Raw genomic sequence first — 132,569 nt, 5'->3', positions numbered from 1 at the left:
ATTGTATTCTGGGGTGTGGGCTCCACTGCAGAAATCCTTACCTTATCTGTGGAGAAGTATGAGAAATCCCAGACCACACTGGAGAAGTCCAAGCTGTGGTTGCTGCCAGAATGCTGGCGATGAGAAATGCCCATGATAATTTAAGTTGGCAAACTGCCTGGGGGGGAGTACAGTTCCCATGGTAGGGGTGGGGGTGGGGGTGGAAAGTGACATAAAGTCACAGCTAACTTATGATGACCCCCTTATGGGGTTTTCAAGGCAAGAGACATTCAGAGGTGGTTTGCCATTGCCAGTGATGAAGGGAGGGAGAACTACGCCCGGGGCATGAACTGCCTACATGTACCCTCCCTGCCCCCGCCACGCCTCCGAAATGCCCTCGGCCTCGCCTCCCCATGTGACTGCGATGGTGGTGCCCAGGACAAGGTGCCCTGTGGGTGTCCCCATTGCATCTACGCACCTGGCGATTGCCTTCCTCTGCACAGTGACCCTGGAGGTCTTCCCCTGAATGCTATTCCAACTCTGCTTAGCGTCCGAGATCTGACAAGATCAAACTCTGACTTACATTTTAAAGTGCTAACCCTGCTTAACTTCTGAGATGTGAAAAGATCAGGCTAGCCTGGGCTATCCAGGGGAGGGCAAGGGGCAGAGGTGGGATCCAGCAGGTTCTCACCAGTTCCCGAGAGTGGGTTACTAATTATTTGTGTGTGCCGAGAGGGGGCTACTAATTGGGTCCGCTTTTCCACCTCCGCACCCTCGCCTCCCCGAGAGGCATCCTGCCTTTGAACGTGAAGGTTCGATATAGCAATTGCGACTAATAATGTTAACTCCCTGAACTGGGTTAATCCCTTTCAGGTACTGCAATTCATGGATTCTCAGCCTTTCGTATCTTTTATCTCACCAGTCTCTATCAAAGAACCTGTGTGTTTCACCCTTGCTGTGTTCAGATTTGTGAGTTGGGGCATTTTCTATAATGTGATGCTGATTTAGAAATGACCTGGTGCAAAAAAATTTTTGGGGGTCATGGTGGGGTGGCTGCCCATGGGGGGGGCATCCAACAGGTTTTGCCCAGGGCTCAGGTTTGCCTAGATATGCCTCTGCCCCCTTTGCTGAGGGTGGGGGGGCTGGCGAGGGAACCTGTTACTAAAATTTTTGGATCCCACCACTGGCAAGGGGTCTGCCATTGCCTGTCTCTGCACAGCAATCCAGACTTCATTGGTAGCCTCCCATCCAAATACTGTCCAAGGCTGGCCCTGCTGTACACCTGTTGCGGTCAGGCTAGCCTGGGTTATCCAGGACAGGGTTGATTAAAGGTAAAGGTAGTCCCTTCCCTGTGCAGGAACCAGATCATTAATAATCCATGGGATGATATCACATCACAACGTTTATGATGCAGACTTTGTTTACTGAGTGGTTTGCCTTTGTCTTCCCCAATTGTAGAGGAATGGTCATATTAGCCCAGCCAAAGTCATGACGGTTGTGAGTTTTGGCTTAGCAGTCCTCAGAAAGTTGCTTGTCTTAGCTTTTTCCTGATGCTTCCCATTTAAGACTGAACAACAGTTAACTGACGATCATGGACCAGCTGCATCAAGTTCTCTAACAAAGGATATGTTTGGCACCCAATGGGATGATGAGTCATACTACCTGTTTGGGTTAATTGGTGCCAATTCCTGATTAGGTGATGCTTTCTATAACTGCCTCTTCAGGATGAGTTCAGTTTATCGGTTAGTTCCGCTATCAACAGTTGTTTTGTAATTATGTCCTTTTTATGCTTAGAGTGTAAAGGTTTCAATGGTGTTGATGGTAAGAGCAGCCGCCTAACCTTGAGTACATTCCACAGCCCGGGCGATGGGCCAGCTTCATCGGCGGAGACTTTATCTCTGCGCGGGAGATGAGGTCTCCGTTCCCATGGGAAGCCGGGAGGGGGATGGGATGAATAGAGTTATAACCTGTGCTTCTGGCGGGAAGTGTCATTCCTGCCACTGCGTGTACTTGAGCTTTCTAAGATGTCTGAATAAACGGTCTTTTTTCACCAAAGAGCCTTTTATTTCTGCTTCTATAGGATTTGTATAGGATTTATTGCTTGCTTAAGGACTTAACGTCAGTATTTTTCAAGGACGTATTTTATGTCTGGGTTTTTAATTGCTGGCCCTTCGTGGACTGATTGTTAGCCAGTATTTTGGGTTTATTAAAAGGACTTTATAGTCAATAAACCCTTCAAAAATATTTTTAAAAAGGATTTTCTGTCTCCGAGTTGTGAGTTTTCTCAAGGTCCTGACCAACGCAGAAAGGAGAGAAGTTATCTCTTCCAGTCTACACCAATCATCTACCCTTTACCCCCAGCAAGCCACGTGCTCATTTTGCTGAGCTTAGAAGGATAGGAGGCTGAGTCAACCTTGAGCCGGCTACCTGAAACCGACTTCCGACAGGATCAGATTCATGCTGTAAACAGAGCTTTGACTACAGTACTGCAACTTACCATTCTGTGGCGAAGGGCAGATTCTGGAGGAACTGGGTTTGATTCTCCGCTCTGCCGCCTGAGCTGTGGAGGCTTATCTGGGGAATTCAGATTAGCCTGTACACTCCCACACACGCCAGCTGGGTGACCTTGGGCTGGTCACAGCTTCTTGGAGCTCTCTCAGCCCCACCTACCTCACAGAGTGTTTGTTGTGAGGGGGGAAGGGCAAGGAGATTGTCAGCCCCTTTGAGTCTCCTACAGGAGAGAAAGGGGGGATATAAATCCAAACTCCTCCTTCGCCTCCTCCTCCTCCTCCTCCTCCTCCTCCTCCTCCTCCTCTTCTTCTTGTTCTTCTTCTTCTTGTTCTTCTTCTTCTTCTTCTTCTTCTAATTTATTGCACATTGATAGCTAATGATGATGGGCATTCCTTTTCTAGTGCTTTTCTGATGCTTCTGCGGTAGGGGCTTTGATGTGCCTGAGAACTTCAACTTTGGAAGTCATGAACTAACAACTCAGGGGCAGGGGGAGACTGAGAATATGAAAACTCCTATGTGAAGTTGGCTTTCTTTTTGTTTGAGAGAGGATTCTAAATGATCAATACTGTACATACCAGCATCACATTCAAGGGATCAAGTTGCCTTTCTCAGATACCTTTTCTAGACACAATGGTGCATATAGATTTGAAACATATACCAAGCCTACCGATCAAAACTCTAACTTACATTACAATTCTTATCACCCGACACATGTCTTTGAGAAGGACTTCTCTATAGCAGCACGAACCTTAGAAGTCCAATTACTTAACAACAGTTATCCTTGGAATGTTATTAAGAGAGCAAGATGTAGAAGAAAGATGATATCAAGAAGTTCTTTATTTATACCTAAGCAATCTCTGACACATAAGAGATCATGTGGGTTTAATTACATACCACTTAGCAACAGAATTATGTGCATATATTGGACATATAGTGGTTTCTGACATAGGGCTTTGGTTTCCGACATTGGTTTCCAACACTGGATATTTGTTTCTGACATTTCAGGCTATGAGTTACCGCCAAGGAAGAACAAAAAATTTAAGGGATGCATACTGATACGAGGAAGAAAAGTTTGGATTTATACCCAACTTTTCTCTCCTATAAGGAGACTCAAAGGGGCTTACAATCTCCTTTCCCTTCCCCCCCACAACAAACACCCTGTGAGGTGGATGGGGCTGAGAGAGCTCCTAAAAGCTGTGACTAGCCCAGGGGTCTGCAACCTGCGGCTCTCCAGATGTTCATGGACTACAATTCCCACCAGCCCCTGCCATCATGGCCAACTGGCCATGGTGGCAGGGGCTGATGGAAATTGTAGTCCATGAACATCTGGAGAGCTGCAGGTTGCAGACCCCTGGACTAGCCCAAGGTCTAGCCCCCTGGACTAGCCCAAGGGCTACCCCCTGGACTAGCCCTGGACTAGCCCAGCTGGCATGTGCTGGAGTGCACAGGCTAATCTAGTTACCCAGATAAGCCTCCACAACTCAAGTGACAGAGCGGGGAATCAAACCCAGTTCTCCAGATTAGAGAGCACCTGCTCTTAACCACTATGCCACTGCTGCACTCAAGATCAAAACAACTCATATTCCAGGGAATATGAATGTGGTACCACATATGTGGTAGCTGTGCTGCATGTCATTTGATTATTGAAATGAGTTGTTTTACCCATTCTGATTTAGTCTATAAGGAAACAGTTGTCGGGATGGGTGCCATGGGGGTTGGGCTGCTACTGGGATAGTTATGCTTTCACTGTTGTGCTTTGCTTCTGCTGCTCTGCCTTTTGTTCACAGGTGGCTTATCTGCTGATGTAACCTTGACATTGTTATGCTGAGTTACTTTCACACATTGTTATGCTGAGTTACTTTCACACGTGGGTGGGTGGGGGGAAGACTCTGATGTATATTATCTACTGTTCTGAGGGGTGATCTCAGGACAGGCTTCTGTCTTGTCCTGTCAAGCAACATTAAAATCTTTGAACTTTCAAGAATTTCATTGTCTATGCAGGAGAGTTACGATAACAATTCTTTTCCAGTTGCAATATAAAGAATGTGGTCTATATAATAAGATGTCCATGCAACTTGTTACGTTTGTGGCATGACTAGATCTATTAAGAAGAGAATTTTGGAGCATGTCTCAAAGATTAGAACCAGAGTTATGGAATCACCATTGGTAGCCCACTTTACAAGAAAAGGACACCAACCTGAGGATCTATGTTATATAGTAGGGCATAGCTATAACTATATTAATATCCACAAATGGTTTTAGCAAGAGGAAATGTATTACACGCTCAAATTGCAGGCAGTGGATCCCAAATGTTACCATACTTGTAGGCGCAGAAGGCATAAGAGGATTTTGTCTTCATTTAAATTTGCATCTTGACTTGGGCATTGACCATCTTGCTAAAGGTGGACATTTAAAGTTATATGAAGGTTTTCAGAACTATAGCTGGAGTGTTCTCCTTTGCTTGCAAGTTGCTCAAGTCCCTGCTCTTAGGTTGACACAGCAGAGATGGTTGGGTTCAAAACAGGTAAGTAGGAGGAGATACTGGATTCAAGATGAAGGAACTCAGGTAGTCTACAAATCTAACGACAAACACAACCAACCAGCAGGGACTCAACCCAGAGAGACTAAACCAACACACACAAATGTCAGAGGAGGGAATAGATTGTTCCATTGTGACCTAAACAATAACTGTATTGCAATAGCAAACAAGTAACTTCCTGGAGGTGTAAATTCAAGCCGTTAAACATGGGGGGGAGGGGGGGTTAGGGAGCCAGAGAGGGGAGGGGGGCCCATCATCTGGTTGTGGCCCACCCACCTGGAGGGGAAGAGGGGAAAATGCTTCAGAAGCACTAGAAGGCCACTATAATTTTTGACATGGCTCTTATTTCTAAGTCGAAGATGTGTGTACATGGTTGTTGTAAGGTTGTAGGAAGCCAGTGCAGAGACTGGAGCAGAGGTGGGATCCAGCAGGTTCTCACAGGTTCCCGAGAGTAGGTTACTAATTATTTGTGTGTGCCGAGAGGGGGTTACTAATTGGTGATTTTGCCACATGATTTTTGCCTTAGTTACGCCCCTCCTCTCAGCAGTAGCGCGCAGAACTTGAAGCAGTCTAGCAGGAGGTGCACCGGCGTGCATGGCAGCCTGCGCCTGCGTGCATTCGTTTCCTGCCCAAGGACCGGCTCAGCGGCTGCGTCCTTGCCACAGCCCCGCCCAGGAATGCCCTGCCCCCGGAATGCCCGGCCACGCCCCCGTCGTGCCCCGCCCAGCCCCATTGGCGCTACGTCACAGTTTGAATCCCACCACCATGGGAACCTGTTACTAAAATTTTTGGATCCCACCACTGGACTGGAGTACAATTAATACATGGCTCAAGGCACCAGTGGCTATTTTGAAGCAGTCCTCAAGAGCAGGTAATGACAAAATAGATGTTGGCAATGCTTTTTTTCCCTTCCAAAGCCCAACCTGTGTTTACTGTTTAATCGCCTTGGCTATTGAATCCAACCATGACCTGATTAGGGGAGCCAGCAATTGAATTCAGGCTGGAGATAAACAATTGCCAATTCATATTACGACAGAGAAAATTATATTGACTTGTAACAGATGTTACAAATAGGGATTTCTTACAGTTAATGTTTTTTTCAACATACCAGTTGCGATGGTTTCTTTATCATAGATTATTTAACACTGGCCTTGCCAAGAAAGCCACAGTAGAGAATTTGAAGCACATTTAAAAATAGCCGTTTCCTGCTTTCTTTGGAAATGGAATCCAACAGGAATGATGTTAGAAGATGCTGGTCCTTCCTCTGTTTTGGCTTCCCTCATAATTTTTGTGGAATTATTTAAAGTGAGGCTTCTCTTCATTAGCACAAAGGATGAAAATGATAGTTTTGGAAAACGGTGATTTAAGGAAGGAAAAAGAAATCCTGAAACACCATATTCTATAACAGAAGAAAAAAAGTGTTTGGATTTTCTCTCCTGTAAAGCGACTCAAAGTGGCTTACAAACTCCATCCCTTCCTCTCCTCAGAACAGACACCCTTTGTGGCAGGTGGGGCTGAGAGAATTCTGAGAGAACTGTGACTAGCCCAATGTTACCCAGCAGGCTTCATGTGGAGGAGCAGGGAAACAAACCCAGTTCACTCGATAAGAATCTGCTGCTTATGTGGAGGACTGGGGAATCAAACCTGATTCTCCCGATTAGAGTCCACTGCTCTTAACCCCTTCAGGAAGGAGGAGGAGTTTGGATTTACGCCCCACTTTTCTCAGCTGCAAGGAGTCTCGAAAATCCTTCCCTTCACCTCCCCACAACAGGTACCTTGTGGAGCAGGTGGGGCTGAGAGAGTTCTGAGAGAACTGTGACAGGCTCAAGGTAACCCAGCAGGCTTCATATGGAGGAGCAGGGAAAACAAACCCAGTTCACCAGATCAGTGTCCACCACTTATGTGGAGGAATGCGGACTCAAACCCAGTTCTCCAGGTTAGAGTCCACCTGCTCCTAACCACTACGCCACACTGGCCCTATAACAGTCCTATAATCTGAAACAGGGGCTCAAACCCTCGCTGAAGCACTTTAAGAGGAAGCGATGGGGGAACCTACCCTTCTATTTTTTCTTCGCTGTCAAGTCACAACCAAGTTATGATGGCCTCATGGGACTTTTAAGGCAAGAGACTTTCAGGGGTGGTTTGTCTTTGCCTGTCTCTGCATAGCAGCCCTGGACTTTGTTGGAGGTCTCCCATCCAGGTACTAACCACGGCAGACCCCGCTTAGCTTCTGAGATCTGAGGAGATCCAGGTCACCTGGGCTATCCAGGTCACACCAACCCTTCTTCTACACATATAGTAAATAAAGTTTCAGTTAAAGGAAGTGTGTGTGTAAGATTTCAGTTTTTGGAGCAGCAGTGGTGTAGTGGCTGAGAGCAGTGGGTAAGAGCAGGTGCACTCTGATCTGGAGGAACCGGGTTTGATTCCCAGCTCTGCCGCCTGAGCTGTGGAGGCTTATCTGGGGAATTCAGATTAGCCTGTGCACTCCCACACACACCAGCTGGGTGACCTTGGGCTAGTCACAGCTTCTCGGAGGTCTCTCAGCCCCACCTACCTCACAGGGTGTTTGTTGTGAGGGGGGAAGGGCAAGGAGATTGTCAGCCCCTTTGAGTCTCCTGCAGGAGAGAAAGGGGGGATATAAATCCAAACTCCTCCTCCTCCTCCTCCTCTTCTTCTTCTTCTTCTTCTTCTTCTTCTTCTTCTTCTTCTTCTTCTTCTTCTTCTTCTTCTTCTTCTTCTTCTTCTTCTTCTTCTTCTTCTTCTTTTGTGAGGGGTGAAGACAACACTCAGGTAGCAATTTAATTGCATGATCTTTGCCACTTATTAATATTTTTGCATGCTAAGTGCTGTTAAGTTGCTTCTGACTTAACGGTGATCCTATGCATTAAGGCTCTCCAAAATGCTTTGACGTGAACAGCCTCTCTCAGGTCGTTCAAGCTGAAGACTCCGGCTTCCTTTATTGAGTCAATCCATTTCCTGTCGGGTCTTCCACTTTTCCTCCTGCCTTCAGGCGTCAGCTTTTTTTTGGTGTTGTCCTTTCCTGGCAATCTCATAACGTAACCAACACACAATAGCCTCAGTTTAGTCATTGTGGTTTCTAGGAAAAGATCAGTCTTGATTTGATCTGGAAAACACTTCTTTGTCTTTTTGACAGTCCTGAAAATAAATTGCGACAGGAGGACTTTGTGACCAGGAATGCATGAAGCTGCCTCATAATACTGCGGGCCGTTGGTCTATCATATCACCATTGTCTACTCTGACTGGCAGCTGCTCTCCAGGATCTCTGGCGTTGCCCATTCACCTCTTTTAGCTGCGGGAGGAGCCTGGGACCTCACTGGACCACAACCCCCTGCCCATCTGCAAGTCTTAGATTGGGGGAATCCAGTCCCAGCCTGTGCATCACAGATTTGGCAGCCGTAAGAAAGAATGTGCCCTAACCCAGATGGTGCAGGCCAGCCAGATCTCAGATCTCAGAAGCTAAGCAAGGTCGGCCATGATTAATATTTGCATGGGAGACCACCAAGGAAGTCCAGGGTTGCTATGCAGAGGCAGGCAATGGTAAGTTACTTTTATTCATCTCTTTTTTTTTCTTGCTGGTGGTAAGCTGTTGTTATAGCAGCCACAGGCCCCTCATGAAGTCGCAGGGAGCCAAGCTGAAAGACTAGGAGCCTTGCTGCCTTTGAAACTGTGGCTCCTAGCAGGGGCGTAACGAGGCAAACTGTAGGCCTGGGCAAAACCTGAGTTGGATGCCCCCCCCCCCCCGCCATGGGCTGACACTCCACCAAGATCAAATTTTTTTTGCACCAGGACATTGGTGCCTGCAGGGGGTGCATTTTTAGACATATCAACACCAAAATGTCAGCGTATCATCAGGAGACTGTCCTTATGCTACCCCCCAAGTTTGGTGAGGTTTGGTTCAAGGAGTCCAAAGTTATGGACTCCCAAAGGGGGGTGACCCTTTCTTTGCTAAGGAGATAGGGGCTACCCTTTTGAGGGTCCATAACTTTGGACCCCCTAAACCAAACTGCACCAACCTTGGGGGGTAGTATAAGGACAGTCTCCTGATGATACGCTGAACTTTTGGTGCCGCTAGCCTAAAAGCTGCGCCCCCTGCAGGCCAAAAATGGAAAACCACTAAAAATACCCAAAAACGAACCCTGCATTTTGATTCCCCCCACAAGATTGTGCCCTAGGCAGCTGCCCACCTTGCCCAATGGGCATTACGCCCCTGGCTCCTAGCCTGATTTGTGGGACGGGGTGGTAGCGGCACACTCATTGCCACCCCTTGCAATTATTCCTTCCTTCTGCCTCTTTTAGCAGCACCCTTTGAAGAAGTGGTGTGGGGGAGGGGGTGAAAGTCTGAAAGACTCAAGAAAAAAAAGACGGCAAAGAAAGAACGCACCAGGTGGGAAGAAAAGAGCTGCAAAAGTAGGGAGGGCGAAACGGATGAAGGACCCAACGAAGGAGAGAACTTGGAAAAGGAGGAAGTGGGTCAGAAAGTGGTGGAGTGGGCAGCAGCAAAGCCACACGGCAGCGCTGCACTGGGGACGGCTGACCTGAAGGAGGAAGTTGATTGTTCCCCCCCTTCTAGCCTGCCTTTGCTCCAAGGAGACCCGTGTGGGTGGGAGGGAAGTACAGGGTTTCCTCGTTATTTTATCCTGACAGCTTTCTTGTGAGATGGGTCAGGGTCAGAGGTGGGATGCAGCCTATTCGCACCTATTCGGTAGAACTGGTTACTAAAATTTTCTCAGTTCGGAGAACCGGTTATTAATGATTAACTCCACTAGGGACAAGGGGGTAATCTCTGTCCCTGGGTACAACAAATCTCGTCAAGTGGGGGTTGCAAAATTGTCCCCCAGGGCCTCCTGCCCCTCATGGCACCCCCCATGTGTGTATGAACTGTATGAAATAATACAATATATAGTAATTCTATTTGTTTTTTGTTTATTGGTATAAAGGTTGGGAAAGTATAATAGGTAAAGATTTTTCATTTTCTTTTTTCCCTTTGAAATTTACATTGGAAAGAGAGTAGTTTAAACTACTGTTTTAGATTAAGGATGTTGGTTCTCTCCCTCTGTTAGTTTTCTTTCAAGTGGAATAGTTATAGCAGGGGTCGGGAACCTGCGGCTCGCGAGCCGCATGCGGCTCTTCCGCCGCTGTTCTGCGGCTCCAGGAGCCGAGCCGCGGGCCCCCTCTTCAACCCGCCCTGCGCGGAGCAGGGCGGGCGGATCAATCGCCCGGCGGCCGGCAAGGCCGAGCCGCCGGGCCCCTCTTCACCCGCCCTGCGCGGAGCAGGGCGGGCGGATCAATCGCCCGGCGGCCGGCAAGGTCGAGCTGCCGGGCCCCTCTTCAACCCGCCCTGCGCGGAGCAGGGCCGAGCCGCCGGGCCCATCTATGCCTGCCCTGCAGGCGTGGGGTGTGTGAGCGGGGCGGGGGGGAGCGAGCGAGCAAGTGGGCGGGGGAGCGGAGGGGGGGCGAGCGAGCGAGTGGGGGGTGGGGGGGAGCAGGGGTGGGGGAGTCAAATGGCTCTTTGAGGGAAAAAGGTTCCCAACCCCTGAGTTATAGGAATCTGAAGGGGAAGTAGAAAGTAGGGAGGGAGGGAAATATGGGAAGGAGGGAGGCAATATAGAATGTTTTAGTTGGGGGGGGGGGGTTGATAGAGATAGACAATTAGATACGTTTGTAATATGTTAACAATGGTTAACAGTTTTTGGTTTCTCTCCTTACTTGTGTTATTATTTAAAATCAATCAATATAATTATATAAAAAAAGAAATAATACACTACCATATGGTATATTGCTTTTTAAATACTTCAAACATAAGCATAAGCATTTTATTGTTATTGTGCACGCACAACGAAATTTACAGCAGCATTCCTCGATGCACACAATTTCAGACTCTTACATCATCATCCTCCACCCATCCCTACACAGCCCCAAATACATCAATATGAAGCAGCGGAGTTTAGCATAGCCACAGCTCTAGAGTAGAAGCTGTCTCTAAGCCTCTTTGTCCTAGTTCTGAGGGCCCTGTATCGTCTGCCGGATGGTGACAGTTCAAAAAGAGAGTGTGCTGGATGAGACGGGTCCCTCAGAATATTTTGGGCTTTCTTTAGGCTTCGGGCATTATAGATTTCTTCCAAGGAGGGGAGAGGGCAGCCGATAATCCTTTGTGCAGTGGTGATCACCCTTTGGAGCGCCTTCCTATCTGCCACTGTGCAACTGGAGAACCATACACAGATGCAGTAATTATTTGAATCTAGAGGCGGGGCGAAGGGGAACGGCCCCTGGGGGGCACATGCCCTGCGCCCTTGCCACAGCCCCGCCCAGGAATGTATAGGTCTGCACAGCCGTAATCTGTCTATTACACCATCTATTATACTGGGCAAGCCTAGCTGTATTACCTCAAAAGGCAAATGAGCCTGAACGTAAGACGCTCACTTCAAAACTGTAACAGACGCTCACAATCACAATCGCAATAGACCTTTATTGGCATCAGCTATACAAACGTGAATATAAACGGTTATTAAATTTAAAAGAGTCGTACGTGCCGTCTATGAGTAGTTTTACATTCTAAAATCACCCTTCATTTATAAAAATATAACATCGATTAAAAATTTTGTCCATTCCATTGTACACGGAATTGTGAACAGATAAGAGTACAACTACACTTAAAAGGCAGGATTAAGATATTTCCAGCCATTCGTTATTCACAGCCTATTTACTAAAAAGGTATAACCTTCCCCAGGATCTATAAATGGTATATACTAATTAATACTATAAATTAATTAAGTTTCCATAAAAATACAATAAATAACGATGAACTCCTAGTATACACCTTCTATAATAACCCAGGAGTACCAGAGGTGTAGAGTATTTCACATTTAAACATAATTTTATACTTGCGTATTTTACAGACCTCTTAAGGACATGACTTGCAGCAAATAATTGGTGCGTAAGACGTAAGACGCTCACTTCAAAACTGTAATAGACACTCACAAAAATTATTATAAGATGTAAGTAACTTGCAATGGAAAATAAGATGTTCCCCTCATTTTTTGGTGAAGGTACACGTGTGAAAAATGCTTGTTTTGCATTCAAGTAAATACTGTACTTGTGAGGAAGTCCAGTGGACTTCTAAGTCAATGTATATTGACGCAGGCAGCAGGTCAAAAGGTATCACAACCTGGAGTCCAGCTAACGCGGAAAAAAGGAAAGAGATCTGTGGATGGATTGAGTGAGAGTAGGCAGAAATAGCATATGGGTTTATTAAAAGGTTACTGATTGACCAGGGAAAAAATCCTGGCTTTCTCTTACATCTGAGCAGTAGCTTAATGGGCAGCAATCAGAAACTGAAACTTTCCAAGTTTCTGGCAGCAAACATGATCAGCTACTAATATGATATTAAAGATCCATCTGCAGAGGAAGAGCCCAAGATTGTTAAGCTTTGCTGTATAGGAGGAGGGAAATCAAGGTTCTCAAAAAAGGACCAGGGGACAGAAAGATGGCCAGGAAGGGGAGAGGGTATGCATATGCATGTACATCAGTGGCATAGTGCCAACAGGGCGGGCGGGGGGGCACGACGCCCTGGGCGGAGCTGCAGAAGAGGCGTGGCTGGGCCGTGAAGGGGGCGTTCCGGGACAGGGGTGAGCGGTGCTGCGGCAGGGGCGCAGGCTGCACGCGTGCCCCGGGCTATAGACAATATCAATATCAATCAACTATAGACAATATCAATATCAATCAAACAAAGACCAGGATACTTCTATTCCAGGGGTAGGGAACCTGCGGCTCTCCAGATGTTCAGGAACTACAATTCCCATCAGCCCCTACCTGATGGGAATTGTAGTTCCTGAACATCTGGAGAGCCGCAGGTTCCCTACCCCTGTTCTATTCAGATCCATTCACCTATTGACCTTGCTATCTTCATTGTTACTCCCAGGCTACAGACTTCTTTGTGACTCACATACCAGGCTACTCTATTCAGAGGGCCTCACCTTTTGACCTCACTATACTCCACTTGCTTTCCATTCCTACTATCAGATCCTCTGAAGATGCCAGCCACAGATGCAGGCGAAACGTCAGGAGAGAATGCTGCTAGAACACGGCCATACAGCCCGGAAACCACACAGCACCCCCGATGGCAAACTATCTTCGAACATTCTCTTGCCTTGAAAACCTTCTGGGGTTGATAGCGTGGTATTGTGGTTAAAAGCAGTGGACTCTAATCTGGAGAAAGTCGCTGTTTTGGAGAGTGCACTCTTTGGCATTGTACCCTGCTGAGGCTTCTTTCCTCCTCAAACTCCACCTTCCTCAGACTCAATTATTTCCTGGAGTTTCCCCACCTGGAGCTGCCAGGCCTGGCCTCAGTGAGTCCTCTCTCACAGACCAAAATAGCTGTGGAACGGGCTTGGCCCCCTCCTCCTTACTTTTATCGACAGAACTCTTTGGGTACCTAGCAACAGCCACTGAGAGAATCTGTTGCTTAAAGCTACAGGCTCCCCTTTTATCATTTGCAGATTTTGTAAATTCTCCAATCTATTTTTTAATTTATTTTAGACTTTTCTGCAAACCCGGGACCCTTCCCAGGTTTCTAGAAAGGTCTGTCTTGCCTAGAAAGGTCAGTTGCTGAATTTAAGTATCCAAAGATTTCACCGACTTCGCTGTTGGAATATTCTATCGAAAACATAAAATAAGGTACATAAAATAAACAAAACTACATTTTAAAAATCATAATTGTTAAGGGACTGATCATTCCTCCTAACATATATCTCAGGGATGATATGAAGATACATTCAGGAAACCCAGCCTGTGAGGCTGCGTTTTCTTCGAGGAAAGGCAGGAGGCAACAAATTCAATCACGTTAAAGCCAGAAAGTAGTTTACAGGCCTTACCTCCAACAGAGTATATTTTGAGTGTGGATCTTGATTCATTTTTCTCTGACTATGCAATCCTGTGTAGACTTACCGAGTTTCCCCGAATATAAGACAGTGTCTTATATTAATTTTTGCTCCCAAAGATGCGCTATGTCTTATTTTCAGGGGATGTCTTATTTTTCTGTGTTCTGTTCGTCAGGCACGCTTCCAAACAAAAACGTTGCTACGTCTTACTTTCGGGGGATGCCTTATATTTCACACTTCAGCAAAACCTCTACGATGTCTTATTTTCCGGGGATGTCTTATATTCGGGGAAACCGGGTACTCCAATCTAAGCCCAGTTAAATTAATGGGTTTAGACTGGAGTGGCTTCTCTCAAGATTGCACTAAAAGTGATCCAAACCAAAGTAAAAACAAAAAATTGTGATAGTTGAACATTTGCGGATGGCATTATTACTAGTAAAGCAGCATGAGCCAGCTGAACATCTGGCAGTTCACTTACTTAGTAAAGATTTTATTGGTCTGATTTCTTCCCTTGTGAACTAATGAATAAATGAAGCTTCCCAGCCTCTGATAAGTAGAAACTAATGGGTGCTAAACGGAAAAAAAAAGAACGACAAAATGAAGCTGGCAGTTTATATTTAGAAAAATTGTTCTCTTGTTTAAAAAAGGGTGCACTGGTGCTAATATATTTAAAAATGTATACTTATATATTTATTAAATCTGATGAAGGCAAGGCAGGGCTGAAAGAAAATGTTATTTTTATGTCCATCTCAGTATCGGCTTAGCTGAAGCAGTGTGCTTAGAAATCCCAAGCTTTCAGATTTTTATTTATTGATCTATTCCACAGGTGTCAAACTCGCGGCCCTCCAGATGTTATGGACTACAATTCCCATCATCACCTGCCAGCAATGATGCTGGCAGGGGATTATTGGAACTGTAGTCCATAACATCTGGAGGGCCGCGAGTTTGACACCTATGATCTATTCGATTTGGAATCCCCTCTCCCCCGGGCTTGGAGTGGTGAACAATAATAAATCACGTAATTAAAAGACGATAACATACAAAACCCATTCCTGGGCATACAAAACAATCAACCTACAGCAGTGATGGTGAACCTTTTCAAGACCGAGTGCCCAAATTGCAACCCCAAACCCACGTATTTATCGCAAAGTGCCAACACGGCAATTTAACCTGACTACTGAGGTTTTCGTTTAGAAAAAACGGTTGGCTCTGAGGTGTGCCTTACTCGGGAGTAAGCTTGGTGGTAGTCGGTGGCTTTGCTTCGAAGCAACCGTGCAACTCTTCCCAGGGGTAAATCAAAACCCTAGGAGGGTTTGCTCAGAAACAAGTCCCATTGCCAGCAACCGAGCTTACTCCCAGGTAAAGGATCGCGCTTTGGTTCTTTGTATGAAAATCAGTGGGGTTTAACAGCGCTTAACAGGGTTACCTACACTGCTTCCCCAAAACTAGATCGTAGGTTTAATGCTAATAATCGAACCCAGCGGCCCAGGCCAGCCTAGATGTGTGGGGGGGGGGGGGGGCTGTTTGTGCGTGCCCACAGAGAGGGCTCAGAGTGCCACCTCTGGCACCCGTGCCACAGGTTCGCCATCACTGACCTACAGTTAAAAAAAAAGAAAAAAGAATCAGAGAGAGATGCAAGAAAAGAATGAATGAAAAAGTGGGATGGGGAGGAAAAGAGACAGGATTCTGCGCCATCCGGAACGGAGTTATGCCCGTCTAGATCCACTTAAAATAGGTTTAGACTGGAGCGGCGCTCTTTAGGATTGCACCAATTTCGGATTCAGCCCGAACCAAAGCAGATTTAGGCCGGTCTGAAGCCACTGAAACGAACAGGTTTAGACTGGAGCAACTCTACGTAGGATTGCACCGACCTGGGATTCAGTGCAATTTGTGGCGGGTTTAGAGGGGAGGTTTCCACCGATCCGGCCCGCTCCCCTCCTCGCAGAACGGCTTTTGCTCGCTTGCAATTGGGGGAAAAGCAGGCGGGCGAGAGAAGGGCCGCCTACTCGCGAGTAAGCGCCTTCGCACGGAGCGGGCGACAGAAGCGCCGCCGCTTTTTTCGCCCGCAGGTGACGTCACGCGAGCCCACGACCCCCCCTCCCGCAATCGGAGCGGCGGCCCCCCCCCAGTCACGTGCCGAAGACATCCGGGTCACCTGTGGGCGGGGCGCAGCAGCCCGCTCTCTCCTCGCCGGGTGGGGGTGGGAGGGGGCGGGCCGGCGAGGGCGCGCGCGCGTGCGCGGCTCGGGGGCGCGCGCGGGGACTGGCTGAGGCGGCGTCCGTGGCGGGGTACCGTTAACGGCGGCGGCGGCGGCGGCGGCGAGCGGGGCCGCGTCCTCCCCCGACCCATGTCCGTCGCTCGCCCTTGTCCGGCTCCAGCGCGCCTCGGCCACGGAGGGAGACCCAGCCCGCGCCGCAGCCTCCCTCGGCCGCGCCGGTGACCGGCAGCCCCCGGCGGGAAAGCGGGGCGCGCCGCCCGACCCCCCGACCCCCGCCCAGGTGAGTCCCGCCGACCCCCCCCCCCCGCGCCCTGTCCCTCGGGCAGCCGCCGGTCCTGGGTTCAAGCGCCTCCCTCCCTCTGTGGTGGCGAACCTTTGGCACTCCAGATGTGATGGACTACAATTCCCATCAGCCCCTGCCAGCATGGCCAATTGGCCATGCTGGCAGGGGCTGATGGGAATTGTAGTCCATAACATCTGGAGTGCCACAAGGTTCGCCACCACAGCGTGTAGGAAGAGCCGACAGGGCGGAGAGGAGGGGTCCTACTCTGCAGGGCTGTTGCTGCCGTCTGTTCTTCTACGCCTTTCTCTGCCGCGCGGGGGCTGGGAGGGGATTTGAACCCTACCTGCCCCGTTACGTGGGCCACCACCAGGTGCTTGATGTCTGTGTCGTTCATGCCTCGGGTCTCTGCTCGCTGGGACCCCCCCGAGGCTGCTCCCACGGCCTCCTTGCTCGCCTTACTCTCGCAGCAGCAGTTCTGCCAGGCGGGTGACGCTGGGAGCGGGTGCCCGGCCCCAAGGCACCCAGGAAGCGTCCCTAAGAGAAGGGGGGGATTCGAACTTGGGCTTTTCTCCCCCATTTGGAGACTGAGGGATTCGAACTTGGGCTTTCCATAGGTGGAGTGGGGGATTCAAACCTGGGTCAGACAAATTTCTCCTTGGACATTCTAGCCCCGTGGTGGCAAACCTTTGGCACTCCAGAGGTTATGGACTACAATTTCCCATCAGCCCCCCCTGCCAGCATGGCCAATTGGGCAGGGGCTGGGATGGGAATTGCCGAATTCATAACCTTTCTAGAGGCAGATGGCGAACCTTTGGCATCCAGATAAAGCTATGGACTACAATGGTTCATCAGCCCCTGCCAAGCATGGCCAATTGGCGTGCTGGCAGAAGGGGCTGATAAGGATTGTTGTCCATAACACTCCTGGAGTGCCAAAGGTTCAGTGCACCTGTAACGGCAACCTAGAGATGCCAGGAAGCTCGCCACCACTGTAGCACTAAACCACACCTGGCTCATGTCTTCATATGAGGAGCATAGTGTAGCGTCATGGTTGAGTGTCTGGCTGGGAGACCCAGGTTTGAATACTCCCCTCGGCCATGGAAAGGGGACGGGTGACCTTGGCTGCATCCACCTCACAGGATTGTCGTTAGAATCAAGGAGAGGAGAGCTCAGATTTTGGTTGTGCCTCCCTTGGGAAGAAAGGCACCGTGTGTGGTACATAGACCAACCCAATTGTATTCTACTGTGTAGTTAGGTGTGAAAGCCCAGCGAAAAGTTTTTTTTTCCCTGAAGAATTGTATTTTCAGTTTTTTCCAGTGAAAAACTTGACATTTTGGGGGAACATGGAAAAAACCTCAGAAATTCTCTCTTTTGAAATGCTTAATAGAAATCAGATGGTATTAGATAAAGGTAATTTCCTGTACGTAGACGTGCTTACAAGGACCTAAAGATCACTTTTGTTGATAGTTAATGTGTGCTCTAATGGGCATAACCCATTTTTGAAGAGTTCAGTGTATTTCCTTGAAAGGAATTCCTGTTATGGTCAATGAGGCTTACTCCAAAATAACCGTTCACCATGGTCAGATTGAACAGCAGTTAACAGTTTTTATCTCCTCTGCCGATGTGGTGCTGCGAGTGGTAGGAGCCAGCATCTGCTCACAAGTCAGTTCTGTGTTGGATTTCTTAACTGCTCATTTTTTATCACTTTTCTTTAAAAACTTCCTTCGGCATGTAAGGGCTCTTCTTTATATAAATGTAATGGTGCAGTCTAACCACATAGTCCCCTTCTCATGCTTTTTACTGGCTGGAAGTTTATATTTTCTTCACTCTTTTGTGGGTTTTCTGCACAAGTATTGGAAGGGTGATAGGGGTAACTTTTCATTGGACCGTTTGATAGTGTCAGTTGCATGCACTGCATAATTATACTGCATCACCTGACTGATTACATAGCAGTTATTAATGTATAATTTTAATGTAGTTTATTATAGTTTATTCACAGGCCACTTTTCTAAGTCTCAAAGCAGATTACTAAATATAGAATACGACTGAATCAGACAACATAAGACATCCAGTGGCAGTGCATTGGTTACAGAAATTAGGAAACAGTCCAAACAGAAAACTGAAGCAGTACAGGTGTAAACAGTGCTGAGAATGCATGCATATGGACTGTTGATAAGGTCTGTTTCGAAAGATGGATACATTTTATTTAACTAAGCCAGCTTTATGAATGGGCTTTTGCTTGAATGTATTAAATTGCATATGAATTCTGGTGACTTAACGTTACGTTGGTGTGTTTTTTCATGGATGTAGAATGTCTTTCCCCCAAAAAAGGGTGTCTTCTGAATGTGGCCAAATTTTCCAGCTTGCGGGGTCTAATTACTTTTGGCAGAGTTTGAAAGTGGCAGGCATGAGAACATCAGATAAAGGCAAGGCTGCTTGGACACCAGCTGCTATTCAGAATGATTTTTGAGGCCGTGAAAAGGTGACCCAGAAAACCTTGTCCTCTCAAGTGTTCCGGGCCTCAGTGTGAATTTTAAATGCACAGTTATGTACACTGTATTATTCAGTTAAATATCTATCATTTCATGTAATTGTTTTTCCAGTAGCAGCACAATATAATGTCTTTTGCTTATGACAGGGATCAGAAGAAAGTAAAGTCTTGAGATGTTGGGAGTGAGGGAGTACAGCAATTTTAGTAATGAGACTGGGCAGTTTTAAAGTATAAATGTCTTAGGAAGCATTCCTTCCTATGTCTGTTCAGAAATCCTATGCTACTCAATTGGGGTTACTTGCAGGAAAGCACTTTTACAGTTGCACTGAGAGGGAGCATTCATTCTTGAGCAGGAAAATAGTGGCAGGAGGGAAACCTAGCCAAAAATAAGTGTCATTTTAGTCAGTGGGGCTTATTACCAGGAAAGGATTTCAGCTTTAATTTTCTGTGAGCAAAACGGTGGATATGCTCAATATTACAGTAAACTTTGAATGGCTACCTTCTTCTTTTAGATTCATTTTAGATTTTTCCATATGAGAGTCAGGAAAAAATACAAGTTGAAAATGGAAGACACAAATCTTATAGTAAACAAGAAGAAAAAGTCCTACACAGTCACAACAGGACTGGCTGCATATTTGAATATCAAGCTAAACTTTGTAATGCTGAAAACATTGTATCGTTCAAGAATGTGTTATACCCATTAGAACAAATTAATTGTCAACAAAAGTAGTTTAGATCCTTGGAAGTATGTCTACATATACAGAAATTACCTTGGAAGTATGTCTGTATCCAGGTAATTGTATTATTTGATAGGGATATTTATATTAGTACTAATTTAGTTTATTTTAGCTATGTCGGTATACATGGGGTGTTTTTTTTTTGTGTATATTTTAATTTTATGATATGAGGAGAGTGTGAAGGCCTATGGCAGGGGTCTTCAAACTATGGCCAAGTGGTAGGGCTCATGGGAATTGTAGTCTATGAACATCTGGAGGGCCATAGTTTGAAGACCCGTGGCCTATGGCCAAGACAGTCAACTTATTACTACTTACTCTTACTGGCAGCAGCTCTCCCAGCTCTCAAGTGGATGTTTTGCACTTGCTACTTGATCCTTGTAACTGGATATGCTAGTGATTGAACCTGGGACCATCTGCAGTCAAAACAGACGACCTACCACTGAGCCGCAGTCTCTCCTCATAAGCTCGTTGCTGCTATTTTTTCATTGATATCAGCATGTTACAAGTGATGGTCAGCCTCATCCAAAGCTCGAGGCAGCTGGGGATGGTGCTGTTGCTGTTCTGCCCCACTGCCTGCAGAGGGGGTTCAGGCAGTGCATGGAGGCAGACAAATCTGAAAACCTCCCCAGCTGCCTGAAAGCGCTCCTTGGAGCTAAATGGACTTACACCACGCTTTTGGATGGCATAAGTCTGGAATGCTGGCCCATGGTGTGAAAGCCCGCGTGGAAGCCAACCATAGTCAGCTCCGCCCCTAGGAATGCCCCCCCTCCCCCCTGGTATCCAATTGGCTGCTTCACAGCATAGCTCCACAGCTGGGGCTTGCTGCTGCAGATCTTAGGGGTAGCCAAATGCCTGTGTCATTTCCCTCTCCACCAGTGAGGGTGCCCCGTACATGGCAAAGACACTAGTTCGAGGCCACACTGCATCTGACCAGCATTTCGGCCCCCCACTTTGGATGGTGCTGTGAGGTCTGCAGGGCATGTATACATACAATTATAATATGTATAACTTGAGCCCATAAGCGTTGGGTCCACTTGGACATCCATAATTTTGTTATGTACATATCCTTGTTGTATCATCCTAGGTAAGGTGTTTTAAGTAAAGAAATTTCCATAGTAATGGAGCTACCCTGTTTCCCCGAATATAAGACATCCCCAGAAAATAAGACGTAGTAGTATATATATGGAGGTTTTGCTTTGAAGTGCGCGAAATATAAAGGCATCCTCCTCGAAGTAAGACGAAAGAAAAGTTTTTTTGTTTGGAAGCATGCCCGACGAACAGAACACAGAAAAATAAGACATCTCCTGAAAATAAGACATAGCGCATCTTTGGGAGCAAAAATTAATATAAGACACTGTTTTATTTTTGGGGAAAAACGGCACTACCCTGTTTCTCCGACAATAAGACATCTCCTGAGAATAAGATGTAGTAGAGGTTTTGCTGAAGTGCTAGATATAAAGCATCCCCCAAAAGTAAGATGTAGCAAAGTTTTTGTTTGGAAGCATGCCCGTCGAACAGAACACCAGAGCATGCAGCTGTGGAGCGGAAAAATAAGACATCCCCTGAAAATAAGACATAGCCCATCTTTGGGAGCAAAATTAATATAAGACACTGCCTTATTTTCGGAGAAACATGGTATACGAGGTGTAGCGCTTAAGGTGTCAGACTAGGACCTGGGAAATCTAGGATCAAATTCCCTCTTGAACCATTGAAACTTGCTGGATGACCTGAGGCTAGTCGTACACACTCTTGAGTCTTGATTCTGGCTAGTAACTAAGAAATACCATGATTATGGTGGGGAGGCAGGCAATGGCAGTTCACCTCCGAAGGTCTCTTGCCTTGATTACCCTGCAGGGTTTCCAGAAGTTGGGCGTGACTTAACAGATTTAAAGAGATCTATTGTATTGTTATTGGACTAGGATCTGGGACATCAAGATTTGAATCCCCACTCTGCCATGGAATCTTGTCCTGTTGGGTGACCCTGGGCCAGCCTTACTCACTTAGCCTAACTTGCTTTCAGGTATGGTTGTGAGGATAAAACAGAGAGGTGCCTGGCATAAGCTGCTTTGAGAAAGGCGGGACATAAATAAAGTTAATAAATAGTACAGTGATGAAAAAATTGTGATTGGCAGTACACCATGGATTATTTTCCCATTTCAGGTTATTTGTCTGTCTGTGATCGGTAGAGCTTTAAGAGCTGGTTGAGTTGCAATCTGCATTCTTATATGAGGCAATTGAAATAAACTTCAGGGAGAAAATCTGTTGGCTGACTTTTGTCAAAGAATGAGATGGAAAAATTGGAGTTCAACACTGGGATTAATTGCCTTGTAAAATCTGGGGTAGCTTTGTAGTGATGTTTTTTCAAGTTATAATGTGAGAATTGATCAGTGTTTTGTTTTAGTAACTAATTTGTTTTTGCAGGCTGGACTTCTGATGACACAACCAGGGTAGTTCAATCATGACCACAGCTGTCCTAACAGAGCTGCTCTATTATGTTTCTGCGCGCAGCTGCAAGATCCCACTTATCCTCACTGCAGCAGCGACTCGCTGTTGTGATGCTCCTGAGCCCCCTCATAAGAGTTGCTGTCAGAACCTAAGCCCTGTGTTGTGACTCCTGCTAAGTTCAGTGAGACTTTTTCTCCAGTATGCTTACTATGTGACATTCACTGCCTATGATCTGATTCGCACATGGATGGTTATATGCTCATAGGGAAGAGGTGGGGTGGGGAATTTGGTTTCTGCCATTTAGTTTCTTAAATGAGTAACTGTTCACAACTGCATATTAACAATAAAACATTTAAGTATTTCAGTGATATATCACCAAATATCTGAAAATAGACTAGCACTGACTTAGTCATGATCTCAGATTAAGACCTTGAGATTCTTGCATCTCACATTCTTTATGTGGGAAGACATTGACCCAGGATCACTTTATCTTCCTGATTGTATGTTAAAGGAAAGATGTTCAGATTGTTTTGCTCTTGATGATTCCTCTAGACACGGTGTGTCAAATTAGAAGTGAGCCTCCAGAGGTTATGGACTATAGTACCTTATCACCCCGCCAGAGCAAATAATGCTGGCAGGGGATGATGGGAACTGTAGTCCATAACATCTGGAGGGCCGCGAGTTTGACACCTATGCTATAGAACTTATGTATTTAGTGATTAACAGGTAAATGACTCATAAAGCAACTTTAGCACCATTTAGTATTTATTTTTGAATTAAAAGTACTGTATCAGTCAATTGCACAACAAATACTGCAGTTATACATTAATAAAACATAGGAGGTAAAACAAAAATGCAAATAAGAAAGAAGGAAAAGCAGTGTATACAATTATATTTGTTTTGCAGTTTTAGTAAGTTTTTTTGCAGTTTCAATTCTTGTTAAATCACATGTTTCTTGTTAAATCACTTGTTAAATCACATGTTTCTTGTTAAATCACTTGTTAAATCACATGTTTTTGTAGATTCCTACTATGAAATGGAGGACAAAGAGTTAAGTGTAGACTAGAAAATGAGAAATGGATTCCAGACAGCATAAAAAGTATCCTCTCACTTGATTTTTTTGGGTAATCTAAATTCATCAAATATTCCACAATCTCTTGTGGCATGTACCAATTTTAGCTTTTGTTGATTGTTGTCTAGTGTTAAGATGTGATGGATCCTGCTCCTAGTGAAAAATAGATGTCATAAGAAATTGTACATGTTATAAGACATTGGTACATAAATCAGTAACAAATTAGGTACAGTGGAAGCTTGGTTTACGATGACTTTGGATTTTGTCAGTTTCGGTTATCGTCGATCGTTGCCAGCCGTTGCATTGCCTTGGTTTTTGGTTTTCGTCGGTGTGCCAATGAAAGCTGAGGCAACTTTTGCATAACTTTGCTGCAATGGCATACCTCGGTTTTCGTCGGTTTCAGTTTTTGTCGGGTGTTTCTGAACAGATTACCAACGAAAACCAAGATTCCTTCAGGGTAAGTACCAATGGCTTATTAATAGGGTTAAGGTCGAACACTCCAAGTCCTTTAAATACCTAGGCCTCACCTTTCATCATAAAGCCACGTGGGCCAGACACAGCGACATTGCTATAAAAGGAAGTTATCACACTGCTTCAGCAGCAGTGAAGTTTTTTCACACCAGGGGAAGAGGATATGTCCCAGCAGCTCTAAAGGTTTTCAACTCCAAGGTAGTTCAGCAACTTCTCTATGGAGATCCTTTATGGATAACTGCATGGAACAATTCCGTTGAAAGAATACAATATGGCTTCCTATATAAAATACTCGGATTACCGCACTCTGTACCATATGCTGTACTATGCTTAGAAACTGGTCAGAACCTACTTGAAACAAGAGCATGGCTGAATACATTCAAGTATTGGATCAAATTATGTTTTAACGTATACTGCGTGCCCAGACCTATTTGCCTCCAAATGGTATCAATGTCTCAAATTAAAATTTTGCTCAATAGGTTTATTACTTGAAGATCTCTGTATGCTGTCACCCAGAGAGATTTTCCAAACCTTAAAAAGCCGACTTTTAGAACAGGAATACTATATCCTGTTGGGGCAAGCAAATAAATCATGCTCACCCCTCTCTGTCGGAATAATACCGGAACAGGGGCACATAGCCAAATATCTTGAATTATTAACTGAACCCCAACAGAGATGGATTATCATAAGGGCCAGATCCAATACTTTCCCATCGACCATTACAAAGGGTCGTTACTTATCCATCCCTCTCCAGGATCGGGTTTGTCCACACTGTAAAAACCAAGTGGAGACTCTTTTTCACATTATTCTTGACTGTCTGAGATATGTGGGCATTAGGAATTTCTTTCCCAGGCTGGCCCTAGACAAATCTGAAAGAGACTCTGACAGTTCTGTTGTGGATCTTCTGTTAAACAATACAGATGTCATGTTCTTGGAAAAAGTAGCAAAATCCTCTGAAGATGCCAGCCACAGATGCAGGCGCAACGTCAGGAGAGAATGCTGCTAGAACACGGCCATACAGCCCGGAAACCACACAGCACCCAAGTAGCAAAATTTCTTTTGCGAGTGACAGAACTTTCTAAGTAATGTAAACTGCTATATACAGTCTTTTTGTCTGCGTTTTGAACGTACTCTTGATTTGTACTTCATAAATGTCTGGTAACACTCTAGAGCCTATTTTAAATGCCTAATAAAGGTGGTTGTTGTTATAATTCTTTTTATGATAATGCAGTAAAAGGTTAGGTTTGATTGGAAATTAGGTATTCTATTTTTCTAGAAGCTCTTTGTCCTTAGAAATTGTACACTTCTAATTCTGAAGTGTGATGGAGTGGGTTGTGACACCAGGAGCTGCAAAAGAAAGGGGCAAATTAGTGGAAATCTGGGACTCTGCTCCCCCGTTGTCACCTTAGATGTCAGGCATAAGTAGATGCAGTATGGCTTCAGGTGCACCATTGTTTAGTTTGAGTGGCTAAGATGTGTATTTTCTCACTACAAGTTGACGATGCCTCTGTACTGTAGATGAACTAGATTTGAACTTTGTGAGGAGCTGCCCTTGGCTCATGGGCATCACAGTGCCACTTCTGTTGCAGAAGTTCTAGCTGCTGCAGCCTGGCTGGCACTTAACTTGGTTTTGCCACCTTTCTTTAAAATCTGGGCATATGCTGGCAATTGTATTCATTTCTGAGAACTAAGTATTGCTAATGTGATGGTACTGGCTAGGCATTTAAAGGCAGGGAATGTTGGTAATTATTAAAAAGGACTCTTTCAATTGGAAATATTAAGAAAAACATAGAATTGAATTTTGAGGATGTACTTGTATTATTGCCAGAGAATGTGTTGTTTTGGGGGTCACAAACTTCAGGTTATTAATTCATAGGGTCACCATGGGTTGGAAACGACTCAACAACACTTATGCTCATTCCGCACATGCAAAATAATGCACTTTCAAACTGCTTTCAGTGCTCTTTGAAGCTGTACGGAATAGCAAAATCCACTTGCAAACAGTTGTGAAAGTGGTTTGAAAACGCATTATTTTGCAAGTGCTCGGAAGGGGTCTTACATACACATGCACACACACACACACACCTGGGAACTGAATACTAATCTGATGTCTGCATTTTAGCAACTTCAACTTCAGCTGATATTCCTGGGATTACTTTTTTTCTTTTAGAAAAGCCAAGAACTGATTCAGAACTCTGCATTGCGTGACTACACATTGTTAGTAAAAGAAGTAGATCTCTCTCTTCCCTGTTCTAACCTTGAATTTTTTATAGGAAAGTTTAAACAAACTACAGCAGCCTCCATCAGAAAATTTTATACTGCCTCTATCTAAAAGTAAATGCAAAATATCATGTTTAAATAAGGCATGTTTACAGAACTGACTCTATAGTCCTACGTAAGTAGAGTCGAGCTGTATTTTAAGGCCATGAGTAGGGGTGACAGCACATTTGAGTTGTCATGTATTGTTGTCATTTATTACCGTGTGTGTTCTAAACCTGGTCTCTAAATAGAAACATCTGCATGTACGATTTTATTTTCTGAGTTCCATCTGGTCTACAGCAGACCTTTGACAATTGCTGGTCCTACTTCCGCATTTCAACCTGAAGTTGCCCCTGTGTGTCTTTCAGCCCATGAGTTCTGTTACAGACATAAAAAGAAGCAGGAGGGAAAGGGGAAGTCAGTCCTTAAAAGAAAAACCCCTTCAAAACATGTAGCAGAGTTCATTTGTTGCTAGGAAGTGAGGTCTCTGCAAATAGCTCAGGGCTGCTTTTCTTCCCTTTGTCTGGGAAGTTCTGCTCTCTCCTGCTGCAGAGGGAAGGTGAAGGCAGGCAGGTGGTTGTGCTGGCAGAGGTAACACACCTTTCCCTGAGGGTGGGAGGGGGGAATGGAAAGCTGGGCTGAAGATGAAGCGGCAGGCCTCAGTCTTCAAGCCAACTTTGAGTGATTTTAGAATTATTCATAGCACAGATAGTTTTATATCCAGGCTTGGTGTATTAATTATTCTCAGCATTTCTTCCTTAACTTGTGTTCTAGTTACAAAACAGACTAGTAATAGCAGTTGGCCTGCCTTGCAACATTAGTTTAAACCGAAAAACTAGTCGCAAAGCTTATATGTGTCTTATAGGTGCCTTGTTTTTGTTGCACCAAGCCTATCTCACTGGAACCCATTATTTTAGGCCCAGTTTGTTCATGTTCAACTTATGGTGAGCTTTATTATTATATAGAATAAGAATGTGCAGGATGTTTTACAGAGCACAGTAAGGCAAGCCTTTGCCTCAAGGGAGAACCAGCATAGTGTTGTGGCTAAGGTATTGGACTAGGACAGTGATAGCGAACCTTTTCGAGACCGAGTGCCCAAACTGCAACCCAAAACCCACTTATTTATCGCAATGTGCCAACATAGCAATCTAACCTGAATACTGAGGTTTTAGTTTAGAAAAAACGGTTGGCTCCGAGGCGTGCGTTACTCGGGAGTAAGCTTGGTGGTAGTCAGTGACTTTGCTTTGAAGCAACCATGCAACTCATCCAACGGGTGAATCATGACCCTAGGAGGCTTTACTCAGAAGCAAGCCCCATTGCCAGCAACCGAGCTTACTCCTAGGTAAAGGATCGCGCTTTAGTTCTTCACATGAAAATCAGTGAGGTTTAACAGCGCTTAACAAGGTTACCTACACTACTTCCCCAAAACTAGGTCTTAGGTTTAATGCTAATAATCGAGCCCAGCGGCCCAGGCCAGCCAAGATGTGGGGGTGGGGGGGTATTCTGTGCGTGCCCACAGAGAGGGCTCTGAGTGCCACCTCTGGCACCTGTGCCATAGGTTCGCCACCACTGGACTAGGATCTGGGAAACTCAGATTTGAATCTCCACTCTGCCATAGAAACTCGCTGGGTGATCTTGGGCCAGTCATACAGCCTCAATCCTGGCATATATTTGGATGGGAGACCTTTGAGGAATACCACAGGGGTGATACAGAACTAGGCAATGGCAAACTACTTCTGAATGTCTCTTGCCTTGAAAATCCTATGGAGCCGCCATGAGTCAGTTGTGACTTAACATCATAACACACACACTTTTAAGACAGCCAGTGTGTTTAAGAGTGGCAGACTGATCTGGATTTATCAGATTAAATTCTCCCACTCCTCAACATGAAGTCTGCTGGGTGACTTTGAGCCAGTTACAGTTCTCTGACAATTCTCTCCGAACTCTCTCAGCCTAACCGGAAGCCGGCAATGGCAAACCACCTCTGAATGTCTCTTGACCTTTGAAATTCTACAAGGTCATCATAACTGAACTGTTGACTTGACAAAACTGAGTTGTGACGTAATAGCACTTTTCACCATCATGCTCCAAGGAGCTTACAGTCTGAAATCTGAGCCAAGAAAGATGACTGAAAAAGAGGGGAGACAAAATGGAGGTGGGAAAAAATGGAAAAGAATGTGTATTCATTCCAATGAGATCCATCGGGGGGTGGGGGGGGGGTGGGCGGCTAAGGGCTTGTGGAAAGTTTTCCTATTTTTCCTAGGGTGTGCATCTTCAGGAAAACATCCTGACATGAACACAATATTTTGCACCTTATTCAGGAAGTCATTGGTGGGCGTTGGGCCAACTTAAGTACAGCCCTTGCTGGTAACAGCTAACAGGTGTTCTTGCCTCTCGGAGTAACCTGACCCTAGAATTGTCAAGTAGTGTAGAGAAACATGTCCTGTACCTTTAATAAAAGCTTCGTGTGCGGAAATAGACCGCTGAAGATTTTTGTGGCAAATAACATCTACTGGCTCTCTCCTCTCGATGTTGATTGTTGTCATCTCCTCTCCACCAAGACTCTCCTGTTCAGGTTCGACAGTCTCCTCAACATTGACCATCGATGCCCCTATCTAAACAGACCCCTTGTCACAGTCGAGGTCAGAGCCCCAGGCCTCTCAATGTTCCTACTCCTCTCAGCATTGAATGTCATTGTCACCAGTGATTCAGTCTGCTGTCAGAAAGAGTCCCGAGCTCCTCCGTCATCCAAGGACGCCATCTCTTTCCCTCAATAGAGACTCTTCTCCTTTCTTAGAGGGTTGCATTTTTGAAGTTCTCTTATCTCTGTTGGATCAGGAAAAGAGATCAATGTCCAAACCTCACTCACTTTTTCCACCTCAGACTTTCTTGTGTCATCTATGTCAGACTGTCAGGACTGCAACTCCCAGCATGCACCGGCTCCTTCCTTTTTCCAAAAAGAGTGGGAAAACAAACTGAGAAGCCACATGCCACCGGAGCTTCAGAACCAATGAGAGGCCAGGAGCTGGGGGGAGAAAAAGTTAATAGGTTGCTGCCTGTTTTTGTAAATGGACTAAATACTGGAACTGAGGACAAGAACCCTCAGTTCCAGCACCCTGCATTTAGGGCAATATAAATCAGTGAAGTTCCTTGTTTAAAGTTAGCTTTGTCTGAGTGTGTTCAGCCTTACACAGACTTCGTGCAGTTATTGTTTGAGGATGTATATTGCCTCTTGGTCACACGCCATCTCACAGTCCTTCAAAGTTGGCTGACAAGTTTCCTTTGACATTGAGATTTGAGGAAGTTGCAGTTTCCTCACCACATGAACAGCCTGATCTGGAAGGCAGTCTTCTTTCTGACTTGGAGGGAGAATCTGAAGACCCATTCCTGCCTTCCCTGGAAGATGCCATTGAAGAGCCCGTACAAGTCTTGCCTACGGAAGACCTCAAGCTCTACTCAGAGCAACTCTTCTGAATAATGAAAGCACTGGAAACTGACTGTGCTCAGTCGGCTCTGAATTTGCCAGATCGTATAATGAGTGTGTTACACAGCCCTGATGTGGGGCAAATATCAAGAATATTCAGGAACTGGTTGAGGGCATGTGGACTCAACTATCTTCCAGTCAGGTTTTCACTATGAAGTAAAAAGCCTGTATAAAATTATGCCCTTTTCTACAACATTACTCGATCAGCGTGTATTCCAGGTAAAATGCAACTGTTGGGAGACCAGTTTTACAATAATTGCTTCAGTGACAAACCCTCAACCATCTCAATGGTAAGTGAGCTGCTTCCCCCATGTGGGACTGCACTGAAGACACGACGAAAACAAAGTTGCACTCTACCTGTTGTTCGCTGAGCGTCTTCTGTGCAAGTGTACGTGCCTCCTGCCTTTCCTTGCAAGAAAAATTGCCAATATTTGTGGGGGTTATTAAACCTGGAAATTTTAGGAAAAAATGTAAAAAGCTGGTACTACATATTGGCTTTTTTTTTTTTTAGTTTTTCTGAACATCTTTACGTTATTAAACCCCAGACCCCAAGATACGCCTCCCTCAGAACTCTTATCTGAGCATGGGATTCAGCAGGTGGCACAAAGCTGAATTCACGCAGCCTGCTGCCTCCTGCCTCCAAGACCCACATGGAGTCGAACACTGGACACAACTACAGGCCAGCTTTAAACTGCAGGCTCTACCTCTGAAGTCTGTGGTTTAAAGCTGAGCCCAGGGTTGAACTGCAGGCTCAGCCTGGCTGAGTACAGCTTCATGTTGCTTGTGACTTTCTCTAGTGGAACCAGCAGTATAAAGCTGGGCCCTGTCGGGCCACTTGAATTGTGGCATCGACTTGGTTGGGTCCAGCAGTGAACGGAGTGCCCTGCCTCAGCAGTCCACATTGATTTGGGAGGTGGAGCTTGCAATTCAGTGCTGGAGAGGGCTTTTCATTTCTTTTCTAAGGTAGTGGGCCAAATTGGGCTGCAAAATGCCCCTCCATTGGCATTTTTCGAGATTTGATTTTTCCCTCCCTTTTATTGCTACCTTTTTTCTGGACCCCCCCCCCCCCCCGAAAAATACCAACAAAGTATTTGTGTGTGTGCCGGGGTGCGTTCTGGTTTGGATTTACTGAATGCTAACCTCTGCTACTCGCTTGGTTGGTGCTCTTCCACGGCAAACTGGGGGAGGATGTCAGACCTGTGCCTGACACTTGATGGGTGGTGGGCATTGCAGAGGGGAAATGTTTTGCTCCGTATTGCTTTGCACTCTGCAGGTGCCCAGCACTCTCTCTCTCCTTCGGCAGGTGGCCTTGGCATCCCCAGAAGAGCTGATCTTATCTTGTGGGAAGTGTGAACTGTTCTCAGGCTTGTAGTGCTTTGTAGTGGGAATCGTAGGAGCCGTTTGGCTATGCGGGGCAGGGAGCTTTGCGGGATATAGGCAGTAGATTGGAGCGGGAGCCTCAGATTCGCCTTTGTTTCATGTTGTCCTTTTGTATTGAAATAAAGAGGTTAGAACAAATCTACAGTTTCTATTATTTCTGGACCCAAGGTCTGCCATTAAGACGAATCCGAGGAGCACTCTTGCTGCCTGTGTTATGTGACCATTTGGACAGGTGACCAGCCTACTTTGTGGCCGGACTCTGAGGCTTTTAGACGGCTTTTAGTCAGTACTCTGTGGCTGGCCACATACCTGCCTGCACATAAACAACAGTTGCCGTTCAACTGTTGAACAGCAGTTTCAGGCAAGTACAACTTTGTTTTCTTGCTGAGGAAAATTTTTAGTGTTCCATGAAAACATTCCAGGCTCGGTCTTACCTCACTCTGCGTTGGATGTTAATGGAAGGAATGAAAAATGCATTAACCTTGCACATACACTTTTAAGTACGCAATAATAGATTTGTTTTGTTCATCGTGAGAGTTTATCATTCACATTACAGTTCTCCTGGAGGCAATGAGGGCATCTTGGATTGGGTGATTTCCAACCTATACTCAGGGAGGCAGGACTAAATGATGTCACTTCCTGTAGAGGCTGGAATCCATCTTAGATCCCCAGTATTAGTTCCTGCCTAGCAGGGAGCGCAGTGCTTGTGAGAGGGCTCCAAGCTACTTGTATTTTTCTACCTTACCTTATTTCTACCTTATTTCTCTCAGCTTATTTCTACTCACGTTCCAGTAGGTGGTCGTCTGCAATTTTTTCAACACCGGTGGGTGGGCGACCATATCGACCGCTGGACAAAGGAGGTCGTCACACACGGCTATCTCCTAGAATTTTCAACCTTTCCAAGATCCAAATTCCGGAACTACCCCCCACAATGCAATCCAGACAAACTAAAGAGAACACAGCAAGCCATTCTCCATCTACTATGAGTATTCAGGGCGATCGAACCCGCACTTTGCCACCTCAGTAGCTTTCTTCGCGGTGTTTTTTCATCTCCTGCATTTTCTTTACAGTGCACCCAAAAAGAATGGCTTAATTTCTGGCGTGCACATTCTGAATTTGGAGGTGTAATCGTGAACAGATTCATGCTTCTACGCCATTTCAAGATGGAAACCTTTGAGATCCATAGTGGGAGGCTCTTCGCCCAGGCGATTACTTAACATCTCTTTGACCTGACCGGATAAGCATATCTTCACGCCCCCATCAACTCCACTCCACAGACGCTTCCTCAGGTTCACGCACAGCGTCAGAACACTACCAGTACAGCAGGCTCTCCCTTTCCGGGCTGGCTTTCACAGCCCCGAGAGTGTTCTCAAAGGTCCTTTCTGGCAACCCATCATGGCTCTCCGGGAACAAGGTTCACATCCACCCATACCTGGACGACATCCTGATTCGGGTCCGGGTCCAGAACACAAGCCCTTTCTCGAGACCTGGATGTCGGTCCTGACTACCTCTTCTTCGCTTCACTACGGGTTTATAGCGTCAACTTGCAAAAGAGTTCCCTGATTCCAGCCACCCGAATGGAACATCTCGGGCCACCATAGACACAGTAATAACAATCGCCTCTTCTTCATTCCATCGTCCAAAAATTTCTCAAGATCCAGAGGTTGGTAGCGGTCTTTCTCCCAGCCAGGAGAGCTTCTTCTGCAGCTAGCCAGACTGATGGGTCTCTTCATCTTCTGTTATCGATATGTTGCAGTGGGGGAGGTTCCATGCGCCTCTTCAACAAAGTTTCTCCAGCCTCACCAATACCGGATCAATGAGGAAGGAAGACAGGTCACTCCAGATTACAGATCAGTTACGGCCGACAGTCTTCGCTGGTGGTCTCATCAGAAAAATCTTTCCAAAGGGAAAGCTCTTCATCTACCCTCATCGAATGCAGTTGTTCACAGATCGGCTGAAGTTCGCTGATGGGGGGGGCATCCTTGAGGACAATATAGCAATAAGGTTGGTCTCTGGACGCATCGCACTCCAAACACGCTTCTCGCCCATCAACTCTCTTTAGAGTTGCGAAGCATTCTTCTTAGCGCTTCAGGCCTTCCAGCCTCAGATCTATAGGGGTTGTCATCTTTTGGTCCGAACCGACAACATCGCTGCAAAGGCTCCATATCTAAACAATCAGGGCGGGTCCATATCCTCGCTTTCATCTACATAGCAGTAGAGATACTTTGGACATGGGCCGGAGAAACATCTCCTATCGCTGTCGGGCAGAGCACATACAGGGGAATCTCAATATTCAGGCGGACTGGCTAAGCCGCCAATCGGTGACGGAAGCAGAGTGGAAGCTCCATCCGACGCTCTTCCAGCTGATCAATCAAACCCTCGGGTTGTCCCAATCCGCCGCATCTCTTCTCATCTTCGCTCAGGAATGCACAACTTCCTCGATTTTTCACCAGGTGGTACCTTTCATTCCTGGAGCACTAGCAGTAGATGCACTGATGGCCTCGGTAATGCAGGGAGCTCCTCTATGCCTATCCGCCTACTCCGGTCATACCGGCTCATAAGGAAGGTCTGGTCAGAGAAAGCCGACGTAATTTAGTAGCACCATGGTGGGGCCCAGGCTAACCTTGTGGTTCTCATCAATCTCTTCCACTATGGCAACTTCTGCGCTTCCTGGAGGCTGCTCCACTGCGGACATGTTCTCTCTCAGGGGACCCGTGGTCCATCCCAACCCCAAGTGGTGTTTTGTCTGACCGCTACGCTTGAGCCGGGAGGCCCTAACCAAAAAAAGGTTATTCCGATCAAGTCATCAATACAATCATCAAAGGCCTCCGAGACCATCAACCTCTCTAATCTATGACTCCTTCGCGGGAGGACCTTTCTCTCCTGGGCTCAAGAGGCCCGATCGACCCACTGGAGACCTTCTGTCCCTCATGTTTTACAGTTTCTACAGGTTGGGCTCTTGAGAAGGGCCTTTGTGAAGTGCTACTCTTCAGCGAGACAGCTGGCAGCCACGACTGTTTGGCCCAAGGTTCATGGACTACCACTGTCCAGGCACCCAGATATACTTTAGATTCCTCGTGCAAGGTCTCCTTCACACAAAACAACCTCCCATAGTCCATCGTTCCCTTTCTATGGAGACTCTTAACATCGCGGCTCTCAGCTCTCACCAAACCTCCCTCTCGGAGCCCATCCGCTCAAGTAAGCATCTGAAATGGGTTCTCCGCGATGAAACTTCTCTTTCTGATTGCCATCTCTACAGCCAGAAGGATGTCAGAGTTCCAGGCCCTATCTCTCAACTCCCAGCTCTGCATTGTTCACAAGGCCAAAGTACTCACGAGGCTGGATCGCACCTTTTGTCTCCAAAAAGCGTTTGCTTCCTGCAGGTTCCCATTATGAAGCAGGTAGAGTGTGATCATCCCCACCTTTTGTCCAAGTCCTTCACATCCCAAAGAAATCCTTTGGCACACCTTAGATGTCCTAGAGGGCACTCCAAGACATTTATCATCAGAACAGAGAATATCAGATGGACTGAATCCTCTATTCATAAACGCTACCACGCTTCTTAATCTGGGAGCTCAGATGTCCAAAAGCTGCACTCAGTTACACTCTCAGAATGTGCATTACCGGTTATTGGCATATAAAGCCAGCTCACATACCTGTGCGAAGCATGCATCACTGCTCATTCCACTGGAGTGCCGCGAACTAACGCTGCATTCAGATCGCATAGGTTCCCCTGGAGGATGTGTGTGCAGGGCGCCACCTGGTCCTCCCTCATCCTCCTTTATCAGACATTACAGGTTATGCCTCCATGGCGGCTAATCTAAACCGCTTTTGGGAACTAGAGCTGGACATATATTTGGAGACTAACATTCCCACCCATTTAGGGACACTGCTCTGAGGTTCCTAACTAAGATGTCGTAGACGCCTCCAGGAGAATCCGTACATTGGTACTCAAGCACCCTGAAGGGACCTTCTCCTGGTAGGCGATGAGGGCATCTTGGCCCTCCCTGGGCGCACTTTCTATGCAGTCTCCAAAAATTAATCATTCATTCGTTTATTGTCATGATCTATGGCTCGGGGTAGTTAGTTATAAAATACTTGGAGTTCCTCACATGTTGATGTTTGTTTCAATGTTATTCTTCGTTAATATGTTGTTCTCGTTACTTCCTGTTATACTTCTTAAGATAGTAGAGTTTTTTCTCTCACTGCTGAGTCAACGGAATACTGGGGATCTAAGATGGATTCCAGCCTCTACAGGAAGTGACATCATTTAGTCCTGCCTCCCTGAGTATAGGTTGGAAATCCAAGATGCCCTCATCGCCTACCAGGAGAAGGTCCCTTCAGGGTAAGTACCAATGTACCGTTCTCTACTCATTACATGTTTAAAATCCACAAGCTTCAATTTGGGTCTATGAAGAATTATGTGTAGGACTTCAGTGCAGATTATTTTGTTCAAATACTTCCATGGGAAAAAGGACATGTGCAGACAGAGTTCTATTTTCAGCCAAGAAAAACTAATTAATGGGATTAAGCAATTGGGCAGTTCACAACAGGTTCCTATCTTGATAAATATGTTTTAAAAGAAACAACAAAATAGTATAGAAGTGAAAGAAACTCCAGTCAGAAATTAACAGGACTGGCGCCTTGCCAGTCACAGAAAACTCAGTACTGATGGTCTAAAGCAATATCTTTGTTTAGAAAAGCAATAAATACAGCAATTATTAACAGGTGTATTGTGTTGAGTTTGTTTGTATAATTTGTTCTGTTGCAGAACAGTGGATTTAACTTATGAATAACTTTTTAATTAATTACTATTCCCTAACATGAGGGCCAGCCAACAGCTGCTTTTATTCTTTTTGCTATTAATTGTGTGTGTGTGTGTGTGTGTGTGTGTGTGTGTGTGTGTGTGTGTGTGTGTGTATAACATGGATGGATACTGATTCTGATGTCCTCTGTGCAAGCAAAGTTAATCAGTGGGCGGTGCTAACTAGTGATCTTTCCCATTGATGCCCATTTGTTTTCCTGTTTGCAGATGCTCATATCAGATGGCAAACCACAACACAGTTTTTGTTAGGATCACAGCATGTGACCTTTCAGGTTTACTAGAGCTCCTGATTAGGCCGATTGTTACTAGTTTTTTTTTTCTCTTTTAAAAAATAAATTCCTCGGCACATGATGGTGATCTTGGCCATGCTGTTTCAGGTGATGCTGGCTTCACATTACATCCAGTTTTGCGGGGACAGTAGGCAATAAAACCACCGAACTGCACAACTGTTTCTAATTACTGAACCAGTAACACTTAAAATCCCTTCTAGAGTAGAAGAACCATTTGGCAGTCTTTGTCTTTACATGGAAGAGAATGTTAAGATGTGGTACAACGCATAGTCAATTGGACCAAATTCTGTCTTGAAATGTTTACTGCTTATTGAGTTTGTTTTATCCCCCCTTTCCCAAATCAGCTGGATGTAACTTGGAATCACCACCACCAGGGCTCACCATCAAATCCTTTCTCTCTTATAACAATTAGCTTCACAGCTCAAGGGAATTCAAAAACTTGCACACTGTTGTGTGTCATTTGTTTGATCCTAACATTGTATGTATATTTAATTTATATACTGCCCTTTCCCGAAATACTCAGAATTATTATGAGGATGGTGGTTTTTTGGATTTTACTTTGGGACCCAGATGGTTGCTAAAAGCTTTTCACAATGGTGGGGCAAAAAGGAAAAACTCCATTGACTACTGCAAATCTAGGAGGTGATAATGAAAAAATGATAGCATAAAGTTGGCCTAAAGATAGGGTGAAATCTACCTGGTTGTATTCGAACAATACGAGATTGTATTTAGATAAGCATTCATCTGAGCTGCCAATGGATATGTCATTCCTCGTGATGGTTATAGCGCTGTGCACCAAAAGCATAGCTCTATTACAGTGGTGGCGAACCTATGGCACAGGTGCCAGAGGTGGCACTCAGAGCCCTCTCTGTGGGCAAGCGCAAACAGAGTCACACCCCCCCACACACACATCTAGGCTGGCCTGGGCCGCTGGGCTTGATTATTCGCATTAAACCTAAGACCTAGTTTGGGGGAATCAGTGTAGGTAACCCTGTTAAGCGCTGTTAAACCCCACTGATTTTCATGCGAAGAACTAAAGTGCGATCCTTTACCTGGGAGTAAGCTCGGTTGCTGGCAATGGGGCTTACTTCTGAGTAAACCCTCCTAGGGTCGTGATTCACCCCTGGGAAGAGTTGCATGGTTGCTTCAAAGCAAAACCACCAACTACCACCAAGCTTACTCCCGAGTAACGCATGCCTCGGAGCCAACTGTTTTTTCTAAACTAAAACGTCAGTATTCAGGTTAAATTGCTGTGTTGGCACTTAGCGATAAATAAGTGAGTTTTGGGTTGCAATTTGGGCACTCGGTCTCGAAAAGGTTCGCCATCACTGCTCTATTAATTAGAGAGCAAGTAGTATGAAAGCTATGATATTGTCGAATGCTTTCATGGCTGGAATCACTGGGATGTTGTGTGGTTTCTGGGCTGCATGGCCGCATTCTAGTAGCATTTTCTCCTGACATTTTGCCTGCATCTGTGACTGTCATCTTCAGAGGATCCTCAGAGGAGCCATACAGCCTGGAAACCACACAACACCCCAGCTATGATAGTCCTCCTCAGTACAGCTACATTTGAGCCCAGTAGCACCTTAAAGACTGATAAGATTTTGGGGGATATGAACTCCCAGAGTCAAAACTTCCTTTGTTACCTTTGATTCTTAAAATGTCGTATCCCAAAAAATCTTGTTGGTCTCTAATGTCGTATGGGGTTGAAACATAGCTGTTCTGCTGCAGACCAATACAGTTGTTGTCCTCTGAAACTCCCAACAGATAAATAATCGGAGCATCAAAGGTCAGATTTCAACCATGGTGTGGGCACAGCCCATTTTTGTTTAAATAGTTTTCATAGACAAAAATGGTAATGATGTTTTCTGGAAGTAAGACCTCCCTTACTGGTTACCTATACTTCACAGCTCACATGGTCTAAGCAAGCATCTTTTAAATTTAAAGCATGCATATTTGGGCTGACTTTAATTTCTTTAACATCTAATACAAAATGTGGTTTGATTTTTCATGTCCTTTGTAATAGGTTTTTTTGTGTGTGCTTTTTTCCAGCAGATACAGAACATGATCTCTGGAAACAGGCTGACGGCTGACTCATTGACTTCAATGTACACCTATTTTTGTATTTGACTTAAAGTGCCATGAGAAAGTTTGCATATTGCAAGGTGGTTCTTGCCACCTCGCTGGTTTGGGTCCTGTTGGATATGTTTCTGCTGCTTTACTTCAGTGAATGCAACAAATGTGATGAGAAAAAGGAGCGAGGCCTACCTCCTGGAGATGGTGAGTTGGGCTTATTTATTTTTTTACTATAGTAGCACCACTGCTTCTGCTTAGCAGAAAAAAACCCAGGTTTGACTGCGACTTTCCAAGATTAAGTTGCTTGCTTGTCCGTAAAACAAATGAAATGTTAGCTTTAAACAAGAGAGTGATCAGAAAAACACATTTGCTCGTTTTCTTCTTATGTTCTCAGACAGGATCAGGGAGGTTTGTTTGTTTTTACAGAACTCTTTTGAGCAGAAGATATGCTTTGAGATCTTGCTCAGTTTCAAAAGTTCAGCATAAACCAGGGAGGACTTCTGTTGAAAATGCAAATGTAAAGCGTGCTTTGGCATATTGAACTAGTACTTTGGGTGCTGGCTGCAGCCTATTAACAGCTCAAAGGGCATAATTTTTGCTACAGAGGACTTGTTATGATGGGCAGTGGTAAAGCTATATAAAGGAATGAGTTCTGTTGTGCATGTGTGTTAAGTGCTATCAAGTCTCTTCTGACTTACGATAACCCTATGAATTACTGACCTCCAAAGTGTCCTATCTTTAACAATGTTGCTCATGTCTTTAACAGTGTTGCCCAGTCCAGGCTGTCTGATCAATCTTTTGGAAATGGGGGCCATTTACTTAGCTCTTTGCCATTTCCAGTCTTCTGGAAGGGTTTCATGTTCTCATCAGAATGGACAATGTGGTTGCCAATAAGTAAAATGAAGATTCAAATCCTCGCTACTTCAGAAGGAGAAAGTAAAGATCTTCTCTTGGGAAGAACTGCACTTATTGTCACTTTGCATGGAGCATATCCAGGGAAAACACAATGTCCAAGCAGATTAGTTGAGTAGACAACAGATTCATTCTGGAAAATGGTCCTTAAAGAGGGAGGTCTTCCTTCCTTCTGATTGCTCAACAGATGGGAATGCCAGTATTAAATCTTTTAGCTTCCCATCTAAATTTCCAAGCACCCAGATTCTTTTCATGGTTTCAGCATCCAAGGTGGAAGCAACGGATGCACCGTCTGTGAGAGGGCCTCCAGGTCTTCTTTACAGATTTCCTCCCCTTCCACCTATTCAAAAACCTTTATAGAAGATTCGAGAAGAGAAGGCGGAGGTGATCTTGGTAGCTCCTTGGTGACCCAAATGTCCTTGGTTCTTCAACATTCTTCAGACGTCTGCATGCAACCATTCAGACTGACTCAGAGAACTAGTACATCACAGTCCTGTGCTACACCCAGAACCAGAACTGTAGAACTTGACTGCATGGAGATTGAAAGGGAGAACCAGATTGCCAGAGGCTACAGTCATGAGGTTACTAATACAACCCTCAATTCCAAAAGAGCATCCACTAGAACAGGGGTAGGGAACCTTTAACGCTCAAAGAGCCATTTGGACCCGTTTTCCACGGGAAAAGAAAACACTTGGAGCCGCAAATAATTTTTGACATTTAAAATAAAGATAACACTATATATATAGGGTTTTTTTTAAACCTTTTACTCTGCTCATTCTGAGAAGCGCATGGATGCACCCGCCCTGCTGCCTGCAGGGTGGGCAAGGATGAAGCCGGCGGCTCGGCCTCGCCGGCCGCCGGTAAAGCGCCTGCCCCGCTCCAACGGGGTGAGCGAGAGGGGAAGCCCACGGCGCGGCCCAGCCGACCATGGGCAGTTGGTGCGCCCGCCCTGCTGCCTGCAGGGCAGGCAAGGATGGGGCCGACGGCTTGGTTCGAGGAGCCAAAGTGCAAGGGCAGAAGAGCCGCATGCGACTCTCGAGCCGCAGGTTCCCTACCCCTGCACTAGAAGGATATATAACACCACCTGGAGGGCATTCATTAGGTGGTGCTAGAGAAAGAAGGTAGATCCTATTGCTCCTGAGGCTAAGCACGTATTTGACATTCTGCAGGATGGTCTGGGCTCTGGTCTGTGATGTTCCATGCTTCGTAAGCAGGTGGCAGCAATAACCTCAGTGGTCCAGGACCTAGTTGAGTGGAGTCCTGCTCCACATCCTTAAATCACAAGATTCCTCAAAGGAGCACCCCTCAAAGACAAACCCACTAGGCACCATCTCCCCACCTGGAAATTGCATACTGTGTTACATGCCTTAACCAGACATCCCTTTGAGCCAATGTCAAACATCTCTCTTAAACATCTTCCATAGGGATAAGCATCCCAAGGTTGTGCGTTGATGGCATTTCTGATCAGGACTCAGAAAATTGGAAGAATTGTTCATCTCAGTAGCTAAGCACAATTAAGGATCCAAACTATCTTCTTAAACAATTAGCAAGTGTCTTCAAGAATGCCTTGAAGAGGCTTATCAGATTCTGGATCTGTCAGTTCGGGCAGGGATCACGGTTCACTTGGTGTGCAAAGCCTCCACCAATGCCACCTTTAATAACAAGGCTTTGGGGGAAGAGATCTGCAAAGCAGCCACGTGGTCATTCATTTCTACGCTTGTCAGGCACTACAAGTTAAATGTCTCCAGCGCTGCAGATACAGGGTTTGGCTGTCAGGCACTTCAACACATCCTGAATGAGGAAGATGACTCCCACCCATAGTTATTGTGATGCTGCTAGGGGAGGTCACCCAGATGTCCTCGAGCTCAAAGAGAGAAAGACAATTGGTACTTACCCGTGAAGGGCCCTTCTCCTTTGAGCAGAAGAGGACATCGGCCTTCCCAAGTCATCATTTTCCTCTCAAGGGCTGTCAGGCAACTGCATTGTATAATTCTTGTTCATGTTAAATTTCCCAGTTCCTTATGAGCCCAAGCTTATTCGAGTTACTTCTCCAAGTTATACTCCCTTGTGCTGTCGTTTCCTCTGGTTTCTTATAACTGTTAATTCAGGGAGAGAGTAGTGTTTTTGTTTCCTAATGTCAGGTATGAGACTGCTTGTCAGAGTTTCCAGAACTGGAGAAGTGGGTGTGTTCCAACGCAATTAGGAAGCAAAGAATTAATTTATTCCTGCCTCCTTTAATTGGTCAGTGGAAAACACCCAGATGTCTTCTTCTGCTCCAAGGAGAAGGACCCTTCACGGGTAAGTACCAATGGTCAGTCTCGCCATGGCCCACAGGGCCACGTAAGGGTCTGTTACTCTAGTCAATAATTGAGGCTCAGGAAGGGTTCAAGAGCTTTATTGAACTGCTGCAGAAAGCCAGAACTGACACTCAAACTTTTGCAGCATGTATATATCTTCAAACATTCGGTGCTCCCCCCTGCCACCAGTTCCTACAATTGCCTGCATGAGAAAAGGATAGTATGAAGACAGTATTGTTATGTGTTCAGTCCAAGGACAGCGATAGAACTCATTCCCTTCTCCAGGAAGTGGGGGAAGGAGTGAGGTATGCATACTTCACTAGTTACAAGCACAGCAATAGAAAACAGAATGGGCCCTCAGGCCTCAGATAACTTCAAGTGCAGGTGTGACCTTGGCTCCAGCTTCCTGCTGCCAGGCCAAGAGGGAGCCAGACCTGACATTCTGCTCCCCTAAGGCCCCCCTACCCCTGGGCAATCGGGGTAGGCCTGGTGGAAGGCCTTGACTAAGTGGGGGGCTCGCACATGGGAGTGGTTGACCCACTCATTGAACCCAGGGGACAGATTGCTCCATGTGGAAGTGACAATTGGAAAGTTTGGCATAAAATTCATTAGCTTGCAACCTCTTTAACACCTTCTGCACCTTTAGCACTGTTCCTGCTAAGTTTTTGAGTAAATTAGCACATCATCAAGATGCACAACCACACCCTTGAATAGCAAATCATGCATCATTTTGTTAATCAAGTTCATGGATACCCCCGGTCCCCACTGAGTCTGAAGAACATGACGAGGTCCTCAAACTGGCTGAGCCGAGTATTGAAAGCCGTCAAATGTTCCTGGCCTTTGGCTATTTGTACTTGACCCTTGCTCAGATCCAGCTTAGTGAAAATATTTCCTTTGGAGAGGCTGCCTAGCAAGTCTTTGATGAAAGGGAGGGGGTATTTGTTGCAAAACAAGATTGTGTTCAGGCTTCGATAATCCATGCAAAGCCTGAGGGAACCATCCTTCTTTTTCCTGCATAACACTGGGACGTGGGTGGATGCCAGCCGGATGAACCCCCTCTCCAGGTTTTGTCCAAAATTTCCCTGAGCTCCTCAGCTTCCTGAGGGCTCATGGCATATATCCTGCCTTTGGGCAGCTTGGCCCCTGGGATTAGTTCGATTTTATTTATTATTTGCAGTCTGTGTGTCAGTGTGGTGATAATTTTTTGCACTCCCCCTCCTCAAATACTTTGCTTAAGTCCTGGTAGGGCTCGGGGATGGCGACGATCTCTTCCCCGTGAGCCACTGGGAGGACGTACGTGGCTTAAGCCTCGTGGGTCGATGTGCCTGCCGCACGGGGGGGGGGGGGGGCCACAAAGCGGACCAACTTGTCTTTCCATCGAATCTCCGGGTCATGTCTGGAGAGCCAAGACATGCTGAGGACCACAGGGTATCTGCCCAACCCAACCTTGCTATAATGAAATTAAGTCTCTCCCAATGCAGGCCATAACCAAAACCGTTTCATTCTTATGGGTAGCGTGGGGACCTTCCATGGGACTCCCGTCCATTTGCTGAAACCTCATGTGGTTTTTGAGCCTTCTTAGCTTTAGTCCTAACCCCTCGGCTACTGTGGGGTGCATGAGGCATATTGAGCACGTTGAGTCAGTTAGCGCTCCCACAGTCACTTGACTTTTCCTTTTTGGGTTGGTGAGGGGCAAGGGGGAGGACTCAGCTCAGCCTGGCCGTTGGCGTGCTTTAGGTCAGGTTGTTGTCATTCCCCGATGACTCTTTGCTTGCTTCAGCATCAGAGGTTTTGAAGGTGCTCTTCCTGTCAGCGGAATTCACCACCTCCAGGGTGAGGCCAGCCCCCGAGACTGGGCGGCACTTCAACCCCTTCTTCGCTCCCTTACGGCTGGCCACCTTCGTGGGGCCGAAGGGGGACAGTTGCGCCTCTCCAGGCAGTTGGCGATCATGTGCCCGGCTTCCCTGCAGTGTAGACACAGGCCCAGTCAGCGTCATTCTGTTAGTCGTCTTCCATCATGCATGTAGGCCCGCAATTGCACTAGGAAATAGGGGAGCTCCTTGGGGTCCCCGTCAAATGTAGCTTTTAACTCTTGTTGGATTGCCTCAGAGAAAACCAACTGTATCCTCATTGCCCCCCCCCCCCCCATTGACCCAGGAGACCTTGCTTTCCCCTACTCCTGTCTATGTCTGGAGGGGAATACCTCCTCTTCTCAAGGAAACATGATCTCCTAACTGGGGGAACAGCCTACTGTGATATCCCCTCTCTGCACCTAACATTTTGGAAATCCAGTGGTAAATCAGTGGCCCCGCAGAATACAGGAAATGCTTATCTGTTCACGGAAGCCCTCCACCAGAAAGTTGTATACATTGAAATGGGCTAGTTCTACTGGAGGCGGAGACCGTCTTAGAACATAAGAACATAAGAACATAAGAACAAGCCAGCTGGATCAGACCAGAGTCCATCTAGTCCAGCTTTCTGCTACTTGCAGTGGCCCACCATGTGCCTTTGGGAGCTCACATGCAGGATGTGAACGCAATGGCCTTCTGCGGCTGTTGCTCCCAAGCACCTGGACTGTTAAGGCATTTGCAATCTCAGATCAAGAGGATCAAGATTGGTAGCCATAAATCGACTTCTCCTCCATAAATCTGTCCAAGCCCCTTTTAAAGCTATCCAGGTTAGTGGCCATCACCACCTCCTGTGGCAGCATATTCCAAACACCAATCACCACGCTGCGTGAAGAAGTGTTTTCCTTTTATTGAGTCCTAATTTTCTTCAGCTGCTCCAGCATTTTCAATGAATGCCCCCTGGTTCTAGTATTGTGAGAAAGAGAAAAACTTTCTCTCTGTCAACATTTTCTAACCCCATGCATAATTTTATAGACTTCAATCATATCCCCTCAGACGTCTCCTCTCCAAACTAAAGAGTCCCAAACGCTGCAGCTCTCTCCTCATAAGGAAGGTTCTCTCCAGTCCCTCAATCATCCTTGTTGCCCTTCTCTGCACTTTTTTTTTCTATCTCTTCTCAATATCCTTTTTTTTGAGATGTATGCGACTCATGAACTGAACACAGTACTCCGGCAAGATGCGGTCACGCATCCACGGGTTTTATATAAGGGGCATGACAATCTTTGCAGTTTTATTCTCAATTCCTTTCCTAATTATCCCCAACATAGTGAGTTTTGCCTTTTTTTCACAGCTGCCATGCATTGAGCTGACATTCCCATGGGACTCTGAACTCAGACTGCCAAATGCCTTTCCTGGTCTGTGACTGATAGCACTTACCCCTGTAAGGTTTATGTGAAGTTTGGATTTTTTTGCCCCTATGTGCATCACTCTTACATTTTGCTACATTGAACCCTGCATTTGCCATTTCTTAGCCCACTCACCTAATTTATCATAGGTCCGCTTTTGGAGCTCTTTCATGCAATCCTTTGCGGTTCTCACCACACCTATATGAATTTGAGTATCATCCTGCAAACTTGGGCCACCACGCTTACTCCACCCCCTACTTCCAGGTCATTTATGAATAGGTTAAAGAGCACTGGTCCCAAAACGGATCAGCTTGGGGGACACCCACTCCTTACATCTCTCCATTGTGAGAATTTTCCTCCGCATTTACACTCCACTCTTTGCTTTCTGTTTCTCCAACCAGTTTTTTAATCCATATGGGAGGACTTCCCTCTTATTCCTTCATTGCTGGAGTTTTCTCAATAGTCTCTGGTGAGGAACTTTGTCAAAAGCCTTTTGGAAATCCAAGTAGACAATGTCCACTTGGTCTCCCCCTTATCCACATGCCTGTTTTACACCCTCAAAGAAGAACTCTCTAGTAAGTTTGTAAAGCTACAGGATTTGCCTCTGCAAAAAAGCCATGCCATGCTGACTCTTTCTCAGCAGGTCTTGCTTTTTTTTACATGTTTTATAATTTTATCTTTAATGATAGATTCTACTTAATTTGCCAGGAACAGATGTTTATCAAACTGACTGGCCTGCTAATTTCCGGTCCCCTAGATCCTTTTCTTTAAAGAATTGGTGTGACATTGGCCATCTTCTCCAGTCTTCAGGGATGGAGCCTGATTTCAGGGATAAGATTGCATATTAAAAGTGAGAAGATCAGCAATTTTCTATGGCTTTGAGCTCTTTAAGAACTCTTCTTGGGTAGATACAATGCAATCTGGGCCAGGGGATTTGGTAGCATTTAGTTTATCAATGGCTGCCAGAACTTCTTCCCTTTGTCTACCACTATCATCAGCTAGTTCTCAGTAATCGCCTCCTAAGAAGCTTGGTCAGGTGCAGGAATGTTCCTCACCTCCTCTTGGGTGAAGACAGATGCAAAGAATTCATTCAGCTTCTCTGCAATCTGTCATCTTTTAGCACACCCTTTGTTCCTTTGTCATCTAACGGGCCTACCGCTTCCCTAGCTGGCTTCCTGCTTTTGATATACTTGAAGAACTGTTTGTTGCTGGTTTTGATGTTCGCAGCCATGCGTTCCTCATAATCCTTTTTTGCCTCCCTTATAGCTAACTTACTTCTCTTTTGCCACCATTTGTGTTCCCTCTCATATTCTTCATCAGTCAAACTGGACTTCCATTTTCTAAAAGACATTTTCTTTTTTCTGATAATTTCCTCAACCTCTCTTGTTAACCATGGTGGCTTTCTTTTGGACTGGGCGCTGCCTTTCCTAACCTGTGGAACACATTCCAGCTGAGCTTTTATGACTGTGTTTTTAAATAACCTCCAAGCATCCTGGACAGTTTTGACTCTCTTGATTTTCCCTTTCAGCTTCCTGCGCACTATCCCCCTCATCTTTGAGAAATTTCCCTTTCTGAAGGCGAATGTAACTACATTAGCATGGGTCTTGCATGGGTTTCTGATCCTCCCGGCAGTTAGGCAGGAATTCCAAACTTAACGGTTACACTTCCTGTCCCAGCTCCGCCTCTAATCACCTCAGTATTGTTCCTGCCTAGTTCGGAAAGGCATAAACTTGAGCTCCGCGCAGTTCTCAGTGTTTGTTTCTGTCTTTTGTGTGTTTAATGTTCCAGGGACTGTGTGTGCATTGCTTTTGTCTGTGTGGGTGACATTTAGATGCTTCGTTTACTGCCCCCCCCCAGACTGCGGTGAGAGTTAGGCAGTTGATTTAACTGCCATTACAAGATGACATCCAGAGGCTTTTCTCCTCCCCGCCAATTCTGCCGAGCTTCGGCTGAAGGGACTCGGGCCGCTTCCAAGCGAGGGAACATAGTGGCTGGTGCGAATAGTGCTGATTTTGATGCTGGAGGTCCCCAGGCACCCGCGTCAGCAGCCAACAGAGGGATGGCACCTGCTCAGCCAAAGAGAAGGAAATTTGGCGATCAGCAGCATCAGGCCACTCACGAGCATACTAGCTCCCAGAGTGAGCCTGTAGAGGTCTCCCCTGAATCTCCGAGGGAATCCGCAGTACAAGTGGACGCTGGAGACAGGCAAGAACGTTCCGCAATGGGGGAGGTGGGGCTGATCGGTCAGCCGGCTGAGTTATAAGCGGCTGAACCTAATGCTCCATTTAATTGAGCTAGCCAGTCACCAGTGGATTTTGCCAAGTTTTTGAGGCAAACTATTAGGGAGGAGGTCCAGTCTTGCAATCAACAGCAGCAGGGCTCTAGCACGGCTATTGCAATTAGTAGTACCCAGAGGAGGCAATCAGCCATTGGGGGGGCCCCCAATCTAATAGGCGTGCTATTGCTGCTCCTCTTCTGAACCTCAAAGATATGTTCCCAACCCCGTAGACTTCCCAGGGGATGATTCAGGTAGTGAGGTAGAAGAACTTAATACTCCAGAGCATTCTACTGTAGGCGTGGGACATCTTGATTGGGTGCCAATTGCAGAGAGGCAGGAAGTACTAAACTTTCTTCTCCATGTAGTTCCTGTCGAGGTCAATTTACCCCAGTATTCTCCTGCCTCTGCAGAGGGTAGACGTGTGTTTAAGGCTCTTTCAGAACCCTTACCATTTAGTGTTCCCTTGTCAGTCTGTTTGTCTGTTTTTGTGTACTGTTTGTTTGTGATACCCATCTGTGGGTGGGTTTAGACAGGCGCTAGGGTAGCTTGGTGTTAGGCCTTAGCAGGGAACCTTGTATTTTTAGCGCCTAGGCGCTTCCCGCCTTTTTTGCCTCAGCGCCATTATGGATGCGAGATCCTTCTCTCCAGAGAGAGAAACCTTCACTGGCTCCTCAGCGGAACGCACACGTTCCTCTGATTTGGCCGATTCCCAGCAGAACAGCGGGGGAGGTGCAACGGCCGCCAGTGCTCTTTCAAAGAAGCCGAAGAAAGGAGGAAAAAAGACCGCGAAAACCGATCAGGCGGAGGCTCCGCCTAAGAAGAAGCGCGCGGATTTACAACGGAGCTATGCGCCTTCCCAGGGCGCGGCCCAAAGCGGCGGCTCCGCGGCCGACTCCTCCAGCCTTCCCAGGGCCTTGGAGCAGTCGCGTCCATCGGCGGGTGGCGCAGACAACGCAGAAAACAGGCAAGTAGCAGGGGCCCCGGAGGGAGGCGACGCGATTGGAAACCAACTAGCTCCAGTTTCGCAATGGATGAACGCTCCCCCTGCCGCTTTCGCTGAATTCCTGAGCAATGCGATTGAAAAGGCAATGGATGCCAGGGATCAGCGTCTTGCTGCCGCCCGCCCTCAACTTCAAATTCTACCCCCTAGAGCAGGGGTAGGGAACCTGCGGCTCTCCAGATGTTCAGGAACTACAATTTCCATCAGCCCCTACCAGCATGGCCAATTGGCCATGCTGACAGAGGCTGATGGGAATTGCAGTTCCTGAACATCTGGAGAGCCGCAGGTTCCCTACCCCTGCCTTAGAGTCTCCCATAGGCCCCCCAGGGAGGACCATGGCACTCAAAGGAGGGACCCCTTATCCTTCCCTGAGGGAGAAGAGGAAGGGTTGTCTAGCATAGACGGAAGTGATGGGGAGGATAGATTCTCAGACACTGAGGAAGTCACGGAGGAGGCTGCAGAACAATCTGCACAATTTTTTAAAGTGGAAGAAATCCAGTTGTTAATTAATAAAACGATCTCCGCCTTGGATTTGCGTGATCCAGAGGATGCGGAAGAGCAACCAATGCCATCCTCCTCGTCCACTTCAAACAAACCTATAAAAGGATATCCAAAGGGCAATCTGACATACTTCCCCTCTGACAATGAGGGTGCAAAATTCTTCCCAGTGCCAGAATGCTTCGTAAAAAGAATTCATAGGGAGTGGCTGAACCCCACGGCACACAAAGGTCTGCCCACAAATTTCAAAAAGAAGTACCTAATGCCCCAACAATTTCATTTGTTACTCCAAAACCCTCCTGTGGACGCCCCCGTGGCAGTATTACATTCTGGCGCTCTGGTAGCGAAGGAGGGAGAGGGAAATATTAAAGATCCCCTCGATAGAAGGTCGGAGGCAGCTCTCCGCAGGTCTCATGAGTGGTTGGCGGCAGCCATTAAAACTCTAACACCGTCTTCCACCGTGGCCAGAGCCACTATGGTATGGCTTAGAAGACTGCTGGAAATGATTCCATCCGAGGCCCGGGGCATTAGGGAAGGCATTGAACGGATACTCATGGCCAACTCCTTTATAGCTGACGCCACCTTCGATGCAATGGCTCTAGTGGCACGATCACTGGCTTCCAACATGGTGGCTAGACGTAATGCCTGGATTCGTCCGTGGCAAGCAGACACCATTTCCAAGCATGTGGTGGCAGGGTATTCATATTATGGAAGGGCATTATTCGGCAAAGAGCTGGAAGAGGTCTTAGTCCAAACGAAAGACAACAAAAAGACTATGCCAAAATCCGTACGAGGCCCTGATAAATCTTCCAACTCTCCCAGATTTACCTTTCAGTCCCACAAGACTCTTCCGAGGACCCAGCGTGAGGGTAATAGACCCCACTGGCAAAATAATCACTCCTTTCGAAGTTACAAACAACCCTTTAGGCCATACAACAAACAAGGGAAACCCTTCCCTAACACAAAAAACAAGCAATGACTGCAGCAGCATTCCGGTGGGAGGTCGACTTCAAAGCTTTCAACACGTTTGGCAAGGCACTCACGTAGACAGATGGACCAGGGAGGTGGTTTCCTCGGGATACGTGATAGAGTTCAATACCATCCCTCGCCACCACGTGATGTTCTCCCCATTGTCGACAGATCCCGTCAAAGCCGACAGGACCTTGAAAGCGATCTCTCACCTGTTGCAGATACAAGCGATAGAACCGGTACCGCCTCTGGAGAAATGGTCAGGCACATATTCTCACTTTTTTACAGTCCCCAAACGCAATGGGGACTGGAGGGCCATCTTAAATCTGAAACGTCTAAACAAATTCATTCGAGTCCCCAAATTCAGAATGGAGACCCTTCGATCGATCACCGCCTCTCTATGTCACGGCGATCTGATGACCTCTCTAGACCTAACCGAGGCGTATTTGCACATCCCGATACACCAAGCCCACAGAAAATTCCTTCGATTTGCGATTCGGGATCGGCACATCAAGTTCAACTTGTTGACTCAGGGCCCACTGATACATCCGGACCCAGAATGGCTCAACTTGACCGCATGGATCTTGAGCGGTCTAGCTTGATAAGGAAAGGCTATTCCGAACAAGTGACTCAGACCATACTAGCGGCACGACGGCAGTCAACCATCAGGATTTACAACTCATCCTGGAAGGCGTTTGTTAGATGGTGTCGCCGTAAACATACAGATCCAGAAGATCCATCGTTCTCCTCCATACTTGAATTCCTACAACACGGATTCGCCTTGGGACTTAAGTGTTCCACGCTGCGTAGACAACTGGCAGCTCTTGCGACAGTTATTCCAGCAATAGACGGTACACCGATTACCAGACATTCAGACATAATGAACTTTTTAAAAGGTGTCCGCCTTTCACAACCAGCGGTGGCACACAGATTTCCTTCCTGGAGATTACACGCAGTTTTGTCAGCACTTACGAAATCTCCTTTCGAACCCATACAAACAGTGAATTTGAAATGGGTGCGGATGAAAACCCTATTTTTGATTGCTATAACATCTGCAAGACGGGTGTCAGAATTACGGGCCTTGTCGGTAAATTCCAAATTCTGCGTGTTCCACAAAGATCGAGTGTGCCTTCGCACAGATCAGACATTCATACCTAAAGTAAATTCTGACTTCCATATTCGTCAAGAGATCGTAATCCCAAATTTCCTGCCAAATCCTAGTCATCCAAAGGAAAGAACTTGGCATACCTTAGACGCTAGGCGAGCTCTGAAAGCTTTCATCATTAGGACAGAGACTTTGCGTAAGACCGAAAGTCTATTCATCAATATAACACCTCCTAATGTCGGATTACAAATGTCGAAAGCTGCAATAAGCAACACTCTGAAAGCGTGTATCTGTGAGACTTACAAAGCATCAGGTCTCCCTATACCTCAGGGAGTCACTGCTCTCTCTGTTCGTAACGCAGCCACCAATGCGGCCTTCCGCAATCAAGCGTCGGTGGAGGAAATATGTAGGGCAGCAGCTTGGTCCTCAATCTCCACCTTTATTCGACATTACAAAATTCAATCCTTTTCTTCAGCTGAGTCTGCCTTTGGCAGAAAAGTGCTGGAGAGTATTATCGGGGACTGATGAAACCCACCCGTATTCGGGACACTGCTCGTGGAGGTCCCAATCAAGATGTCCCACGCCTATAGTAGAAGGATCCATTGGATACTTACTGTGAAGGGTCTTTCTACTGTAGGCTAGTGGGACATCTTGGCCCCCCCTGGGTATCTATTAGTCCCCGATTGGACTCTTCAAGGGGTCCTTGTAGTTGTATATATATTTTTTCATTCATATTCGTTAGTTGTTAGGGTTACTGTTGAGCCGAGATTTGTCTCCATGTTGTATTGTTACAGATGTTTGTTACTGTTATGTTCCTGTCGTTAACCTACTACTGTGACATGAAAGGATACTGAGGTAAATTGACCTCGACAGAAACTACATGGAGAAGAAAGTTTAGTACTTCCTGCCTCTCTGCAATTGGTAGAGAAGACACCCAACCAAGATGTCCCACTAGCCTACAGTAGAAAGACCCTTCACGGTAAGTATCCAATGGATCCTTTTTCAGATAATGAGGAACCCAGTACAGAGACCATTGAGCAGGTTGTATGCCTATTCAAGGCAGAGGAATTGCTCTTATTAATTGCTAAGACTATTGCGGCTCTAGAATTGCATGACGAAGAGGGGGTGGAAGACCCTTCTTCTTCGCAGAATCCAGACAAACCAATCAAAGGCTGCCCCAAGGGAGCAAATCCTACTTCCCGCACACTGATTCTCAACCCCAGTATTTCCCCCTAACAGTTTTTTTAACAAAAAAATTAGGAAGGAATGGGAACGTCCAGGAGCCAGCAGGGGGGCACCCTCTCATTACAAGAAACTATATTTACTGCCTGACTATGTTAACAACATGCTGCAAGTGCCCCAGGTTGATGCACCGGTAGCCGCCCTGCAATCAGGGGGCCTGGTGAGCAAGGATGGAGATGGGTTTATTAAAGATCAGATTGACAAACGCGGCTCGTAGACAGACACATGAATGGCTAGCCATTGCCATCAAGGCAATAACACCCTCAGCCACTGTGGCAAGAGCAGGAATAGTGTGGTTAAAACGCGTACTGGATATGTTGCCGTCAGAGGAACATGTAATTCGAGAGGGGGTAGAAAGGGTTCTGACAGCTATGTCATTCGTAGAGGATGCTAACTTAGACATATTGCTAATGATGGTGAGAGGCATGGTTGCTGCAGTAGTAGCCAGACGTAACAGTCGGTAGACCCACACTCCAGAGTGATAGTTTCAAATTATTCTTTTCAAGGTGACAAATTGTTTGGAAAAGAATTAGACCAGGTGCTGATTGAGTCTAAAGATAAAAAGAAATTTATGCCCAAATTCGTAAGAGCTGAAAGAACAACCTTTTATCAGAGGCTGACTTTTCGCACGCAACGCACCCTTCCTAGATTTCAAAGAGACACGAACAGATTTAATTGGCACCCCCAGAATTCTTTCAGAGGTCGTGGTTCCTTTCGCAACAAAGGCCAACAGGGAAAGCCCAACAAGTTCAACAAACCTGATAGAAGTCAAAACCAATTACCCTCAGATACCGGTGGGGGGGACGCCTGCACTTCTTTCAGGAGGCGTGGCAGGGCGACCATGTCGACGCATGGACAAAAGAAGTCATATCCACTGGGTACACCATAGAACTTTTCCCCCAACCAATCCCCCACTTTTTTCTGTCCCCACTCAATTTGGACACCGAAAAGGGATGCTGAAATCAAGATGCCATCAATCACCTGTTACAGATCCTGGCAATCCTGTTAGTCCCAGAACAAGACAGATTGCAGGGTGCATACTTGCACTTTTTCACTGTTCCCAAGAGGAACGGGGATTGGAGCGCGATCCTCAATCTCCGTTACATCAATTCAATTCATCAGATTGAGGCGCTTTCGGATGGAATCGCTATGCACGATATCGGAATCCATTTGTCCGGGTGATTTCATGGCGTCTCTCGATCTGCAGGAAGCATACCTGCATATTCCCATTCATCCGGCACATCGCCGACTCCTCAGATTTGCAGCAGGGGACAACCATTATCAGTTTCAAGCACTTCCGTTCAGCTTGGCGACAGCCCCCAGAGTGTTTTTAGAGGTATTTATTGGCCCCGATAACTCATCTACGCATCATCATTTAGACGATTTCCTGGTTCGAGCACGCTCCAAACAACAAGCACAGAGAGATGTGGAACAGACCATTCAGGTACTTCAACTCCACAGATTTCTGGTGAATCTGGACAAGAGTCATCTGACACCAACTCAACAACTGGAGCACCTTGGGGGCCATCATTTCATCAACAAAGACATTGCTATTTCTACCACGGGAGAAGATATTGAACATACGACGACGGATCACGGCGATCATCACAGTCAAGCGCTGTTCAATTCTGACGCTTGCCAGCCTGCTGGGGAAGTTTATTGCTGCCATGGACATTGTGCAATGGGCCCGCTTCCATGTGCGACCACTTCAGAAGTTCCTCAGACCATTTCAGTTCCAGATTATGAACAAGACAGATCGGCATGTACACATTCCAGTACACTTCAAGTCCAGTCTGAAATGGTGGACTACTCAACGAAATCTGGACCAAGGGAAAGTATTTCTGGTAAAAGAATACCTGCAGATTTTCACGGACGCCAGCCTCAGTGGCTGGGGTGCGACTCTGAACAAACTGTACATACAGGATGGTTGGTCGGATCAAGAGGCAACACTACCGATCAATCTGCTGGAGATCAAAGCAATCTTCCTTGCACTCCAGGGCTTCCAGGAGGAAATTACACGTTGGCATGTGATGATACACACAGACAACATCTCTGAGAAGGCGTACATCAACCATCAGGGGGGTCCAGGTTGACACAACTTCACCACGAGACAACCAGAATTTTGGTGTGGGCAGAGAAGCCCTTACTTTATCTGAGAGCAACACACATTCAGGGCAAACTCAACATCCAGGCCGATTGGTTAAGCAGGTCTCAGGTACTAGAGACGGAATGGGCTCTCAATCAACAAGTCTTTCAACTCTTCACTGCACGATTCGGCCTTCCAACAACGGACCTGTTTGCAACAGAAGACAACAAACAAACACCTGTATTTCTCTGCAGACATTATCATCCAAGAGCATTTGCCATAGATGCAATAACAGCTCCCTGGCCACCAGGGCTACTATATGCATTCCCTCCTTTTCCACTTCTGCCACAACTGCTCAGAAAAATTGTGCTGGATCACGCAAAGGTGATCCTAGTAGCTCCACAATGGCCCAGGCGGCCTTGGTTTTCCACAATACAGGAGATGGCGGTGGAGAATGCCTTCTTACTTCCTCAGAGAGCAGACCTTCTACATCAAGGACCCATCCAACATCCCAATCCGATGTGGCTACATTTGACCACCTGGTTGTTGAAAGGAAGGGGCTGATTGATAAAGGTAGCCACAACTATCCTTGCATCGCGTAGGCCATTGACTAACCGTATCTACAATTCAACGTGGAAAGCTTTCGTCAGATGGTGTAGTCGTAATCCGTTCCCAACATATTAGATTTTCTTCAAGATGGCTTGGACACGGGGCTAAAATGTGCTACCCTGACGAGACAGGTGGCTGCACTGGCCACCATCTGTCTTGTGGTCATGAATAACCAAAGAGTTAAACTTCCAGATATTGTGAAATTTTTGAAGGGTGCCAAACAATTACAGCCACTGGTGATGCACAGGTTTCCCACCTGGCGACTACACTCCGCTCTGTCAGCGCTTACCTTACCACCATTCGAACCAGTACAATATTTCATTGAAATGGTTACGGATGAAGGCTTTATTTCTTGTGGCTATCACCTCGGCGAGAAGAGTCTCAGAGCTTCAGGTTCTTTCAGTTAATCCGGATTTCTGCAACGTTTTCAAGGATAGTGTGGTGCTCTGCACGGATCCATCATTCCGGCCTAAAGCAGCGTCCAACTTTCATTTGCAGCAAGAGATTGTGATTCCGAACTTTTGTCCTCAACCTAATCATCGGAAGGAACGTCTCTGGCACCACATAGATGTAAGGAGGGCACTCAAAGCATTTCTTATTCGCTCTGAGAACATCCATAAGACTGAGACGATGTTTATTAATGTGTCACCACCCAATATGGGTCATGCCATGTCCAACATTAGTTCAACATTAAAAGCTTGCATCATTGAGGCACACAAGGCTGCTAAATTACCGGTACCTCAAGGTATTACGGCACATTCTATACGCAGGGCCTGAACTAATGCTGCATTCACTAAACACGTTTCTATGGAGCAGATTTGTAGGGCGGCCGTTTGGTTGACACCTTCCTCTTCTGTAAGGCACTATAGGCTCCAGTCCTGGGCAGCAGCAAACTGTCTTTGGGAAACTGGTGTTGGAGCATGTTTTGCCTGACTGATGACTTCCCATCCGTAAGGGACACTGCTCGGGGAGGTCCCATGCAAGATGGTCTCCGCCTCCAGTAGAACAATCCATTGAATACTCACCGTGAAGGGGTCTTCTACTGGTGGAACGGAGACCATCTTGGCCCTCCCTATTTGGCAGTCATCAGCCCGCAAGGTTTGCTCCGGGTTAACTAATTATAGGTTAAGATAATGGATCTAGGTAGTCCTTCAGGGAGCATGATTCTTTTTATGAATGTTTAGTTGTTGAATGTTCTTGTTACATCTGTTGATGTCTAATACTTCCTGTCCTTGTTACCATGGTTGTTAATTGTTACTGCTATGTTAGTTAAATACTGAGGTGATTAGAGGCGGAGCTGGGACAGGAAGTGTAACTGTTAAATTTGGAATTCCTGCCTAACTGCTGGGAGGATCAGAAACCCATGCAAGATGGTCTCTGTTCCACCAGTAGAAGACCCCTTCACGGTGAGTATCGAATGGGTTGTTTTACAAAGAGGCCCCTCAGAAGGGAAAGGTTCTGCAATGTTGAGACTTACTGACTGTGGTTGAATTTTTGTTGCATTTAAAAGACTTTGGTTTGTCAAATTCTAGTATTAAAGTATATTTTGCCGCCATCTCAACTTTTCATGTTGACATAGATTCTGGTTCTCTTTTTGCTCGCCCGTTTTCTTAATGCTTCTTAAAAGGCCTTAACAACTTCTATTCTCCAGTTAAGCCACCTGTTTCCCAATGGAGCCTCTCCCTAGTTCTTTCCTAGCTCATGAGGAAGCCATTTGAGCCCTTTAGAGACCTGCGGCCTATACTTGCTGTCATATAAGACATCCTTCCTTGTGGCTGTCACATCTGCACAGAAGGTGGGAAACCTGCAGACGTTAAGACATGGCCCACCTTTCACTTGCTTCCACCCTGATAAGGTGGTGTTTTGCCCCAACTTGGACTATCTGCTGAAGGTAGTCTCCGCATTCCAAACCTCACAAGATATAGCCCCTTCTGGTTTTCTTCCCACATCCTCAAGATGGCACTCAAATGGCCTTACATTCCCTTGATGTTAAAGAGATCATTGTTATTCTACCTTAGCAGGATATCCTCCTTTAGACAGGATGATAATCTGTTTGTTTTCAAGGACATAACAAAGGCAAGAGAGTTTCCAGTTGGATACTGTTCAGATGAGTATCATCAACTGTCCGGGCCCTGCAGGACCTTAATGAGTTCCACAGGGCCTGTAAGACTGAGCTATTCCACCGGGCCTTTGGGGAGACCAGCTGCTGATGTGGGTGCCCAAAACATTCTGAGAAACACTCTGAGACCCACTGTCCCTCTTTCTAAGAAGAGTTTTAATAGCTGGATGCCATCTATTTTAAATCTGAATTAGTTTTGATAATTGAATGCTGCATTTTAAGTCTTAATTTAACTTTGTATTTTGTTTTTTGGTTTGTTGATGTTGTACACCGCCCTGAGCCCTTCGGGGGAGGGCGGTATAAAAATGAAATAATAAATAAAAATAAATAAATAAACTGTTCATCTGGCCTGCGCTTCTGCAGGAACAGTACGCCCGACATCATCGGTTCATGCCCATTTCTCCAGAGCCCAATCTTAATCCGCTACTTTTTCAGCCTGGGTTGATCTGTTGGAAATCTGCAAAGCCACAACTTAGTGGAACCCGTCCACCTTCTTCAAACACTACTGCATGGATGTGGACAGCAGGCAGGAAGCAGCTGCAGGGGGAGCGGTTCTGCATTCATTATTCAGACCATCCGTCTCACACCCACCACCTGAAGGGTGTGAGCTTGCCTCTCTCCCAGTGTGGGGCTGCCCAGCAAGACCATGCAGATGAGCAACAGTGTTGCATTTTCCAGTAACTGATGTTCATCCCTCCCTCCTTCCCCACTGCGGATTGTTGCCTTCATTCTGATTTTATTTTGGTTACCAGGCTAATCTCTACTCCACAGCAGCAGAGGGAGGACTGAGAGAGAAGCACTCTCCCCCCCTCCCTTCCACAAGACCACTGAGGCAGGAAAAGTTAGCTCTGCTCACAGGCGGGGGGCAGGGGGCGGGAGGAGAGCACTCAGCACTACACATCTTTCAGGATCAGCTTTCTAAACTTCTCTGTAGCCAGCCTGCACATGTGCAGCACAGCAGGAGCATTAGATGAACATCAATTGCAGGTAAGTGCAAGGCTGCCATTGCCTTATAGTTTTGACTTTTCTCACAAACAATGTGAGTATTCATACATGGTTCATGAGAACAATATATATAGGGAGAAGAGGCAGGTTTGAATTTTCACTGTGCTGTGAAAGCTTGCTGGGTGACCTTGGGCCAGTCACACACTGAGGCTTCAGATACCTCACAGGATGATGGCTGGGAGATGCAGTGGCGGATATACTTTGCTGCCATTGTTCAGTTTGGCAGGAAACTATACTGCATTGGGTAACCGTTTCAAAATGGAACAATGGGCTTTATGTAAAAGAAAATGGGGAATATCTTCTAAGGCGTGGAATAGCAGCTCACAACCTCTGTAGAAGCTCAGCTTAATCACAGTGCAGTCGTAGCCTAGTTGACAGACTGGTAAGAAATGTGGCAAGTTTTTAAGCCAGTTACCTCAGATCTTTCTTTCCAGGTATTTGATACTACTTTGCTTAGGTGATAAGACTTGCTATTTTTTTTCCTTTCATATTCTTGAATATATTTGTCTAGTGGGTTTTCCTGGTGTGTTGGGGTACAATTGGTTGTATTAAAAGAAATAGGCAATTCAGATTTTGTTTTAAGTCATCAGTTCAGTTCAGAGCTAGACTTGCTTGCGAATACATTTCTGTATGAGTTTATTGTAATAGCCACTTCCTTCTATTTCAAGACTGTGTCGTCCAAAAAAAAACTACTGAGGTTTCTTAAGGAGGTGTGATCTATAGTTCCAATCCTGCTGTACCACTTTATGGTGTGCTATCTTTCTTTTGGCCTGTAGTCATCTAAAACCTGTAATCACTGTTTGGCAGCTTCTTCTCTCATAGCTTCAAAGATTCAGCAGAGGTCAGATTACATCTGCTCAATAGAACAAAAACTTCCTACAGGCTTAGTAGTACAAGGCACCACCACACTTGATCATACTTTATTCTTCTTCACCAAGTTTTGCTTCCTTAAATAATTTTCAGGCTTCCTGATAATATCTTTTAACATCTAGATTGTTAACGAGGGGTATACACCATTTTGGGGGGTATTTTAGGGTTTACTTAAAAAGACCCAGATTTGTTTTGAGAAAACTGAACCCCATTACCAGTTTTTCTGAAACTTGTCAGATCATTTATCTGTCTGTCTGTCTGTCTGTCTGTCTGTCTGTCTGTCTGTCTGTCTGTCTGTCTGTCTGTCTGTCTGTCTGTCTGTCTATATGTCTATATGTCTATATGTTTATATGTTAGATTTTAAACTGCCCATCCCCGAAGGGCTCTGGGCAGCGTACAGCAGGCATGCAACAACAATACATAATAACATTAAACACAGCAGGCTAAAAACAACATTTTACACATAAAAACTAAGGTAATTTAAAACAATTTACAAATCTATAACCATAAAACACAGCAGCAGCAATAATATATGGCGCCCGATCCCAAGGCCGGGAGGGGACAGTACTGATTAAATAGTATATCAGGTGTGCCAATGATGGCACGCAACACAAGGGCATCCTAGAGGGGGAATCCGTGGCTGGCCTCACCAAAGGCCCGGTGGAACAGAACTGTTTTACAGGCCCTGTGGAATTCACCAAGATCCCGTAGGGCCCGCACCTCTTATGGAAGAGTGTTCCACCAGGCAGGGGCCAGGGTCGTAAAAGCCCTGGCCCGGGTAGAGGCCAGCCGCATCATGGAGGGGCCGGGGACCACCAGTAAATTTGCCTCTGCCGACCGCAGAGGCCTACCCGGGACATATAGGGTGAGACGGTCACGAACCCAAATCTGAAAAAATCTGAGCCACAGAGCTGAATTGCCCGAACAGAGATTGGCCAAACCAACTCCTGCTTTCAGCTCTGCTGGCTTCCCTGCTACCTCCCAAGGCTGGAAGGTGGTGTGGGGAGAGCTTGGTGCAGGGATGGCTGAGATGACCTGGGTGCTCAGCTCTGATGGCTGGGCCATGGGAAGAGTTTTTTTTGGCTTTACCTGTTTGGGTTACTCTGGCTAGCTGGTTTTTCTTTTGGGCCAAACCCCCCTTTCCCCAAAAGGTGCAATGGCTTTGTTGAGGCTTTTTCAGCATGACTGTATCTGGATACACAGCCCTACTCCTGACCTAGTCAGTATTTCTCACTTAACACCAGTTTAATTTATTTAAGAAAGTAGTTTACTGCTTTCCCAGAACTGCTTGAGTCAGCTCACAAGCATAAAACAGATCTAATCTGCTTTATTATCTCTTTGGATAGGGGGATAAAGGAAAGTGGTCGCCATCTACACTGTGTGCCTTAAAAATGAAACTAATTTGAGAGAGTATATAGTATTTTATGGCTCTGCAGTGGGTTTACTCTCCTCAATATTTCCATGTTAGCCAAGGGAAGAGAAACTGAAGGTTTCCTTAATCCTGGTAGCATCTTTTAAGGATGAATATCAAGTTCTTCTGGCCTATCTTTGCTTTATTACCTTAATGAGTGGAAGTAATAGTTTCTATCATGGACAGGTTGGATTGGATCCAGTCTAAATGTTCTGAGAGCAAAACAGAACTTTCCTGCCTCTCCTTCCCACTGTAGCCCACTGATCTTGAAATGCTTTTCCTGGGGGAAAGGGGTCTCTGAGGAATGATTAGAGTGGGGTCTGGAGTGGGAAGTGGAAATGGCTTGCTTAGCCTTGATCCAACCCTTCCCCTCCTCCAGCAGCACCAAATAACTGATCCTATAATCTGTTTTATGATTTGGGCAGGCTCCCAATATAGTTAATGTATTTGGGAAACATGATAGCTGTGGTATGGAACCATAGCATGGGCATAGTTTTTTCATGGTTTGGTAAGCTTATTTCTCTCTTTGATACGGACGCTATGTTGTTAAAGGAACGTTGATTATCTTTCTGTACCTTTGTGGTTAGTTGCAATGTCTAGTAAATATTGCTGTCTCTCTGAGAATAGGGAGTCTTCATGAGACAACATCATAAAAAAGCTTGGTCTATGTCTTTTGCAAGCAGACGGGTAATTAGTAATGTAGTGGATGTTGCACTTAACTGAGCAAATCACCCTAAAACACTTCTATTTGTAAAATGAAGATGTCTGGATTAAATTGCTTGGCTACCTAAAAAGATTACCTCAATTGAGTTCTGTACCTGATGTTATCGCTGTAAGTGTGGTTTATAATTAGAAAGGATTTTATCCAGATAGGCTCCTCTGTTCATGTCTGCTAATGTGCCAAAAAAAGGTGAAATGGGCATTTGAGGAGTTTTCTTTCTATTTAAATATTATCACTGATCTTTTTAAAACATAGTGACCATGGATTTAAATAATGCTATTTACCGTATATACTCGTGTATAAGTCGACCCGCATATAAGCCGAGGCACCTAATTTTACCACAAAAAACTGAGAAAACTTATTGACTCGCATATAAGTCGAGGGTGGGAAATGCAGCAGCTGCTGGTAAATTTCAAAAATAAAAATAGATGCCAATAAAATTCCATCAATTGAGGCATCAGTAGGTTAAATGTTTTTGAATATTTATTTCAAAGAAAAACAGTAAACTGGCTCTGTAAGTGGAAAAGAGGGTCAACAAGAACAATTTGGTATCAACAATAACTTTAAAAGTATAAAAATCTTAGCTCAACCAGCAACCAAGCTAAAACACAAGAGTTAGAAGCACACTATGACATTGAAACTTTGAACAAGAATGACAATATTATAAATAAATTATTAAAAAACAAAGGGAAATTAAATTGTGGCAAACAATAACCGAGGAAAGTAAAATACAATGGTTGACATATTTCCAGATTTCATCTAAATTGAAAAAAGAATTAAGTTCACAGAATGGAAAACTATGGGACAACAGATTTTGAAAAGAAGATCATCACACAGAAACAACATTTGAAGGGCAGAATATACAGGGTTCTACTGAAAATGGAAACAGAAATGGAACAAGTAAAAGCATGGTTGATAAAATGCATTTAAAACTTCAGGGAAGAGAAAACTTTTCAACAATGGGAATCATTATGGACTAAAAACATTAAACTCACTGCACGTCAGATTTTGAAGGAGAACTGGTATAAAATGTTTTTAGATGGCATATGACACCTGAAATGATTAAGAAGATGACTAAGCAACATGACGGTATCTGCTGGAGATGTAATGGTTGGAACTTTTTTTTTTCATATGTGGTGGACTTGTAAAAAAACCAAGAAGTTCTGGATAGAAATACATAAGAGGATACAGAAGATAATCAGATTTAAATTTCTCTCACTGCAAAAAAAAGCTTCCTAAGAAACTGCAAAAAAGGTTTTATTACGGCCACAAGGCCAGGAAACCTAAGAAATTGAATGAACTGCGTTGGTACTGAATAACTGCTGCAAGAGTTATAATCGCAACAGACTGGAAATCTGATAAAGACTTCACAATAGAATGCTGGGAGGACAGAATCAGAGAATTAGCTGTCATGGCTAAACTAATCTTGTGAATTGACGTCCAAAAGATGAATTTGAGGAGAAATTGAGTCCTTATTTTTCATACTAACCCGATCTGGCGTTGTAAAAACAAAATAACTTGAAGACTGATTTTTAACAATGTTTAAGATATAATAAATGGACTAGTAAAAATGCTTAGAAGTATATAAATGATAAAGATTTAAAAACCTTATGAAATCTCTCTAATGAATAGAAAATGTTATATTGGGATCTTAGTATAGTGGGGATAGAATTCTTTTTCTTTGATGTAATCACGTCTGTTTTTTACTATTTCTTTTACCTTTTTGTTCTTGTATGTTTAATAAATGTTGAAAAACAATAAAAATTATTTTAAAAAATTGAAAACATGTACTTGAGAGAAAACTACAAGCTAATGCACCCTATGCTATCTTATCGCCATGCACTTTCATTTCTCCCTCTGAGAATGGAGGACACCTTGCTTGAGTGATTCCCACTTCTTTCTTTGCTCCTATCTTTTTATGCTAGTCTATCAGTTTTATGCTAGTTGCACTAAAGTTATTAAGTTATTGAATTTAGAGTTGCTAATGGACTGCTATTGGTAAGGACCAAACTGAAGCAGGGCAACTCCCACTCAAGGAGGCAGGAAGTGAAAGAAAAGTAATTCCTGCCCCCCTGAAGAAAAGGGGGGAATCACCCAAGCTAGGTGTCCTCCTGACCCCAGAGAAGGAGGATCATTCACTGTGAATATACAGCAGTCCGTTTGCTGCATGGTTAGATCTCAGTTCTTAATGGCCAGTGACCCACTGGCGCTGTGCTGCACGGTGGGACTGGAAGCGCATTGGGGCAAGAAATCTTCTCCCGACATGCTTACTCTTTGTGGCACGCCGAGAGAGGAGGCACGTTGGACAAGATTTCTTGTCCTGATGTGCTTCCTCTTGCCCCATGCACGCTTCTCACTTTCTGTGAGAACTTTTTGCACTTTTGGTGCAACTTTTTGCACCAAAGTGGGGCGAGGGCAGAGAATCAGTTTGCAGTGGGTAATTAACCAATGAAACTTTCAGAGCTTTGCTCTGAGGTTTTGATGCCGTTTCTACCTCACCTGCTTCTGATCTCCCCCTTCCCCAGCAAAGTAGGGCAATAAGGTCCTTGTTACCAAATCTGTGGCTATGTGTCTCACAGTAATTAGAGTGTGAGGTGAAAAGGTCAACCAGAAGTCTGGTCAAGAGGACAATGGGAATGGAAGCCCTGCCTGCATGCCTCCCTCATGAAGCTCAGGTGTTTTTCTAGGTGCAGAAATGCCTGGGTTTAAGAGCTGCATATGTCTATAGCAGCGATTCCCAACCAGGGTTTCATGGTACCCTGGGGTGCCATGAACATGTCCCAGGGGTACCGTGGCAATGCTCCCGGCCCCCCTCATTTTTGTGGTGTATCCCACCATCACCAGCAAGGATATGGAGATGGCCCAGGGGGCAGGGCCTGCCACAAGGTCAGCAGCCACTTCCCACCCCCCCCCCACCCCTGTGCTTCCCTTCACCCTGGGAGGGGAAGGTGGGGGTGGCAAGCAGGGGGACTGGGAGGGGAAGGCGGGGGAGGATGGCAGGGGTACCGTGAGATATGAAGAGTGGGGTCAAGGGTACCGTGACGTCTAAAAGGTTGGAAAACACTGGTCTATAGCATGCTTACCTTGTCACTTATTCTGAAAGAGAAATGTTTTTCAGCATTCCCTCAGATTTCTAATTTTTTCATTTGGAAAATTGGGGGAGAAGGTCTTGGGGGAAAAAACCTCTGGACACCCTCCCCCCGGACCTTCACATCTCTACCATCAACCTGAAGTGCCACCTATTGACTACAGGTGCCACTGAGCAATTTCCTTGCCCACTATCCTAAATCATGAGTCAAGTGCCATATAGGAACCAGTGCTCAGAAGAGCCAGAGTTTACCTGTCCAAGAGGCACATGTGGCTCCAGAGCTGCAAAGTCAATGCCACTGTTTCAATTTTGTGTTCTTTTTTTGACACTCTGGACCGTTGTACTGTAATTTTCATGATGGTCCCCTGTTGACCAGTTGTTGTTGTGTATAAAGTGCTGTCAAGTCACAGCTGACTTTTGGCAACCTAGTACGATTTTCAAGGAAGAGACTGACAGAGGCTGCCATTGGCTGCCTTTGCATAGTGACCTTGGTATTCCTGGGTGGTCTCCCATCCGAATACTAGCCAGGACTGACTCGGCTTAGCTTCTGAGATCTGGTGAGATCAGGTTAGCCTGGGCCATCCAGGTCAGGGCTGAGATAAGAATTGCTTATATGTAAAGTTAGAAGTAGACAGGACAGATCCTTGAAATTGTCTCCTGAATAGATTTCTTTCTTGATGATTGTAGCATGAGTAATTAAAAAAAACTTCTAATGGGAAAAATGCTAGGTTTAAAAAATGAGAATGTGGCATTAATTCTTAGTGAAAGATTGTTCCACAAAATTAATGATTGGAGTTTTTGCTATGTGTGTTATTTGCTGTGTTATTTTTCCAGTTCTGTAGTTTTCTTGCTTTTTTCCCCAGTGTGAACTTTGTTCATACTAAATTCAGTATCCAGGGGTAGCAATATTGCACTTTTGTTGCAGAATATAGATTGTCAGTGTTTTTCTGTTGCATTTATTAATACCAGGTTTGGATTTTTTTGGTAGTTCCAGAACTGGTACCGAAGCCACATGAAGGCCCAGGAGAAATGGGAAAACCTGTTGTCATTCCTAAAGAGGACCAAGAAAAAATGAAGGATATGTTTAAAATAAATCAGTTTAATTTAATGGCAAGTGAAATGATTGCACTCAACAGATCCTTACCTGATGTCAGATTGGAAGGGTAAGTTCTTTTATTGTGGTGTTGAAGATGTTCTTCATTTTTAAATGTTTTAATTATCATGCATATTAATAATCCATCTATTGGCATGGGATACGCAGAACACACTCTTTTGTTTGGGCTGAGAGATGCTGACTTGGCTATGCGTGCAGTAATTATGTAGTTGATCACAAATTGGAACCTCCTTACCTGAATAAAACCTTTGTCCATACACTGTCATTATGTGTGTGCCTGGTTTTACATCAGATGCACTCTATTTTAAACAGAATTGAAAGAAGAATGAGCTTTGCTCTGTTCATCATTCTGTAGTTCCCCTGGTGTAGCCTGACTAAGCACTGTTTTGCCAGTCGGGTGGGCATGTTCAGGTCCCAGCCTCTGCCCTACTGTTTGCCGTAGTGTACTCTGGTGGAATCCCCAGCCCACATAGTCATGGACAAAGCAAACTGGCCACCAGGACCAAATGCCCTCTAATTGTAGGGGTTCGACTTTCTGGCTTTCTCTGGTTCTCGTCTTTTCACCCCTCCTCTTTCACCACTTACCACCACCCTTTTTTGTTCTGGAATTAAGTCTGCCTGTGTTGTCTGATGCAGATTGCTTACCCTGTTCTGTAGCAAGATGGTAAAAGTTACATATAAGGACTGTTTTACAGCATTTCTCAGATTCTCTACAGATGTGCCGCTGATGTTCCTGTTTAGAACGAAATTTTTTGAACCTGAGTCATAAACCCTGAAAGCAACATTGCTGACAGCAGCATTTCTTTTTCTGTGTTGCCCCAATGCTATTCTAATTTATGCTTCGCTATAATTGAGATTTCAAATGTTCTTTCAAGTAGCAAAGAATATAGCGTTTTGTTTCGGGATTGATTCCAGGTTTGTTTTTTTCAGCATCTTTCACAGTTGGTATTCATAGTTGACTGACAGTTCCAGGATTTTGCAGATGTGAGTAGTTATTCCTCCTGGTTTGTAATGGCACATAATTGAGGGCTGTGTGTACATTTCTTCCTGGAAGTATGATAGTGTTGTACAAGCACATATGCACAGTGAATGGTTGCACATCTGCTGTTTCTAAAATAATTTGATTTTGGAACTTTGCATTGGAGTTGACATCTAGATTTCTTAACAGTTGTTTTTGTTGACCTGCTAATTCCTTGCTGTATAGAAATAGTGCTTTTGAGAACAAATAGCAAATATACTAGGAATACTACTAGTATATTTTCCTACATTTTGGTGCAAAAGAAAATTCCTCCAGTGGCATTCTTCAGGGAGAATTTGTTTTCTAATCTTGCTGCATCAAGTTACCTAATTTTACTGAATGGAATGTTGAGTGTGTGTCTGTGTATGGGCTTGTGACCAGATTTCATTTATTGCAGATTCTCTGAAATTTAATTTATTTTTGCAGTGTTACGATAGCAAACACAGCCCAGTCCTGTTGGAAATTTCTGAACTTCTTGCCAAATGTGTTTCAATTAGAAAAGTTCCTAAAGAACAGTGAGACTGTATGGAGGCTAGCCAGAGAGAAATTCCAAATATATTATTTTGCATGTAATACTGAAACACTAGAATGGTGAAAAAATAGTAGTGTGTATGGAAAACTCAAATAGTATTTCTTTTAATTTACATTATTTTAGTTTATGTTTTTATTGAGGCTTGAGGGGGATTACACAGTGTAAGCCAATACAGTCAACTAGAAGGAATATCCAGTAAAAATACAATAGAATTAAAATTGCAGAAATCTGAAAATGGACATATTAAACATTTCAGAAATTATATATGAGGATCATACATGCAGACAGTACATGTTATGCACAGTAGTATAGTCCATTGTCCCTGTCCTTTTATTAAAGCATCTTTCTGAACCATTTTGTCGTAATATTGTTGTTGGTAAAATGATTTCCTAAATAATTTATTTTCACATAATTATCAGTTCAGATGGTAATTTTAAGAAGAGGGAAAAAAGCATATTGTCAGTGCCTCTAGTTGATTTATTTAAAAGATTGTTATGTGGCCTCTTCAGAGATCGGCTTGAAGCAGTTCACAGAAAGAAAAAGAATAAAATGTAAAACTTAAAATGAACAGTAATTGAGAACCTGCCAATAAAACTCAAAAACAGAATGCATATGGCAGCTTAATTGATTCACATAACAATTCTCAGACTAGAAGCAGATTGTAAAAACAGTTAAAAAGGCCAACCCTTTCATTAAAAGTCTGGGTAAAAAGAAACCAGGGGGCATTCATTGAAAATGTTGGGGGGAAGAATTAGGACTAATAAAAGGAAACACTTCTTCACACAACGTGTGATTGGTGTTTGGAATATGCTGCCACAGGAGGTGGTGATGGCCGCTAACCTGGATAGCTTTAAAAGGGCTGGGACAGATTGATGGAGGAGAAGTCGATTTATGGCTACCAATCTTGATCCTCTTTGATCTGAGATTGCAAATGCCTTAACAGACCAGGTGATCGGGAGCAACAGCCGCAGAAGGCCATTGCTTTCCCATCCTGCATGTGAGCTCCCAAAGGCACCTGGTGGACCACTGCGAGTAGCAGAGAGCTGGACTAGATGGACTCTGGTCTGATCCAGCTGGCTTTTTCTTATGTTCTTAAATATTTTGGCCTGGTGCCTAAAAGAGTGTAGGGTTGGTGCTAGGCGAGCCTCTGTGGAGAGGGCATTCTGCCCCCCCCCCCCCAGCCACATCTCTGGTCACTATCGCCTCACCTCTGCAGGCATGGGCACAGAGAGCAGGGCTTGTGAGAAGCATCTGCCTCAAGGCTACAGAGTACAGGAGGAGGTGGTCACCTCCCCCGAAAGTGTTGAATGTGTACTGTTTTGAGTGGTGCCCCAAAACAGAGGGGCATCCAGTTCAAATCCTCCAGCACAAGGGAGATATGCTCACCGTATCCATTCTCCAACTGTTGTGTGTCTGCTGCTGTTTGAGTCAGCTGAAGTTTCTGCACCGTTTTCAGAGGCCTTCCACAATGCACGTGCAGTCTACCCAGCAGCACCCCATCAAGAGAAAAACACAGTCAGGTAACATTCATATAGAAAGAACTGTTACCTTTATAATAGATGCTGGCCTGGATGCCCGGAAATTCTCAAGAGCAATGCTGTCAGTAGTAGTTGTACATTGTAACCTCTGGCTGAGTAACTGGGCATTTAGTTTAACTTCTATAGCCTGCCTGCCAGCTTTTCTTTTTCTCAGCAGAAAGTTATTTGGTCTTACACCAAAGACAAGATGAAGGCAAGAGCAAGATGGCGATGAGATGGACGTTTTGATCTCTGCTCTGTAAGCTAATATTCGGCCGCATTTTTGAGTCATTTGACTGCTATCATCTTCTTCTTCTTCTTCTTCTTCTTCTTCTTCTTCTTCTTCTTCTTCTTCTTCTTCTTCTTCTTCTTCTTCTTCTTCTTCTTCTTCTTCTTCTTCTTCTTCATGATGATGATGATGTGCCATCTCTGCAAAGAGGGTGATGAAACCGTGGAGCACATCATCTGCTGTTGTAAGAAAATAGCCCAAACTGACTATCTCGAACGTCACAATAGGCTAGCAGCAACGGTGCACTGGAACCTTTGCAAAAAGTATGGCCTGCCCTGTAGCAAGACCTGGCACGAGCACAAGCCAGAGAAGACCACAGAAAATGAAGAAGCAAAAATACTCTGGGACTTTAGAATACAGACAGACAGACACCTGGCACACAACACCCCAGACATAACAGTGGTAGAGAAAAAACATGTTTGGATCATAGATGTTGCTGTGCCAGTTGACAGCAGGGTAGAGGACAAAGAGCTGGAAAAGATAATAAAATACAAGGACCTACAAATTGAAGTTGAATGATTGTGGCAAAAAAGAACAACAGTAATCCCACTAGTAGTCGGTGCTCTAGGAAGAATCCCAAGAAATCTTGAAAAACATCTGGAAAGCCTAAACTTGGACAGAACATCAGTCCACATGCTGCAGAAAGCAGCACTTCTAGGAACTGCACATATTCTACTCAAATACCTCTAATATCCTAGGTCCTTGGGAAGGACTCGATATTCAGAGATGAATTCCAGACACTTGTGCTGTGTTGTTATGTGTATAATAATAATAATAATAATAATAATAATAATAATAATAATAATAATAATAATAATAATAATAATAATAATAATAATATTTATAGGCCGCCTCACCCCCAAAGGGCTCGAGGCGGCTCACAATACAGCTGTTCCAATAACAGCACATAAAATACATAACTAAAACTAACCACATTAAAACAAATTTCCACAGCAGCAGTTTCTTAAAATTTAAATAACAAAGTTAAGAGCAAGCAAAATTAAAGACAGGCGCCCAATCAAAAAGCCTGGGAGGGAAAAGGCAGGGCCCAAGATGGAATCAAGGCCCTGCCAAGATGGAAACTGGCAGCCTCAGTGGGGGGCGGTAGATCCGTGGCCTGCCTCACCAAAGGCCCGGTGGTACAGCTCAGTCTTACAGTCCCTGCGGAACTCACCAAGGTCCTGCAGGGCCCGGACAGCTGGAGGGAGAGCTTTCCACCAGGCAGGGGCCAGAGCCGTAAAGGCCCTTCAGACTTGTTGCAGACCTTGGACCAAAATTGTTTTACTATTTTAAAGGTGGTTGAGTGGGAGTGTGAACTTCCTCCCCAATTAGTATCTAGTGATTACGACGGCAGTCACAATTGATGTAACGTACAATGGGGAAGAAAAGAGCTTTATCTTCACCTAACCAAAGTAGGCAGAAGCAACCTAAACAGACAAAAATTGACCAGTTCGTTTCCAATAACACTGAACTTAATTTCTGCGAAGGCTTGGTGTTGTCGAATAGATATTCAGCTCTTGAACAGGTGCCAACTAATGATGCTGTTCCTTTAACTGATAACAACAGGGCCTTGATGGCAAGCCAACAGTGCAGAAACAAGCAACTTACTCCAAAACCTGTCTCCTGCAAATGCAATAAAGAGAGAGACTGCATACAAATTGACAATGGGTGTGAAGAAATTAATCCTAGCTACCCACCTTCTTCTAAGGACAGTCTGTGTTTTAATTGAACTTTTGTCTAAGGAAGCTATTTTAATGTCCAAATCTCTAAAGTTGTTATTAATTAATTTTAAAATTGGCACCAAAATTGATGATCTTAAGAACATACTTACCATATTTACTCCAAACAAATGATCATTGTCTTGCCCTGAATTCTACAGAGATCCCGATTCTCCTGTATGCAGACGACGCGGTCATATTGTCACGTACAAGAGTAGGGCTTAGTCGTCTATTAGTTTCATTTTCCAACTACTGCAAAGACAATACATTGGAATTAAACCATACAAAATCAAAAATACTAGTTTTTGGCAAAGCATGGAAGCCACACACTTGGCACCTTCAAGGCAACACAATCGAACAGGTCAAACCCTTTCGTTACCTGGGAGTGACTTTTCAAAATAATCTTAATTGGTCAAACCATCTGAGACAAATTACCACCATAACTGGCCAAAGTGCAGCTGCCATTAAACATCTCTTTTATACTAAAGGAGCCCAACACGTACCATCGGCTATTAAAATTTATCAATCAAAACTACTGGCTCAACTATATTGGATGGCGTCCCTGTTTGGGTTGGCGGCAGTATTGAACAACTGGAACTAATACAGTCAGAGTTTCTCCGTAGTCTGTTGGGAATCCCAAATTGTGTGAACTATTCGGCCTTGTGCCTGGAAACCGGTGTGAATTACATGGAAACCAGAGAATGGCTAAAAACAAGTATTGGATACATTTACATTTCAAGGCACGGCACGGCAATCTCATCTGGGACATGCTATATGATTTTCAACAGTCAAAATGGAATAAATTAATAATCGATTCGATTCGATTCGATTTCGAATACCTTTAATGGCATATAGATTGTTTAAGATTAGCTTAGCAAGATTATTATCTTGCTAAATTAATAATCAATAAAATCAAATCTCTAGGTTTAGCTTTAGACTCACTCCTCAATCAAGAAGAACCATATATATATAAGGAATTCAGACAAAGAATCCTGGACACTGAGATGCAACGCTTATTTTCGCATGCCAACAAAATTTGTTCTCCGTTGAAACTAGGTCTCACCCCGAAGTACAAAATATTACCTGCATATTTTTATAATTTAACAGCACCAGTTTTGAGACGTTCATTTATGCAAGCACGTATGAATACATTGCCCTCGACTGAACTTAGAGGAAGATATTTAAAGATCCCAGCAAAGGACAGATTATGCCATTGCCGAGACAAGCAAGAAGAAACTATAGCACACAATTTGGTATACTGTACCCGGCATAGCACCCTAAGAAGAGTCTTCATTGGTCCCCATCTGAATACTGATCACCTATACTCTGATAGGGAGAAGACTCGCTATCTTTTAAATGATCACAGTCAAAGAAGAACTGAAGATATGGCTAAGTTTCTAGCAAAGGCATGTTATCCTAATGTTCTATAATGTTTTAAATACATACATATGCCAATAAAGATCATTTGATTTGATTTGACAAATGAAGGCCAAGGAGAATGCCTAGAACATTCCTTTGAGGAGGAGGAGGATAGACTCTGTGGAGCTTTTCCTTTCGGTCTTTCCATGCACTAAGGTCTTTCTAGATTCTGCACTGAGTATAAAAGAAGTCCCTCACAGACCAAAGGAAAGACCAGATTAAAATCCAGTCCACAGCAGTTGCAGTTTCCATATGTTCTTCTGGAAGTGCTGGGGCTGCTTGCTAGTGCTACCTTGATAGTATTGCCTTTATTTTCTTGTGGAAGAAAAAGCTTTGTCACCATGGCTCTGATTATGGCAGTGAGATGAAGGAATTTGCTGCCTCTTTTCTCTTTTGGAAGCTTTGTGGTTTGCTAGTCCCTTGCACTATTAACTTCTAAGTCATTTATTGCCTTGGCTGTGCACTCAGAAGAAGACTGTCTAAGAAAGCTGAATGTGGTGGCTACCCGATATCTTGTGGCGTGGCATCACAGCCGCTGTTAGTTTGGGAAAGACCTAGAGTACTAAAGTGAGGCTGAATGATAGGGACTAGACTTGGAAGTGTTTTGTTTTATAGGAGAACCTGAGGAATGTGTGATGAGGTAGAAAGAGGCACTGGGGTGTTGTGGTTAGAGTGGTCACAGTGACTAGGATTTGGAGGTCCCTGATTTGAACCACTACTCTGTCATGGAAGTTTGCTGGATGACTTTAGGCCAGACATTCTCTCTCAGCTTAACCTGCCTGCAGGGAGTTTGTTAGGATAAAATAGAGGCAGGGGACATGCCATTATAGTTCACTTTATGTTTCCTTGGGGCAATAAGTTACGTACTTGAGATCCCGAATGGTTTCCAGGCGTTATTTTGTTGGGGACCCTACAGAAACCTCCTTTGTGTAATAGAACTGGTTTTCGTGGAGGTGGAGGACATCTTGGTGTCAAACTCTCGAACGTGGAAATAATAGAAACCGTAGGAAAGTTCAAAAGCAGTTTATTCCAGGTAATACGAAGAGTAACAATGTAAAGCAGGATCTGAGCTAGGGAGCTCAGATCCAGGACCTATATCCTTTAACACCCCACCCCCCACCCCATTTTGCCCCGCACCAAATTTCTACTACAGTTTCTACTACAATTACACTACAGAGCTTCAAAGGACCTGGGAACCTTTCACACCTCTTTGAGGTGGGCTGGCACCAGGAGATTGCCAGGAAGGGAAGCGGGAAACAGGGAAACATTTACAATTCCCACACAGCAAGACATCAAAGCACTGACAGGCATGGTCCTGACACTTGGTTGGTGATTTCTGCTTTCTGTAGGAGGTGATTAATCCCAGTAATCGTATGCTGTATTTTGTCCCATTTAGTAGAAGTTGGAGAGATGTGATAAACTGAGGACAGACTTTATTCTTCTGGTTCGTCTACCAGATCTATTGGTGGCATGCTCATATGCATTTCCGTGGGCAAAGACCAGTTCTTGAATTCTCCAGTAAACACTTTTTTCCATTTCAAAATCAAATTGTGGAAAAGAGACAGCTGAGAGTGGAAATGCTTCCAGATTTGAGGTGCATCTTAAGATTGATGTAGGAATACTTTTTTCTGAGCAAACTTTCAAATCAAGGTTGTTATCCATATCACCATGTATGCCAGTGTATGGAGTGGGGAGCACACCACCTGGACCGGGGGCATGCTGAGGTTCTGTGAAATCAGAAGGGATATGGGCTACTGCAGACCTTGTTTCGTGGTGTGTATCCAGTGTATACATGTCTTCTGATGACACAAAAGGTCACCCTGACTGAGAAAGTATTGAAGAAAATGCTTTGTGCTTTTTGGGGGGCAGTAAATAGAATCATTAACTGCTAATATGGTGCTCTAGTATAAAGTGACAACAAGCCTGATTTCAGAATGAATGTAATGGAGAGCTGAGCACACACCAGCCAATCAGCATTCAAGTAAATAGAAGACAAGAACCCCAAATGAAATTATTGGGATGGCTTGTTTCCTTGTAATGTTCAAGCTCTTATCCCATCCTTCATATGTTCCTGTACCTTTTTTGTGTTCCCAATTTTTGTTCTGCCAGTAGATTCTTTTAGAATTGTGAGTATACCTTACGCTGGTCTATAAATGTAATAAAGATTGATTGATTTCTTAAACAGGATGCAGACAAGTTGGATACAAGATGACTGTATGGTTCTGTCGTAGGAAAGGTATTCCATTACCTGTTGTTGGCAGAATTTGTTTTGCTTTTCATTCTGATGGTACTAGAAAGTCTTTTGTCAGTGCTAGAATCTGTTTTCAGGTCAATTCTGTTCAAGAAGGAAGGGACTAATTACAAGAGCTGGGAGGATAGATGGAAGAGGAACTGAGTCTGCTTTGCCTGTAGAAGACATTGCCTGTTTGCAGATGCTAAAAAGTCTTTAGGAGGAGGAGAATGAAGTCAATACCATTTGCTGGGGGTGACAGCAGCAAGATGAATTGAACTCAGAGGAAAGTGCATTTTGGTTTAAACTGTACAAAAACATGCCTAATGGGATAAATCACCATTTAGTGGTGGATTAAAGTGCCACGGTGCTATAAAATCTTCCTTGGAGAGTTAAAGAAGTTGTGCATGCTTCTCTTTGGAGAGTGGTAGGCAGTGTATTGTCTGTCTTGCAATAGAGAATTTAACTCAGTGATGAATTGTGTCTTATCAGTCCCTTTGCTGGGACTCAGTGGCCAGACATGCGGCAAGTGCAGGTCTTGTAAGTGATCCTGCTTGTGACAGAGTACTTTGTGACAAAGTCAACCCTCACACTCTTCCCCCATGTAAGGAAATTCTTCAGTCAGGCAGCAGAAATATTTTGCCTGTTTGAGTATCTTTCATCCATTCCCTCTTGGGCAGTATAAAAGAAGCAGGCTTCTGTACAGTCACAAAGTGAAGTATTGAGCATGGGAAGGTGCTTGGTTGTATAATTCTCCAACCTAATTTTCCAGCTGTGGCCTTGCACACACTATCGTATCAAATGTGTTGCAAACATGCCAAGCAGCTATTTCTAGTCTCTACAATCAACCAGTTAGCTCTACGTCAGCTTATTTGACACAGCTGCCAATGCAGACTGTTTTGTTGTGTTGTGTGATATACAATTGATGACCTGACTGATATTCTAAGATTTTACGCATGCGGATTTGTGTCGGTCTGTCCCCGCCTTTATATATGTCGTACTTGGATATGCATACGTCATTGTATTTAGATTTTAATTCCATACATCAAAGATGCTCTTGTATTTGTTTGGATCTCTAGTAAAAAGTCAAGAATATTCTCCTGGAGGCGGAGGCCATCTTGTGTGGGTGTTTCCAACCCCATCCTTAGGAAGGCAGGAACAATCTTTTACGTCACTTCCTGTCCTGATGCTAGATTCCATTTGCTTCAGTATTGTTCCTGCCTCCTGTTCCTGTTTGAAATTGTAACATTTCAAAGCTTTATTTGTTTTCAGTTGACAAGTATACTATGTGTTATGGATTCTACCCCTTCTAAAAGTGGAAAGAGTTTCTAATAGGTTTCTAATATGTGATTTCTGACATCTGGCCCTGCTTGAAGACTGAATGCAATTGTGTTTGGAATTCTATTCAGGTAGTGGGATATCTGTCTTTTCCTCTATCTTGGCAGAATCTTCCAGTGAAATGCAAACCTATATATAGTTTGTTGCATGCTTCCCCCTCCCCATTCTTGGCGCACCAAGTCTTGTTGGTTGTCTCACATTTGCATGTTCAAAACTTAGGTTCTAAACTTCTCAGAAAATATAACTGGGGGAACCTAAAGATTTAGTCATGTTTAGAAATAGTGACAATAATGTTCAAGTGAAAATGATAGTAATCTTTTCAATGTGCAAGACTATAGTTGTGTTTAGAAGGAAGGTTTCTACTGTAGGAGTGGGGCATCTTGTGTGGGTGTGATCTCGACCAATTGCAGAGAGGCAGGAAATGATGAAATTCTTCCATGTACTTCCTGTGAGGTCTTGGGGTCACCTTCTTCAGTATTTTCCTGCCTCTGCAGAGAGCAGACGCATTTTTTGGCTCTGGCAAAAAACCCTATTCGTAGTCTGTTTGTGTCAGTCTGTGTTTGTCTGTAGTCCTTAGAGGGGTGAGTAAGCGCGATCCGGCTTGGGGAAGAGTAGTCTAGCCGCCGCTGAAAGCAACCGCTTTCCTTCCCACCCACCCCTCCCCCACCCCTTGGCAAATAGAACATTGGCAAATAGACAGTTAATCATGGACGCGAGGTCCTTTTCGCCTGAACGCAAAACCTTTGTTGGCTCCGCGGCGGAGCGCACACGCTCCGCAAAGTCAGGCGGCCATAAAGAAGGGGGGAGAAGCTCCACTCAAACAGACGCCGCAACGCAGCGCGCGGGAAAATCTGGCGCCTCCGAGCATGCGCAGTCATCCCAACCCGCCAAGAAAAAGACTAAAACGGCCGGGAGTCTAGCGCCTTCCCAGGGTGCGTCCTTAACCGGAGACTCCATAGCCGACTCCTCCGGCCTTCCCAGGGCCTCGGAGCAGTCGTGCTACACCTCAAGCGGGCCCCCCGATCAACTGGTTCTTCCCTGTGCCCCTAACAGGCAAGACCCACAGGATCATGAACGGGGAGATTCTAACACTGGGCAGTTAACTTGAGCCCTTCGGGGATAGGCGGCCTATAAGTTTAATAAAATAAATAAATAAAAATAATTAACTCCAGCCTCCTCCTGGATGAACGTGCCCCCTGCAGTTTTCGCTGAGTTCCTTAGAAGGGAGATAGACAAAGCTCTTGATGCAAGAGATCAAAGAACAGCTAATGCCCGCTCCTCTACTCGGTCCCATAGATCCCGCAGTCCCCATCGAGAGGACTCCGGCTTCTACAGAAGGGACCCCTTAGCCCTACCTAATGAGGAGGAAGAAGAATTATCCAGTTTAGACGGCTCTGATGGGGGAGAAAAATTCTCTGACACAGAGGAAACCCCTGAGCCAGCTGTAGAACAATCCATACAGTTCTTTAAACTGGAAGAAATCCAATCCTTAATTTCTAAAACTATCTCCGCTCTGGATTTACGCGACCCTGAGGACGCGGAAGAACAAATTCCCCAGCCTTCCATTAACGCTTCCAACAAGCCAATCAAGGGCTATCCAAAAGGCACATCATCCTACTTCCCCGCTGATAGGGAGGGCGACAAGTATTTCCCTGTTCCTGAATGCTTTGTTAAAAGGATTCATAGGGAATGGCTCAATCCCACTGCCCACAAGGGCTTGCCCAATAATTTTAAGAAAAAATATCTGATGCGGCAGCAGGTTCACGTGCTCCGCCAGAATCCTCCAGTTGATGCCCCTGTGTCCATCCTACATTCCGCACTGGTAGCCAAAGAGGGGGAGGGCAATATCAAGACCCGCTTGATAGGAGGTCTGAAGCAGCGCCAGAGATCCCATGAGTGGCTGGCGGCAGCCATCAAAACTCTTACGCCTCCTCCACAGTGGCCAGAGCCTCCATGGTGTGGCTCAAACGCCTCCTGGAGATGATTCCAGTCGGCAAAAGGCATCAGAGAAGGCATCGAAAGGGTCCTTTCTGCCAATTCCTTCATAGCAGATGCCACCTTCGACGCCATGTCACTGGTAGCTTAGATCCTTAGCCTCTAACATGATAGCAAGACGCAACGCCTGGATTCGCCCATGGCAAGCCGGACATACAATCTAAAACACGTAGTGGCTGGTTATTCATACTATGGAGGGGCCCTATTTGGCAAAGAATTGGACGAAGTCCTTGTCCAAACCAAGGACAACAAAAAGACGATGCCAAAATCTGTCCGGCACCGGACAGGTCCTCTACCAACAGCAAGTTTACCTTCCGGTCCCACAAAATCCTTACCCCGCATCGCAACTAGACGGGCAAAGACCACACTGGCAGAATCAGCATTCCTTTCGAACTACAAACAGTCCTTCAAACAATACAACAAGCCGGGCAAGTCCTTCAACTCCAATAAGAACAAGCAATGACGATCAAAGCATCCCGGTGGGGAGGCCGCCTCCAACACTTTCAGCACCGTTGGCAGGGAAACCACGTGGACAGGTGGACAAAGGAAGTCATCTCCACAGGTTATGTGATAGAATTCAACATTATTCCACATCACCACCTGTTCATTTCGCCGCTCTCAAAGGATCCGCCAAAGCCAGCAGAACTCTGGAGGCGGTTTCCCACCTAACCAAGATCCAAGCCATCGAACCTGTACCGACAGCGGAACGTTTCTCAGGGACATATTCACATTTCTTTACAGTCCCCAAAAGAAATGGGGACTGGAGAGTAATCCTCAACCTGAAGCGCATCAACAAATTCATTTGGGTCCCCAAATTCAGGATGGAAACCCTTCGGTCTATCACTGCAACTCATCGCCAGCCAGATCTGCGGACCTCGTTACGTTTGACCGAATCCGATTTGCACATCCCTATTCACAACTCTCACAGAAAGTACCTGAGATTCGCCATACAGGATCAACATTATCAATTCAAGACGTTGCCATTCGGACTAGCCACGGCCCCAAGAACCTTCTCCAAGGTACTATTGGCTCCAGTCATGTTGAGGGAACAGGGGATACACGTCTACCCCTACCTCGACGATCTGCTGATTCGTTCACGCTCCGTCCCCAAGGCCATCGCCGACATCGAGGTAGTTCAAGAAACCCTAGCACAGCATGGCTTTATCGTTAACAAAGAAAAAAGCTCTTTCATTCCCTCCACACGGCTAGAACACCTAGGCGCAGTGCTGGACACGGTACAAGACTCCCTTTTCATACCAGAAGAGAAGGTAGAAAGAATCAGGAAAACGACATTACTAGTCATGTCCAACAGAAGATCGCCGCTTGCTAAAACTGGCAAGTCTGCTGGGAACCTTCATCTCAGTAATCGACCTGACCCAGTGGGCACGTTTTCACGTCAGACCGCTTCCAACGATTCCTCCGTGCATACCAGCTGGACATTATTGCCAAGAACGACAGACAACTGACCATACCCCCAAGAGCCCGCCTCAGCCTTCTCTGGTGGACGAACCGCCCAACCTCAGACGGGAAAACGTTATCTACATGCTCATCGAGCTCAAGTCTTCACAGACGCCAGCCTTCAGGGCTGGGGGAGCCCACTCAGTCAAATGTATGTCCAGGGAACTTGGTCTCCGGAAGAATCTCGGCTCCACATCAATGTGTTGGAAACTCGAGCATCTTCCTTGCCCTTCAACATTTCGCCACAAATTCGCTCACCAACATGTCATCATAAGAACAGACAATGTTGCCGCGAAGATGTACATCAACAACCAGGGCGGCTCCAGATCAGCAAGGCTCCACTCGAGGAAGCAAATAAAAAATCCTCCGATGGGCCGAGGAGAACTTGGTATCGCTACAAGCCCTACACATCAGAGGAGTCCAGAATCTAGAGGCGGATCGGCTCAGCAGACAGAATCCGTGCGAAACCGAATGGCCCCTCGATCCACGGGTCTTCTTCAAGATATGCAACACCTTCGCACTGAGGTAGACCTGTTCGCCTCTCAGAAGAACCATCAACTTCCAAAGTTCATGACCCGACACTACCATCCACAGGCAGTAGCAACGGATGCCCTGAACGCGATATGGCCTCCAAATCTTCTCTATGCATTCCCTCCTTTTCCCCTGATCCCTCGGCTCCTGCGCAGGATCATATCCGAGGCGCCTTGGTGATCCTTGTAGCCCCAGATGGCCCAGGAGACCCTGGTTCACCACCATCCTGGAACTGGCCATCGCAGAACCACTGACTCTGCCAATCACTTCCGACTTCCTGACGCAGGGCCCCATCATACATCCCGATCCCGCTTGGTTCAAGCTGACCGCATGGCTCTTAAACGGGCAAACCTCAGGATAAAGGGGTACTCGGAAGAAGTCACATCTACAATCTTAACAGCCAGACGCAGGTCGACGGTCAATATCTACAACTATTCATGGAAGGCCTACGTCAGGTGGTGCCATTGCAAACGACTCGAGCCCACGGAACCATCCATCACCGTTATCTTGGAGTTCCTGCAACAGGGCTACTCAATGGGACTCAAGTGTTCCACCTTACGCAGACAATTGGCAGCTCTTGCTACCGTCATCCCTTGTGTGGGCGACACCCCCATCACCAGACATCCGGACGTTCTGAACTTCCTAAGAGGGGTAAAATTGTCCCAACCTGTGGTAGTCCACAGGTTCCCCTCTTGGCGCCTGAACGCTGTCCTGTCGGCACTCACTAGGTCCCCGTTCGAACCCATTCAGACTGTACACATCAAATGGGTAAGAATGAAAACGTTATTCTTAATTGCAATAACATCGGCCAGAAGAGTGGCTGAACTTCGCGCCCTTTCAATAAACTCAAAATTCTGCGTGTTCCATAAGGATAGAGTATGTCTTCGTACAGATCCAACTTTCATTCCGAAGGTTAACTCCCCTTTCCACGTGCGCCAGGAGATCGTCGTTCCCAACTTCATGCCAAACCCCTCTCATCCCAAAGAGAAATCATGGCACACATTGGATGCGCGACGGGCCTTAAAAGCATACATAATAAGAACGGAGGAGTTACGCAAATCAGAGAGTATGTTCATCAACATTAGCCCGCCCAACTTGGGAGCGCAAATGTCCAAGGCAGCAATCAGTAGTACCCTGAAAGCCTGTATATGCGAAGCATACAAAGCTTCTGACTTACCGGTCCCTCAGGGAGTCACAGCTCACTCAGTTCGCAATGCTGCGACCAACGCAGCCTTCCGAAATCATGCATCGGTGGAAAACATCTGCAAAGCTGCCACCTGGTCTTCCATTTCCACCTTCATACATCATTATAAAATTCGGTCCCTGGCCTCGGCAGAATCAGCCTTTGGCAAAAGGGTACTGGAAAGTATCATCGGGGACTAATGAAACCCACCCGAATTCGAGGTCCCACACAAGATGCCCCACTCCTACAGTAGAAGGATCCATTGGATACTCACCGTGAAGGGTCTTTCTACTGTAGGTAAGTGGGGCATCTTGGCCCTCCCTAGTTCCATTTGTTTCCCGATGTTACTCTCTCAGTTATCAAATAAATTCATGTTTTCAGACTGTTCAACGTTTAGGGTTGTCGTTGTTGTTGTCACTGTTCTAGTGATCCTAGTTATTGCCGAGCCGTTGTTTTTCCTTCCGTGTTTTTGGTTATATGTTCCTGTTACTTAAGTGCTATACTACTATGCCAGGCGGGGGTACTGAAGAAGGTGACCCCAAGACCTCACAGGAAGTACATGGAAGAATTTCATCATTTCCTGCCTCTCTGCAATTGGTCGAGATCACACCCACACAAGATGCCCCACTTACCTACAGTAGAAAGACCCTTCACGGTGAGTATCCAATGGATCCTTTTATTGGATGTCCAGATCTGAGTAGGATGGATCTTTTTGTAGATGTAATTTGAATTGACTGACTGAGGCGGATTCCGCATAGGCGAAAAATAGCACCCCTGAAACAGTAAAAACACCGTTCCAGGGGTGCTGTCCGCATGACTGCCGCCTCTGAATCGAGGCAGTGCCATACTTTTCCCGGGGAAACGCTGTTTCCCTGCCTCACTTGATGAGCAAGGTATTTGGGAAACAGTGTTTCCCTGCCGGTGCCATGCAAACAGCAATGGCTTGGAGGTGCCGCTTTTCGGCACCTCCATTTCCCCCCACACTCACCTTCTCTCCTTGCTGAGCCCCGCAGCAATGGGGAGTCACGCCCATGCTGCCCTGCGACCCCCGGGGTCGGAGGGCAGCGTGGACATGGCTCATCATCGCTGCAGAGCTCGGCAAGGAGAGAAGGTGAGTGTGGGGAAAGGAAATGGAGGCACCTCCGTGGGCAGCAGCCGCTCTGGGGCCGCTCATACCTCAGCATGCGAACGGCCCTGGGGCTCCATCAGTGGAACATCGCTGCCCCCATTTGCGGAATCCGCCTTATTCTAAAAAGCTGCACGAACATTTGTTAGGTGGTCTGAGCCTATCAGAAGAGCAGGATTTAAACATTGTAAATAAAATAATGTACAACATATTTATTACAAGCTTGTTTGTTTATTTTTAGGTGCAAGACAAAGCTGTATCCGGACAACCTTCCTACGACGAGTGTTGTCATTGTCTTTCACAATGAAGCTTGGAGCACTCTCTTGCGAACAGTTCACAGTGTGATAAACCGATCACCACGACAGATGCTCGAAGAAATTATATTGGTCGATGATGCTAGTGAAAGAGGTGAGAGCTGAGCATTGATTGTTTGTGCTGCACAAATGCAAGCTTCTGTTGGCAGAGTTACAAGGCCAGTAGATGTGATTTGGATTTTGTGCAAGATTTCCTTTGATCCCTCCTGCCCATTGCCCCTTTCCATAGCTCATCTCTTGCTACCCCCCAAAAAAGGTCCCGTGGTCTTCTGGCGTGACTGGGGCTGCAGAATGAGGGAGGCAGCTAAAATTCATGTTGTGACCAGTGTTCTGCTTGCTGTTTTTTTTAATCTGTCTCAAAAGCAGGGCATTTTGTTCACCTGCTGATCTTCCAGTAACTTCCTATTATTCACAAATGAAATTTTCCTTAAGCAGTTTTCTTGATTAGTATAGAGTTTTTATCCAAGAAAATCTCTTTTTTTAATTCAATCAAATTGAAAGAAATAGTCGGTCAATGCGGTTTATTCAGATGTTGGTTAAATATTCTGTTTGTAGAGAGAAAAAAATCAGACTACTACAAAAATAATTTCCCAAGCTGGCAGGAATGTTTCAGATTCTAGCATCAATCAATCGAACCAAATGAAGCAAACTTTCAGCTTTGCCTGAAGCTTTCCTGGTGTCTACTGTTATATTCCTAGGAAAGGTAATTTGCATAAAATTACACTTTTGCTCCGGGAAGCAAAACATTAAGAAAACTAGACATCTTTCTCTGAACATAATTTAGAAGTGTTAATTTTTCATTTACATGAAAAGGGTGGTTGAAGGTGGATCAGTTGTTGATTACGTAGGGAAGAAGTCACTAGCCTGTGTCAAAAAGAAGCAGGTGAAGCAGAATATGACTTGTTTTATATGGAAAACTGTAATTTAGCTCTTTTGCAATATGCTACAAATAGCGAATGTTTAAAAGATTAAGCCATTTCCTTGGCTCTTGCCAGTTTGGATGCCCAAAAGCTGGTTCAACAAGAGAAATGATCCAGCTCATAATAAACACTTTTAAAGTCTCTTGATTTTTGTGAGAGTCATATAAAGACGTGCCTAGTGAACTGATGAGTTTGAGCCATTAGCAAAGTATCCATATGACCTGCCTGACTTTTACGCATAGGAACCACATTAACAGTTCCCGTGGCTGTCGAGAGGGTATTTTAGTAGAGTCATGCTCAGCCGGACTTAAGTGGTGCTCTCCCTAATTGATTGTTTCTAGAATTGCATATTTCGTATTATGTGAGATCCTATAATCAAACAACCCCCTCCAGCATTGGGGAGGGTCCATGGCTCAGTGGTAAAGCATCTGCTTGGCATGCAAAAGATCCCAGGTTCAGGACTTGACATCTCCAGTTAAAAGTATGAGATGATCTGAAAGTTCTTTGCTGGAGACCCTGGCAAGATGCTGCCAGTCTGAGTAGACAATGCTGACCTCAATGGACCAGTGGTCTGATTCAGTATAAGTTTAAGTCAACTTTATAAGTTCAGCAGCGAAGTGCAGCACTTGTGTAGGTATAAGATCAACAAGGGGGTTGCACAGAGGTCGAGATTTCTGAACATCCAGAGGAAACTGTAAGCCCCAAAACCATAACCAGGCCATCATATCAATAAAATGAATAAACCATGAATAGGAAGTGAGCAAAATGAAGGGGTGAGAACTGTTTCCCTGGATCTGCCCAGTTCCAGAACTGAAGTGGACAACTGTCCCAGCAGATGGTCTCAGTCCTTTGGGTTGCCTAAGCAGCCTCAGATGCTGCACTGAATTGGGGATGGGGGAGGGGTGGAGCTAGTGAGAGTAGCTGGCAGTATTATAATGTGCAGTTAAACTGGAGGTGGTAACATCAGGAGTGTCTCCTAAATACCTGGGTGGTATCATCAGGAGGGTCTCCTAAAGATACTCTGAAATGTTGGTACTGCTAACATAAACATTACTCCCCTGACAGGCACCCTCAAATTTTCCCCAGATTCTCCCTTTAAATCACTCCCCTCCCTTCTGAGTGGATTTAAAGGGAAAATCAGGGCTTACAGAGCTAGTTTACTGTTTTTCTTTGAAATAAATATTCAAAAACATTTAACCTACTGATGCCTCAATTAATGTAATTTTATTGGTATCTATTTTTATTTTTGAAATTTACCAGTAGCTGCTGCATTTTCCACCTTCAACTTATACGTAACTCAGTAAGTTTTCCCAGTTTTTTGTGGTAAAATTAGGTGCCTCGATTTATATGCGGGTGGACTTATACACGAGTATATACTGTAGTTATCTAAGTAATCCTGTCCTTGGAGACTGATTTAGACTAATGGAGGCCGATGTAGAAATTCTGGCCAATTTTTCGAGAGTGTGTTGTTTGGACATATAACTGACTATTTTTCATTTTCCTGTGTTCTTCAGACTTTTTGAAGAGACCCCTGGAGAACTATGTGAAGAAGTTAAAAGTACCAGTTTATGTGATTCGAATGGAGCAGCGTTCTGGATTAATTAGAGCCAGGTTGAAAGGTGCTGCTGCCTCGAAAGGCCAAGTCATCACTTTCTTAGATGCTCATTGTGAATGTACAGTGGGATGGCTGGAACCTCTATTAGCACGGATAAAAGCTGACAGGTTCTTATCTCATAAAACTATTCCAATTGAACAGTTAGCAAAGTTGTTATTAGTAAAGCATAGCTGGAACTTTGGAAGCTACTTTTAGTTGCCTTATTGCAGAAATTTGTAACAAGTTCTTGCAGAAGGAATAAAATGACACCTAAACTGAGCTTGGTTGTCCTTTGTGAATATCCATGCAACTGAGAAGCAGTAAAAACCCTTTCTGACGTCTATGATGGGATATTACTATTATGGCAAGAGCTGCTTTGTTTACAAATTGTTCTCTCTTCGTGGCAGGTTTGGTCCTGGAAAATACTGTCTCCTACAGATGCTTGGTTTATCGGATAGTAACTCCTCTCCTTTTGATTATCTTGAATTGTGATGCCGCATGTTGTAACTGTCCCCTTTGTTCATGTCAAATATGTAATGTTTTAAAATACATCCATCTTCAGAACATTTTACCTTTGAGAGAGGGGCATTGTGCTAAGGTCTTTGTTTTTGACACCCTCTTAACTACATAGAATGAATGATAGATTTGATTAGTCAAGGTCTGAATTGGTGTAGACTTAAAACTAAATCAGTGTTGTCTGGTTTAATAATTGTAAATCTTTATTTGAATGTAGCACCTTCTCTTTGTTAAATGTATTAGCATATATCTTATATATCTATTCTCAAATACCAAATCATAATACGTTGAGTACATGATGCTCTTATCCAGATTTCCTGAAACATGATGACATCACATTCCCTCTAGGCAAATGTCAGAAGAAAACTAGGTAAAGTCTAGTGAAAGCAATTGCAACCAGAAGAAAAACTGTTCCTTGGCTACCAAAATATTGAGGAATAGCTTAAAGTCGTGCAGGAAACAACATATACATTTAATGTGTAAACAAACGTAACGTTCTCAACATGCGTGCTAGATGAGGCACCTCCATTTTGAATTAAAATTATGAACGTGAATTATATCAATGGGAAGGTGATCCTTTAATAATCTGGGCAAGACTAAGAGATTATTCTGAGGAAGTGGACAGAAACCACCTCAACAAAATGAGCAAAAAAAGAAAACCGAGGAGCTCATCTGGACAATTTTCACATCAGGATCAATTTTCAAATTATACTTTGTCTCCTCACATGTTGAGAACATTGATCTGTTGTGTAGACATTAAATGTCACTTGGTGCGCTACTTGTATTTAAGTTATTTATCAATATTTTGGTAACCAAGGTACAGTTCCACTGTTCTGGAATCCCGTACTATTTCCATTGCCTTGTTTAAAGAATTTTCGCCACTAGCTGTTGTGGGTTTTTTGGACTGTATGGCCATGGTGTGATAATCCCCCCCTCCCCCAGTGTTTTGCTCACATATATGTTTTGCATCTTCAGAGGCATGTCCTGGTAAGATGTGTTTCTCTCCATGGCACAGCCCAGAAAATCTACAACACCCAGTTGATTCCGGCTTTGAAAGCCTTCAACAATACTATTCTGCAACGTTAAATGAATTCATACTAAATTATCCTGTCATTACTTAATTCTGGTAAAATACCTGATAAATATCTCTTTGATATTTTTTATGGGTTCTAAATGATGTTTTACAAATATATCATATTCCAATATTTAGACATTTTGGGGCATGCCCATCACCCAGACACAACTCTTTCACTTCCACAGAGCAATAGATGGCATAGAGAATAGTTGAGCTGATGAATCTTGAATACGATTTAAGCAGACGTGTCCTAAGATAGCAATTACATAGTCAGTCACCTTTGTGCTAAGATAGTGTACAACTAATATATGATGGTTTTACAAGGCTGCTAAATGTTTTATGTTTTTATTCTCTGGCTTTTCATAATTAATTTTAATGATTTTATAATGGTTTGAAATTTTCAGTGTAATTTTTGGCAGAGATACTCAAGTCTTAGCCATGCAAGGCAGTAGGCCTAGACTAGAGCGTCTTTCCAGATAATTGCACTATTTGTCATGTTTCACTTTGTGAGCCGCCTGAAGCAAGTTCTCTGGAGAAGCGGTGCATAAATAAGCACGGAAAACAAGTTTCTGTGAGATGCCAGTGCTTGCGTGGCTGCTGTCCCAGAGCGTTCAGTAGATTATGTACATTCTTGTATTTCTCCTCTTAATAGTTTGTGTCTCTTCTCTCTTCAGGAGAACGGTGGTTTGTCCTATAATTGATGTCATCAGTGATGATACCTTTGAATATATGGCAGGCTCTGATATGACTTATGGTGGGTTCAACTGGAAGTTGAACTTCCGATGGTATCCTGTTCCCCAGAGAGAAATGGACCGAAGGAAAGGTGACAGGACCCTTCCCGTCAGGTGAGAGAAGCTTACCAAAATGTGGATATCCATTTATCCGTGCCAGATGTTAAATCAGTCTGTAGCTTCTGTGCAAGTGCTAATGATGTCTAGGACTGAATTCAGCCACCAGCATTAATTCCAGCCATCCCTTTACATGAATTTCTGATAGATCACTACATTCCCTTCTCACACAGAGAATCCTGGTTGACAAGGAGTGATTTAGGTGCAAGCCCAGTTAGAAGCTGGTTGGGGCTTTTTTTGGTAAATCTTAGCTTAGTGCTAGCTAAAAGCAATGTCTGAATTTCAGCCTAAGTGTGTTACGATGATATTTAATCCTCGGGTGACTTTGGCATTAGAATTATTAAGTTGCAAGGGACGAGCAGTTATCTGAATGAACAGAAAAGTAGTTGGCACATCCCTGCTGAAATGGGAAGATCTCATAAGCCTTCCGGAATGCCTGCAGGATTAAGCACAGAGGTGTCCTTCCTTGTGGAATCAGTGTACTGTGGAAAGGTTGTTAGTTGCCCTTGAGATTGTTCCCTGTAGGAGTCTGCCCCTTTAGTTTGGGTATTTACAGCTGGATATTGGAGGTCAGTTTCAAGCTAATAACTGGAAGTCAAAGGAATTGAAGACAGAAGTTTCACATAGGTCCCTGACCTCTGCACCCACCCACCCCCACCCCTGGGTCAAACTTGTTGCACTGTGTGGAACCAGGATACCTTCAGACCATCTTGATCCTTGGGGGTTATCAAACGCTCATGATAGGACACTAGTCTGCGTGGGGGGCGGGGTGTGTGTCAAGGACAGGTGGCAGCAAAAGCTCACTTCAAAAGAATGCACGAAAAGGGGGAGGAAGCCACACAACATAAAGCTCAGCTCAGTACAGTGTTGATGAACTTACTGTGTTGTAAGCAGGGGAGCAGATTCTTCTTTCACGTACAGCTGCAAATTTCCCTCCAGGCAGCATGGGTACACCAATAGTGTCAAGGCATTACTCTGAGCTGAAACTTTGTTATGCTTATCTTTCTTTTGTTACCAAAAGTTCCACATTCCATTAATAACACGTTGGTTTCCCATAAAGATGTTTGTATGAAAGTAAGCAGTTGACCATAATGAATATTGAGGAGCCACTGCTCTGGGTACCTACTTTTTGTGTACTGAGAGCTGCTTAAAATGTCCAAACAATTTCTTGTTTTGGAAAGGGGAAATAAAACCCTTGCTACAAGATCTAGCACAACTTCAGACATTCTGATTCCAGCAAACATGTCAAAAAGCCCATTTTGGGGTATTCTGGGCTTTTAAAAATTTTATTGATTTTTTTTTTGCTGTCCTGTCACAACAGACTTATTGCGCGCCTAGAGGATTTTCAAGGCATGAGAAATTCAAAGGTGGTTTGCCATTGCCTGCCTCTGCACCTGACTGGTATTCCTTGGAGGTCTCCCTTCCAAATACTAGCCAGGGTCAGGGCTAAGAGTGCGTGACTGTCCCAAAGTCACCGAGCAAACTTTCATGGCTGGAGTGGGGATTTGAACCTACTTTTCCCAGGTCCTAGTTCTGTGATGGCGAACCTTTGGCACTCCAGATGTTCATGGACTACAATTCCCATCAGCCCCTGCCAGCATGACCAATTGGCTGATGGGAATTGTAGTCCATAACATCTGGAGTGCCAAAGGTTCGCCACCACTGTCCTAGTTCAACATATTAGCCACACGGTAGGGTGCTCTGAAGCACCATGCTGGCTCTCACTTGATTTGTACTCTGTCGTTATTTGGGAACCCAAAGCAGATTATGTTGCTTCCCTTCATTTTATTCTTGTGGCAAAGGTGTGCTGAGAGTGTGACCAGTCCAAGGTCACCCCACACATCTCCGAGACGCAGCAGGGATTTGCCCGTTGGTCCTCCCAGATCCTAGTACAAGTTCTGCTCTCTGCTGGCTGTCGGTTTATCTGGCTGGGATTAAAAGAACTCCAGTGACACTTGCCTTTTTAGTCGCAAGCACTTCACGCCTCACAGCAAAGCACTTAAAAATCTCACGGGATTTACCAGAGCGATTTGAGCATTAGACTCTGCACCATGCATACATTGTATTATGGTACAAGGACAAATAGTCTGAAGCCCGAGATGATGCTTGAAGTTGTTCTTTGGATCGTATCGCATGTTGGAGTGTGGTATAAATGTGTGTCAAAGCTACTTTTAAAAAGTTTCCCAGGAGTTGTGTCTTGTTTACCACTATAGACTCGCTTGTCTTTTGTTTCTGAAATCACATGATTAACTTCGGGCTAGCTGTGGCTCCCTTTTCAGTTAGTGTTCATCTCCAAACTAGCAGTATGTTAATTATAAGTATGAGCTGAGATTCGAGGAGCCACTTAGCGTCTCTTTTTCAGTCATGTTCCACGCAGCATCTTAATTTGCTTTTGAAACTCCCTTTTCCATACGTTTCCACATTGCCCTGGAGCGAACACCACCAAAACTGCCTGCGTGCCAAGGGTAGAGACTTTACGAACCCAAAGTGCCCTGCCGATTTGGCATCGTGGTACAGCTGCAGGGCCACTTTCCTGGCCTGCGGTGGCACATACAGTTTATCCCATCTGTTCGAACTCTGGGGCGATGCAGGGGCATCTGCTTCAGTCCCATTTGAGTGACCAGGGAAGGGTGCGTCAGGCATCGGGTGCACCCTGAATCTACGAGCGCATGCGACTCCACCTTGACCCCACAGTTTCTGTTGACAAGGGTAAGGGGCGCCAGGATGGAACAGTGAGAGCTACTTGCTAACAGGGTCATGCCTTTCTCAGGGACCTGTCCTCGGGTGTCGTTCAAGTCAGGTCGTTGCCATTTTCTGCCGGCCCTACGCTAGAGTCGGACTCTACTGACTCCTCTGAGCTGGGATCGTCCAGGCGCAACCCAGCCCCTTTGTTGACCTTGCCTTTCCTGGATGAAGACTTCCCCCCAGGCTTACCCTCCCCATTCCTCGGGTGCCCACCCGTCCCCGTCCCCCTCATGGGACAGGCAGCGGCCAGGTGGCCCTGTCCCCAACAAGTCAGGCACAGCCCCAGGCATCTGCACCTCGTGTACTGGGATTCTTCAGCCACCGGGTCCCCCCGAGTGGCAGGACGGGGCTTCACCAATGTGCTGTGTCACCTTGCCGGGGCGGGAGGGGAGTATCGTCTTGGGCTGGACCAGCGACGGTGGTTCTGGGCCTTGAGGATGCGCACCTCAGTTTCTCCTGCTCTCTGGTACTATCCCGCCCCACTGCGCGATCTCTGGATCCAGGGCCTCCTTGTAGAAATGGATCAGCACTGGCTCAGGCCAGTCATGGATCTGGCCCACCAACTGCTGAAACTCCAAGGTGAAGTCAGCCACCAAGCGCGCACCCTTTTGGAGGTTCTGCATCTTTCTCTTCACCCTCTCCTCCTGGAAGGGGTCCTCGAAGTGCTTCTGGTGGGCCAACATGAAGTGGGGGAAGGCCAGGAGTTCGGAAGCACGCCCCTTATAGAGTCTGACATACCAGGCCGTCGCCTCCCCTTCTAGGAGGGCCCCGACTTCATGGATCTGTTCAATTTCATTGGTGTAGGACACGCTGTAGCGTTGCATATGCGCCTCTACCTGTACTAGAAAGTAAGGGAGGGAGTCTGCGTTGCCATCAAACTGGGCCTTCAGGTCCCGCTGCCGTGGTGGCTTGCCCCGCAGTGGAACAGGTTGCCGTGGGGGCTCAAGGGCAGCCGCGGCTGCATGGGCGCCTGCTCCTCCGGACGCCCCGAGTCCCCTGGTCCCGGCAAACCCCACTTCTGTGACATCATCCGCTCTACCTCTCGATGGAGTTCTAGCTCTTCCTCCGACCGAGCGGCTTCCCTGGCGCTTCGTAACTCCATGTCCCGAGAGAGCCTCTCCACCCGCCAACGTAGCTCCTCTCGTTCCTCGCGCCAGGACTCTGCTGCTTGCCGTGGGGCTCGTCCGTAGTCGTCCCCGGCCATATTGTCGTCATCTTCTGGTTCCCCCAAGAACCAAGTTGATTCTCGCCTCCCCGGTTGCTGGTGCCACACTCTGCCCGGTACATGAGTGGGTGTGGCCAACCGGTAAAACGAGCTGAGCAGCCTGCCGAGCCAGGGTAAAGCATTGTGCCTCAGGCGAGTGGTTGTCCCGCCCGGGACCCCCGAAGCACCCCCCCCATTTCCCGTCTGAGCCTGTATGGTCCTCTCTGGGGTTCACCAACCTCTTTCTGGTCCAAGGGGATGTCGGCGTTCTCCGAGCCTGTCTTCCCCAGGTTGTTGGGGTGAACAGTCTTCTCGCCTGAGGTCCCATCCATAGCGGGTATGGGATTCAGCGAAGACAGGGAGAAATCATCTAAATGTAAGACTTCAGTCCCAAAATAAAGCAACTGTAGTTTTCAAACTGTAGACTTTATTGCAGTGGTTCTCAACCTGGGGGTCGAGACCCCTTTGGGGGTCAAACAACCCTTTCACAGGGGTCGCCTAAGACTCTCTGCATCAGTGTTCTCCATCTGTAAAATGGATAAATGTTAGTGTTGGGGGTCACCACAACATGAGGAACTGTATTAAAGGGTCGCAGTATTAGGAAGGTTGAGAACCACTGCTTTATTGGATAACCAAAGCATAACAAGACATAGATGATTTCTGCGGAACAGAGCTCGGGCTGGATCTTTAATCCCCGATGCCCACGACCCCCTGCCGGGCCGAAGGTGCCGTGGCTGCAGCAAGAAAACAAAAGGGGAGAGTAGGAACATCACAACAAACGATGGGAACACAAAGGACAGGAACTACTTCACACCTAGGAGGATGCCAGCTCAGCCTGGCTATCAGCCCCCGGTCCAGGAGGAGGGGGAAGGCAGGCTGGCGCCTTATAGTAATGACTTGAGTCCCCTTCCCCGATCGCCGGAAAGGGGCCATCCTGACACTCAGTGCATAATCTCAGCCAGTGTGTTACACCACAGTGTTTTTCACCATGACTATAGGTTTGAATGTAGAACTGTATGCTTTCTTCCAGGACACCTACAATGGCAGGAGGTCTGTTTTCCATAGACAGAGACTATTTTCAAGAAATTGGAACGTATGATGCTGGAATGGATATATGGGGAGGAGAAAATCTAGAGATTTCATTTCGGGTAAATGTATAACTTTTGATTCCATATATTCCTATTCCGCAGTAGTTTCTGGAGCGATTCTTCCAGTGCAGATGTCAGTGTGTGTGAATATCGCCAAGAGGCAGATTCAAACACACAACCCATGAATGGTATCCTTCAGTAATTCACTATGTGTAAAAGTTCGTGTATCAGAGGGGGCATAGGACTTTCTGCTAGCAGTGTGCAAAACATGTGTAGTACATCTCTTAGAACAGTGGTGGCGAACCTATGGCACGGGTGCCAGAGGTGGCACTCAGAGCCCTTTCTGTGGGCACGTGCAAACAGAGTGCCCCCCCCCCCCCCCATCTAGGCTGGCCTGGGCTGCTGAGTTCGACTATCAGCATTAAACCTAAGACCAGGTTTTGGGGAAGCAGTGTAGGCAACCCTGTTAAGCGCTGTTAAACCGCACTGATTTTCATGCAAAGAACAAAAGCGCGATCCTTTATCTGGGAGTAAGCTCGGTTGCTGGCAATGGGGCTTGCTCCTGAGTAAACCCTCCTAGTCGTGAGTCACCCGTTGGAAGAGTTACACAGTTGCTTCAAAGCAAAGCCACCAACTACCACCAAACTTACTCCCGAGTAATGCACTCCCCGGAGCCAACCGTTTTTCCTAAACTGAAACCTCAGTACTCAGGTTAAATTGCCGTGTTGGCACTTTGCGATAAATAAGTGGGTTTTGGGCTGCAATTTGGGCACTCGGTCTTGAAAAGGTTCACCATCACTGTCTTAGAACAAAAGCTGTAGGTCACATGTGGTCACTTCCCAACCTCTGTGTGTTAAGGGGACTGAGCAGTGGCTGAAATCAAGAAGCTCATGGCTGTACTTCATCAGGAGTCATTTGTGATCTGTGGCCACAGACTGCATGTTTAAGACATTGTTTTTGAAGCGCATCTTAAACTCCTTTGTTAACCACCTTGCGGATATTTAATGAAAACACAGGGTTTATGAATGTACTAAATGAACTGCATTTATTCTCCCTGTACTAAAGGCATCTTACAAGTAAAAATACCTTGAAATCATAAGTTATCAGTATAAAAACAAAAGTATAAAAATAAAACAGGACATTAAAACAATGTAAAATATGTAGGTTTTTTGGAAAGGGTTTTGCTGTCTCACCCAGATATAAATGTCACGCAAAGATATCACTTCTTTACCAAAAGGGTTAAACCACGGGATTCACTGCCATGGATGTAGCGGTGGCTGTAAGTTTAGAGGGCTTTGAAATGGGATAAATGGAGGCAGATTCATGGAGGATAGATCAGTTGCTGTTGGCTGCAGAGGCTGAACAGAATTGCCACGTTCCCTATGCTTGCAGGCAAAGCCACGGAAAAGCCTCTATACCTTGTTGGTTAGTCTTCCAGAGGAACTGGTTGGCCACTGTGTGAGATGGAATGCTGGACGAGATGGACCATTAGTCTGATCCAGCAGGGCTGCTGTTAGATTCATATTTTCTTAACGTGTAAGAAGAAGAAGAGTTTGGATTTATATCTCACCTTTCTGTCCTGTAAGGAGACTCAAGGTGACTTACAAACTCCTTTCCCTTCTTCTCCCCACAACAGATACCTCGTGAGGTAGGTGGGGCTGAGAGAGTTCCGAAGAACTGTGTCTAGCCCAAGGTCATCCAGCAGGAATGTAGGAGCGCGGAAACACATCTGATTCACCAGATATGCCTCTGCCACTCAGGCGGAGGAGTGGGGAATCAAACCTGGTTCTCCAGATTAGAATCCACCTGATCTTAACCACTACACCGCACTGACTCTGTACCGGCAGGGGGAGGGTCAGTAGCCATTGGTTGTGTGTCCTTAGGTCTACAGAATTATGCCCATCTTAGGTGAAATATACATTTCATATTTACAATTTAAATGCAGGCTTATCATACTTGTTTCTTTGGCATGCCCGCTCTTCTGAAGAAGGATTTCTCGCAGTTTAATTAAATAATAACTTTTCTTTTGATGCTTTTAGATTTGGCAGTGCGGAGGAACCCTGGAAATTGTGACCTGTTCACATGTTGGCCATGTTTTTCGAAAAGCCACTCCTTATACTTTCCCAGGAGGCACGGGGCAGATAATCAATAAAAATAATAGAAGACTTGCAGAAGTGTGGATGGATGAGTTCAAGAACTTCTTCTATATAATTTCCCCAGGTGAGCAAATAATTAACATAAAGAGCCCATGGGGGTCAGAGTGCTGCCGGGAGTCCCTCCTCTTTTTGACCCCACAGGCACCTTTGGAATTTTGAGAGGAAATAAAGAGTGCCACGCCAAAATGGTTGGAGGTAGGGCTGGACCCAAAAGGTTGCCTCAAGACATGGAGCCAAACACAACACACCTTCCTTGTTTTGCAAAAGAATTACAGAAGGGGGATAAAAAGAAATCAGGGAAATCCGGAGCGGGTGGTGAGAGAAATAGAGATTTTAAAAAAGGAAAGTCTGAAAAGAGAATGGAACCACAAGTCCTGCAGGAATTGGTGCAGTTTCACAGGGCCTGTAAGACAACTATTCTGAGGACAGCAACAGTATCCATTGATTGGCCTTCCCTTCCCTTCCCTTCCCTTCCCTTCCCTTCCCTTCCCTTCCCTTCCCTTCCCTTCCCTTCCCTTCCCTTCCCTTCCCTTCCCTTCCCTTCCCTTCCCTTCCCTTCCCTTCCCTTCCCTTCCCTTCCCTTCCCTTCCCTTCCCTTCCCTTCCCTTCCCTTCCCTTCCCTTCCCTTCCCTTCCCTTCCCTTCCCTTTGCTTTCTTCCTTTCTTTTCCTTCCCTTTCCCTTTTTCCTAATATTAGTGTGAATGTTGGTTTTTTAAGGGGTATAGCTTCCAATTTTAATTATTATCTCCTTAGTAGGGGTTGTGGTGCCAGGATCCAATGGAATAATTTCACTGGTTGTATTGATCATATTATTGTTAACTGATGTCGTAAGCCGACCTGAGTGCTTATGGGGATGGTGGCCTGTGAAACAGTGCCTGCAGCTTCAGCCATAGAAACCCCTTTCTTTTGAACAAGGGTAGCCTGTAACAAACCCTGCCATACAGAAAGACCCTGCTCACTTTCTGAAAAAGATGGGTGCCATAGCACCCATTGATGCCACGTCGGGGGACCTCAGGACTACTGGTCTGTCTACTTCTCCAAAGGCTCATGTTGAAGGTTTTCTCTGCTAACAGATCTTTTTAGCTGGAACTGTCAGTAATTGATCTCGAGCCCTTCTAATTGTACCCCCCCCCCCCCGCCATCCATTTGCATTTATACCAGGCAGTTGCTGTCTGCTGGAAGGACAAATCTGAATGGTGATTTACGGATTGAATGTATTGTTGAAGTTTTCCTTCCATTTGGATCACTTAAAAAAGACCACCAGCAACGAAGAAATTGACCATGTAGTTTTGAAACAAGGATAATGTTTCTCTTCAGAGGTGATGCTGTTTGATTCTTGCTTTGAATTGTAACACCCTTGGGATCTCATTGATAGCAGTTTGTCAAGTGATTCTCACCAAATCTTTTTGAACTGCTATCAATGAGATCCCAAGGATGTTAGAATTCAAAGCATCACGCCTGGCAGGGTGGTGATGGTGGCGATGGTAAACGATGCTCTCCCCTTCTGTAGGCGTTGTTGCTGATTGCATGTGCTGGTTGTACATTGGGCAGCCATTACATTTCCTCTGGTTTGAATTGGGCTCTGATAACTCTGGTTAGAGGTGAGCCAAACCATGCTCCAGCCTTTGAATTTCCCTGCTAAAAAGTGTTGAGCTCTTGCATATGTTGGGCAACCTTGCAAAAAAAAAAAACACCCATGAAATAAGATTATCCCTGCATCTCTGTGTTCCAAATTTTTCTAAGGGAATGTCAGTTTATTGTCCTGTTACAGTAATAAGAAAATCCATGTCTGTCCCTTTTTGGAAGCTACACTGGAGGCTCGGTGGTACGACCAGGGATTTAAGTCTGATGCCCGGTTTCTTTCCTCATGCTTAAACTCTGACTAATGAAGGAAGTGCTATGTTAATGTTATCAAGTTGCAACTGCGGAGCAGCAGTGGCGTAGGAGGTTAAGAGCTCGTGTATCTAATCTGGAGGAACCGGGTTTGATTCCCAGCTCTGCCGCCTGAGCTGTGGAGGCTTATCTGGGGAATTCAGATTAGCCTGTACGCTCCCGCACACGCCAGCTGGGTGACCTTGGGCTAGTCACAGCTTCTGGGAGCTCTCTCAGCCCCACCTACCTCACAGGGTGTTTGTTGGGAGGGGGGAAGGGCAAGGAGATTGTCAGCCCCTTTGAGTCTCCTGCAGGAGAGAAAGGGGGGATATAAATCCAAAACTCTCCTCTTCTTCTTGTGGCAACGGCATCAGGGGATTTTCAAGGCAGTTGAGCAGCAGCGGGGATTTGCCATCACCTTGCTGCGTAGCGCTTTCCTCAGCCGTCCCTCATGCGTGTATCAACCTTGCTTAGCTTCCAAGATTTGACAATATCAGGCTTCACCCTGTTGCCTTCCCTCCCAGTGAAAGAAATAGTGAATATTAATCTGGGGCCATTTGGGTTTTTCCCTGAATGAAAATGGCGACTATCTTTTCGTGTCTGAAACTGAGTTCACCTATCTTCGCTGGTCTCTTATAAAGATTGTTTTAAACTTCTAGAGAAACTCTCATGTAGAGGAATGAGAATTCTCCCTCTGAGCTGAAGGGCTTCTTTCTGGGTAATTCTCACCATTTACCAGGGAGTCAAGGACAAGATCTTTCTGTTTGAATCTAGTTCCTGAGGCTTCTAACTGCTAGTTGCATACTCTTCAGTGAAATTCTGTAGGCAGTTCTAACAGAAACTACTATATAAATAAGAAATGGATAGTGTTTATACTAGTATTAAAAGATACCATCTCTTTTTTAGGGGTATAAACTTGCAATGGTTGTAGAAATAGCCAGTACAAAATGTGTCGTTTTACTTTAGAATTTATCCCCAAAGGCTATCCATAAAACTGGCCCCTTTCAGGCAGAATAATTTCTGTGCATTTAATCTCTTTAATTACGCTTGCGCTCCATTACAGTTTTGAGCTAACAGCCTATAACTTTTTCTGCAGGCGTGACGAAGGTAGATTATGGAGACATATCATCGCGAGCTGGACTACGACAGAAACTACAGTGCAGGCCCTTTTCTTGGTACCTAGAGAATGTTTATCCCGATTCCCAAATACCGCGCCACTATTTCTCTTTGGGAGAGGTAAAAAAAAGTCTTGATATGTCAGGCTATCCTGAAGATTCCTCAATATTTGTCCAGCACTGAAACAAAAATGACATAACTTGCCTAAGTTTGTTCACGTACAAAGCTTTGAAGTTTGGCAGAAGGAGATTAAGACAGATGTACTTTTGTGATGTATGACCAGCAATGTTGTGATTTAAGAGAGTGCGTACATTGCTAGAGCTGATTTAATGTAAGGTGTTGAGGGAAATTCTCCAACAGCAGAGAACTGCTGAACTATATGTGATATCAGTGTCATGCTCAGGGTGTTTAGTTAACAGTCTTGATAATGTAAGTAATAGGGTGGTGATTGATTTAATGGGTTTTATTTTAAATTTATATCATTTTATAATGTAAAAAAATTAAGAGGTGGTTTTCAACATCAACAATTAAAAACAGTTTATTGTGAAACACTGCAAAGGGTTTTTTTGTCATCAAGTCACATCTGACTTTTGGGGGCCCCTAGGGTTTTCTAGGCAAGAGTCGTGAGGAGGAGGAGGATAATAATAATAATTTGAAACCCAGTAGCCAACACAATCAGTTGAGGTGATGTGCATGACCATTTTGGCACTGATAAGGTCTATGGGGTGGTGGTGGTGTGGACAACAGTGTCTGAGACTGCTGCAGATCCAATCGGGATTAAACTCTCACGGGATTTTGAAATGGTGGCTGTGTCCTTGTGGCCACAATGAGAGTCCCGAAATTCCCTGTTACCATCAGCTCAGCCTTGTGTGGGTTGCATTTAGTTAAGCTTGTTCATTGAAGCATTGAGTCCAGGTCTGTTGTGAGAAAGTGCATTGCCGTTTGCTCTCAGTTTCCATGCTGAAACTGTAAAAATATACTTTCCTTATCTGGGGGGGAAAGATGCTTCTGTTCATCTGTGTTCCTGGCTTCCCCATGGAGGAAAGGCAGCATTCAGCGTGCCTGATAGGAACCAACACGGCATGGCCTGGCTTCTGAGAGGACAGAAAGAACGATGTTTCCTCCCTGGTGCTGCAATATCAAGGCCCTCCTTGTTTTCCCCACAGTCTGTTATACTGCTGATTTAAAATGCTATCATTGGTCTTTTCCCTTGATCCCATAATGTTGTTAATTGTCTGGAAAAAATTGCTTGGCTAAGTGTTAAAATTTCGTCTTGACAGTTTGAAAAAGAATCATGTAGCTCTAGAGAATTGTAGGCGTTCCTGTACTACAATAAAGCACTTCTTTAAATGTGGAATCCCACAAGTGTTCAACAAGTGGAGGTTGGCATTAGAGACGATGTTAGACAGGCATAGAGAACTGTGCCACAGCCTCCTCAGATGCCTTTGTAGCCCCTTAATGACATTACACTCTGTCTCAGAAAAAGAAGTTAGTATGGTCACTTGAGGTGCAGTAGCTGAGAAAATGGTATGCTTCTGCATTAGAATGTAGCCTGAATGAATATGAGAATTATCATTCATGTTTCCATGCTGCCTTTGTCAAAACCATTATTTTGTGCGTTGTTGAACATGGCACTTTGATAGAAGAGCATTTCAGGTTCATCAAACAACTATCAAATAGATGGGAAGGGAGCAGGGCTAGGTAAGCACTGGGACCCAGGCAGAACATTCTACAGCAGTGATGGCGAACCTATGGCACGGGTGCCAGAGGTGGCACTCGGAGCCCTCTCTGTGGGCACTCGCACACATCTAGGCTGGCCTGGGCCACTGAGCACGACATTTGCGCACTGCGGTGAGCAGGAAGGACTCGGCTGGCGGGCCTGGTGCCTGTGCTCTGGGTGGCTGCTGCCCAAGGGGGGGGCGGCACAGAGGAGGCAGAGATGCTAGAGAGGCACAGAGCGGTGCGCTCGGGACTTGCTGGAGACTATAGCAGGCTGGCCCCTGCTCGAGCGGGTGGGGCGGAGGAAGGGGGAGCCAACTGGTTTTTTCTTAACTAAGACCTCAGCATTCAGGTTAAATTGCCGTGTTGGCACTTTGCGATAAATAAATGGGGTTTGGGTTGCAATTTGGGCACTCGGTCTCAAAAAGGTTCGCCAACACTGTTCTACAACAAAGGAGGTCCAGCATGTTGAGTTCTGTGGTAGAGACATATACAACTCTACCACTGTCTTTTTCTGAGACAGATTATAGCTGTGGCTCAAAGACTTACCTGTGCTGTGGGACCATCCTTGGTGGTAAGGCAACATGAGATGAACCAGAGTCTCTGCTCATCAAGGCAGACCAAGAATCAGTCCAGCCACTAATAGCTGTTTTATTTATGAATTTATTAATTTTATATACCACCCCTCCCCCAAAGGGCTCTTGAGCTTTTGTTCCGTTAAGCCAGTTTTTTCCCCTAATTACCTGTCCTCATTTGTTAGTATTCTCTTGGTACCAGATAACAAACAATTTTTTTTTCCTGGTATAAGTGATAGGGGCTGTCTGGTTGCCTGAGCCCGTCCTCTTGGCTGGAATGCACATCCCCTTCCTCCTTTTCCATCACCCCACCCTCTCCTGTATGCAGGAAGGGAAATGGAGTGGCCAGGAACAAGTCTGAGAAGCCTTCTCGGGGGAATGGGGCACAGTGGGGCAGGAGAGCAGGAAGCCCTGGGAAATGGCAAAGCCTGCTCACTTGCAAATATCTCAGGCTGGCCACTGTAGTGCGTCTCTGGTGTAAATAAACTGTAAGTAAACTGGACTTGATTGTTTTTCTTTGTCTTCAGATAAGAAACGTGGAAACGAATCAATGTCTTGATAACATGGCAAGAAAAGAAAATGAAAAAGTTGGGATTTTTAACTGTCACGGAATGGGTGGTAATCAGGTAACAATATAAAGTCCTTTTAAAAACGTGCGTGTTGCGCTCGATTTAAAAACGTGCGTGTTGCGCTCGATTAACAATGTACCATTTTTAAAAGCATTTTTATTGCTACGTAGCATTAATGGCACGGTGTTTAGAGAATGATTCAGTGTTTCCTTAGTATCAACCTTAAAAATTGATGTCAGTAATGGAGCTTTAAAAAAGCTTTTTAGTTATAAGTGCCGTTTTTGAACAAACTAATCTCCATAGCTATTTTATTCGAACTTTCCATTTTCAACCAGTTTCCTCAGAGTAGGCTTTTAGTGTCTGTTTGATTTGGTTAAAATATTTTGCCTGGTGTACTGGTGGGACTGTTGTAAGGCTGCACCCTTTTCCTGCGGGAGGAAGAAAAGGTGTTTATAATGTACCGTGGAAATGGTCAGGAGCCTTTATAGTAGGGGTGGCCAACCTATGGTGCTCCAGATGTTTATGGACTACAATTCCCATCAGTTGGCCATGCTGGCAGGGGCTGATGGGAATTGTAGTCCATGGATATCTGGAGCACCATAGGTTGGCCACCCCTGCTTTATAGAAATCTGAGGCCATATTGTGACAACTGCTCTGAAAACTGGGCTGATAAAGTCTGAGGTACAGTTTCTTAGTGAACAGAACAGTGCTGTATCAGACCACTGGTCCACCTATTTCATCCTCTTGTTTCACACAGTGACAGTTAGTTGCTCCAGAGGCCAGACTTTCTAATGTTGCCTCTTGGCACTGGTATTCAAAGATTTACTCCCTCTGGATGTGAAGGTTTCTTTTGGTTGTCATGACTAGTAGCCACTGATAGATCTAACCTCCACCACCAATCTAACCTCCACTCACCAATCTGGCCACGACAGGGCAACCGCTCGGTCAGTGACTTTGCTGCGGAGTTCCGCAGGCTGGCTAGTCGCCTGCACAGATGGCCTGAAATGGTCCTTGTGCAGCTTTTTAAGGACGCCCTCCACCCTAAAGTACTACAGTGGAGCCTGATCAACGGAGACCCCGAGACCCTGCTGGAGTGGATCAAAAGGGCAGGCGACGCGGAGCTACGGATCCAACAGGTGGAGCAGTCAGAGCAACGCTGGAACCGTGCCCAGCGCCCACCGTGCCCAATCCACCCACTGGTACAACCCACCGACAAGGGAACTCCCCGACCGAGACCTTCAGATGCCACCGTGCCCACCGCCATCGTTTGGGCCTCTGCCTCCACTGCGGAGGCGATGGACATCTCCTTGCAACGTGCCTAGAACGCTGCACCCAAGCAACCGCACCCGGGGACAAACCAGTGGTTGTCTCGGTCACCCTCGCTGCCCCGGGGTCCCCTACCTACACCCGCTCTGAAGCCCTCATTGATTCGGGGTGCTCAAGATGCCTCATCCACCCCGACCTCGTGGAGGTCCATGACTCTCCCCTAACGCTTTCCAGCCACTACCAGGACCTGACAAAAGCTTTTGACGAGCACGAGTGTGACTGCCTCCCGCCCCACCGGAGCACTGACTGCTCCATTGAACTGGTCCCGGGGGCGCAACTTCCAAAGGGAAAGATCTACCAAATGAGCCCTAGGAAACTCGAGGCCCTTCGAGACTTTATTGACAAAAATTTGGCTGGGGGCTTCATCAGGCCAACCACTTCCCACATTGGGTGCCAGTGTTGTTCCGGAAGAAGAAGGACGGCTCCTTGTGCCTCTGCACGGACTACCGGGGCCTTAATGCAGTCTCATGAACTAATAAATACCCCCTCCCCTTGATTAAGGATCTGCTAGGTCACCTATTGAATGTTTGCAAGCACTTTGTCAAGCTCCGGTCATGGCTGAAGCTGTGTTTTCTCCAGTTTGGAGAAATGCGGAGAAGTTTGGAGAAAGGGGGGGGGGCTTCTGGATGTGTTTACTATCTCCTGAAAGAGCGTTAAGTCTAGAATCAGCTGACTTCTTCCTTGGCCTGGCTGTTCCCAGTGTGGGAAAAACAGCTGATTGCAGGGAATAAGACTAAGCAGCTGTGAAGGATGGCTACATCCGCTTGGTGGGCAGAGATGACTGCCCATTCTTTCCTATGGAGGGGGAGATGTTCCTGCAAGCAGGAACACATTATGGCACATTGAATTTAATTCTAAGTTACTGCAGAGAGTGACAGGCATAGGCAGCTGAGCTTTCAAATAGCACTCAGTATATTTTAAACGTATGCTTTCTGAGACCTTAAAATCCATTTGCCCAGTGGCCATTAAAATGTGTGTGAGAGAGAAAGATAATAAAAGGGTTTTTAAATAGTTAAAATTACTATGACATTGACCCTCACAATGTCCTTCTGACCTGTGAGTCTCATGACTCCAATCCCCGTCTTTGGAGGGTCAAGAGGGACTAGTGATGCAAGACAAATGTCATTTGTGCAGCTGGCAATATGTTTTGGGTTGTTTTCTTTTCCCCTTTATAACTATGCCAACCTTGTAGGGTTTTCAAGGCAAGGAATGGGAAGTGGTTCACCACTGCCTTCTTTTGTGTCATGATCCTGGTATTCCTTGAAGGTCTCCCATCCAAATCTGACCACTTATGATGTAGCCAAGTCTGGCTATGTGGCATCATGCTAATTACAGAATTTCCAGTTGGCTGGGGTTATCCCCTAAAGACACCCCCAGTGGTGCTGAAGCTGCAAACGGGCATACAAAAAAGGCAGAAGGTCACTAAAACAGGGTTTTTTTCCGCCTCTTGAAAGACCATGTGTCACACTCAAAAGTTACTTCAGAAAGTACAGGACTATTAGAAGCCTGGCCCTGTAAATGAGAAATTACAGATCATCTTGGCTATGAACTCTTGAAGTAGCCTAGTTTGTGTTATTTCCTTGCTCCAACCCACCTGAAGAATGTTCAGATATAACAAAATTGGCCTACTTTATGTTGAAAATTGTTGAGAGTTTGGGGTGGGGTGGGGTGGGGTGGGGTAATTAAATAAATTTGATGCAGCAATCTCTAATGCCCGTGGCAATGAATAATACTTTATAAGTAATGCCATCAGCGTAATAAGGTCAAGTTACACAAGTACTATAGTACTTCTCTGCCCCCTTTCACCAGGCAATACCACCCACACATGATATTAGCACCGCAGAGTTGGCTTGAAGATTCGGGTGCACCGAATCCTGGATTTGGCCCAAATCTGGGCGCATTCAGGCCAAAATCAGCCCAAATATGTCCTGCCCGAATATGAACGAACCAAATGCAAGGCATTTGGGCTTTTGGGGGTATTTTTTAGTGTTTTTTCACATTTTGGCCTGCAGGAAGCATATTTTTAAAGCTAGCAGCACCAAAAATTCAGGATATCATCTGGAGACTGTCTTGATGATGTCACCCAAATTTGGTGAAGTTTGGTCCGGGGGGGGGGGGGGGGCAAAGTTATGGACCCCCAAAGTGGGTGCTCCCATCCCCCATTGTTTCCAATGGGAGCTAACAGGAGATGGGGTAAGGTCAACCCTCCAGTAAGCTCAAACCTCAGGACCTGTTCAGGACGAATCTGTGCTAACTTCCCCAGATCTCCAGGTTGACTTCAGGTGCTCCCAAATTGATTCTATTAAAATCTGTCGAAGTATCTTCCCTGGAACAGAAGTCAGACTGACTGCCCTGTAGTTTCCCGGATCATCCCTCCTCTTTTTTTGAAAATTGGGATAACATTAGCTATCGTCCAATCCAGTATTAAGCTGTCTAGTTGTTTTCTAGACATACATAGCTCTACAGTTCAGGACATTATGGGTCAGTTTAATGTTTGGATTTTGTAACCATGTGAAGTGGGATGCATGCTTTACCAACCAAATGGTTCTGTCTTTTTCTTATTGCTTCTTAATTTTTAAAATACTCCATTCTCTGCTCTATCAAGGTTTTCTCATATACAGCCAACAAAGAAATTCGAACAGATGATTTGTGCTTAGATGTCTCAAAACTGAATGGCCCAGTCACGATGCTCAAATGCCACCATTTAAAAGGCAACCAGCTTTGGGAATATGATCCAGTGGTAAGTCTTCTCAATTCTGCAGGGCAGGACATTAGAAAAGGCAATACATGTTATTTTTTTCATCTAATACTATGCAATTATTAATTCAATGTACTATTTGTTGCTCAAAATATGGAATATTTACCTAGATGATAATATCATGCTTTTCTCCATGATAGTGGCCCAAACTGACATAACAATACAAAAATACCATAAGGAAATACACAACTAGCCATCTGTATTGTGGGTTGATCAATCAGCTGTTGCCTGTGACCACGCCCAAGGTTTATACTTGGGAAGGAATACAGAAGCTCACCTGAAAGGTTACACAGGTGGCAGAGAGATTACTTCCAGTTTTGCCTCTTAAAATATGCAACCATCCTTTGCCACAGTTTGCAACTGTTACGAGGACAGGTCTTGCATAGAGTCATTGCTTGAAAGAGTGTGGGTTAGTGCTTGTTCTCGTATTGCATGATTTTTAAATGCATACAAACTGAAGCTGTCTCCTTTTCATTGCATGTGGCTGTAGGCCTGATCTCCTCCTGCTTAGCAGCACTTGGAAGGATGCCTGTGTGTGTCCTTAAATAACTGAAGCAGCTTTAGGCAAATATGATCTAATGTTTGTTTTGCTTATCTGTTTTGCTTACCCCAAATAGTAAAAAACAAACCAATTTGCCTAATCAGCAATTTAAGACAGCAGCATAAGCATCGAGTGTTGGAATGTTCAGCTTGTGTTTCATTGGAGGTTCCGTGTTCTTTAGTTCTTAAATTTTAAGAGCGTGCCTCACAGTGCATGGAACCACCCAGCTCACTCCTTATGCTCATCAGGTTTGAGTCGATTTCTTTCAAATAAAAGCTCCCGCTCTGTATTGTAAGCTGCCGGGAATTGTTGGGGCAAGTTTTTAAAGTGACCCACAGTAAAGAGAAGTTCCAAGGGTTGATGTCAGGTATCCTGCTGGTCACCCAACCTGATCCTCCACCCGACAGTCTCTGGTCCAAACAATAGTTTGCCCAGTAGCAATTACAGCTTGCCAAGAGAGAGAGAGAGAGAGAGAGAGAGAGAGAGAGAGAGAGAGAGAGGCTCATTCCGCACATGCAGAATAATGCACTTTCAAACTGCTTTCAATGCTCTTTGAAGCTGTGCTGAATGGCAAAATCCACTTGCAAACAGTTGTGAAAGTGGTTTGAAAACGCATTATTTTGTGTGTGCGGAAGGGGCCAGAGAGAGAGAGAGAGAGAGAGAGAGAGAGAGAGAAGACAAGAGTGTGTATGTCTGAGGTGAAGTCATGTAACAGCACCCCCTGCTTCATCTTTGTCTGAACTGACACTGTTACTCAACCATTTTCAGCTGACTTTTGTGGTTGGAAGCTTCACAATGATATTTGCTTTCTTCAAGTGTCTTTGGATTTTTCTGTAATCCCTTCTCTCTTCTCTGCCCTATCAAGAAATTAACCCTGTTGCATGTGAACAGTAACCAGTGCCTGGATAAAGCCACGGAAGACGACAGCCAGGTGCCCAGCATCAGAGACTGCAGTGGCAACCGATCTCAGCAATGGCTTCTTCGTAACGTGACACTCCCAGAAACATTCTGAAAAGGTGTCTAAGAGCAGGACTGACTGGGCTACCTCAGCAAGCGTCACGAGCTGCAGCCTTCCGTAGCAACCAGCGGCTGCCGGGCATCTCAGCCACTGGGATAAACTCTTCTGCATCTTCAAGAGCTGTGAGCTAGCCATCTTGGTGTCAAGGGTGTGGAGTAAAGGAGTACTTATGAATCAGAACACTGATGTTTACAAGATCGAAAATCTTTCATCGACTAATATAGAACGCTTGGACAAGCAAGAAATAACCACAGAAATATGCTCTCTGGAGAGTGGCATTAACCTAGTTTGCTTGTACAGTGGTAACGTTGGCCAAAAGTGCTGTCATGAAGATTTTTGCATCGTTAATAATAACTTAGTTAATAACTAAGTTAATAATAACTTAGATACCAATATAAATGAAGCAGATACGGCGTCACAAGACAAAAAAATGTCATTAATCAACAAAATGTGTAAACAGGGTTTAGAAGCAAAGAAAATCACAACTTTAAAAAGTACAATTTGTAATACTTAAAGCATCAAATTTATATGTAGATTTTTTTACCTCAGTGGAAAAAAAATATCCAACTGAACAGCAACTTTATGTTCAACTGTGTGGTAGTCCATTAATATATTTTTCCTCCCCTGAAGGGTCTGAAATTATTTTGGGCAAAAACAGAATCATGAGCATAAATAAAATTGGGTCTTTGAATGTCAGTTCAACTTTTTTTTTTCCTGGTTGGCTCGTGGCCTGTTTGAATTCATATTTCTTAATTGTCTGAAAACGGAAAGTTTAGCATACTTTGTTACTTGCTGTCTCAATTGTGCTTGGGTTACGCCACCTTTGTGACACTGTGTCACTGGTTCTTAAGGAATTGCTTGAGTATTTCAGGTTGAAGGTAACTTGACTGTGATTGGATGGGATGCTGTGAATCCGCTCTACTTGTGGCTGTTCTTCCCACCGACAGTAGGAGCCGTCCCCCATTGCAGAAGGAAGGCAGCGGTTCGGTCTGCTGGAGATCGGCACCTCCCACTAGTAAGATGGGCCCACAGGATCCAGCCCATTATGCCTCGAGGCCGTATCGCATTCTGCTTCACTGCAGACTTTGTTTTCACAGCAATAACTCTTCCCTTCTTGGATTCCAATGGTCAGTCTGCAGATATGGCTTATTCGGCTCTTGGGCAGCTGGCCTATGAATGATTCCTTGAAGGGCTTTTCCACTTTCTATTTGGATGTCATTCATATTTTGATCAGATTCTTGAATTGTAATGTTGATCTGCTTTTTTGTTTCCTAATAAAATCAAAGGAAAATTATTAAGCTGGCCTGTTAAAAAAGACATCACTGCTACTAAAGACTCAGGGTGCCGCCTCAGTCTAGTGCTTTGAACAGAATAGCTCATTTAACAACCTCTTTGAAGAATCAGGGCGGTGGGGAGAGAATCCATCATATTTCTAATGCACACATTGAACTCTTGCCTTGAAAGAAAGGAAATAAATATATTGCCCATGGCCAGAATGATCTGGAAATAAATCAGTAAGACCAGTTTTCTGTGAACAGAGAGGGAAGGTACTGTTGTGTAACCTGCTGCTGTGATCAGCCATTCTCACTATCGCTTGAGCGCTTGTGTTCCTATTTGTGGCCTTCTGTGCAGACCCACATGGGCCAGCCATGGAAGAGACTAGTCAGTTTCCCTGAAGAATTCTCTAGAACTTCTCCTGAGCACTTCTTCCCTCCATTCTGGTAGAAGGACAGAAATTTTCCCACCTGAAGGTCAGGTGATGTAGGAGATGGAGAGAACACCCCTCCTCCCGCCAGTTCAACTTGAAGCCACCACTGGACCAAAAAACAAACAAACCAGTACCACAGAACAAACTAGATCTCAGTGGGGCAGGAGGGGAGGTCTGTGTGTCTACACAGAAGACCACTCTACGAACAACAGTTACAGGTAAGTGCAACAGTGTTCATATTTACATGCAGCTTCATTGCTAAACACTGTATATTAATCTGAATTGGACACATTATCTGTACATTTTACTCAAGTCCATTTCAAAATAGCTAACAACTGCCGCTAGGTTGGGGCAGAGAACTCTGGTATGATTCATATCTACTATTTGCCTTTCATAAATTTTAAAATTTATGTAGCTCCTGTTCAGAGAAAGCACTTTCACAAATGGTGGTATTATGCTAGTCAAAAAGGAAATTATTTTTTTAAATCTGCCATTAACATACATGAAAAATTATGTATTGTAGTATCAGGACAACTAGACCATTGGTCAGTCTGCAGCTATGCCGGAATATTAGTGTTCACTTTGTTATATTTGTATCCTTCACTTCTTCTGGCCAACTCTGTGAGATAAATTAAATTTGCAAGAAGAAGGTTGGCCAAGATTTCCCCATGACCTTCACTGCTGGAACTTCCTTATCTAAATCCCATAATTTAACCACTGAGCAATACTCTGATCTTCCCTGCTGAGATCAGTGGAATTTGCATAAAATAGCCATCTTAGTTCTGCTGAAGTAGTAGGTTTCACGAAGGGTGGGGGCTAGCTGAAGGAAGTAAACCGGGTTCAAGCTGATTAAGAGCCCTTTTAGAACATAAAAGCCCGTGCAAGCCTCCCTCACCATCGGGGTGTTCAGGTGTTCCAATTCGGATCTCATGTTTCCTCCTCGACTTTGCCTTTCTCCTGCCAATTGTGCAATACTTCTGCTTATAAGAAAAGAGAGAAATAATTATCATTGTATTGTCGAAGGCTTTCACGGCTGGAATCACTGGGTTGCTGTGTGGTTTCCGGGCTGTATGGCCATGTTCTAGCAGCATTCTCTCCTGACATTTCGCCTGCATCTGTGGCTGGCATCTTCAGAGGATCTGATAGTAGGAACGGAAAGCAAGTGGAGTATATATACTGTGAGGTCAAAAGGTGAAAATGAACTGAAAATGAACCATGAAAATGAACAGAATTTGGCTGCCAGTGTTGAAAAACTCTAGAATCAAGACAGTGACCAATCAGCTCCACACAAACACAGGACAACTATAGACAATAGCAACCAAGGAAACAAAGACCAGGATACTTCTATTCAGATGCATTTACCTATTGACCTGGCTATCTTCATTGTTACTCCCAGGCTACAGACTTCTTTGTGACTCACATACCAGGCTACTCTATTCGTAGGAGGGCTCCTCACCTTTTGACCTCACGGTATATATACTCCACTTGCTTTTCCATTCCTACTATCAGATCCTCTGAAGATGCCAGCCACAGATGCAGGCGAAACGTCAGGAGAGAATGCTGCTAGAACACGGCCATACAGCCCGGAAACCCCACAGCAACCCAATAATTATAATTACTGGGCACAGTAATTATTTTAATATAAATTCTTCAGCCAGATGCAGTGGAGATAAGTGTTCCTTTAAAACAAAAATAAAATCTGGATTAGGCACTCAACATTTGACTTGAAAACCTGCTGTTCGACGACACTTGAGCAAGTATTCGGGTTGGGGATGAAAACATTCTTTTTGCAATCTCAGTAATGTTTAGCGTTGTAGCCAAAAAACAATGAAGCATACAGAACTATAAAGAGACCAAGAGTTTGTTTTTAAACACTAAGGGCTGGAGGCCCTCTGTGAACGGGCTTACCAGTGCATCAAAAAGCACTGTAATGAGATCTAGAGTTGCTATATTTCATTTCAGCATTCAGTTCTTTTTATCATTTGCATATGGCCTTTGTACATCTGTGCTTAATATCTGTTCCATAATCAATGCTGTTTTAGCAGGGTAGGGTTGATCTGATCACAGAGGTTTAGAGTTCTGTAATGTCTTATTCATTCAGGATAGAATTCATCTTGTAAAGATTCTTTGCTCAAATTTGCCCAATGTGTGTAAGTGTTCATACTGTTTCTTTCTGTCCTGCTTTCTGTCCTGCTCCAAGGATTCTTGGAGGCATAACTGAAGAGGCATGTTCATACCACTGTCATTTTCAAAAGTGGCTTAGCAGGTTTCCCCAGATGGACCTGTGGGAGAGAAAATGTTGTGTCACAGGGCCTGAGGGGTGCAATAAATGCAACAGGTAATTCTTTGTGTGGGGCAAAGTTCAAGGGAACGTAACTGTTCATTGTTGCGTCTTTAGTCCGTTCCTATATGGGGCTGTGCAGGCCGGCTACAGAGAATGGTTAGATGGCTTCTAGAAGCTTTAGAGTTCTTGGAGCCCTCTTCCTCCTCCCATCCATTGCTGCGAGAGGGCTGGTCTCCCACCCAGACGGCCACGTGATGGAGCAGAGGAGAGCTCAGTTCTCCCAGTTCTCCCTGCTGCCACGGAGAGAGGACAGGCCTTAGTGGAGTGCTTCAACCTTTTACCTCAGGAGTATTCTTTATGGAAATGGCTTTGTTCAAAAAACGTTCCAAGCACGGGACAAAGATGGCTCAGAACAATGAGCACAAAGAACGTCTTTTTTTCCTTCAAAGAGACTCATGTTTCTGGTACCTTCCCATCTTGCTGCCTTTTTACACCAAAGGTCGCACATGAATAGGCCTCTAGGCCGCACTGTGGCAAAAGTCTCTCACTTTTGTGGACGGTCCTGCAGCAAGTTCTTTGAAAAGGGCCTATATTTCTTCTGTTGCTTCAGTTTCCACAGCTTTGCCGGGGCCAACTCCTGACTCAGCTTTGGTGGTCTTGACCCTGGTTAAAAAGGCCAAAAAGAAGGTTTAAAATACCTCTCGCTCCAAGCTTTTGTCTCTTTGAAGCTGAGGCTGGTTGCCATCGCACCCACACAGTCAGATTCCCAAAATGGTCCACTAGAGCAGTGGTGGCGAACCTTTTGGCACTCCAGATGTTATGGACTACAATTCCCATCAGCCCCTGCCAGCATGGGGCTGATGGGAATGTTCAGAACCATAACTATCCTGGAGATATAAGGATTCACCACCATGACATCTAGAGGGTCTCCTCTCGACAATGATTCTCGTTGTCTCAGGGATACTGAGGCTCGTTCACGCATTCCCAACCAGATTCTCCAGTTTGTCACTCGGGGGTCCCCCGTCAATGTCAGTTGCTGTCATCTTATCAATGCTGAGTTTCTCCAATTGCACCTTGTGCATCTCCTCAACATCAGCCATCAGATTCTCTACCAGGTTAGAGTCCCTTTTGCAGTCACGGTTGGAGTCTGGGAGCTGCTCAACATCTACACACCTGCTGGTCTCATCATCCTAGGTCGTCACCTGTCATGGACTCTGCTTTCCCTACTATACCATCCAAGGGCACCTTCCTTGATGTTCAGTAGACACTCTTCTCCTTCCTCTGAGGTTGATTTCAAGGTTTCCCTTCCTCTTTCAGATCAAGACAAACACTTGACATTGACTCTTCACTCCAAACAGTAGCAAAGTTTCCGCTCCCACTTTTGCAAATCTCCCTATGCATGCTGCTTGGGGATGCATATACCTCCATGCTTCCATTGGGACATGTCTCGTCCATGTCATGTACCTTTTTGTCATCCTACTAAGACAGCTGTTGAATCTTTGACATCAAGATGTGAAGACACCATCGATTCCCTGCATCTCCATCCAGAGCTAGCTGACAGTCGTCCTTCCGATTCTGAGGTTCATGACATTTCCATGCCTTCTCTGGAAGAAGATATTGGTGATCCTGCTCCCCTCTCTCTGACAGAGGACCTTCGCCTCTATTCAGAGCAGTTAGTTCAAATGGCAAGTGGTCTCCAGAAACCTCATCGGCAGATTTTCAGCAGCTCATTTCAAAGGAGTGGGTCAGCGGATTTCAGGACAGCCTTAAGCAAGGGAAGAGGGGAAAAAATCCCTTGTATTCTAAGAAAGAGTTCCTTTTCTATGATGGTGCACACAAATTCCTGTTTTGGTGATCCTTCTCGTCAAGGGGCCAGCAAGAAGCCACTATACAGTAAGTAGAGAGATGGCAACTTAACACCTGAAAGCGTTCTGTAACATGTGAAAAATGTGAATAGTTTTGCTCGTGCGGGTTGGCACTGAATAAAATGGTGACCCTGATGACTTAAAGGACCAAACTTGCCACGATTAATGTCAACACCTTTTCATACTTTTCAACTGCCCAACTGTAAATACCTTGCTGATATGAACATCTGCGGTAGTTGCAGGTATGTTTGTAGAACATTCAAGTATCTTTCTGTAGATGTTTTCTCTGAGGGGCCCATTAAAATGCCAGACCTGGAGGCAAGAGAATAATAGTTTTCAATAGATACCGTATGTCAAAACTTAGAAATACTAAATTGTGTTTCTTCTGGCAAGCATGTAGTCCTTTGTGCAGGGCTCAGTGAATTGGGAAAATAGTGTTATTTGTTGGCTGGGTGATAGGGATTTGGTAGACCTAACAGAGATACTGAAATCCTGAGGAATTTAAAGGATTTGGGAAACATGTTCATTGCCCATCAAATTGAACTTCTGTGCATGGAAAATGGTGCTGAATTTTTTAAAAGCCACATTCCAATTGTATGACACACCAGCTGAAGTTTGCTAGCTCTGTTACCATGTTGTGGATGATCATTTGCCACTTACTTTGATGATAAAGACTAGGAATGACGAACTAGTTCCCATTAGACCATGTGATCCTGCGATGCTCCCAAGAATTGCCTGGTCTCCTGTGCACATGGCCCATGAGGTTTTGCATTCTTAAGATTTATCGGAGCTAAGGACCAAAATAATGTGTGCTGAGACTGCAGATCAGGCATTGCTATTATATATGAAGATATGCTAAGGATCATTGTTGATCTATTAGCAGCTTACCCAGACTCGCGTGCAAAGAAGGGGAAAAGTGTCAAGCCCTGGATTCTGCACCAACAAGGAACACCAAAGGAACACCAAAGGTCTTTATTGACAGACATCAGAGTGGCCATAGAGAGAAAGCCAGTTATAACAACTGGCCTCACAAGCGCTCTTTTTATGCTTACTGATGTACCCCCCTTTCTTCCGCCGCCACGCCCCCCCGCCCCGGACATCAAAGCAAAAGCAATACATAGCAAGAAGGTGGGAGCTATGTATTGTCGAAGGCTTTCACGGCCAGAATCACTGGGGTGCTGTGTGGTTTCCGGGCTGTATGGCCATGTTCTAGCAGCATTCTCTCCTGACATTTCGCATTCTCTCCTGACGTTTAGGCGAAACGTCAGGAGACAATATAGCAGAACTGACTCCTTATTGGCCGGAGCTCCACAACTGTCTAATGCCGACAATACGATGAATTTGTCTCTATGGGGAGAAATTGTTCCAAAGACACTTTCGGAAGTGAAAATGCTAACCATTCCACTACCATCAGATCCTCTGAAGATGCCAGCCACAGATGCAGGCGAAACGTCAGGAGAGAATGCTGCTAGAACACAGCCATACAGCCCGGAAACCACACAGCACCCCAAGGTGGGAGCTGTCAGCCCCACTGGTGCTTGGGTGCAATCTACATTGTTTCAGGTTGCAAAGCACAAAGACAGCAGGAAACCGAAAGTGAGAAACCCCATTAGCATGCCAGAGACCAGGATGCTGTTTGATGTCGGATGTCCCGCCTGACAAAAAGGCATCTAACTGTTGTTATCAGCAGTGAGTGCTGATTTCTAAAACTTCAAATTCAAGCCAGATGTTATGGGCACAGAGCCTCAAATAATGCTAATGCTACTAGCTCTGTTTGTCGGTTGCAGGTCCTGCCACTGCATTGGAGATAGTCATGAGTGACTATGATAGGGGCGGCCCACCTATGGTGCTCCAGATGTTCATGGACTACAATTCCCATCAGCCAATTGGCCCTGCTTTGTGGGGGGCTGGTGAGTATGATGAATCCATAATTTATCTATTTTCAACAAACAGGCTTTAACATATTCTACTTAATAAGAGAAATTAAGACGTGGGTGTCCTGACCAGTCAATTCCGACATCTCCATAAGTTGACACCACTAGTGTGGTGATCACCTTGAATAGTGATGGAATCTAATTCTCGACTGAAGTAAGTCATTTAGGGATTCTTTTCCTCCAAGAACCACATGCTGCCGCCATTTGTATATTGGGCAGAAACTGGGAAGGCCTTCTTGCATTTTGTGGGAATGAGATTGTGGTAGGAAAGTTCAGGAATGCCTGCTTAAGCTTAAAAAAACACCCCTGTTTTGTCTACTCAAGGGGAAGGACTATTGCTTGATTAATCGGGTAGATTTCCACAAGATGGCTGCCTCTGTTAACCTCAGCAGTGGCGTAGGAGGTTAAGAGCTCATGTATCTAATCTGGAGGAACCGGGTTTGATTCTCCGCTCTGCCGTCTGAGCTGTGGAGGAGGCTTATCCTGGGAAGTCAGGTTAGCCTGTACACTCCCACTGCATCAGCCTGGGTGACCTTGGGCTAGTCACAGCTCTTCTGAGAGCTCTGTCAGCCCACCTACCTCACAGGGAATTGTTTGTTTGTGAGGGGAAGGGGGCAAGGAGATTGTAAGATCCTTTGAGGTCTCCTACAGGAGAGAAAGGGGGGGGATATAAATCAAGCTCTCCTCCTCCTCTCCTCCTCCCCTCCTCCTCCTCCTCCTCCTCCTCCTCCTCCCCTCCTCCTCTTCTTCTTCTTCTTCTTCTTCTTCTTCATGGGTGAGGGTCTCCTTCTCCTCTTCCTTCTTCTCCTCCCTCCCTCACTCCTCCTCCTCCTCCCCCTCCTCCTCTTCTTCTTCTTCTTCTTCTTCTTCTTCTTCTTCTTCTTCTTCTTCTTCTTCTTCTTCTTCTTCTTCTTCTTCTTCTTCTTCTTCTTCTTCTTCTTCTTCTTAAGTGGTGGCGTTAAGTTAATTGTTGCCCCACCCTACCTCCTGGGGTGTTTGTTGTATTGAGGTGGAAGATTATCAGAATCCCTTTGAGTCTCCTACAGGAGAGAAAGGGGGGATATAAATCCAAACTCCTCCTCCTCCTCCTCCTCCCCCCCCTCCTCCTCCTCCTCCTCCTCTTCTTCTTCTTCTTCTTCTTCTTCTTCTTCTTCTTCTTCTTCTTCTTCTTCTTCTTCTTCTTCTTCTTCTTCTTCTTCTTCTTCTTCTTCTTCTTCTTCTTCTTCTTCTTCTTCTTCTTCTTCTTCTTCTTCTTCTTCTTCTTCTTCATGGTGACGTCCGTGGTGTTGCCTGAAGTCGATGTGAAAAGACTGGGCTCAGGATCAGTTCAAGCTGACGGCCTGTTTGGGGATGTTCTGTGTGCTGATCTGCCGTCTTTCTCTGTTTTTGCAGATGGGTTTAACTTTGTTTAAATATAGATCCCCATTAGGTGATTCCAGCGGTCTCTTGCCTGGACTATCCCACAGGTTAAAAGTTCATTCTCTCATAAATGCGCGCTCAGTTTGCTTTAGAGGTTGCAGCAGACTGCGTTTCGTTTATGTTGAATTCAGCTCAAGCTGTAAAATTTCAAAATGCTCTAGCCTTGTGCTTGGGGTTTTCTTTTTTTTTTTTTTTTTAAATGTATGCATTTTTAAGGCCCCAAAGCCTATAAAGTATGGATTAGTGTTTCTGCTGAACTGTCTGCCAGCCAAAATACACTTTCCGCAGAAAAGGGTTTCTTGAAATGGTTGTGTTTCTTTCTGCAGTGTGGAAGGTGATCCTTCTCCTCTGTGATTGGTGGCGGCCCTCCGTTTTGAGGACCATCTGGGAATAGACAGGTAGCAGCTTTGGCTGTAGTGGAGACTTGGCAAACCACTCGATTGTTTCATGTGTGCCTTCAAAGCACGCTTCAAATGTCCATTAATGCAACTGAGACCCAAGGCATGGCAAAATATAAAATTATCTCATCTTGATCTTGACATTGGCCTCCTTGGGTGGACTTCAAGCTCACGCCTTACAGCCCCGAAGAGCCTTAAGAGCCCACAGTCCAGGGAAGTCTCACGTACGATCTGGGCTAGCAATATTTTATCCCCACAATAACCCTGTAAGGTGCACTGAGCAGGCTTGAGAGAGCATGACTAGCCCACAGTCACCCCGTGATCTTTCCATGGGTTTGAACGAGGCCTCCCAGACACAAATCTGACACTCTTAAGGGTAACGCCAGACTGGCTGTCTTGAATCCACCACAGAAACTACTCCTGTATATTTCACGGGATGCTGATCAGCCAACCAGCTTGTGAAGAAAAGGGGGCAGGTAAATAGGTGTTTTAATCGTTACTTGTTGGGGTGCTTTTGTCTTTTAAGTCCTTGGTTCTGTAACGGCTTCTCCACTTCAATGATCCATTTTTCTCTGTAAAGTTCCTGACTCTGGCTTGCTTCCTGCAACAGCGACTCCTCTTTCTCTTTTCCGCCAGCAACGTTTGCAGTAATAGCCTTTTCAAAGACAATTTGAGTAATTCTTTGCAAGGGGAAGGTGCAGCCACGTTTCAAAGACAAAGTCTCGCCAAACCACGCCCATCAGCCATCTCTGGGGGCTGACCACTTGATTGAAATGTGGAAGTTCCTCTATGGAGACAGTCCCATCGGCAGAAGTGAAACAAAACCACCATATGAGGAAGTGATATCTCCCCTTTTAAAACGCAAAGCATGAGCTTTCCCAACTCAAGAACAAGGAAATAATGCTTCAAAGGTTATCAGTGGCTTCTGTTGTGGCTGAAGACAAATGAAGTTTCCTAAGTGTTACGGCCACTTTTTTGTGGGTAGAAGCGATGATCTGTGGTCTCTTGCCAATCACAGAATTAGAAAAAACAGAATCGTTATCAAAAAAATGTGCTACTCCCCTTGTGTAAGGCTGAACACATTCAAACGCAGTTAACTTAAAAGAAAAGAACTTTATTGATTTGCGTCGCCCTAAATACAGGTTGCTGGAACTGAGGATTCGTGTCCTCAGTTCCAGTATTTATTTATTATGAACTCAACAACAACCAATCAGCTTTCTCCCCTCCCGGCCAGTCTCCTGGCCTCTCATTAACCATGAAGCTCCCGATTGGGATGCTTAGCTTCTCAGTTTGTTTTCCTGCTCTTGTTGGAAAAAGGCGGGAGCTGGTGCATGCTGGGAGTTGTAGTCCTAACACCTTGGAGGCAGGAATCAAACTGGAGCAAAGAGGGTGATCCCTCTCCGTAGGAAGAAAAAGAAATTTCATTTCCTCCTTCCCTGTTGGGACAATGGGAACCACCCACATTATGGGAAGCACCCACAGCCACCCACAAGAAGCACCCACAGCCACTCACAAGCTTCACCAGAGGATAGTCCATGGTTATTTGCTGGGGAGTCGGGGCCGGCATGGGCTTCTGTTATTCTGTGGATCCATTCTTCTGCGGGAGGCATTTTATCCAGGATTGATGCAAGGTGTTCATGAGAATGTCAGGGAAAGAGTCTTCCCATCAGAAGCAAGTGTCTCCACTGCTGGAATAGATGCTTGCCATAGTATCTAACCTTGTATCTACAAACATAAGGCCCTTGACCAAGCTGGAGTGAAAATCCACACTCCTGTGTTCTCCTTCTGAGCTTGGAGAACATCTTCTGGGCAATTCCCATCACTGACCTGGGGGGCAGGAACCAAACTTTTTTGCTTCCTGTTTCCTGTGGGAGTGATGCAGTGAGCTTCAGTCTTTTTCCTGCCTTGGTAGAGAGCAGCCATTCATTTCCTTACCTCCAACTCTAAGATTCCATTTCTCTTCCTTTTTTTCTCCTTTGTACTCTAACCAATCTCCTTGTGCAGCCTTCTTAGCCTTCTCCCTCTCCCTTCCCCCTGTCTTGTCTTTAACGCTGAGCCTTGTTGCAAGCTACGGCAATAGTGGGAATCACTCAGAAATATGTCCTCTTAACGCTTTCCAATACATTTTTAGTATCGGATGGTAAATTTGTGACGCTGGTTGCACTTGGACTCATTTTGGCCAGCATATTTATAATGAGTTGCAATCATTAGACATGATTTCGTTGTCAATGAGCTTTGCAATCATTTGTTTTGAAGTCAATAACCTGGTGCCAATTCATGCAGATGCTGGTTTTTGGTCTAAACGTGTACTCCATGTGGAGAGAGAAACTTTGTGATGGTTTCTAAAAGTGCTGGCCGCGGGGGGGGTGGGGGTGGGGAGAATATTCTTGGTTGAAAGTCTTTGTCCAGTAAATATGGGGCAGTAGAAGGTGCTGCTTTCCCCTCTGGAGGAGCAGCTTGGTGGCATTAGGAGGTTAAATAGCAAATTAATATCTAATCTGGAGGAGCCGGGGTTTGAGTTCCAGCTCTGCAGCCTGAGCTGTGGAGGCTTTTCTGGGGAATTCAGATTAGCCTGTGCACTCCCACACATGCCAGCTGGGTGACTTTGGGCTAGTCACAGCTTCTCGGAGCTCTCTCAGCCCCACCTACCTCCCAAGGTGTTTGTTGTGTGAGGGGGGGAAGAACAAGGGAGATTGTTAGCCTTTGAGTCTCCTGCAGGAGAGGGATAAAAGCAAACTCCTCCTCCTCCTCCTCCTCCTCCTCCTCCTCCTCCTCCTCCTCCTCCTCCTCCTCCTCCTCCTCCTCCTCCTCCTCCTCCTCCTGCTTCTTCTTCTTCTTCTTCTTCTTCTTCTTCTTCTTCTTCTTCTTCTTCTTCTTCTTCTTCTTCTTCTTCTTCTTCTTCTTCTTCTTCTTCTTCTATTGTTCTTCAAAAGGAAAACAGAACAGGTAAATCATGCCACGGGAGAAGAGGAGGCCTGTTAGACACAGAAATCCATTGAAGAAATGCCCTCTTCAGCCTTTTGGCAGCGATTGGGAAAATACCTGCTGCTGACTCAGGTTTGTCTGCTTCTTTTCTCTGAAAACCCTTCGGGGATGAGGCCGCCTATAAATTTAATAAATAAATAAAATAAAATAAATAAAACTGCTTTGCTTACGCTAAACTCCCTGGAACAAGATAAGCTGGTTGCTGGTGGAGTCGAGGCCCCTGTTCTCCTCTTTGTCCGTCATAGTTGTCTACTGTCATGGACTCTGCTGTCCCCCCAGCTCCTCCGTCACTTGAGGACACCTTCCCCTCTGTTCAACAGCCATTCATCTCCCCCATTAGGAGATGGCATTCCCTCTGCCATTCTTAGATTGAGGGAAAAGGTCAATGTCAGGAACTCATTCACGTGGTCAGCTGAAAGGTTTCCATCCTTGCCAATCTTCCTATTTGTGTTGTTTGGGAATGTATGTGCCCCCTGCACCCATTGGACATGCCTCCTGTGTGTCACATCTTGTCATCCGAGATAGTTCAATGGCTGTTGACACTGAAACAGCAGAATTCTTCCCACATCTCCATCGAGATCCCATCATCATTAAATTGCTTCTAACTTTGAAAGTGTCCCACAAGAGTTTACCCGATTACCTTCTCCCGAACTTGACAATGGGGATCCATCCCTGGTTTCTCTAGAAGAAGAAGAGTTTGGATTTATATGCCCCCTTTCTCTCCTGCAGGAGACTCAAAGGGGCTTACAATCTCCTTGCCCTTCCCCCCTCACAACAAACACCCTGTGATGTAGGTGGGGCTGGGAGGAGCTCGAGGAAACTGTGACTTAGCCCAAAGGTCACCCAGCTGGCGTGTGTGGGAGTGGACAGGCTAATCAGAATTCCCCAGAGAAGCCTCCACAGCTCAGGAGGCAGAGTGGGGAATCAAACCCGGTTCCTCCAGATTAGATACACGAGCTCTTAACCTCCTACGCCGCTGCTGCTCACTAACAGAGGACTTCAAGTTCTGTTCAGAGTAATTGATTTGAATGGCTGAAGCCTTGGACACGCCATGTGCACAGCTGGATCTGAGAGAGATGCAGCTGTTGGGGAAACAGTTTTGGAGTCATTATTTTGGTGACAAGCCCCCGCCCTCATGGTGACTGCCTGGCTACTCTCCCATGCAGGTCTGCATTGAAGACGTGACAATAAAAACCAAGTTGTCCTTACCTGTAACTGTTATTCATCAAGTGTCTTCTGTTCTGGTTCTCATCCTTCCCTCCTTTCCCCACTGTGGGTTGACATATACTGACCTGCTATTCTTCCATGACCGTAAACGAAGAACTGGGGGAGGAGTGCCCTCCCCTCCTCCTCTCACGTGACCGTTTGGGCGAGAGACGAATTCACTCTCAACCCCAGAAGGGAGGGGACTGGAGTTCTCCAAGAAGCACCCTGAAGGCTTTAGAACAGTGATGGCAGACAACTTTTTTTTTTGAGACCGAGTGCCCAAATTGCAACCCAAACCCCACTTATTTATCGCAAAGTGCCAACCCGGCCATTTAACCCGAATGCTGAGGTTTTAGTTTAGAAAAAAAGGTTGGCTCCCTCTTCCTCTGCTCCACCCACCCGAGCAGGGGCCAGCCTGTGGTAGGATCCAGCAAGTTCCACGTGCACCGCTCTGTGCCTCTCTAGCATCTCTGCCCCCTCTGCGTCCCCGGGCAGCAGCCACCCAGAGCACAAACACCAGGCCCGCCAGCCGAGTTCTCCCTGCTCACTGCGGTGCACACACGTCATGCTCAGTGGCCCAGGCCAGCCTAGATGGGTGTGTGTGTGTGTGGGGGGTGATTTTCCACCCCCACATGGCCCAAACTCTATGTGTGCGTGCCCACAGACAGGGCTCCGAGTGCCACCTTTGGCACCCGTGCCATAGGTTCGCCATCACTGTTCTAGAAGCCTGCTGGTCAGTTCTGTGTGGCCGGCCAGCACCTGCACCATCTCCCATGCCTGCCTGCACAGAAGATGCTTGATGGCCAGCAGTAACAGCTCAGCGCAACTTTGTGTTCTGCCTGGTTTTTCCCCCTTTGAAAGAGCTCTTCAATAGAGGGTTTATGCAGGTGCTATTTCGGTTATTTTATCTGCAACACTCCAGTAAACTGAAATAAAATATTTCCCGTCAGCTGCATTGTGGGTAGATTCCAGCTGGAAGTACAGCCTGTTAGCTGGAAACACAAGTTACCCCACTCAGTAATAAAATCATTTTCTCTGCCCCCCAAATATTAAAAATAATAATAAAATGAAATGAAGAACCCCATGATAGTGTCATTAACATAAGAACATAAGGACATAAGGACAAGCCAGCTGGATCAGACCAGAGTCCATCTAGTCCAGCTCTCTGCTACTCGCAGTGGCCCACCAGGTGCCTTTGGGAGCTCAAGTGCAGGATGTGAAAGCAATGGCCTTCTGCGGCTGTTGCTCGAGCACCTGGTCTGCTAAGCGACATTTGCAATCTGAGATCAAAGAGTTCAGGCCCTCTTCGGCCCAGTTGAACAAAAAGGAATGCAAATTGACCTGTTAAATGGACCAGGAAAATTGAAAAAGGAATCTGGTCAATTACAAACTATTTTTTTGTTTGTTGCAAAAGCTTTCACAAAGTCATAGAGACCACCACTGTGCATTATTTTGCAAGTTTGATTTTTGTCAACAAAACCATTATGTTTTGCTGCCATCTAGTGGGTTTAGTCAGCATTGCAAATTGTCCACCAGGCTTTTCTTCAATTCCATACATTAAATGCAACACAAGTAAATCTGGATATTGCTGGCCAAGCCCCTCCCGGGACCATCTCTTTCCACATGTTCCTGCCTGCCAACTATGCGTCATCAGGAAGCCTCTGGGGCTGGCTCATCAGACATCGACCAGAGCCCAGACGGTTTTTATCATGGCCCCCGCTCTGTGGAATGGGCTCTCCAAAAAGGGGGTGTGTGTGGGCTTCTTGAAGATCTTCAGGTGACATTGCAAGGACTGTGTGTTTTCCAGAACTTTGTGGGGGGTGGGGGAGGAGAGAGATTTGGGCTTTGTTATTTTATTTTTGCTTTTAGACAAAATATGTTTTTAACTATTATCTTTTTTTAAAAAAAAATAAATTTATTTTCATATAATACAAGAGTAAAATGGAAAGTAATACACATGACTGGTTTTAGTCTTCCATAATAAAGAAGGAAAGAAAAAGGAAAAAAAAAGATTACAATATTGTCCACCTATTTCTATCTTCCGTAACGAAGGCTCATTCTGCACATGCAGAATAATGCACTTTCAAACTGCTTTCAGTGCTCTTTGAAGCTGTGCGGAAGAGCAAAATCCACTTGGAAACAGTTGTGAAAGTGGTTTGAAAACGCATGATTTTGCGTGTGCGGAAGGGGCCGAAGTCACATAACTTTCAAAAAAGGTTCTGCTAACTGTCAGAATCTAATGAGGTTTCTCCTAATTATTATCTTGAGTCAGAAGGAAAATTAGACTATCCATGTTTTAATAAACATTCATAAATATCTGGCTACGTGGGGACCCCAGACCAAGAGTTCCTCATTTTTATCCCTCTGCCTACCAGACGCAGCCCCACATATTACCCCAAACTGTATGACTTGCTCCTCACAAAGATCACAAGTCCTTAGTGTATTGTCCATCTACCCATGGTGGTGAACCTTTGGCACTCCAGATGTTATGGACTACAATTCCCATCAGCCCCTGCCAGCATGGCCAATTGGCCATGCTAGAAGGAGAGTGAGTATGAATCCATATCATCTGGAAGTCTCAGAACTCCTCTACTCCCCACACACACACTTACACAAATGACTTGGACCGTCAAGATCTGAGACTCTTCTTTAATGACATGCTCTGGAAGGGGATGATCTGAGGCTACTTCCCTCCCTGTGGGGGTTGCCTTATGGGATTCTTTGGGGTACAGTGTGGTGTAGTGGTTAAGAGTGGTGGATTCTGATCTGGTGAATTGGCTTTGTTTCCTCACTCCTCCACACAAAGACTTCTGGGTGACCTTGGGCTAGTCACAGTTCTCTCAGAACTCTCTCATCCCCACCAGCCTCACAAGGTGTCTGTTGTGGGAAGTGGAAGGGAAAGGAGTTTGTAAGCCCCTCTAGGTTCTCTGAAAAGTCAGAGAAAAGCAAGGTATAAAAACTAACTCTTCTTCAAATGCTTTTTAACATGTTTTACTTGCCCTTCTTCCAAAGCGGGTCTGTCTCCTGTTTTATTGAGGTCACCATCGGCTGAGTGGGACTGCAAGGCCCAGAGATCCCACATGAGCTTCTCAGCCCAACCTAGATTCGAACTTGCGGCTTCCGGTCCCTCCGTTTGCACATGAAGCCTCTTGGAGGGGTCACTTGGAGATACGGAGCTGATGATACCTGGCTCTCACAAGACTTCTTTCATCATCAGGTAGATTTGATGGGTATGCTATTATCAAAACATAACCATTTGTGTTTCTTCTTCTTCTTTTTCTCTCTGCCTCTCACACCAGGCCACCTGCCTTTCATTGCTACCACAACCCCCTTGGTATTTCCATGGCCCCTTCCGCACACGCAAAATAATGCATTTTCAAAACACTTTCACAACTGTTTGAAAGTGGATTTTGCTATTCCGCACAGCTTCAAAGAGCATTGAAAGCAGTTTGAAAGTGCATTATTCTGCATGTGCGGAATGAGCCCATCTCTTTTCCCCTCCTTCCCCCTTCACCTCCTCCCCCCAGGGTGGGTGGGCAGGCCAGGACCAGATAGATGCTGGTCTCCTCCCCCGCCCTAGTCCTTCCCCCTCCGTCCCTCCCTCCCTCCCTCCCTCCCTCCCTCTCCTTCTCTTTTTCCTTTCCATTCTTCTCTTTTCCATACCCATTTTCCTTCTCTCTGATCTTCTTCTGTTATTGTCTTCCCATCTGAAATGAACTATGGATATACTATGAATGTGGGGCCATCAAGTCAGACTGATGCAAAAAATGAATGGCTGAATGTAAAATTTTACACGGTTTTGATGGTACTTATATTTTTATTCTGTGTATTATGAAAGTTGGAAACTGCCCTGAGGTCAAAAAGGGGAAGAACGGTATAGAAATCTCATAATAATAAAAAAACATACATACATACATTGTTCTGTGTGCTTTCCTTATCCATCACAGGATGCCATGTGAGCATTTGAGAATTAGTCCTGACATGGTTTTGATCTTTCAAGAGAATGCAGAGCTTGGAGAGTAGAATCGTGGAATCAGACACCTTGGGGACTGAGATGTGCGTGTGTGTGTGTGTGGGGGGGGGGGGGTCAACAGCCAATCACTAGGCAGAGTTATCCAGATTTGGGCGGGGCTGGGTGACCTCAACATGCAGAGGACACCCAGTTGTATATAACAATGATGAAGGCCTCAAATGCAGCCATCTAAGTTTGGTAGCGTTGCCAGGAAGTCACACAGTTAAGAGGAAATGAGGAAAGACAAATCCAGACAAGATGAAGGGAGTGCCCCAACACCTGCTTTTCTCAGGCTCTGCTCCTCAAGTCTCCAGGAATTTCTCAACATCAAGTTGGCATTGGCCCCTTCCCCACGCGCAAAATAATGCGTTTTCAAACCACTTTCACAACTGTTTGCAAGTGGATTTTGCCATTCCTTTTGATTTCAAAGAGCACTGAAAGCAGTTTGAAAGTGCATTATTCTGCATGTGCGGAATGAGCCATTACAGATGTCCATCAAGCTGGGAATATTTCCGTAGAACTGGACTTTTGTGTCTTCTGCCTTAGTGCACTGCAAATAATCATTCAAACAATGCAATTTAAATACTTCCTCCACCTCTGTGAAACTGATTTCCTTGGCCCTTTTGGCCCTGAGTCTTTTCCTTCAAGAAACTTAATTTAATTAACTCAGCAGGGTTTTGCTTAAACGAGGCCCTGTGTGGCCAACTGAATTCGCTGTAGCACAATGGAGGTATTTCTGCTTCTGGGCAAAGCCTCCTTCAAACCAAGGAAGCAGAGTAGGGAATCCGATAACAAAAAGAGCGGCTATTTTCCCCAACGGAGCGGAGAGGGCTCCCTTCAGTATGAATCGAATGCTTATTGATTGATGCCCTAACAATTCACCAGGCAGGATTGTTTATCTTCAGTGCCTGAGATTTGGTTGAGAAATGGTTATTTTATCTCCAATGAAAATCAGGCAGCTCTGTGTACTTTTGCAGTATCGATCACACTGGGAGACAAATACCAATTATGGCTCTTGTGCTGCTGCCAAGGCCTTGCAAAGCGACGCCAGAGCTGCCGCGACCTCTCCTGCCCCGCCGAGCAGCTCTGAAGGCTTGCAGGGTCCTCAGCAGCCAGACTGGGTGTGCTCTGGGGATGCGGGGGGTGGGTGGGTGTAGCTCAATTTCCTTATCTGTGTGAAATGCTTTCTGTCCTTTGAACTTTCGCTTTGATCTTGTGGGGACAGGGTTCCCCCTTAGCCAGGGGCTGGGGGAACAAGGGAACCAAGCTTTGCTTGTGATCTCCAGAATCCTCAATCACTGTTCCGGACCTTTAATATTCCCAATAAAGGCTATGTTTAATATCTACAATTTCTTTATTTCGGACTAAAGTTTGACATGGGGAAGTCTGGGCAAACAGCAGACCCTCCTTTCCTTGAGCAGAAGTGTCTCTTGCCAGATGGGCGTCGGCATCCCATCATTTCAGTAATGTTTATGAAGAGTGTAACGAACCAGTAACGTCCAGGCAAAAGCAACTAAGACCACAAGTTCTTTATTGAGCTGGAATTCTTAGTCCAGAATTACAGGGGCGGTCACGAGATCTGGGAGGCCCAGATCTCGAATCAACAACTTTACAGAGTGTCAAAAGCAGGTTCCCTTAAGGCAGTGTAAACAAGGCAGAGTTTCACACACAGACTAGCAAGCAAGTAACGAGACTAAAAACATCAAAATTCCCTTCCCAGGCAGAAGCCAGAAACCTCTGGTAGGGAACTTCTCTGGGGCCGGAATACCTTTTCATACAACCTTACGTCCCGCCTCTCCTGAAGCAGCCTCCCCGGCACGGGGACAAAGCTTTATGAAAACAGCAGTAACTAAAAGTGAGGGAAGCGTGTACATCTGAGAGCATTGACCCACTGATTTGTGACCCGAAGGAAGCCACCCGCGAAACAAGATCCTGCAAGCTGCTGGCTTGTGAGAATCAGGATAGTGTCAATCTCGTTAATACTTGTGTCCAATCAATCAAAACCCGGTTCCGGAGGAGCGTGACAGACGCTGTCGAGAAATCTGGAGCCCGCTTGAGCAAGCTAGAATGGAAAACAGGATGAATGTTGCTAAGAGATTTAGGCAATTCAAGTTTAGCAGTAACATTATTGATAACCTGTACAACACGAAAAGCTTTATGAAAAGCAGTGGGGAGGGGGGGGGAGGCATGTTTGCATGTATCTCAGTGGAGTTCAATTGCATTTGCACCTGCATTTGCAGTTTTATTTGCAATCACATATGCGATTGTATTAGCATGTGTTCAGGTGGAGTTCATTTACAGTTGCATTTGAATGTTTCTGGTTTTTGGTTTTGGTGTATTTTTTAGTACTGGTAGCCAGGTGTTGTCAATTTTCAAACTCGTCCATTTTGTTGAAATTGTCTCAGTTATTGTGGATTTCAATGGCTTCTCCAGGTACTCTGACAAAGAGGCATCTCATTTACTGGGGAGATAACACACACATCTAGAGCATGGTCCAGGCATGTTGAGTCACCTCATTCCTGCCAAGAAGAAGAAGAGGAAGAAGAGGAAGAGGAGGGAGGAGGAGGAGGGAGGGAGGAGGGAGGGAGGAGGAGGAGGAGGAGTTTGGATTTATATCCCCCCTTTCTCTCCTGCAGGAGACTCAAAGGGGCTGACAATCTCCTTGCCCTTCTCCCCTCACAACAAACACCCTGTGAGGTGGGTGGGGCTGAGAGAGCTCCGAGAAGCTGTGACTAGCCCAAGGTCACCCAGCTGGCATGTGTGGGAGTGCACAGGCTAATCTGAATTCCCCAGATAAGCCTCCACAGCTCAGGCGGCAGAGCTGGGAATCAAACCCGGTTCCTCCAGATTAGATACACAAGCTCTTAACCTCCTACGCCACTGCTGCTCTCTGCTAATAGTGGGGGTTTCACCCAGCCAAAGCTCCGGGGGACAGAGGAGTCCAGTGAGCCTCAGTCTGACTTGTGATCTTGCATGACAGCTTCTGCCTTGTTAAAAATGCAGATGGTGCAAATGTAGATCTTCCATTATCCTGTATCTTTGATGGAATTCAGCTGCAGTTCTCTTGAAAGGTCAGGTGCCCTATCTGGTGTGATGGACCCTCTGCCCACCAGTGTCCTGAGGAGAGTTTTCCCTCCAAAATTATATCTGTTGGTCTCTGCAGGCTGTGAGCAGCCTATTAGCTTCTATAGAATAGCGTCACATGTAAGATTTTTATTTCTGGAATGTCACTGGTTTTTTTTCCACCCTGTATCATTCATTCATTCATTCATTCATTCATTCATTCATTCATTCATTCATTCATTCATTCATTCATTCATTCATTCATTCATTTACGATAAGCAGCCCTGCCGAAGAATCAGAATTAATTAGTACAACAAAACAACAACAAACATAATAAAACAAATCGAATAACCCAGTTTAAAAATACAAAACCTTAAAACTATAGCAGCAGCATCCGTCAATAAATAGTTAATAATTAATAATAATAAGGGGCGTCTGGCACCACACCCCAGTGATCAAATCCTGGGAGTGGTCAAATTCTGGGAGGGGGCTGGCAGATGGTCAGATACACCTTCCAGTGGACAGGAGACAATGAGAGGGGGGGATCAGCGGGCCGGTCCCCAAAAACTCCGAGTGGAACAGCTCAGTTTTAGAAATAAATATATTTGGGCTTCTTCAACTGAGATTTCCAAGCACTTCCCAGTACAGCCAGAGAGTGTAGCTTGTTTCCACCTTTCCTAGTCAGAAACAATCAGATACCAGAGGCTTTTTTAAAAGTTAAAAACAGATGAACTAGACTCAATTTTATTTTAAAAACAATGATATCTGGCAAAGAAGTAATATAAAATAAATAAAGCAGGTAGGCTGACAAGGTACTATATACAAGCCAGCTGATGTTGCTGGCTTTTTACACTGTTTCAGATTATTCAGTTGCACGGAAAATGTTTGTTTTCTTAATTCCTTAAGCGGTATCAGTCAGATTTAAATACTTCACAGGTGTTATTACAATTCACTGTTCTCTTTCTCCTTTCCTTAGAGAACTCTAGTTACCCTCAGGTAAAAGATAGATTGAGCAGGATTTCTCCACACTGACGAGGACAGACTGAACATCAGATATGTCCTGTCACGCTAAGGTTTTTGAGTAGCATTTCTTTGTTTCCCCACAGAATAAACCCACCCTTGTCTCTGTGAAATACTACTGCCCCCAATAAACCCTCTTTACTTATTCTCCTTTAGTGGATTTTCCCTAGAGATCTCTCAGTAACCAGAGTGCTGTAGTGTATCACTGCTATATTTCTGGGAACTCTGAACAGATCTCTTTCTTATCTGCCTGACTTTTTCCCCTTGCAAAGAGTAAGCCCTTCGGGGGTAGGGCTAGGTGACCAGATTGTCACCTTTGTAAGCCAGGACCCGAGTGGTGACGCTTTTTTAACGATGTATCTTTTAGCCGCCAAGCGCGCACTGCCTTCTGGGGTGCTCCCGTTTCCCGCCCTGTGACAGTGCAGGAAACAGGAGCACCCCAGAAGCGATCTTGCGTCTGCCCAGCGTCTTGCAGGAGGCTGCCGCACTGCCTTCTGGGGCGCGCCCGGTTTCCCGCCCGGTGACTGGGCGGGAAGGCGAGGAGTGCCAGAAGGCGAATGCTTCCTGAGAACCTAGATGTGGCGGAGGCTGCCGCACTACTTTCTGGGGCGCGCCCCAGAAGGAGGTGCGGCAGCCTTCAAAAAAACTGGGACAGTTCAAAAACCCCCCGGGATGCGGGACAAATTGTTTTAAGGCAGAACTGTCCCGCCAAAAGCGGCATGTCTGGTCACCATAGGGTAGGGCGGTCTAATAAATCAAATCAATAAATAAATAAGCAAGCAAGCAAGCTTTGCACGAAGGGACTGGAACAGTTTAACTTTACTTTTCTTAGCGCTCTCTGCCTCAGAAACGCCTTCAAACTTCACAGACTTACAGAGTGCACTTCAGGGAGTCCTTAGCTTTCTAAGATTGCCAACTCCAGCCTGGGAAATTCCTAGAAATCCCTATAGAGCCCCCACCCTCCAAAGCAGCTGTTCCCTCCAGGACAGCTGATGTTGCCAGCTGGAGATCATTCATAATTCCTGGAGATCTCCAGGCCCCAACTGGAGATTGACAAGCCTACTTCCCCCCTTTGTTGCCATTTCCACCAGCGAGGAGATGTAAAGGTTTGTTGTAGAGTAAGGTGACCAGATGGTCACCTTTGTTAACCGGGATGGGGTATAAGGCGGCCATGAAAGGCGCAACCGCGGAAGCGCGCACTGCCTTCTGGGAAGCTTTGGCGTTTGGTGAGGAAGCGGCAAGCCCCAAAAGGAAAACACGTGCTCCTCGCGGCAGCGCTTCAGCGCAGAGAGGAGCTACCCGCACTGCCTTTGCGCCCCATGAAGGCGAAAAGTCACGGCAGCCTCCAAAAAAGAAATCGGGACAATTTAAAAAAAATAATCTGGGTTATTGGGCCCGGGACAAGTTGTTTGAAGGCGGGACTGTCCCGCCAAAAGCGGGACCTCTGGTCAGCCTGTTGTAGAGCCGAAGCAGCCATTTTCTGCCAGGAAACTGATCTTGGTCACCTGGAAATCAGCTGTAATTCTGGGAGATTGGCTGGCACAATCCAGAGTTTGGCAACCCTTTTTATTTGCCATGACCTACCAAAGGGAATTTGGGATGTGGGTATGATTTATTGTCATGTGGGCAACTGGCCCTGCTTTTCAATGAGATGTGTTTTGGGTTTGTTAGTTTTTTTACATCGGATGTTCCTGGCATATTGAACTATTTGTTATTCTTAGACACTGGGCTGCCCTTTTGGTGCACGTTCTCTATTTCTGCTGAATTGCTATTAGTAAGAAGAAAAGGATGACTGGTGCTCGGGGCGGGGGGAGGAAGGGGCTAGTCAGAATAAAACTGATGCAACATTAGATCCAGGACAGACTGGCAAGAGCAGTTGTGTCAACTACTGTTAAGAGTATTTGGCATCCATGGGTGTTTGAGTTTTGCAGGAGCAATGCCACTTGCGTCCTTGGGATAATGCTGAGCGGCTGCCTAATTGAAGTGACCTTTGCCAGCTGCTTAATTGGGGCTTGGCTTCTACATTCTTACTACCTACTGTTACTGTTGCTACCTCTCTCTCTATTCATGCATATTGTTGTGCTTGATTCTTCTTCCTAATATTGCCGTGTATGTTTTATGCCAGTGCTTGTGCACTCAAGTTTTTTACTGCTTTCTTTTGTATATATGTTTTGTAGCCTGCTTTACCTTGTTACAGCAGCAGTGGCGTAGTGGCTAAGAGCAGGTGCATTCTGATCTGGAGGAACCGGGTTTGATTCCCAGCTCTGCCGCCTGAGCTGTGGAGGCTTATTTGGGGAATTCAGATTAGCCTGTGCATTCCCGCACACGCCAGCTGGGTGACCTTGGGCTAGTCACAGCTTCTCAGAGCTCTCTCAGCCCCACCCACCTCACAGGGTGTTTGTTGTGAGGGGGGAAGGGCATGGAGATTGTAAGCCCCTTTGAGTCTGCTACAGGAGAGAAAGGGGGGATGTGAATCCAAACTCCTCCTCCTCCTCCTCCTCCTCCTCCTCCTCCTCCTCCTTCTTCTTCTTCTAACTCTATATAAAAAGAAGTAACTTTCTTAACAACTACTGCTGCGTGTATCATTCAGCTCTGCTAAGCAAACCTCCGATCAGGTTTTGCACCCAGGTTCTATCAGCTACAGTTACACAGTACTGAGGGGAAGTTACTCTTTGCATGCTCAGGCGCATTTGGGACTTGTACTGTCAGACTGCCTGACCCCTGGGTGAGTGGCAGATGTCCAGCAGGAAGCCACTGGGTTTTAGATCAGAATTCTTCTTTGAGAATTATGGTTGCCAACCTTGATGGGAGGCCTGGAGATCTCCTGGAATTACAACTGATCTCCAGATGACAGAGAAGAGTCCTCCTGGAGGAACGGCTGCTTTGGAAGGCAGAAGAAGCTAAGACATTATACCTGCTGAGGTCTCTCCCGTCCCCAAACCAGAGGTGGGATCCAGCAGGTTCTCACCAGTTCCCAAGAGTGGGTTACTAATTATTTGTGTGTGCCGAGAGGGGGTTACTAGTTGGGTCTGCTTTTCCGTTAGAAATTCCATTAGGTCCAAAAATCTTAAAGTCCTGTTGTTACCTACGTGGCTGGTTAGCGAAGGTGGAAAACGGGATCATTCTCCCAGTTGGGCTGTTTAAAAAACATGTTTTAGAAATATGGTCAAGTTCCTTGTTTAAGGAAAGTCTCCTTCTTTTGATTTCTAGAAACAAAATTAAGTATTTGAAAGTATTAAGTATTTGACAGGCAGTCAATTAGAGGAGAAGTAGTTGTTTCTGTTGGCAGCAGACGATAGGACTTGCTAGAATGAGTTTAAGTTATGGACAGAAAGATACCAGCTGGAAATTAGGAAGGTTTTTTTTACAGTAAGAGTTTTTTACAGTAACAGAGAAATTATTAATGCCCTGCCCCCGGAATGCCAGCCCACGCCCCTGTCGTGCCCCGCCCAGCCCCATTGGCGCTACGCCACTGTTTGAATCCCACCACCATGGAACCTGTTACTAAAATGTTTGGATCCCACCACTGCCCCAAACTCTGCCCTCTTCAGACTTCAAAATCTCTGGGCATTTCCCTGCCTGCATTGTGCAATCCTGTGTTTGAAGTCTGGGATCATCCTGAGCAAGGCTTGTTCTCTGAGCAGACCTAACCGGCGGGCTCACAGGACAGATGACGGCTCTTAGCTGCTGCATTAGCCCATCTTGCCTTTCCTCATTATTGCGCCCCTGCAAACTCAGCTCAGGCAAAAATTAAAAGAAAAAAGAAATTACATTTTCCCAGAGGAAATGTCCAATAAATATTTAGTATTGTAGAAAAGAGTGAATTGAATCTGCCCATCTCCTCACTGGAGTGGAAAAAATCCTGTCTTTTTCATTTTCTGAGCCATAAGCGAAGGTGGGAACACTGACGGTCCGTCCATCGTCTTCCTGGCAGGAGGGATTATTGAAAAACACCATCAATAATGAAAATGTAAATGGGGCATAAAATGCATTTAAAAAAAGAAATTGGAGACACTTTGTCCCATACTTTTCATAGCTAACTGGCCGGCAGGTCTTGTATTCTGTTTGTTGTACAAACTAGGGAGAGAGAATTATTTGTCTGAACTCAGCTTTTGGATCGTTATTCGTCCACAGAGACTTTGTTTACTCCCCACTGAAAAAGAAGTCTTTTCAATTCTGTGTGTCCAAATGCCGCTGTTGTCTGTCCCTGCTGCATTACTTTCCAATGGGGACATGTTTGGGTATGCACTGGAACAAGAAACTCCAGTCTACATAGACCAGTGGTGGCGAACCTATGGCACGGGTGCCAAAGATGGCACTCAGAGCCCTCTCTGTGGGCACGCGCAAACAGAGTGCTCCCCACACACACATCTAGGCTGGCCTGGGCCGCTGGGCTCGATTATTCGCACTAAACCTAAGACCTAGTTTTGGGGAAGCAGTGTAGGTAACCCTGTTAAGCGCTGTTAAACCCCACTGATTTTCATGCGAAGAACTAAAGCGCGATACTTTACCTGGGAGTAAGCTCAGTTGCTGGCAATGGGGTTTGCTTCTGAGTAAACCCTCCTGGGGTTGTGAGTCACCTGTTGGAAGAGTTGCACGGTTCCTTCAAAGCAAAGGCACCTTCTACCACCAAGCTTACTCCTGAGTAACGCACGCCTTGGAGCCAACCGTTTTTTCTAAACTGAAACCTCAGCATTCAGGTTAAATTGCTGTGTTGGCACTTTGTGATAAATAAGTGGGTTTTGGGTTGCAATTTGGGCACTTGGTCTCGAAAAGGTTCGCTATCACTGACATAGACTGTATGTAGAGGTGCCAACCTCCAGGGAGGGGCTGGAGCTCCCCCAGAATTACAACTGATATCCAGACTACAGAGATAGTTTACAATTTATTTATTTATTCATTTATTTAGAAGAAGAAGAATTTGGATTTATACCTCACTTTTCTCAACTGTAAGGATTCTCAAAGCAGCTTGCAAACTTTCATTTCCACACCATGGCTCTGTGCCATTGGCTCTTAGTGTTTGTGTGTGGGTGGGGTGGGGTGGGGAAATAGCAATCAAATGCACAACATAACACTCTTAGACTTCTTCAAAGGCAATTCTGGCACCGTTCTAGTTAGGTTCACAGGTGGCACAGGCCTTTCCCCACTTATCTTAAGCCCCACGCTACTTGAGGAGAGTAGCGCGGGGTCCCCCGGCACTCCCCACGACAGGGGCGGCAACAGCACAGCTGCCCCAATGCTGCCACTGTCGCGCCCCCTCAGCGCGCGGCATCCCAGGCGCTCTTCTTAATGGCGCCTTTTGATGACCCCGTGCAGACGCCTGGGCGCATGCCTGGGATGCCGCGGCATAGGGGCAATCGAAGAGAGTGTGGAAAGGCCCATAGATGGTTGTGGGATCAGCTCCCCCTGAGGAAAATGGCAGTTTTGGAGAGTGTGCCTTATGGCTCCATTGAAGTCCCTTGTTAGGTCTCGCAACCTTAAGCCAATATACAGACTCTGAAGTATTGATCAATAGCGTTTATTGAATAGGCATCAAAGCACCACACTTGGCAAAACCAGTTCTGATGAAGCTGACATTCACAGTCCCCTCGATCCCCCGCAGAGAACCCCCCTCCCATTTTTCCCAAGAGGTTGTGAAAAAACAGTCTTTGGAATTAAAGCACCCCAAGGTCTGCAACAGATAACAAGAGAAAACCACCTGGCTTCCTGCCCTACGAGATAACGGATGTAATACAGTTCCCATGGGACAGAGGTAGCAGGGAAAGCCTAGTTGCCTGCAAAGCATGTGAAGCCATAAGGTAAAGATCAAGGAAAGAATGCATAGATGGCAGTGGAT

At 45.5% G+C, this 132,569-nt stretch overlaps 1 protein-coding gene across 2 annotated transcripts; it reads left to right on the top strand.

The window, feature by feature from the left end:
• The first annotated feature begins 16,127 nt into the window (after positions 1-16,127).
• GALNT1 (polypeptide N-acetylgalactosaminyltransferase 1) lies at positions 16,128-106,133 on the top strand. Of its 2 annotated transcripts, none has more exons than XM_048511175.1 (12): positions 16,128-16,424; positions 37,934-38,158; positions 64,406-64,580; positions 81,127-81,293; positions 83,634-83,841; positions 85,979-86,149; positions 91,132-91,249; positions 93,229-93,409; positions 96,314-96,453; positions 99,155-99,253; positions 103,128-103,262; positions 104,687-106,133. In XM_048511175.1, exons 2-12 carry the CDS (start codon positions 38,020-38,022, stop codon positions 104,831-104,833), a joined length of 1,680 nt encoding a protein of 559 aa, XP_048367132.1. In that variant the 5' UTR covers positions 16,128-16,424; positions 37,934-38,019; the 3' UTR covers positions 104,834-106,133. The 2 variants fall into 2 exon arrangements, with proteins under 2 accessions (XP_048367132.1, XP_048367131.1); XM_048511174.1 differs by having other exon boundaries at positions 37,931-38,158.
• Positions 106,134-132,569: the final 26,436 nt, after the last annotated feature.

This window comes from Sphaerodactylus townsendi, linkage group LG11 (assembly GCF_021028975.2).
Source record: "Sphaerodactylus townsendi isolate TG3544 linkage group LG11, MPM_Stown_v2.3, whole genome shotgun sequence".
In the NCBI taxonomy this organism is placed as follows: domain Eukaryota; kingdom Metazoa; phylum Chordata; class Lepidosauria; order Squamata; family Sphaerodactylidae; genus Sphaerodactylus; species Sphaerodactylus townsendi.
Note: the sequence above shows the minus strand (reverse complement) of the source record. Positions and strands in the feature narration are given on the sequence as shown.

Excerpts from the sequence above, each read along its gene's own strand:
- GALNT1 (XM_048511175.1), top strand. The coding sequence starts at position 38,020 with ATGAGAAAGTTTGCATATTGCAAGGTGGTTCTTGCCACCTCGCTGGTT. Across the intron at positions 38,159-64,405 it reads AGGCCTACCTCCTGGAGATG|TTCCAGAACTGGTACCGAAG; the intron begins GTGAGTTGGGCT and ends TTTTTTTGGTAG. Across the intron at positions 96,454-99,154 it reads ACTATTTCTCTTTGGGAGAG|ATAAGAAACGTGGAAACGAA; the intron begins GTAAAAAAAAGT and ends CTTTGTCTTCAG.